Here is a 127,953-nt window from a genome sequence, read left to right as displayed (position 1 = left end):
TTAAATGCTTGCAACTCGTCTGAGCCGCTACATCCAATTTGAAAAATTGACCCTGTATTGTTACAAAAAATAATTAGAGATCAGATTAGATTTTATTTTTTATCGCCCGTTCACGTATATCAAAACGCGCTTATATAAAGGTTTGAAAAATATAAACGTATGGAAATAGTGTCAGTGACAGTGTGAAGTTTTATCAAACATGGGCTAAGATATATACAAGCCTTTGAAACAGTCCATAGTCTTAAAATTAATCGTTTCTAATTTTTCTTTTTAGATAAATAGTCCGATAAAGGAATAGAATATCAGTCCGCGTACAGCTGCTTTTCCCATCAACATGCATGGGTATGTATTATCATTTCTGTATGATAATTAACTAACAACGCTTATAATTATATAATTCATAGATATATAATACCTGGCTTTCATAAAAAATATCGAACGAGAAACATTTAAGGAACCCCAAAGAAAGAACATAAACAACATAAACAACATAAACAATGTCAATGTCTTATAAGGCAGTTAACCTTGTAAAGGACTTAGTGTCCTATTGTTTTTCTGCCTAGTATAATTGTTATGTTGTAATAACGTCTATACTAAATTTAATAAATTCAAATTCAAATTCAAATAACTTGCCTCCATTTCATCATAATTATTGTAAGAATAGTGTGATGTTCTATTGCATGGTCATGCATTATTCGATGGCACTTTGTTGCATGTGTGGGGTCAGGGGTGATAAGAATTTGTGGTACTAGGAAGACTGCATGAAAGCCGTTTCCCTTCACATAGGCCCACGAATTTAAAGTTGACCCGATGAATTTCCTGAAGAAACTACGGAGTATATAAATCAGTCAGTTCAGCTTCGAGCATGCTTTCCCCCTCGCACCAGTTTGGTATATATAAAACGTGTAGTAATTATTCTTTTCTTTTTTTTTGCAGGTTGAATGGCGAACCGCATTTAAGCGTACATGATTTTTTCATCTGCACGTTTTATTTTCTTTCTTCCCATTTTTTTCATACTCAGTCGTCACCAGGACGCATGATTCGCAATAGTTCAGTTACAAGGAGACGAACCGAGCCCAAGTTCATCATCCTTCATTTCAAACTTGCAGGCGCCTAAAACTTAGGTTTGATATACGATACATGCATGTTCTAGGTCTCTTAGGGTCAGTTAGGATTCATCAACGAGTGAGATAAACTCGTCAGCTTAAGTTCTAATTAAGGCTCGTAGCGTGAGATAAACGCTCAGTTAAGTCCCTTAGAATCTGCCCAAACATGCATTTTATTTTTGTTCCTGGCTCAATGGAGCATTTGTTTATCCTGGTTGAGACAACGAACGCTGTGGATGAACCTGTGTAAGGTATGTGACAGTATCACCGTGAATTGTGAACTGTTTCTGGTCGAGCAAGTAAAAGCATAATAGGGCCGTTAGAACGGGGTGGGGTGGAGTGGGGTGAGTTGGAGGTATCGAATTCTGTGCATGTTGATATACGTTTAAATCAAATTAAGGAAAAGTTACCTTGAGATCAACCTGTTTATACTTGCCTGAACAAATTGACCTCCAGACCCTCTCATCCCTCCCGATAAGATTCAAGGGTTTTTTTCCCTCCGCTTCTCAACCTGCTGTCAGACATAGCCCTTAGTCAAGGATAAACAATTTTACTCATTGTAGTTTTATTTTATTTTTTCTAGAAATCGGAAGCCTTACTGGAATACTCGTTTGAATGTGAATGCAATATCGGTTAGTTTGACGGTTTGATCATTTCTACAAAAACATGGCTTTATTATACTGAGGTTCATTTATTTCTATGCTATAGAGCTAATCTCAATGCAATAGAGCTTGGGACTCGTTTTCCCCGGGTACTCCGGAGTTCAAAGACTTTCGAACGATATACTGATATTTCTAGCGTTATTTCTTTGGCCGGCCATAATTTTCGAGTAGTCTATTTCAAAATTTTGAATGATACTGAACCGGATATTCCCGAGTTCAGGGAATTTAGGGCGATATTTTCAGTTTTATGTTTTTCGCTGGCCATAATTTGCGAATAGACTATTTCAAAATTTTTGATGATAGTGAAGAATTTTTATCAGTTTGTTAGATTATCTCAATGCTATAGAGCTTGAGACTCGATTTCATTGGGTACTTCGAAGTTTTAAAAATCCTTGGAACATGTAGCGTTATATATTTCTAGTCAACAGTCCAGTGATTTTTCAGCTCAGTTTCCTCATGCTGTGCATGCGCACAACAGTTGTCAGCAGTGTTGGTTTGGTGTGACCTCCACCGAGTTGTCCACGCTCTCAGATTTGATTAAAAAATGCGTAGGAAAGGCGCCTTCCTACATCAGCATTTTTTCACTTGAATCTGGTAGTTTGGACATTTCAACCGGAGGTTATGAGAAATCAGCATTACTACCAACTGTTTTGCGCATGCTCTAATTGCTGATACTGAACTGGAGTACCACTGCACTGTTTCCTCAGGTCCGTAATCATCAGGTTGCTGAGAATTTGTATTCATGGTTTGAACTTTTGTTTTCTGCACAACTGCCGGACATTTTCAATGTTAACATTTAAGTCTAACTGCTATTTTGTGCATGACTCGAAACACAGCTAAGCTCGAGGGGCAATTTCGAATGATTTTGCTGACAAAAAAATTTTTGAGTATATAATTTCGGTTTCTTCCAAAACATTGCATTCACATACGAAAGAGTACCCATGGCAACCAACTTGGAGGGCGAACTCCACTGACAAAATGGTATCTCCACTGGCAAAATGGTATCTCCACTGGCAAAATGGTATCACTGCTGACTACAATCAACTGTGGATAACACTCAAGATGCGACGTTTAGAAGCAAAGTTGATGACTACTTTAAGGTTTATTTTTAGTATTTTAGGACACGCGTATTCAGAGCCCGGTCATGCATAAGGCTTTGGATACTAGAATTCTGATGGTCTAACTTTTGTGCATGCTTCTTTGCATGATTTGTGCATGGTTTGTGCATGATTTCATTGATTTGTGCGTGCTTTTTGGATGGTTTGTGCATGATTTGTGCATGGTTTTTGGATGGTTTGTGCATGATTTGTGCATGCTTCGTGCATGATTTGTGCATGCTTCGTGCATGATTTGTGCATGCTTTTTGGGTGGTTTGTGCATGCTTCGTGCATGGTTTGAACTTTGAAAGCACGCGACGCGATTGGTTGCTTGTGTGTATCACGGTCTGTGCATGATTTCATGGGAATTAGGTGCATGTCCAACGTAAAAAGCTCATTACGACGATTTCAAAATGAAATCGCGAATGCCTTTTTGCTTTGGAGTTCATTGAATGTTTTCGAATGTTGTATCGTTGACCATCAGAATGAACTAAGTTCATGGACATCCCGTGTTTTAATGTTAAACCTTCATTCATCACTGAATTTCGCTCTCTAACTTTGGTTGTTCATGGGTTTAGTTTTGCCCCGCTTATCAGCATAATAATCTAGACATAAAATATGGTAAATCAATAAGTATAAGTAATTACTATAAGTTATTAACTTCAAACATTATCGTGTTTGAAAAATGGCGCGCGCGCGGCGAAAAAAAAAGCGGGCGCGAAAAAAAAAAGCGCGACGCAGTTTAGGCGTGCACGAAAGCCGTTCCCAAGTCGGGAGCCTCGTTTTTGTGTACCGCGGATACAAAACTCACGTTGAAGAAAAATCTTTGCGAACACACGAAAAAAAACGCACTGATTTACCTTCGCTGCGTGGCTTTTGTGCGCTAGGGCGTTCTGCCGAGTGTGAGCCTGACGGGTATTATATTTCGATAATACCGCATTATGACATTGAAAGGTGGGTGACGTTTACTTTACTTAAATATCCCTACTAGCGGGACTTTTGCCCTCCCCGTGAATAAAGTCGGTGCTAGCAGGGATATACGTATGTGCACTAACTTTTGCATTGCAGTTGGTCGCGTAATCTCTTAAGCTTGTCGAAGCAGAGATAGCGGAAGCTTTTCAGGGCACTCGGCAAAACATAGGGTCTTTTTTTGCTTTTTTTTTTGAAAAATATGGCGAAGTATAAATGAATTGCGCAAAGATATAATGCTGTAATGCAATAGCGCGAATAATAATCAGCGACACTCCGGGTCCAGTCTGATAATTATTTTACTCCGGTAAACATGGGTTCTTCCGGCATATTTCGGCAAACATGATTAGGTTCGCTTCTTCCGGTATTCTTCTTCCGATTTTCTTCTTCCGGTGGTCTTCCGAGGGTTTTCCTCCGGGCACAGCCCGGTTTCCCTCGTCACAAAAAACAGTGCCCGTGTTCGGGACCTATCGCCGTACTGCGCATGACCGAATTTCGAACTCATGACAAGGTTTGTACAGTAACCTCTTTTTAAATTCATAAAGATGGTCCATTTATCTGAACGATCAGTTTATCACAGTAAAAACGATCATCCAAGTTATAACCATCCCAGGAAAGCTTCAAATTACGAATAGCGCTTGTTTATAAAAGCTAGGCAAAGTCGAAAAATAAAAATATCAAAATGTTGAAAAACGCGAAATTTCCTCCAGTCCAGCCAATTTGAATTCACTGGCTTACCCAGAAAAACGATTTCAAATTTAGGATCACCGGTGAAAACATTTTCCTTGAAAATTCATTTTTCCATCCTTGAAGACGAACTTAAGAATTGCATGCAAACTTTCTATCAAAACCTGTGTTGGGATATTCCCATTTATGATTGTTGAACGATTTCCTATAAAATTTCTAAGAAACTATATCCTGACGGATGATCAAAAGAAATTGCTTTAGGGAAAGACAGAAAATTATTTACAGACAATTTTTATTTACTTATTTATTTACAAAATCAGCGTAGACCGAAAATTATTTTAAAAGACGGTACCTTTCGAGCACCAAATATTTTGCGACAAGTCTAATTGATTTTCGGGTATTTTTAACGGCACATTATTAAAAAGTTTGGCATTTCTACAACTTTCAGTGATAAAATGATTATAGAAACGCAGTTAGAAATATGGAAAATACCGGCCGAAAAAGTTTTAATTTGCCTTTCGCAAGTTGATGAAAAACACTTCTCTATACATTATCCAAAATTCATAAAGTCTTGCAGTTCAGTACGGCGTCAGGTTTCTGCGTTAGATTCCAGAGCATTGCTTACCATGATAAGGTGGGGAATCTCAAAATGAATAAAACTGGAAAAGCTGCCTGATCATGCACTGTCGTTCTTCCTATAACTGTTTAGAACCCGTCGTACATGAAGCTATTCTAATCAAAGCAACCTTAAAACGACTGATATATAATAAATCGAAACATGTATAAAGTCATGTTTATTAAACAATAACATCCCCTTACATAATTTTGCGCAAAGTACCCGTTTTGTACGGAGGATAGATAGCGCTGTAAACCGGATAGCGATTTTTTAAACCGTTGCCAAAATGCTTCAAAAGTACAACGAAATTAGACTATTGTGACAAGAATGAAGAAAAATATGACTTTAAGAATATATAGCAAGGTTCGAAATGCTTCAAAAGTATAACGAAATTAGACTATTTGAAACAAGAGTGGAAGAAAAATATGACTTTAAGAATATATAGCAAGGTTCGAAATGCTTCAAAAGTATAACGAAATTAGACTATTTGAAACAAGAGTGGAGAAAAATATGACTTTAAGAATATATAGCAAGGTTTGAAATGCTTCAAAAGTATAACGAAATTAGACTATTGAAACGAGAGTGAAGAAAAATATGACTTTAAGAATATATAGGAAGGTTTGAAATGCTTCAAAAGTATAACGAAATTAGACTATTGAAACGAGAGTGAAGAAAAATATGACTTTAAGAATATGTATAGCAAGGTTTGAAATGCTTCAAAAGTATAACGAAATTAGACTATTGAGACTATAGAATTAAGAAAAATATTACTTTAAGAATATATATAGCAAGGTTTGAAATGCTTCAAAAGTACAACGAAATTAGACTATTGTGACAAGAATGAAGAAAAATATGACTTTAAAAATATATATAGCAAGGTTCGAAATGCTTAAAAAGTATAACGAAATTAGACTATTTGAAACAAGAATGAAGAAAAATATTGACTTTAAGAATATAGTATTACATAGCAAGGTTTGAAATGCTTCAAAAGTATAACGAAATTAGACTATTTGAAACAAGAGTGGAGAAAAATATGACTTTAAGAATATATATAGCAAGGTTTGAAATACTTCAAAAGTATAACGAAATTAGAATATTGGAACAAGAGTGAAGAAAAATATGACTTTAAGAATATATATAACAAGGTTTGAAATGCTTCAAAAGTATAATGAAATTAGACTATTTGAAACAAGAGTGGAGAAAAATATGACTTTAAGAATATATAGCAAGGTTTGAATTTAAATTCTACCTGAATACCGGCATATTTAGAGCGATCCAGCCATCGTATACCCAGAGTTGTTTGTTTACTGAGTTAATTCGTGGTTTATTAAACTCATGGTTGATGGACTGTGGCAACATAGGGTTCTGCTTAGACTTGACCCAAAGCTCCCAGTAAGGCCCTAAAGGATGTAGTAATTTAGTCCAATATCTACTGATCAAAAACACATTATAATAATACACTTTAGCATGATCCACGATACAGCTTAACTCAGCCCAGTAGCTTTGCTAAAGAAGTCTTGTTCAAATTTACGAAAGCTTTGTCCAGGTTCACCGCTTCCATTTCTCCAACACGCCAAGAAAAATAAAGCATAAAAATTTGAAAATGAGCGCTTAATATAATCTTCTTGTATTTAGTAATACATTTGGTGTTTTGGGGTCCAGTTTCACTTTGAACAAAATCAGGTCCTGGCTAGTTTGTAGAAAATTGAAGATTTTAAGTTTTATTGACCTAGCTTTTCATGCAAACCAAATATACTCAAAAAATTGCCTCTTTATACCCGTAACTTAAAAGACTAATCTGGAATCTCTTTACCCCTTACAATTTTTGCCAAAATTGACGACTCGTGGAATTTTTCTAAAAACAGTTTTAAAATGCACGCTGGAAAATTACCTTAAAAATAGCTTCCTAAGATTAATCTCTTTGGTTTTTGAGCATATTTGGTTGCATTTTGGCACATTGCAAAATCGTCAATTTTGACTAAATAGTAAGGCTTACCCGTTACCATTTTCCCATAATTGATGAATTTTCAAAATTTTCTAAAACTGCGTTAACATACTAAAAATAGGTTTGTAAGACCAATCTCTTAAAGTCGTCAATTTTGACCAAAATGGTAAATGGTAAATAACCCCTTACCATTTTGGTCAAACTTGAACGCTTATCAAAATTTTCAAAAATCGTGTTAACACGCTGAAAATGACTTTAAATGTTTCCTAAGGCTAATATATCTGGTTTTTAAGCATATTCGGTTGGCTTTCAGAACATTGAAATAGTCGTCAATTTTGACCAAAATAGTAAGGCTTACCACCGACCATTTTGGTCAATTTTGACGACTTTTTCACCTATTCAAGAACTGTCTTAAAATGCTAAAAATGGCTACCTAAGACTAATATTTTTCATTTTAGAGCATATCTGGTTGGTTTTTGGAACATTGAAAATTCGTCAAATTGGTAAGGGGTAAGCCTTACCATTTTGGTCAATTTTCACGACTTTTTCAACTGTTTAAAAACTGTCATAAAAAACTAAAAATGGCTTCCTGCGACTAATATCTTTCATTTTAGAGCACATTTGGCTGGTTTTTGGAACATTGAAAAATCGTCAAAATTGACCAAAATGCTAAAGCTTACCCCTTACCAATGTGGTCACTATGATTTTGACGACTTTTTGAACTGTTCAAGAACTGTCTTAAAATGCGAGTCCAAAATTGTTTCAAACGTTTCGGACTTATCTATGTATCTGAACAATATTTTAAAGATTTTTGATCAGTTAAAATGCACTTTTGTTAAACATTTTGTTTCATTGAGGATAAACTACTTGATCTGCCAGATCATTTTACAGTCACATGTAACAAAGAGTCCAAAAGTGAAATATTGCATTCTAATTTATAAAACAGGGCAACTTGTTACTACCATTTGCAATAAGGCAATGTATTTGGTTTGATAGCTGCATGTCCACATGCAATATATTGACAGGTGAAATATTGCATTATCATTTATAAAACAGGGCAACTTGTTACTACCATTTGTCGAATTATAATTTATAAAACAGGACAACTTGTTACTACCATTTGTGATAAAGTAATGTATTTGGTTTAATAGCTGCATGTCCACAAGCAATAAATTGACAGGTGAAATATTGCATGGCGAGAAACAGGACGAGACAACGAATGCTGAACCAACCAGCCACACAACCAAACTCAAACTAACCTAAAACATTCAAACATATCTTTAGGCGGCGACGAAGCTCCCGAGAGCCCGGGTGGACGACGTGAAAATGACTGCCTGAGATGACTGCCCGAGATGATTGCCCGAGATGACTGCCCGAGATGACTGCCCGAGATGACTGTCAATTTACATCCTGTGGACAAGTGCTGCAAGGCCAACGCCATCCAATACGCCATCCAGAATATGGAGTCCTAATCATTTTGTTCTATTATTGCTAGCCAAGGAACTGCCAACGATGACCTTCTCGGAGCAGAACAAAAGCTATTCGGAGGCATGTCATTTAGTGTTAGTGAAACTAATGAATTGAGACACAACAATCTTTGACTGACTTTAGGTGTAAGACGTTCGCCCAGCCATTGTAGACCGCATGGAATCGATTCAAGTCCTTTAAAAATTTGTGAATCAAGATGAGAATGAACTTAGTGAATCTGTAATTGCTGCTATATGTTTTGGCTAAAATATAAAAAAAACTGTTGTATGTCTCCAAAACAAGGGAGCTTATATTTATGATACCAAAAAGTACAGGATTGTTTGACATCAGAAATACAAAGAATTCGGCACACAGCGACAATTCACCTTTTAAAACGAAACCAAAAAACTAGAAGCAAAAAACAAATTGTGCTTCAAAACAAAACTAGAATACACTGCTTTTAAAATGTTGAAATATAGGAAAGGACAACTCTTTTCTAGGCTTTTAGTGATTCGTTTATAGTAACATCGCTCACGATGATGTTCGGAGTTGATCGGCATGTTGTCGTACATTATCATACCACGTGATCTGCTATGATCACATGGTAATTATCGCCTATAAAACTAATCTCAACGTTAAAAAAAAATTTCTTTAAATAGGTGGCGATCGAAGGTGGACAGCAAGATCGAAGCTCAGCAAGATTGAAGATTGTTCGAGGAAGAAGGAGTTCGCCGTTGACTAAAAGGTGGGTTCCGGCGATTATATGCGTAATCTGCGGTTGCTTTGTCCGACCCCAGTAGGGGGACCGTTTGCCTAGAGCGTTTTGGTCCCCCGCACGCTGCTAGTTCCTACTGTAGGCCTTTACACTAATCTACGGGAAGGCCGTAGGCCTTCCTCAAGGAGTACAGTGTATCTGAGCCGAGCCCTTTTTTTCGTTTTATATAGGTTTATCTGAACAGCTAGTTGTCAAGATGAACGTGAAGAGAAAAAAATGAAATAGAAGACTCGCCCGGCCGAATTCAAAATGGCGATGCCGAAGAAAGCCATACACGTGGACCGTTCGCGGACCTTTCTGAGCAAGATTGTTGTGCTGTCTGGTCAAAGTTAAGTATTTTACTTTGATGTTTGTGTGCCTTCTGCTAATTGTTGGTCAGAAATAACAAAAAACGATATACAATATGAAATATTCTGCGTACAAGGTTATCTAAAGTTTCGAGCTTAATTCTGCCTGCAATGACGATAATTTTTTCCTGAAAATTTATGTCATGAGCAATTTCCGCACCCATAGACTGAAGCAGAACTGAACATTTTGTCATTAACGTTTATCTCAACAGCCAGTTATCAAGACGAACGTCAAGAGAACAGTTGAAATAGAAAATAGAAATCAGTTCAAGACTCGCCCGGCCGAATTCAAAATGGCGATGCCGAAGAAAACCATACACGTGGACCGTTCGCGGACCTTTCTGAGCAAGATTGTTGTGCTGTCTGGTCAAAGTTAAGTATTTTACTTTGATGTTTGTGTGCCTTCTGTTAATTGTTGGTCAGAAATAACAAAAAACGATATACAATATGAAATATTCTGCGTACAAGGTTATCTAAAGTTTCGAGCTTAATTCTGCCTGCAATGACGATAATTTTTTACTGAAAATTTATGTCATGAGCAATTTCCGCACCCATAGACTGAAGCAGAACTAAACATTTTGTCATTAACGTTTATCTCAACAGCCAGTTATCAAGACGAACGTCAAGAGAACAGTTGAAATAGAAAATAGAAATCAGTTCAAGACTCGCCCGGCCGAATTCAAAATGGCGATGCCGAAGAAAACCATACACGTGGACCGTTCGCGGACCTTTCTGAGCAAGATTGTTGTGCTGTCTGGTCAAAGTTAAGTATTTTACTTTGATGTTTGTGTGCCTTCTGCTAATTGTTGGCCAGAAACGACAAAAAGCCATATACAATATGAAATATTCTGCGTACAAGGTTATCTAAAGTTTCGAGCTTAATTCTGCCTGCAATGATGATAATTTTTTACTGAAAATTTATGTCATGAGCAATTCCCGAACCCATAGACTGAAGCAGAACTGAACATTTTGTCATTAACCTTTATCTCAACAGCCAGTTATCAAGACGAACGTCAAGAGAACAGTTGAAATAGAAAATTGGAATCAGTTCAAGACTCGCCCGGCCGAATTCAAAATGGCGATGCCGAAGAAAACCATACACGTGGACCGTTCGCGGACCTTTCTGAGCAAGATTGTTGTGCTGTCTGGTCAAAGTTAAGTATTTTACTTTACTGTTTATGTGCCTTCTGCTAAAACTAGACAATAATTAAGATAGTTGAAAATTGAAAGTGAACAAGATTTCTGCACAGAGGTAATTCGATTGTTCCTTCAAAAGTTATATTAGCCTTGCAGCTGATGAGATGAAACTGTTGTAGTGACCTTGTAATACATATCAACTGCCCTGTATATATTTTGTTATTTAGTATAAAGGGGAATTTGCTGCAACTAGGATCTTTTTCATGAAAATCGTCAGTGCGGTCACAATTTGGTTAAGATTACTAAGTGAACTTTGCTTCTATACTCACTATGTGTCACCAGTAATAAATTCCTGTGGTGGTCTTTAAATGAATATAGCAACTGTATAGTTATATATAGAGGGATGAAGTATAACCATAGAATACCTGACCAAAAACTAGACAATAATTAAGATAGTTGAAAATGGAATTTTATATTAATAATGTCTTCTTATATTCAATATTTTCCTTGGTTAAGAGTGCAACATGAGCTGTAGATATGAACTTAACTGTCAGATGAACATTGGAAGTGAACAAGATTTCTGCGCAAAGGTAATTCGATTGTTTCTTCAAAATTTATATTAGCCTTGCAGCTGAAATTCTTGTAGTGACTTTGTAATACATATCAACTGCCCGGATATATATTTTATTTATTATAAGGGGGAATTTGCTGCAACTAGGATCTTTTTCATGAAAATCGTCAGGCAGTCACAATTTTGTTAAGATTACTAAGTGAACTTTGCTTCTATACTCACTATGTGTCACCAGTAATAAATTCCTTTGCTGGTCTTTGAATAAATATAGCAACCATAGTTATATATATAGAGGGATGAAGTAACCATAGAATACCTAACGAAAAACTAGACAATAATTAAGATAGTTGAAAATGGAATTTTCAAAGAGGTAATTCTTTGATTGTTCCTTCAAAATTTATATTAGCCTTGCAGCTGAAATTCTTGTAGTGACCTTGTAATACATATCAACTGCCCAGATATATATTTTGTTATTTAGTATAAGGGGGAATTTGCTGCAACTAGTAGATACTAGTTTTCATGAAAATCGCAGGGAGTCACAATTTTGTTAAGATTGCTAAGTGAACTTTGCTTCTACGCTCCCTATGTGTCACCAATGATAAATTCCTGTGGTGGGCTTGGAATAGATATAGCAACCATATATATAGAGGGATGAAGTAACCATAGAATGCTTGACCAAAAACTAACAAAAATTAAGGTAGTTCAAATGGAATTTTATATTAATCATGTGTTCTTCTAATATTCAAGATTTTCTCTGGTCAAGAGTGCAACATGAGCCGTGGATATGAACTTTACTGTCAGATGTACATTGATTGGAAAGTGAACAAGATATCTGCACTGAGGTAATTTGATTTTGTCATGGATGGTCAGCATTTGATTTTAAAAAGCCACTACATTGTCGAGATGACAACAATGAAATTGTAATTTGCTTCTATGGTCACAATGTGTGAAACCAATGATGAAACTTAATGCTATAACAGCTGAACCAGTCTGGCTGATTACTAAAATTCATGTGGTGGTCTTACAATAAATATCCACGAAAAAGACCAGCAATTACTATTTTAAACTTGGGAGAATTTTTTCTGATTTCCATGTGATTTATATTCTGTAGTACTCAGAAGGGTGGTATCCAGTTTTTCTGTGTTCAAATTAAATAGTGACATATGTCTGGGTTGAATATATATATGCATGTGACATGTACATTCTTTTTATTGAAAATGGCAAAAATATAACTGGCATAAAACAGAATGCATTCATGAATGTATTGTCTATCCATGAAAGATGACTAAACTAAAGTAAGATAATGAGTAATGTCTTTTAATAATGATGTCAGGTTGAAAATACAAACTTTGCTGCCACTTTTTGCCTAAAAGGATTGATGAAATGCTTTTTCTCTTTAGAATGAACGAAGTTGAAGAAAGTTGAAAGGCACCCCTGAAGAACCTGAGATAACATATGTGAAATGTGATCAATTATGTGACAATTTTCAAGCTTGGATTTATAAAGAGAAATTTTTCTTTGTAAAGTTTAAGAAGTTAACCTTTTTTGTCTGGTGGTGTTAGTGTTTTGATTTTGCATGTTTTTCTGTGTGCTTTCACAATTGAAAATATTTTGGCAGTTGCTTTGGTTTCAAAAATCAAGTTTCTTCTTAAACTTTTCAAAAAAACATTTAGAAAATACTTAGAGAAAAACATTAAGAAAAAATTACAGAGAAAAATTGTAAAACAAGAGAAAAATTATAAGACAAGAGAAAAATTAGCGAAAAAATATAAGAGAAAAAAACATTGTTGTTTTGATTTTACATGTTTTTCCGTGTGCTTTCACAATTGAAAAGGTTTTGGCAGTTGCTTTTGGCTTTTTCTTATACTTATCTCTTTAATTTCTTCTTAGTATTAGTATTTTTCTAAATATATTTTCTCTTACTATTTTTTTGATGAAATTCTTTTTTTTCTTTAGTGTTGAAGAAAGTTGAAAGGCACCCAGATTCATTAATTAATATATTTTAGTGTGAAATGTGATGAATTATGTGACAATTTTCAAAACTTGGGTTTATAAAGAGAAAGTCTTTGTAAAGTTTAAGAAGTAAACCTTTTTCCTCTGATGGTGTTAGTGTTTTTATTTTGCAAGTTCTTCTGTGTGACTTGACAATTCTAAATTAAACCTCTTAGTATTTTTTAGTACTTTCTCTAAGTTAAACCTGTTAGTATTATCTTTTATTTCTCTAGTTTTTTCCTTTTTTTTCTCTAGTTTTTTTTCTTTAGTTTTTTCTTCTATTTCTCTAGTTTTTTTCTAGTTAGTTTTTTTTTCTAGTTTTTTTTCTCTAGTTTTTTCTTCTATTTCTCTAGTTTTTTTTTCTATTTTTCTAATTAGTTTTTTTCTCTAGTTTTTTTTCTAGTTTTTTCTTCTATTTTTCTAGTTTTTTTTCTATTTTTCTAGTTAGTTTTTCTCTAGTTTTTTTTCTCTAGTTTTTTCTTCTATTTCTCTAGTTTTTTCTTCTATTTCTCTAGTTTTTTTCTAGTCAGTTTTTTCTCCAGTTTTTTTTTCTAGTTTTTTTTCTCTAGTTTTTTCTTCTATTTCTCTAGTTTTTTTTTCTCTAGTTTTTTCTTCTATTTGTCTAGTTTTTTTCTAGTTAGTTTTTTCTCTAGTTTTTTTTCTCTAGTTTTTTCTTCTATTTCTCTAGTTAGTTTTTTTCTCTAGTTTGTTTTTTCTCTAGTTTTTAAAAAAGAAAAATAGAGAAATAGGAGAAAAAACTATTTAATTGTCCAATTTTTTTCCAACTATATCCCTTTTTATTTTCCACTTTTCAACTTTTTCAATGTTCAATTTTTCTTTGAAACTTATGTTTTGAAACTGCAAGGGCTTGAACCCACCACCCCCACCACCGCTCATGGACTAACCACTGTCCTAACCAACTCGGCCACTGCTGCTGGTTGTGAAAGACGACAGTTTCTTATTTTACTTAATCCTTTCTTCGACTTAGGACTTTTTAAATTTTCCAAGGCTTTGAAACTCATTGTTTTGACACTGCAAAGGCTTGAACCCACCACCGCTTATGGACTAACCACTGTCCTAACCATCTGGACCACTGCTGCTGGTGGTGAAAGACAACAGTTTTTTATTTTACTTAATCCTTTCTTCGACTTAAGACTTTTTTAAATTTTCTAAGTCTTTCACCACCGGCTATCAGTGCTGGTTAGACTTAGAATTTTTTCACCTTATCCTTACAAGTCTTTGAAATTAAATAAGAATTTGCAACTTAATTTTTCACACTGCAAGGGCTTGAACCACCAACGTCAACGGACTAACCACTGCCCTAACCCACTCGGCCACCGCTACTTGTGGTGAAAGACGAAAGTTTTTTATTTCATTTAATCCTTTCCTTGGAGACTTTAAATTAAATGGGAATTCGCAACACATGTTTTGACACTGCAAGGGCTTGAACTACCACCGTTTATGGACTAACCACTGTCCTAACCCACTCGGCCACCGCTGCTTGTGGTGAAAGACGAAAGTTTTTTATTTCATTTACTCATTACCTTGGAGACTTTAAATTAAATAAGAATTCACAACTCATGTTTTGACACTGCAAGGGCTTGAACCTACCACCGCTTATGGACTAACCACTGTCCTAACCCACTCGGCCACCGCTGCTGGTGGTTCCTTTCTTTGGAGACTTTGAAATTAATAGAGGGAATACGAATTTCTGAATTTCAAAGTTTTGGAATAACGTAAAGTGCCCTTTTTCACCATTGTTTCTACCTCTAGACTATAAGCGCTTGCTAAACGCAGCGTGTTTGACTTCGTCAAGAGCAGTACGTGTTTATCATAGCAGTTATATTATTGATCTTAAGGAAAGCAAAGAGAAGGCAATGCATTTCAACCATTCATATGAGGGATTGTTGGAGCTAATGGTTACGGTGCAATGGACGACCGTCTAGGGCAGTAGCCTTAACCACTCGGCCACCGCATCCTGTGTTGATACTAGCCATAAAATAATACACTTTATTACTTGAAGGCAAAATTGACGACTTTTTTAATGTTTCAAAAACTAACAAAATATGCTCTAAAATCAAAGATATTAGTCTTAGGAAGCAATTTTTAGCATTTAAGACACTTTTTGAACAGTTGAAAAAGTCGTCAAAATTGACCAAAATGGTAAAGGGTAAGCCTTACATTTTGGTCAAATTTGACGAATTTTCAATGTTCCAAAAACCAACCAGATATGCTCTAAAATGAAAAATATTAGTCTTAGGTAGCCATTTTTAGCATTTTGAGACAGTTCTTGAATACGTGAAAAAGTCGTCGAAATTGACCATATTGGTAAGGGGTAAGCCTTACCATTTTGGTCAAATTTGACGATTTTTCAATGTTCTAAAAACCAACCAAATATGCTCTAAAATGAAAGATATTAGTCTTAGGAAGCCATTTTTACCATTTTAAGACAGTTTTTGAACAGTTCAAAAATGTCGTCAAAATTGACCAAAATGGTAAGGGGTAAGCCTTACTATGTTGGTCAAAACTGACAATTTTTTCAGGGTTCCAAAAACCATCCAAATACGATCTAAAATGAAAGATATAAATCTTAGGAACCAATTTTTAGCATTTTAAGACAGTTCTTGAACAGGTGAAAAAGTCGTCAAAATTGACCACATTGGTAAGAGGTAAGCCTTACCATTTTGGTCAAATTTGACGATTTTTCAATGTTCCAAAAACCATCCAAATATGCTCTAAAATGAAAGATATTAGTCTTAGGAAGCCTTTTTTACCATTTTAAGACAGTTTTTGAACAGTTCAAAAATTCGTCAAAATTGACCAAAATGGTAAGGCTTACCCCTTACCAATTTGACGAATTACGATTTACCCTTACGACGAATTACAAGATTTACCCTTACCATTTTGGTAGTTTGACCACTTTTTCAACTGTTCAAAAGTTGTCTTAAAATGCTAAAAATGGCTTACTAAGACTAATATCTTTCATTTTAGAGCATATTTGGTTTGTTTTTGGAACACTGAAAAATCGTCAAAACTGACCAAAATAGTAAGGCTTACCCCTTACCAATGTGGTCAATTTTGACGACTTTTTGAACTGTTAAAAAAACTGTCTTAAAATGCTAAAAATTGCTTCCTAAGACTAATATATTTCATTTTAGAGCATATTTGGTTGGTTTTTGAACAGTTCAAAAGTCGTCAAAATCAGTGACCAAAATGGTAAGGGGTAAACCAATAAAATATGCTCTAATATGAAAGATATTAATCTTAGGAAGCCATTTTTAGCATTTTAAGACATTTTTCAACAGTTCAAAAAGTCACCAAAATTGACCAAAATGGTAAGGGGTAAAGCGTTAGCATTTTGGTCAAAAGTGACGACTTTTTCAATAATATTCTTGTATGTTTGCATGTTTACATGAATAAGTAATTTATGCTTGTAGGCACACCACGTAAGTATTTAATACTGCAAACCAAATATGCTCAAAAACCAAAGAGGTTAGTCTTAGGAAATATTTATAAGCCATTTTTACCATGGTAACACATTTTTAGAAACTTTTCAAAACTCGTCAATTTTTGCCAAAATGGAAGGGTACACTTACCTTTATGGCGCAAATTGATGAACGACCTATGCTAGTTGATCAAATCTATCCTAGAACTGGTCTGTGGGCGTATGCAATCATTGACGATCCAAAACCTGTACCAAAAATAGAATAGATTGAATAGAAGGCAAATACACGTAAAGAACAAACTTTTATCATGCAGGACAGCTTCTCCCCTTTTATATGGATACGAAAAAAAAAAAAAATTAAATGCTATGTCTATGAGAAAAAATTCTACTTCATTGGTCGTTGATAGTGGATCGCAGAGCATCGGCGACTGTTTGCGTGTGATGAAATGATAAACGCGTGGACGAAGTTAGGCCGTTTAGCTTAAACGGTGGTTAAGTTCAAATTAGAAAGCAAGTCTATCGTTTTATTCAAGAAGCAAACTAAATGTTTTTAACCTTAATACAAAGATACTGTTTACAACTACATATTCAGGGCATAAAATTCAAGTTGATTCATTCAAGAGAGATGTAAGAGTGTTATTTAATTTTGACTTATCCACCGTTTAAGCTAAACGGCCTTCATACAACCGGGCCCAGGATAAAGCGGGGTCTCAGAATTTGATGGAAACTCAATTTAGTCGCATTACATATCAATCGGGAAGGCTTTCAAACAATCCTATTTTCGCTTTCAGGCAGTGGTAACTGATAATCGACCACCTATGCGACATGCGTGACTTTGCGATAAAGTTCGATACCCGGTCAGTAGATTTAATTTTACCAGAGTACCAGGTAATCTGTTAATCATTTAAAGGTCACTCCCTTCAGACCTAAATACTGTAAGATGCCGTAATGATTGAAAAATAAGCCAGGAAAATATCTCACACATTTAAAAATTGACTTAAAAAAACAAATCCTATCTGATGTAACAAGCTTAACGCGTATCAATCTATGATCTTAAATACTTTGACCGCCCGACTCAGTCACTGTCAAAGTTGGTGTTTCTGTTGTGAGGGCACAACGCAGTTGGATACGAAAATGAAGTTTTTCAAAGAAATACTGACTTTGCTACTTACAGGTTAGTTTGTCTTGTAAATCAATTGTTTCCGATTCTTTGCTGGAATTCTTTGAAATTTGTTGTGACCTTGACAGCAATTTTAATACATCTGCGCGTAATCTGAATGATCAAAATATTGTCAAACGCGAATTAATGTGCCTGCGTCTATAAAGACTATATGTATTCTACTGAATATGTTATATATGACGTGTGCGGACTGCTTTACGCATGTATGATAAATATATTTTCATCAATGAACAGTTAGCTGGGCAGTGTGTAATTGCCAACATCTAGATCGATATAAAATGTTTAACAAAATATATACGCAGACGTTTTTAGCTGATAAGATTGACATCACGCATGCAACTGTAGTCTGTCACGAATTCCCACCAAAGCCATTGAAGTTTACGATAAAATTCAACTGTTTATAAGCGTTAACTGCATGGGAATAATTAACAAAGATCTTTGAGATCAAAGTATCAAATTAACCATTCAACCACATTCATTTTCCTTTTTTTCCACATGTTTTTGAGAAGTGTGTCTCTCTTTACTTTTCTATCTGTGAGGGTTTTTTAGGCATATTTTATATAATTTCTGATCAAGTGGGGAGTGCTTGAATTTTTTTACGCTAGAGTTGACGAAGGAAAACGATACGAAATTGCACACATTGTAACATTCTTGTAACTAAAGAACCCTCTCATGCAATCAAGAACCTACAATCACAGTTAAAGTTCACGACGATTGTGCTATAAAAATCCATGCATTAATAGGGTCAAGTTTGTTTTGTATTTCCCCAGGCAATTACGCCACTGTATATAACCAAGTTTCAATTAACACGTTTTTTCATGTCACACATGGACAACTGAACCTAACCGACTATTATTAACTCCTGTATTCAAAAAGCTCACTCACACTCATACTCATCGAGTGTGACATATAAATTTCGTTAATGCTGATCAATGAGAAAGTTCTCTCTGAATAGATGAAAAGATATAAGGTAAATCACGGAAAATCAAGCCCCTGTTCGGCTGAAAATACCGCCATTGAAACGTTATGAGAAGATTAAGATCTCCCACTCAATGAGTTTGAGTGTGAGTGAGCTTTTAGAATACAGGCGTAAGAGTTTTTTGTGTACGGAAACACAGTTAACTCCGCAATACGCTAGAGCAAATGAGAACGCTACACTTTCCTATAGGAAAGTCAGCCTTATTTAATAGTTTAATCTCATATTCCTGGTTTTACTGCATGGAACCATATAGGAGTATATTTGTGGGTAGAACACGTCGAACTCTCTAGACTTATAGTTCCCTGTTATAAATGAGATCGAAAATCATAGTTTAGTTAAGGTTTCCTCCTGGACCTCTTGTGAGGTTTTTTACAGGTACGTTTTATCACAAGAAGAAATAATTCTACCGCGTTTGATAAGAATATAATTAGTTTAAACATATATCAGGTGGCCTAAAAATAAAGCGATTGTATGATAAAGGCATAATAATTAAAATGGAATTATTCGACTCAATTAATAGTGGAGTTAATTACCTAGATTTAAATACAATTCGCACGAGAAATTGTTTTCAAGAAAGCTATTTCAAAACTATCTGACAGAAACGCGGTTAAAGAGGAAATACAGGGACGATATAAACAGACCATAAACTGACCTTGCAACCGCAAATTTTTGTCGATTTATAATCTTGCGTAATGACGCTGGATGAATATTAGCGCAAGAACCAGAACAACACTAAATAAGGAAACGGCAAATTCGTTATTTACACGAGCAGAAAGCTGCACGCAAGGTCATGGAATAACTTATAGTACGCGCGTGTTGATTGGTCGAGAAGGGTGTTTCTATAATTGTATCATTGAACTGTATAGACTTTTCCCGCTGAAATTGACAAGCGAAGTAATGTAACGAAAATTTGTAATTGAATCGAATTTGCGATTATTTCTCGTTCTCCCAAACTCCCACGCGTGTCTCTATTACTGCTTCATAGAAATACGGAAAATGTTTTCTATTTCTTAAAATGAGAGATCAGTGTATTTAGAGAAACGAAGTGCTTTCATATTATTCTCGTTATATGGCTAGCTGTAGCATGGAATGCGGTGTATTTACGACTTCTAATTTAACTCGAGGATGTGCGAGCAACATTATCATGATCTGCAAAGCATTCCACCGACTGTTGATTCGCTTCCAAATATGCATAGGATTCTCCAGAATAAATATAGCTGCATGCATGCACGGATTAAAAACGCCTGACGTTTTTTTGCTGGAGGTCCTGTTAAGGTCAAGGTGTTTACTACATGCAGGACAAAACATGAACTACGTTTCTTCATGGATAGTTTTACAGTGTCCGTTTTTCTTCAGGATTAAATGAGTTCCTATAAGGTTGCCCATTCCCTCCGGCAGTATACGTATCGGTGTCTCATTAGATTAAAATATTCTACTATACACGAGGAACGAAACCTGAACTAAACTAACTCTATAATATTTATATACTTATTACTTAATTAGTTTTTTTATCAACTGTTCTCACTCTAAAGAATTAGTAGAGATCATGTTATTCTGTGTTACCAGGGGTGGAAAGCCAAGCTACACTAAGATTGCTTATATACTGAATAGCTCAATCGGTCTTTAACTGTTTTCCCTGAAGATTCAGTAGGAATCAGTGTTATCGTATAGTATAGGGGTCAGCATCAAATTTGTTGCTATTCATGCTAGCTAGCGGTGCAGTATGATTTTATAGATCAAGCTGGTGCTACCCGCTCCTAACAGCTAACACAGAGGTGAACTTATACCGATCTTTTTAAGGATCAAAACGGCCTCACTATGCGAGAGTAGTTTTATCGCATTAAATGTGAATCGTGATTAATAAAAGGGATGTACGCATTCATTCAGACATTTAAAATTAGATCGGGAAGCCTGTTCACGATAAAGACAATTATGACAAATTGGTCCAGATTTGTCTGAGCTGACGTACCTCGAACTTTTTATCTTGTTAAGCACAAAAATAAGCAGCGAACGTTATCTGCAGGACAAAAAAAGATGAGTTGGTTAAAGGTGGCTCGTTTGGATGTTGGTAAATGTTCTGTCGTATTTGAGGTAGAAAACCTCTCAAAATTCCACGCAACTCGAGCGAGGGGAATTTAAAAGGCAAACTATGTAGAAACAGTATATATCTATAATCATTAAAAATAAATCAATTGAAATGATTAAAGGGAATGCAAGTATAATTATTTCGACTGTTCTTAAAGACTTCTTAAAATGAAATAAGACTATAGATATCGCTTACCTTATATAGAGTAAAATCCCGTTTTTACCGAAAAATGTTAACAGCATATTTCAACAACTCAATTCAGAGGAACGGAACTGTTTTGTATATTCTCTGATACAGCAGGATGATCTAATGGAATGTTAAAATCAAGTGTGCATTTCTAGCATAACTAGTGGAATTGCAAGAACAAATTAGATTGTTATGATTCATTTATATTGAAGTGTTATAATACACGTCCAATGTCACAGCTTACAAGAATATTACTGAAACCTGAAGCAACACCTACTTACAACTTGATTTACCTCAACAACAGGTCAAGTTCATAACATTATACCAAGACCTATCACAAACACGCTGCTAAAGTTGCTCGGGACGGATTAACGATACAGAAAGATCGTGACGAATCTCAGCTGGATTACCTATTGGCCATTGTCTCTTGAGTGTTTAGCACATGAGTTTCACAGTTTAAAACAGGCATTTTTTAAACCTTGACACGGTGGCGGTAGGTCTGAAAGCTAGACAGAACACCTTGAAACTGCCTTAATCCAGTATACTTGATAGTACACTCTAGCTTGCCATAAGTCCGCTATAGTAAGAATGTTTTATCGCGGGCTTCAGCGGATACTGAGCTTTATCGGCCATATGTGCAGTGAAAAAAGCCTGATTGATAATATTTCTTACCTCTAAATCCTGAAGTGTAAATCTTCAACGGAAATATAATAACTTGGATGTAAAATGTGGCGCCAACCTGCGGGCAATTCAAGGAAAATAATGTGCAAACGTTGACTGAAAAGTTAATGCATTAAGAACTACTAAAAGTCTATTCTCATTGTTAGATTTTAATATTAGCCCAACTTCAGTCTTGAACTGAAGTATATAGATGAATATTGATCCAGTGTTACTACAGGAGGAAACCTAAACTAAACTGACTGTATTTATACTGGATAGTTTTATCAGTTCTAAACTGTTCTTTCTAAAGGTGCCTGCAGCTTATTTAGATCATCTCTTATTGATCCAGTGTTACTACAGGAGGAAACCTAAACTAAACTAACTTTATTTATACTGGATAACTCTATCAGTTCTAAACTGTTCTTCCTAGATGTCCAGTAAGGATCATCTCTTATTGATCCAGTGTTACTACAGGAGAAAACCTAAACTAAACTAACTTTATTTATACTGGATAGCTCTATCAGTTCTAAACTGTTCTTCCTGAGGGTCCAGTAAGGATCATCTCTTATTCGGATACAGTGTTACCACAGGATGAAACCTAAACTAAACTAACTTATTTATCCAGTGCTATACCTCCGAATTCTTGTATTTAGTTGCCACAGCAACAGCGTGTGACGTCATGAAGGATATCCATAGCGATTCAATACAAACACTACGATACACGCTGAGAAAATTCTCCAAACCACGTCATCACATCACCAATCCGCGTGGTAAAGAAAGGGCAAGGAAATACATCAGAAAAATATTTGCCAACTCTGGGCTACATGTTTGGTCAGAGTATATTGACACGCAGCCGGTGAGATTTTTAGAACGAAAAGTCAAAAGTATTTAGCGCTCAAACGCGATCAGGAATGCGATTTGTTTCAGTAGCAAAGTAAATACTAGCGAATTCTACTTGTGGATTTGTTCATTTTATAAAATTGTTTTGACGAAAGAAAGTAATTTCACTTTAATTTGGAACCATTTCGAAGTATTTTTTCAAAGTACGAATTTCAAAATTTCAAAATTTTGAGATCTTACAAACCAATATATTTTCACTTCAAATGTATTGTTTTCATGAAAGAACGTGATTTTCACTTAGTTTTGAACTATTCTTAAAAATACTATATAATCGCTTCAATATTTTGTCGGTTCTACCTTAACAAAGGCTAATTACTATTGGAACGAGTATCCTGTTTGTCTGTAATAAACTCTTTCTTCATTATCAGTATTTACGAGGTGAAAACATTATTGGGATGTTGAGAGGGAAACACACAGGAACCGCAGACGATAGGATTGTGATTGTGGGCGCGCATTACGACACAACCAGCCGAACAAGAGGTGTTGACGACAACGGTTCGGGTGTGACTGCCTTACTGCAGGCTGCAAAACAGATAGGTAGGAAATATCCTCGAGATTGATAGCAATTGAAATGGAATTCCAATAGATGGCAAAATAGATTTTGCTATGGACACAGTAGTTGACTGATGGTTGCATCCCGTATAAAGGGCATATCGCACACGACAAATGCAAAACATTTCAAAACCCTCGACGTTTTCCACACCTAGTTTCTTAGTTACCACACCTAGTTACACGTCGCTTGACCTTGTCAAACAAAAACGAATATATAGTTATTCTTTTCCGTTTCCCACTTAGGAAAATCTGGCTGTCGTTTTAAAAACACGATTCTTTTTGTGGCCTTCGACTTCGAAGAGGACACGGCAGAGTCTGAGCATCCTATACCGTTTGGAAGTCAATATTTCGTACAGAATCTGACCGAGTATCTTAGCCAGACGGGTGGCACAGTGAAAGGAGCGATTATTCTCGAGATGTTAGCAAACCACAATACATCCAAAGGTAATCAATCATGATCTGCTTCTATTGTGGCCACAGAAAACAACATCAAGTTTACCAAAAGAAATTGCTATTCCTTAACGTTTACTCAATCAGACAAAGACTGAATGAAAGTGATCTCTTTTAGGTTCTCAAGAATTTCCACCCATGTTTTCCTTCATTTCCCCTGAAACGTATAAAGAAGTCACACTTGATGGAAACAGAGGAAATTTTCTAGCCGTTATTGGTAGGAGAAGAACAGATGAAATTATTATGAAATCGCTGGCACAACACTACGAAAGAGGTAAATTTACAATCCTGATTCTTATAAAGACAAATTTAAACTACAGGAAATAAAACTTAGGAATGAAACGTAAAATAGTTTAAGACTAAACCTAGTTTAAACCTAGTTTAAGTAAATTTAATTTGAAGAAAATTGACGGTTAATCACAGACGTTTTACATGCCCTAATTCTATAAATTCGTCTAATGGTGCTTGGGTGTTTAGGTGCCGGCTCAGTAAAATGATCGTTTCTATTAATTCACTATTGATTCTCATACATTACGTGATATGGTTTCTATAATTCTATTCCAGACAGGAATTTCAAAATTCAACTCGTGCCTATTCCTCTCTCGGGACGTCCGTCCCAGTCTCCGTACTCCGAGAATCTGCGAGATTTCTATCGGAGCGATCACTTCAATTTCTGGGAAAATTCTGTTACGTTTCCAGCGGTAATGGTCACGGACACGTCAAATTTCCGAGGAGATATGGCCAAATGCTATCACAGAAGATGCGACAGTATGAAACATATCGACTGGAGTGACTTGGAATTCTTGAGAAGGAATACCGACGCTGTCATTAAAGCCACTTTGGAGCTCGGTGAAAAAGGTAAGCGCATGTAGATGACAAAACGGCAGATCTCTCAATTTTGCTCAGAGGTTAATCAATGAGTGGCTAACAGTATAATATATGTTCCAGGGTGTGAAATGACATTTTGTATATTATGATAGGCGCATAAGGCTATTCAATGAAGAACATAATATATTGCTTAAAAACGTTTTTCTCTAGTTTGTATTCATTTGGAAACATAGCAAATCGATGTTTTACTTAAAGAAATATAGCATTTCAAAATGCAAAGCATTTAAATTGCGGAACGTACACCACCATTAGCCATGCTGTGAATCAAACTGGATTGTATAAATTGTTCCACAACTTCAATTGTTCAAACGGGATATTTTGAAAGCACCTGCCGCCATTTTGGTACTGCAGATTCGGAGTGAATTACAAAATTAGAATATCGGCTATTTAGCATCCCCAATGATGATTAAATGCTCTCAGTCGACTTGAATTGTAGTGAAACTGAATGGATATCTTTCTTTCAGCAAATTTGTTGACGAGTCTCCATTTGTTATAACTTCTAGTGACAGGTCATTCCAACAACATTCGCCATCCGATCAAAAAGACAAATGCAGGACTATTGACTTCAACTAAAACTGTTGATGCCGAAACAAAGACGGAAGACGACCAAGCTATAGTTTTCAATAGCTATTCTCAAGTGGTCTCTTACACAGTTCTGACTATATTTTTAACCCTTATCAACTGTACATTTGTATAAGATAAAATTTGATAACGTGCATGCATGTATATAATTTGATGACGTGTATTATACAGAACTTCAGTTGCCTCACTGCTAATAATATATATATAATATATATATATATATATATAATAATATATATAATAAATATAATAACTTAATCTTAAACTAACGAGTAAAATTGTCAGTTTTTCAAACAGAATAACACTAAATTCTGAACATTATTATCATTTTATAGTTTCACAAAAGAGACCAACATATCGTTTCAACAAAAAATACTTTCGTTCGCAATATACTAGAAAGCTCGTTTGCTTCAGTACATTTAAAACACTTATCTCGGAATTGGTTTCGATATATTTTCTGCTTATTTCAGTTCAAGCTAAGCGTATAACTTAGGCTTCGTATAACATGCAGGCTCTTGCATAAATAGACCGTTTCAGCTTGCATGCAAATTAACCCATTTCAGATGTTGTGACCATGGAATAGCCAATGAAACTTAACATTTTAGACCATGTGATTTGAAATGGGTTAATTTGCATACAAGCATAAAACGTTTATTCGAGATTGGAGCCTTAAATAAAGTTTTACGTACTTTAAAGTGAATAAAGTCAAATAGAATTTCCTGGGGGCTGGCGCGTTACACACGGAATAAAATTGAGTTAGATTGTTATTCTGGTATCTGGAAGAGCATCTAGAATGTTTGTTAATTCTTAAGGACTGCCAGTTTATTTTTTCATATATAGGTCGAGAACTTCGTCATAACATCAACAATTTTAATCGTCTGGCGTTGGATTGCGATAGATAGAGATTTCACTTCAAAGATAAGATATACAAATTGCATATTGTATGTATTTCTTCTCTGTATATTTGCATTTTTATATCCCAATACCCCATACAATGGGCCTAAGAATTCCTGCTGTATTGTCAAAGTCCTGGAGTAAATAATTCAAGAGTCGTATAGCTTTTAATAATACAAAATACTTGTCTTAGAGTGTCCCGCTAAGAACAGCTGTATTCACAGAGTTGTTTAGCTTTGCAGGACGATGCAGTCTTGGTGGCCGGTGAAAACAATTCAGTTACGAATATTTATTATGTTTTATTGCATAAACTTTCATGCAAATAATGTTCCTTTAAAATGATGTGATAATGGAAGGGGTGTGTATAACTGGTGTTATAACAGGGGGGTGTTATATTCGTGTATTATTTATGAATTCTGCATCCAATTTTGCGAGAGGTATATATATATATACGTTCATTCATAAGCCTATATACGTAACATTACTAGTTTGGAAGGGCAGCATTGCAAATGCCTGGTCAATATGATTACCTCTGCATGAATGGAGCCCCTAGGTCGCCCAAACACAGTGCCCCCCTCTAAATTAATATCGGTGTCTTTTTATCCAAGAAATTCATATCATTAAAATTGGAACTAAGTGAAGAGTTACTTCAAAACCAACTACAAGGTCTTCTGCATCGGGCGAAGCAAGAGTCATTCAAGGGGTTCGCTATGTATTTAGTTGACTTTTGTAAAATATAATAAAATTAAAAGGTCTATATTATAATTTCTCTTTGCGTATAATTGTGTACCGAACATCGTGTAGCTTATGTCATGACCTAAAAACCTACTCAATTCATACTTTTAAAATGAGTATACATACACGCTGTCGCAATAAAACAGAATCAATTATCGACGTTAAAATCAATTTTGTCAGGGTTGTTATATTTAAATACGAATATAATTGATGTAAATTAGGTAGCCGAGCGATTTTCGCTAGAATAATCTAGCTATTTCATCCGACAGGTCGCACGCATGAAACGTGAAAAAGTAATCAAATTCTACGGCTTTTTAAGTACAAAACAATGACAAAATTCCTTTTTCCCCCGCTCAATACTAGAAAAGGCTCTTGCAGTCTTAAGTAAACAAATACACAATAGTTTGAAAGTATTATATTTGTCTATTTTCGTGCTCAAAACCTGCTGGTGTAATAATTATATACACGTAAAAACAATTCAGTTGTATCATGAATTTTTTATTAGTACAGTTAATATGGAAACAGCGTAGATAAAAACATTTCTAGATGTTTATCAACTTGTCACAAAGTCTTGCCTGAACCTAAATTCGGTAGGTATAGTTTGTTTTATGTTTTAGACTTTATAATTTTAACACAACATAGATTTTACTGAATGTAATATTATTCTTATTATCAAAACAATTAAACAAATAGTATTAACTTTGGCGACTGTCTAGTCTGAAAGATATATGAAGAAAACAAACTCTATGCCTATATGGATGTGCTTTGCGGATCGAATCATTTTGTAAATTTCAGTTTCAGTTGTAACAGTTTAACTGCAGCATTTTCACTCTCTTTATAGAATTGAAACTTTCTTATTAGAAACTGAATTTCGAGTTTATTGCATAAAAATTTCAACGAGATTGATGAACGTGTCTTAAACATGAAATATTGTGACTCAAATATATACGTTCCTAATTTCGCTTCTATTTTCATTTTAATTATGCTGAAAATATTGCACAAAAAAATATCGTCAGACAAACCGGAACGCTTATCGAAACCCTGGTCAAAAGTTGCAAGAACTCCACTGAGTCACGTTCGACAGTCAATATTTTGCATGATTCAACACTTGTTTGCTTCTAGGCTTTCGCCCATTTCAGCAGTTTTTACTAATAAGGAGCTCCTTCGCATCAACTCTCAATCATCCTTATTTAGAAAGGGCCTCATATCTTGAAAACGAGTCTCAAATTTCCAAGACCCAAGAAAGGCAACGGCGCAACGCATTTCCTCCGTTTCACATTAATCATTGATCGAACATAGTGAAATTTCTTCCAAAATTAAGTGGTACCCGTACTTGTAGTTTTTTATATTACTTTCCATGCAAGTAGAAACTGTCTTTCAATAACAACTGCGTATTTTTGCTCCGCTTACAGACAGTTACCAGAAAGTACTTACAGACAGTGCCACATCTTTAAAGAGCCGAACACTTGAGTTTCGAGGAATGAACTTCGAGGAAAAGGAAGCTGGCTTCAGCTACACGGAAAAGTTGGGGTTTGATGAAGATTTGTCGACGGACAGATTGACCCAGTCTTGGAATGGTTTTACCAACACCGACTCCAGGAATAGTCATGAACTGCAAGCTCGTAGTTTTGACAAGAAAAGCAACGCATTTTCAAAAAATTCCATGCGAAATCAGCACTCAAAAAGTTTCGAAGCAGCGGAGAGGAAATTGTTAAAAATGCCAAAAACTTTCCCCGGAGTAAAAATCACAGAAGTGGCAGAGAAAAGCGAGGAACCTCAGCCGCCACCAGAGAAGGTAGAAACCGAAAGTCGATATGAGGCAAAAATGACCTTAGACGACATCGAAAAGGTCCTAAATTCCGGAAGGGGACGAAACTCCGGGGTAAAAAGCCGCAGGGAGGAGAAACTTCCCAGACTTAAAGTAACAAAAGCGAAACCCGAAGTTTCGAATGAGGGCAAATCGGGCAACATCAACCCGCAAGGGGCTTCGCATGCCTTCAATTGTGCCAGAATGCTGACAGAGCTAAACGAGGTTTGCTCCTTGAAAACTACGGGTGTTGCAGGCGATCAGAAAAGCGATGAGAATCTCTTACCACTAAGAAGAGTTCATGAAGCCAGGCGAAACAGTGCTTTCACACCAAGAGAGAGACCACATCATCACAGATGTCGAAGTCTTCCTAATTTGAGCACACATGAACTCCCGAAGCGGTTTTTCGTGAAGTTAGATCCGCTACGAGCATCGGCGACGCCCGTTAATCTAAGTTCCTGGAATGAGACTTCGCGACGTTGTCGAGTCTTGTCGGAAAACTTCGATAAACTGGATCAACTGGGAATCGAACCGAGTGAGAAGGAAAGAAAAGCCCTGATTGGTCAATGGATAAGAGAGACCAGCCAATTGGATTTCCGGGATAGTCATGTGACCACAGAAGTTGAGATATGACCACTGACCTGGTTATATAACCACGCTTCAAATCTTAGTCAAAGACAAATAACTTGTCGAATTATGCGGAGCGCGAGTCATTTCGTAACATATGTAGTACGACTAAAAAAACCAATTTAGACTACAGCAGATGCATTTCCTTCGTTTAATTTGGAGGGTGAGATTTTTTACAATATTAAATACCATAAATTACATTTCCTGACCTTTAAGTCTCCCTTAGTGGGCGGATCCCTCTTAGTGGGCGGATCCCTCTTAGTGGGCGGTCCTGCACCTGAATGTATTGCTGTTCGAAAACTTTTAAATAAACGAACTGTGGTTAACAGGCATATGAAAAGATGTTATTTCTTTATTCTAAGACTTCATGTTATTTTAGTGTATTTCCTCTTATTAGTTTCGCAGTCGGTAAGATGTACAGCTGTAATCTCTGACTCTTTCACTATGCGCTTTCAGTATGAGGAGACACAGAAATATGCATATTGATCAAATGATCTATTTTATATCTCAGATATTTAGTGATGTACATAATTATCCAGTCATACACCTTTTACAATCACAAACATGCAATGTGCAACATGCAAACAAGCAATAATAGCTTAATTTATTTAACATTGCTCAACGTCTCAATTCAACAAAAATAGCCATTTTTGACATGAACTTTTCCACTTAACTACCAAACTACAAAACGAATACTTGGAAACCAAGTTTAAGAGTTTCTCATGCTACTGATTGATCTTACACTACAATGAGTGATTACTCCAGCTATGGAATTAGGAATACTTAAATTAGAAAGGCGGGAAACCATCTGAAAATGACCTTTTTCAGGTGTAAATAAAATTAAAATATATTACAAATTTGAGAATTTTCAGGGCTCCCAATCAAACTTTGCAGTTTTGCTTATTCTAGGATAATCTACTGGCTTGTTGTGTTGAACTTAATGTAAAGTTCAAATTTGAAAAAATAGAGATTCAGTTATAGTATAACTGTGGATTCTAACAATTTTTTGACAGGCATCACTTGCTAATAACACAATAAATCATTCATATACACAAAAACCATTATGATTATCACTAAGCAAAGAGCTGTAACCCATAAGGATTATCTTTCAACTTTTGCATCAAACACTGCACCCGTTCTGCCGTTTTATCCAACTTTAGTCCATTGTGTTGAGCCAGCATATTACATTCTGGCATAAAGTAATTACGGATACGATGATTACGCAATGCTCGCCTCAGGTTCTCTAAAATCTCCAGAACCCGTGCTGCCAACTTGTCCAGCACCCAGTCCCCTTCGGACGCATGCGCACGCAAGTTCCACAGAAGTAAAACATCTACAAGTTTATGGGTGACTGGATAGTGTATGTATTTCTCGCACAGTAGATGAAGGAGCCTTCGAACAAGCAAACGAGTCCCACCAGCGGCGTCCATATGAACAAACGCCTCATTCTCGATCATCAACAATGACACTTGCCAAAGGGTTTGACGAGGGTCCTCAGACCCAGGTCCCCACGACCCATTTGCAGTCAGTAGGATATTCTGCACATTAAAGGGAACATCAGTTCTAAGGCAGCGAGGCCGGATTTCTATCTCAACAGCTGGTATAATATACACAACAATAATTCCATTTAATTTGGATTTCATTTGAAATCGAAATTTGCTGCTCTTCAAGTCCTCTTCGCAGACACGAACACAGTCCAGGATATGGTGAGAATGGAGCTCGGTTATCGCTTCATACCCCAGTTTTTTTATCCACCGATGTATCGCAGGTTGTTCAAGGAAGCCTTCATTGTTCAAGCAGTTGTACCATGGGACAGCCCAGTCATATGGTAAGCTTTGATTGGCTAACTCCAGATGGGAAAATCCTTGTTAGGAAGGATGAAAAACAAATTACTAAACACTTTCAAGAGAGCATCCATACAATCTATTTTTTTCTCTTTAATATCATAAAAAAACTTGGAGATCTTAATCTTTAATACCCTTCACTCAACAAGAATAAAACTTAGCAACTCTTACAGACTTGCACCATACTCATTAACTTAGCAACTCTTACAGACTCATACGCATTCATGTGATACTCATTCAATATCGCAAGCTCTACTGTGACATTGGATTGCAGAGGCATAATATTTTTTTCATTTAATAGTGTCCATCCACTGGGCACTGAATACCACACTGGATAGATTAAGGACAGGACAGTTTAACAGAACAGAACAGAACTAGATGGGTCAACTTAAGTACATTTTCACTCCACCTATCAGAATCTCAAGCTAATGGATTATTAAACAGAATTATCAATTGCTTATTATTATTTCTGAACTTGTGAATGCAATAATTTTGGTTTTTAACTTAGACAATTTTATTTGTAAGCAGATGTGAAATCAAATGGCTAAGAATCAGTTGAGCAATTTGTGCATCATACTGGGTTCCCTTTGATGGATTAACAAAAAAGTGAATAAACATACCCTCTTCAACTGAATCAACCACTTCGACCATCCTCTCCAAACTTTTAAGAACGGCCGAAACTTCATAATGTTGTGAGGTTACTCCTTGTAAAAATATATCTGTCACCGGTTTAAACACTATGGCTTTTTCCTGGTCGCATTCTTGCATCTTGGCAAGAATAATATTGACATTCAAGACTATTTCCTGCTGAGTAATGGCTTGATTCTCCACAGAGATTTTCTTGCAGTGCAATGAGTGTAGAGCTTTATTCAGTCCTGAGAGCTCCATGTTTAAATGATTTTCAAATGATGATCAGATGATCTGAAAGAAAACGATAATATTAAACGGCTGAAAATCGATAAGCAATTGGGCAAGCATTACACGAGGCAAACCAAGGCTGTTGCTAGCGAACCCGACCAGGTCGAGGGAAACGTACAACTTAAATATTTAGTTTGTACAACAGAAAACGAATATACTAGCTTGAAATTAAGACATAAATATCTGGGATTTACAAATCGACTTATGAACACAACCTTCGATTGAAACGTACTAATGGCAGATCAGAGTTCAAATCCAGTGGAAGAGCACTCCCTATTTAATAATCAGTGAGCTCTAAGCAAATATATACAGTAATGATCGTTTGTTTTGTAAACCATTGCTTTCCCCACTCTGACATCAAGATACACGTAATAGAGAAATCAGAGAATTTTCACAACATATTATAGAGTTGAACGCTCTCCCACATAGGCAGAGCAAGCTGATATCACAATTACGTAAACCTGTCAATATATTATTGTGAATTTTATACCTTATATCCCCGAAGTTTAATACTGCAACATTTGTAGCAAACGTTGGGAATACTGTGACACAATTGCGACAAAATAATGCGAATTTTGTACGAATAAAACCTTCACATTGTGGTCTTGTTGACTGCAGTCAGCGATCCAAAATTCGTAGCGAAAGTCGGGTGAAGAGATCGAGAAAATTTCCAGCAATGCAGCCAAATACTTCGACATGCAAATTGCACGTTCGTGGTTCGTTCTGTTTTTGACTTTTTGCGGAGGAAACACGTGAGTAAAGGCGGGGAATCACGCGAGTCGCGGGAAATTTAAAACTTGAAATACTTCATGTTTGCCTACTATACTGTAGTCTGCTGAGATAATATTTGGGCGTTTGGGTCAAAAGACCCATGGGACCCATGGATAGTTAAGACTTTATTTTATTATCCACGATATACCTTATGCATAATGATGTAACAAGCCGTGACACCTGCAGGGAATTCTGTTCTTAGTAATAACAGCGGGAAATTTTGCCGTGACTACTAAACCCAGAATTCCCTGCAGGCGTGACCAGCATTGATTAGCATTTTGCACGCCGCTATTTTTTCGAATATTTTTTATATCTATATGAGGTAGAAATCATGCACTATAGTATTACTGCCGCAAGCAAAACTCCCGCTCCGTCTATCGCAATTTCCTGAGGAAATTGTAGCTAAACTAGACTGTAAAAAATCACCAAGCTGTTATGGCTAAATATTGAATTTCCTTACCAAACATTCATTAAATATAAACTACAGAAATGGTTGCGTACTTTCGTATGTACAGACGTTTCCATCCCCGACCCGTAGCTTTACAATTGCGATGAAAATTTACAATTGTTTTATCCCAGGTAAAACGCAGGTATATATTTAAACAATCTTGTCAATTCTTACAGTACGGACGCTTAGTTGTTATTGCAAGATAGTTTAATTGTTTAATGCGCTAATTGACTTAGCCTTGGGACACTTAGGAGACTACGCACGATTTTAAGTTTGGTAAGGAAGAAATTAGTATACCGTATGAAATTTTGACTATCTATATTTAATTTAGATAGTCCAAATTTTATCAATCTCAATTTTATCCGTACCAAACTCCCAAAATTCAACTCAGTGTAAACGGACAAAATTTGTAGGGATGAAATTTGACTAGGTATTCGGCAGTCAAAAAATTACGTATGTTCCTTTATTTACCTTAGATTTCCTTTTACCATGACCAAAAATTGCAATTCTCACTTAGCTTAGATGAATAGCCGGATGTATCTCAATCTTTATAGCCTTGTTTGTAAATATTAGCATTGCTAATGTATGTTTCATTGCGAAAAATATTTTGACTTGCATGAAAGGATTATATATTAACGCCCTACCAAATCCTAACGATTAAAACACAGTCCCAATATTCAATCAATGATTGTTTTAAAACACCTTTTATGAAAACAATAGACAGCACACACAAGCCTTCAAACTCCTACCGCGAAAAATAATAAAATGTAATTATTATATATAGACAGACTTATTTATTATTGACAGGCTTTTTATAGTTGTTGTATCTAAATGCAGTTATTTCAATAAATAAACGTGTACCAAGAAAGCTGGCAATTCAAAGGATTAATAAAAATCAGTTGATGATTTGCGATAGTTTTTGTTGACGAGCAGAAGCCGCCTTAAAAACAACGAGGACTGAAGCAACAACAAGCTATCGGTTTCGAGACAAAAAACTCGGACAAAACTAAAGAAAATTGAGAAATGCCAACTAGATATGCTTCCCGAGCCGAGTTTGCTGATCAATTAACCTTGGGGTTAAACGCTATAGGGAATATAAAAAATAAATTATCATTTCAATTCAAACAAAATAAAAAAATGGCGGCATGTTGAATACAAATGATTAAATCTTTGCGGGTTTAAATATTCGGTTATCCTTGACAAAATATGCTTTCGAAACCTCGGTTAATTTAAAACCAGTCCATGCCAATTGAATGTGACAAACTCAATCATGACAAACATTTTAAAATTGTTTTCCTAACTGATTTAATTCACAGAAATTCTTCTAAGATCGACCGCCGCCATCTTTTTTTATCATGGCGAATTCTTTGACCTTGGCCAAATTCCCACGGTTCAAAAGAATTAATTTCAGTGGTGTCAGTGGTGAAATTGCCATCCAAAAAACGCAGTGATATAACAGTAGGATTAACGTTTGAAAATGGAGTATGAAGCAGCTGTGCCATGTTTGCTACATGATGGCAGTTTGATATCAATTTATGCCCGCTTGTTTTTTCACTTGTTCTTCTTCGCAACAATGATAATAACAACAGCATATTAAACTTATGAACCGTTTTCATGCTGTTATACTCATGAATTGCTTTATGTCCTTTTGATGAATCACTGTGTCTGTGAGATAGACTCTTAATTCGCAGCTATGCCGGATTCCGTGACCCATCAGGAAAACTCTCTCAATAAACGAAATGAACAATTACTCCACAATGATTACTGAAAAATCGGAAGACCAAAAGTCGTTACCGAAAAGTTAACGAAAGCAAAGCTAGTTTGAAAACTATCAACTTTGTTTGATCAAGTAACTCAGTGAATACTTAAAATTTTTACCGCACATAGAAACGGGGCTGTTTGGTCGCTGAAAAGTTTTAATAAAAAAGCAAAGTATCATAAAAAAATACCCAACTTCTTTTATATTCACGATAAAAACATTTCAAACATTTTTTTCTCTTGGAATACTTGAGACATAACTCGTATCTCGTCCTATCAGTTACGATGAACTGCATGAGCTTGCAACATAATATTATTTCATTTTCTTTCGATTAAGTTCTGTAGCAACGAGTTGTAACGAGTTCTGATTGATTAATTGCGACACATCGCGAAGCAATAAACGAAAAGTAAGGAAATCATTATCGTTTTAATATTCACGTCTTAATATATTGTTGACATTATTCAACGAAATTTTGCATACGATGACGTTAAGAGCTTCAACCTTCGACACGTTTTATCCCAAAGTGTCGCTCTGTAGTGGTCAACTCAATATCAAACATTCTTGGAAGTTCAAAAAACAATATATAATGCTCAAGTCATCCAAGTCATGAGAACAAAGATAGTCATGACACATGAATATTAATCCTTTGCAAATATTTTAAGTACCACAGATGCTGAAATTTCATGAAAAATTAAAAAGTGGTTGGCAACGTTTTGCTGATTAGATTAATTTTTCGTCGAGAAATCCGGCTTAAAGTGCTTTTAATTCCCAGCGCACTTCCTTCACAAACATAACAACTCAACTCCACCGATTTCAAGTTCGAAATGAATCGGCCATATGGCATTAACTCAGTTATAATATTATACGCAGGAGCCATCTTCAGCCGTATATATTTTCATCCGTATTCTAGTCTATTCTTTTGTAATTGTATAGAATCGACAAGATGCCGAGAAGCGTAATTCAGTTTAACTGAATATATCTTTCTGGCAAAATCTTGATCTTGTGGAAATTATACGTTTCTGGTTGCCGGACCATTGCATGCAACGATTTATACATAAATCGTTTACCGTCCTGCAAATTCATTGCAAAACAAAAATTGTTTGAAAGCACAATACGCCGTCAGAAAATACAACATAGTGCTACAATTCTTCTGTACAATGTACAGTTTAATGTGACCTGACACAATAAATTAAACAGCTCAATTTTTGCTACCCATGACACAGAGACCAGCTTTTTCTTGTGAGAAAAGCAACAATAAATAAACAAACAATATTACATTAGGTGTAGCGCATGATAGCGACAGCGAACTAAATTATGAGAAAGGAACTGTAGAATTGCATATTTTGAGCAGTTACACTTTTACAGCAGTTTTGACACAGCAAACCACTGTAGCGATTCGACTATTGTGTATAGATTAATGCGTACATTTGACCCCCTGCTATTCAGAGGACAATAATAGTTAAGACATTTCAATTTTAGCGAAATGCATAACTGTTCCAAGTTAAAATCTATTTGTTTGTCGGTCATTTGCGAAAGCTTAATTTGGAAGCCCTTCAATTGACGGTTGATGGAACGAACAGAGTCAGACTACATCAAAAATCAATCCCTTTGCTCCTCTTCGTCATTATTATCGATGCTGCATCTCTGAAACCATTTATTAATCTTGTATAAATTCTTCCCCACTCGATCTAGATTTTCGTACGAATACATTTGATTTGCGAGTGACTTGCTCAGATTCGTCTGAGTCAGGTCGCTTGTCTGCAACTCACTCCAATACGAACAGTCAAAGGAATCATCTAGCTCATTTCTAGCCTCCGACGAGTCGATGTCGGAGCGCTCAGACAGCGACGCGTTCATTAAATCTGTAAAATCTTTGCTCAGATACAGATCATATGCCGAATGAAAGTCCAGCGCATTTTCCTCGTCAAAGAGCGCCGATGGAACGTCGCAGTTATGGAAAGCAAAATCCATAGATTTGGAACGCTCGTTGCACGGAACCAATGTGTCGTTTCGTGTTTTGAATACGCCACGCTTCTGCTGCAGATCAAGTGTGGCGTAATCTTGGCTGCCCAATAGGTTTGGGAGACTTTTCCACTGGCTCAAAAGCTTTGGCGTCAGTTTATCCGAAACATTTGGTGGACAGAAACAATACTGCTTTTTTGTTTTCTTTCTTTCTTGACGACCCTGCGCTGTTTTGTTGTGGAACCAACAGGGAGTTAGAATTATGTATTAGTCTGTTGCCTTTTATAATAGCCACGGATACGTCGCAATTTTTACAATTTTTTGCCAAATATGTCCACTCCGAAACAAAAATAGTTCGAGTATATAATGAGTGGAGTTTATGGAATCACGGACTTGCAAACAATATAGAAATGAGCTTTCTTGAAGTGTCTCCTTCGGTCAACGGCTTCGCAATGATTTAAGATCACAGAGCAGACTTGAAAAAACCTCGCGTTTAATGAATGTATTTTCCTCGCATAATCAACATTCCCTAATCGGGCTTTTCTTTATAGTTCCGCGTTAACCACGAGTGCTTATTACAACTGATCTTAATTGAACGTCGCCTTGCTATTGGCTCCCGCTGATGGCGTGTGCAACCGCAAGCTGTGTCATGGCAACGGTTGTCAATACAAGTCATTTTAGCCACCTGGGTCTGACGGGACACGAATTATGCCATTGAAAATCTATTTAGACATTTGACCAGTTTAATCACGACCAACGCGTCGAGTCACTTTAACCGGGGCTACGGGTAATGACTTATTTATACGATGCCTATTTTCTGACGAATTACCTAAGCCTTGTTTTCATTAAAATCGAATCTCATCACGACAAAGCAACTTCGCCCACCAAACGACAACGGGCAGATTTAGCACGAGGACGTAAACGTGAAAGTGGATGTAACGTAAATGACGTGTAAATGACGTGTGCGCCCATATATGGACATGCCACGCCACTTATTCGAGGAGGCTATCACGTGGTCATGCTAAAGGCTGGTTCCATTTAATCGTTACGATCGCTTCAGTCATTACGATCGCTAAATTTACTTGCGACCGTACCGATCAAATGGAAATCAATTATCTGGCGATCCCAGCGACCACGACGATCTAGAAAAAGTTCTATAGAAAAAGTTCTATCTCAGCGATCGCGATCGTTACGAATTTTTTTCAGTAGCGATCGTAATGACTGAAGTGATCGTAACGATTAAATGGAAACCAGTCTTAAATCTTCCTAATGACACAAGAAGGCGCGCTTTGAAACAAACCTTTTCCCAACTTGGTCCTCCATTACTGCCCATTTCGTTTGCGAAATTACTTTTAAAAAACAAGCGGGAAATTACTTTAAGAAAACGGGGACAATAAAGAAGATGCATATCACAAGATGCACTCGAAAGATTGCTTTTCGCGAAACTGCAGTCGAATTTTTATTATTCAACTGTATTTGCATACATTTAGACTGATTTTTATCGCGTTTGCACATGCATCTGGTGTATTTAATGAATTCTTACAACTTGTCTATATTGTAACATGCGCAAAGATCAAGTTGTTTTGATCCGTTACAATTGATTCGCGCTCATGCATGCGATCATTGTAGTCAGCGTGCGTGTCTCCTGCTTTTCCCTGCGTGCGCAATTCACGCGTCCGTTCTGAGAAACCCATCTCTCGGCTCCGTCAAACAAATTTGGCAGCGGTTGTGCGAAAGCTGGTTTCAGACGCTATTCAACGGATATAGATTTTCTCAACCGTTGTGAAAACATGCTGGAATCAGAAAAGCAATAAAACTACGGATATAGAACTAAAAATTGATGAAGGAAAACTTTGTTTTAGAAATAAGGCAACAATTCCAAACTATAAACAGTTTCAGACGACGTAAATCCGTCGCAATGGGCGATCTAAACATCCTCATGCATATCGAGATCTTCTAGCCGAGATTGGTGTTCAAGTTGTAGTACTTTGTGATATCAAATTACTCGTATAATTTCGTTTGTCAATATAGTATATACAACAATTGTACTTTGTTGTCAGTCAGGCGCGTACGCCAATCGTTTTGACCTTTACTACATTTTTATGGATGCCATTTCTAGGGAAGGTTAAATTATTGATTATTGCATAGTTAAAACGCAGCTAATTAACTAAAAAATATGTGCGGATTTGATTGCGTAATTCTGTCACTAACTATATAGTTAAAATTTAACTACGTTCTTATATAACCGCCCCCCACAAAATTAAATTCATTATACATTGGTCTGTGACACTGGTATGGGTCAAGATGCTCGGTGAAACATTTATGTATACACAAGATTGAAGATTGGTCAGAAATTGATCATTAGTGGAGATCGAGAATGATTCGACCGCATCTACCGACAAGTACCAAGTACCACAACAATTCATGCATGTTTACTTAATATTACCTCAAAGCCAATTTTTCTTTTAAATCAAAATCGAGTTTAATCACTGTGAATATATCGTATAAGCCTGGATTTACCGCAAGAGAAAAAAAGAAATAAATTACTGTATGGAAGATGAAAAATATTACTGAGTATACTTGAATCAATGAGTTTAATTCCTAGTTTGAACATCATCACTGTTGGAAAAATTCCCGCCTGAGTTAAAAAAAATCTCCCTTGCCAGTAACATAATGAATAGTAAGCATTATATATTGATGAAATAAATTTCCAATTTTTTTGCTAATAAATTTGAGCTAAATTCTACTACAAGAGTTATGTCTTGCTGCGATGGAATAATAAAGGAGATATATTTGCTTCAAACTGATGAGAAATTCAAACAAGGTTTTATTAAAACCAAAGTAATAAATTATTAACTAAAATTAAAAATTGTTTTGCCAGTCGTGCAAGCCTATTTTGGAGCGTTATGCTGATGACTTGATTAAAGAATTGAAGCTTAAAGCATGCAAACGTGCTGTGGGCGGTTTTGTGTTTTACTTTGAGACAAAAATAAATGAGCAATAATTGTGGCGGTTTGGAAAAGACGCTATTTCACATCGTTCAGCATTTCCCAAAGGTTGGACAGTATTAAAGATTCACTTGTATCATCATCGTCCCTTTATAGGAACTATTTCATCAGTTCAAGGTACAGATATATAACGGTTCGTATTATTTATCTCGTGATGAATGATGCAGAAACAATTTTCAGGCATTAATAGATAATATTTTTCTAGCAGTGATACATTTCTGTTGAATAAAAGGCTCCGTTTCCATGTAAGTCGGATACAAGTGTATCCAACACACTTTCTAGTTGTTTAAAGCGTTTTGTTTTAACGTATCAAGCTGTATAATTGAATGTACGCACAATAAATGACATTCTTTGCCACAGCTATTGATATGTTGGAAAGGATACTCTGACTGATAACTAACTAAAAATTTTTCAGAATATGACTATCATGGGGGCCTAAGATAGATATATTTTTGTAATATCATACCCAAGCAAAAAAGATTTTGGTCTAAAATACTTGCTGACGTTTCCACAACCGAATTCGACTTGTGAGACTTTTTTTGCTACCGTTATTTATCTATCTCCGATTTCGCGCAGGTGGTTCTAGGATAATGTGGGTTGAAGTACATCATGTGAGATTGGGATAATTTAGACTTTGATATTTCATAATTCGTTTTTGTCACAACAACTTCTTATCTTATCCTCGACTATAGATAATGAAATTACCAAATTTTTATAATCGCATTGTCATGCTGTTGCGCGCATCATGCTGAATTAAGGCGGGTTTTCGTTAACTTTTCTTTCTATTTTGAATATACTCCGCAATGTGTGTAGCTATATAGAAAGAGGGGTTATATATATTCCAACATGAAAATATAAATTTTATATCTATGTCTTCGAGTGAAAGTAATGTAATATTTTACGAAAGAGTGCAGCGAGTAAAATTTTGTTTTCACTACGAGAAGATAAAATTCTTATATTCAAACCGCCGTGTTTGTTATATGGACTGAATTCAGAGTGACAAAAATACACGTGAAGACGACAAGTAAATAAATAAGCCGTGAACGACCAATATAAAAGGGAATATTATAGCGTAAAAAAACGTAAAATTAGAATAAATTTTACTTATTAAAGATACCTTTTAAGTGTTTTCGTTTGTACTTCCAACGCTAATTTTGTTTTACATATACGAACCAAAGACCATTTGTATTTTCACAACAATTAACAACAATGAAAATGGCGGGAAAAGTTTGAAATTCGTTATTTTACTCCTAGAAACGTGACATACGGAAAATATTCGCACCGTTCCCCGGAAGTGATTAAGACATGAGTTCTACGAGTGCTTTTATTAGTCTTCAATATAACACTACTGTCCATATAACAAATGGTTTTATCACTTATATGCATTAGCATGCAGAAGCTATATGGGATTGCAAGCTATAGGTAAGCCAAGTGTAGTTCATATAGAATAAGGCCGATTTGACCCCTTGAGCCATGTTTATTTAAATTGATTCAATTTTCCTTATCAGACGTGTGTTATAATTGCAAGTGTTTTGTATTTCGTTTAACAATTTAATCTATCCGACTGATGATAATTTCGGCCAACCGGCGTGCGTTGCAATTATATAGTCGAGCATTACACTTCTCTCGAACTATGTAAATGAGCGTCCTTTATCAGGACAGCTGATTATTTTACGAAATTCAAGCAATCCCATCTTCTAAAACAATTAGTCAATGTTTGTGGAGCAACTCATATATTTAACATTACAAAATATATTATTCAAACCAAATTTAACTGAATCTAAACTGTTGAAAGAATACTTCAAAAAGAGAATTTGAACGGTCTTGTGTGGGTAAGTGATTCTGTCTTCGGATTGAAAAAAGGATATTATCGCATATACTAAATTTTCAGAGTTACGTAATCTCCGATTAGTATATAAATATATATGCGAGGGTTTATTCCCTTTAATCTCTGCATGTGGGGATGATATTCAGGATATAGTTTATGCTTTTTTATACCGGAAAATCGAGAAACTTTTCGGTGAATGTTTAAGCATCTGAGAATATCGCCGGGCAGGTGAACGCCTTTCGCCTAACCGATAACATTGAATCAATGTGGATGTTATTGTTGTTTAAATGAAAATTGCTTTGTGGAAACTCGCACTCCTGTAGTCTAAGTTGTCTATAATTTATAAGTATAGCTACATGAATATGAAAGAAAGTTATATAATTACATGCCACAAAGTTGGCTTTGTTATTATACTATAGCTGTAGCTATGTCATCCTATTACATGCAGAAAAGTGGCCACATAATAATTAAATGGCAGAAAATGATAGATTTCTTGACAGACTTAATTCAAGGCGTGATTCTGATGGATTTGGAAAATGTGACAAAGTATGAGTATAGCTACTTGATAATTATATATAACTCGGTGACAGTAAGTCGGTGGCGATATTTGCACGGTATTTAAGATCTTTCAAGCGCAATTTTTTTTGTAATTGCTGCTCATGAGAACAAATGTTATATAGCTTCACTTATCGGGCTCTTTGTCCGAAAACACAGAACCGCCGAGTGAAGAACAACCCCCTTTTTAAACCCCTTTTAATTTCACAGACATTAAAGGCTAACAGCTAAGACATCTGTAAAATATCAATCCGGCTTTAAGAATGAATTTATCATTCATTATTTACCATTGATTTACGAAAGAAAAGCTGCAAATCGTCTCATTGATTTGCACAATTAAAAAGAATTTCAGCCAATTTTTTAGCGTCACATATGCATCTTTTGTCGAGACAAATGTATAGTGAAGCTAGACTGACCATGCAAATTCTGACCCGGCGGACTTGCTTGCGATAGTAAATTTTGAACTCAGCGGGCAATGAATAATTTAAAGCGTCCATGCCGCTGAAAATGTGAAAGCAACAGTAAAAGACAATAAACACATGCAGGGGTTATATACAGGACATTGGAAGGACAAAGGAATACAAATTTATCTGTATTCATAGCCACATGCACTCATGCAGGCAAATACATGAGCTCACGTAGTTTTGCATCAGTATAATTATAGCTACATGTATATAGCTGTTTAAAAATAGGTTTCCGTGATGCATGTTGACTTCCAGCTTCTGTAAATGTAAACTTTGTCAGGATTGAATTCGATTTCCATTAAATTTCTTTGGAAAGTTTTGTATTGTAAAATACTTACATGCAATCAGTGTCAAACTCTACGTTTTCGCGTCATGGCAATCAGAATCGAGTTGCACTGTGAAAGACGAGAAAAAATACACGCAGGGTTTTTATTGCAGGTAATAACTTGAAATGTTCAATATCGCTTCTCGTGAATGCAAAAATAGTTTTGCATTTTTAATGCTCAGCTGTGTAGACAGAAGTGTATAGAATGCCCAATACATAGCGAATGACCTAGCGGGTGACGGCGCTAATATATGTGCTGAATATGGTTAAAACGAATGCAGTTTTTTAAAATGAATTATGATTTGAAAAGAAAACAAATTACACATATACGGTTAATCCGGCCTTTCTCTAGAAAATAATTCGTGTAGAAATAATTCAAGGTAGTGACTAAATCACAAACTACGCACATCCATTAGCTACTTTCTCAAGACAATAGCTACGTCTTAAGACCAATATAGGCCGACCGTTTGTTGCTTTATTTATCGATGGAAAAACACAGATATTGTAAATTTTAGAACGGGATATATTATACGTGCATTTATATATGCATAAAGCATGTGAAATTCTCTAATTACATAACTCCCGCCGTTCTAATTAAACATCGCTACATAATTGCAACACGTCTATATATATATAAGCGAAGCTCAAAGCGTCATTAGCAAGTATCCCGGCAACAATTATACTCAAAGAAAATAGAAATACACGCAAAAGAAAAACGCGATTTGGCTTTTTTGGAGGAAAACTGCGATGCTAAAGCAATTGAAACCGTTTAATCTGCCTGTTAAAATCCATGCACATAAATATTTAACTGATCTGAAGCCGGTAAGTTAACATAAACGAAAGTTCTGCAGGTTCAATTTGTATTGCATAAACTTGTCAATTACATTTTGAATAAGCCGAAAATTCAAGCTATTATTGAAATAAAAAAGAGCATTGTACCACAAAAAATCTGGTCACGCAGTAGAGAGGATATCTTGATAGGCTGGGGGTGAAAAATAACAGTAATACGTATCGACAATAAACGCATTTTATTTCAAGTTCATAATATCTTAATATGAAAGAAAGCTCAGTATAATTTCGTTTTAAGTCGAAATTTTGCAGCTGCATTTCAAATTCATTTTACCCCTCACTGTTATACAGAGTTTTGATAATTGCGTTTGGCCAAAAAGACTATATAACAATTGATGTGTTATGAGATATGGTTTTCATGATCACGTTATCAGGTATATATCATATTATATCGCTTTAAACCAAACGGCTTCCCATGCGTACAGCTTTTAGATATTAGTTATTTAAAAATCTTAAGTCATGTTTGATTAAAAGCATATTTGTTTGACGTTACAGCGCATCAATGGCGTAATAACGCGTATATATAGGCGATTCAAAGTGTACTATATGTACTAACATGTTCGTATCTTGCAAGCATGTGCATTATATGGCATTAAAAATAAAATTAAATATTATGACTATTGGTGATTTTAAGGCAGAGATTTTATGAAGTATAGAAGTTCTGGAAGATACGCATGTATATCGTTCTAAAATGGTTCTGAAAAATGTGCTAATATCGATGGGCTAAAAATTAAAATCTAGTTTTCCCTAACATCGCAAGTGCGTAATTTAGAAACTATCTTGCAATACAAACAGCATAGATCCAAGATGTCTCTTTCTATACGGTGGCAATAGATTATATTCTTGCCCAGACATTAAAATTTTATCGTATATTCTAGACAGTCAGTAAATCAGTCAGCATGGCATGACTACAGAGATATATATTGGTCAAAGTGACTCAAGTAATTATGTGCCCATTTTTTTCTTCGCCGTCGGGGTACGTCAAATTCAGTAAAAAGACACGCACGACCCCGTGAAATAACTTAGGCTTATAACAAATTACTTCGCAAAATTCAGTCTTTGATGATAGTGAATCGTGTTGAACTCAACTAGTAGTATATGGCATAGGCTTGTTCGTTTACAACATAGTGTAAATAACTATAATCTTATATTTATGTTCCGACAGATCTGCAGAGTATATAGGGCCATTATACATAGCGGGATGCTTTTTTACTTCGATTTGGTTGAATACAGTATAGCTATATAAATTTATTACAAACTCTGCTATATAAATTTGTTACAAACTTTGCGAGTTTAAAAGTGCATGAGAATATACCAGATGACCTATATCTTCCTCTTAGACAGTTAAATTTGTCAAGAAAAGGCAATATGTCTTTGTTGCATAAAATCTGGGGCAATTTATACATCAACAATTGCTAGGGCATGACAGTAAATCGATCGCTTGCAGTTCACCATGAGAGCGGCTAACACACAGCCTGTCTCGATCGATTTCACGGCAATTCTTCGTGATTCTCAATCAATTTGTACACATGATTACAATGTGAAAATACTTCATATTTTAGTAACATCAATTCATGAGTTAGAACTGAACTTCAGCGTCTGGGAAGGGAAGTTTTCGGCACAAAATTTAATTTGAATAATATTATAAAATTGAAAGTAAGTTTGAACCGGATATAATTGGCGAGTTTCGACTGACGGGTTTTGGCAAAAAAACACGCTATATACACGGAACTATGCAATGGTCACCTGGTAAAAACACATCAGTTCAAATCATCCACTGCGTGTATAAATAATATATAAAGTTATTCCTCCATTTCAATCATAAGCACTATTATATGCATGTGTAGATATATATTGACGGAAACAAAAGCGCTTAAAAATGCAAAAACCTATAACCACAGTCCAAATTGAGTAAATGACAAATTGTTTACTCTTTGAAGCGCATATTCATGAAAAAATTAAACACTGATATATATTGATGCAGGTGGAAGGTACGATGTTAATTGCTGTTTTCACTTCCATACAAGGCAACGTTTTTATGGACATTTTAACTGCCCATATAAGGTTAACAAAACGTCTATATACTTACAATTGCTGCCTTTGTTGAGATCCAATTTCGCGATTCGAATATAGCATTGCCATTGGCTAGCTCTTCCATTCACCTGTAATCTACCGAGATAGCGACAGTCCAATAAAAATACTAAAAATTTAAGAAAAACGGAAGAATTAAAACCGTGCACAAATTTGTATTCATGCAATATTTAGAGATTTCTTATTCTGGAATACTATGGTTTAACTCAGGTTATACAGAACAACGGGCAGCTTTCGTAGAACTGGCCCCAGCCAGGCTAGGGTCTATATAGGGACCTGTTGCGTTGAACGAAAGCACGATAGCGCTTTGGATCAAATATAGTGGTTTTCTATAAATCGCCTTAGATTGCTTGTATGTAGTTTGATTAAACCTATCCATCTTAAAAGTAGTTCCTCCTCTTTGCATTTTTCAAATTTGGGCTTTATTTCTTAATATTTTATACAGTTATTCCTCGGCCAGTGGTTATACGTCTGTACTTGAACAAAACTTATCGGTGCCATCTTAATAAGATTATGTATGCATGATAATCAGTAATTCGTTTAATAAGATTGCATACGCAACTTAAATATATGGCTTATTGTTTGCTGAAAAAGCTGTTGAATTTCGAGTGTCATATTGAAGAGGCACAAAATGACGAATTCATCAACTGTATCGTATTTGGTATAATATATTTGGTATTGTTCTCATATCATATGCAATAAGTAGACCAATTTTCATAAATTGTATAGCCTACGTATTACGCGCGAAAAAGCCTTACTATTATTTAGAAAATTAAATATCTACTTAAGGGATACTTTTAATTCCAGCTGATAAATTTTCAATTTTGTTTAAAGGGGGAATGGTTCGAAACTGCATCCATTCCTATAGAAACTTTTGGTTTTGTAATCGTGTTGGAAACGCACACTTTATACATAAACAACATGGCTATAGGCGGCGCTATTTGGAATATGCAGAAAAATTAACTTGTCGTAAACGCGGCTTTATGTATTTTGCAGGATGGGCCGAAATAAGCCGGTAATTCGCTTTCCAAAGCAGATGTACAACCGGGATATCTGCATATAAATCGAGCCAATTTAACAAATCAACTTATCCTGTACGTTTTTGTTGCACGTTTCAAAGACGAGGAAATAGGACAGACAAAAAAACTATTCAATTTTCCCGGCGCATGTCATAAAGGCAGGTGCAGCAGTTATCACACCATTTATTCCGGTCGAAATACCTGTTTCCTTTAAAGCAATTACATGAATGAAAGCGTACGAAATTTGTTTACGTAGCTACTCTTGAAAGAAACATTGAACTTGACATGCACATGAAACGTGATCGCTTAATTAAACCAGAAAAATGAACACAGGATAAATTAGGAGAGATTTCTCTCGCTGTTTTTGTATTGTTTACCAATAAAATGACAGTCAATCTATTTTATAGATGAAAGATTTTATCAGGACAAGGTTTTTGGTCGTTTTACACCGCATCTAAATCATCTCCACTGTGGCAGAGTTCACAAGGAACCATTTCAGTTTACCAGAAGGCATTACACGATTGATTAATCCTCAAGAATTTTTGGTATCAGCTAAAGTTTTCTGAGAAAACTAGCTTGGATAGCATATTGGCATACTTCCATGACGGTTCTTGGAGTAAATTTGCAAAAGAAATAAGCTAAAGCTCTATGGTTCTCAATCGTTGCCTAAACGTTCAAGATATATACAAGGATTAATTTCAGTACAAAGTTCTTCAAAACATTGAAGTTTTTCTTGGAAATTACACAATTATCAAGTGCTTTGATCTAAGATTTTTGGAAAAAGAAATCGATTTCAATGCATAGTAGTTACAAGGATCGCTGACAGCAGAAGGTTTTAAATTTTACCAGATATCAAGGGACCTGAAGACATTGGAAATTAGAGCACCGTCGTAGTCGAGTTTGACAAGAAGTTCGCACTTCAGGACAGAAACCATAATGCCCACATCGCTTTCAATAACAATTTTATGTCCCGTTATAATATTCTGCTCTGTATTTGGAAATGTATTAACAATAATAGCGGTGATAAAGACCAGAGCGTTACGGTCCAGGTATGCGGTCAGACTTATCACAAGTCTAGCCTGTTGTGATTTGGCTTTTTCGTTACTCTCGTGTCCCGTGAACTTTGTCACAACTTTACTCGAATTACAAGAGTGGGATTCGCCGTTGTGCCTTATCAACGGTTACATTGGAGTGACGCTTGTTATGACATCATTGATAACCTTAACTCTGGTCAGTTTTGACCGCTACGTTGCCATAGTAACGCCTTTCAGGTACCACATTTGGATGACGTCAGACAGAATCAAAATTTTAATCGCAGGAAAATGGATTTTTGCTGCCCTCGTGGCTGTCGTGCCGTTGTCAGGATGGGGGACATACATTTTTTACCCGCAGAAAGGATTTTGCTTCATAAACTACAGAAAGGATTTCGGGATCTTCATTTTTCTTGGAATATGGTTTAATATTGGTTTTGGTGTGATTGCTTTCTCCTATTATTATATCTTTAAAGAAGCGAGGAGACAAAAAAGACAAATAAAAGCGTTGACTGTCGCCAATAATCATCTCAAACCTGAGATCACTTTGGCAGAAAATAGTGTAAGTATATTTGGGGTGTAAAACTGTCTTTGCAACCTGGCTCAGGATTATATGTTGTATATACTGTTGTAGAATACATAGTACGGTATGGTATATGATATATTCATGGTATAGTCAATGCTATACTGAACGTGGTTTGAGGTATGTGGCAAGAAATGGCATATTCTGTTTATAAAAAGGAAGGTAATTTTGGTAGCTATGTTTTTCATAATTGATATCCAGAGTTACCTTGTCTTTTTCAAGTAGACATGATACGGCTTAGAAAACAATATCTTCTTGCCTGCCACTATTAGTTGGAACAATTCCCTGAGTTGCATTTCTCAAAAAGATAGTTGGGACAAGATATATGTCTCCTGGCCTGCCGAATCTTGGGAGACGTGGCTTGGAAACAATGTCTCCTGGTCTGCCATCCCCAGGAAAAGATGTCTCCTGGCCGGCCATCCCTTTGTTGGAGACATTTTTTCTGCCGTGAAATCCTCGGGAAAGATAATTTAGTTCATGCCGTTTTGTTGCTGTTCCAACATTAGAAAACTATGTTGATCAACTCTTGCACTTTCCATCTAATATATTTTTCCATACTTCAGGGTATACACTCGGCAGAACCCAGCACTCAAAGCGCAGAGATGAGCGCGGAACGGCCGCAACAATATCGTAGCAATCTTAAACGAATCAAACACGAGAACAAAGCAGCTCTAACGATATTCGCCATCATCGGTGGCTTCCTAGGCTGTTGGATGCCTTTCGTCGCCGTAAACTTTACTGCGGCATTCGTAGATTACGATATACCGCTTTGGCTGGACAGCTTATCGACTCTGCTAGTTGCGACAGGATCCATGGTCAACCCATTATTCTACGCCTGGCTGGACTCATCCTTCAGAATGGCTTTTAAGAAACTGCTTTTTCCCATATTTGGTTGGCGTGTTGCGTCGGCGAACATCACGGGAATGACCAACCATTCGGGAACACCTGACCAAAGGGGAATTTAGAGGACGCGTATGGTCGCGTGGGGGTAGATGATGATGAGGGGGGACGATTGCTTTGAATCAAACGTTTTTCCAAGGGCTGAATAGAAAGATATGGACTACAGTGGAACATATCTCACACTATACTTAATATTGATACAAACCTAACGACACACATAGGTGTCTTCAGCGGGCGGAGGGGGAGCGGTGGGGGGGGGGGTATATTCATCCTACGGATAAATGCACGCAGTCAGACATGCCTTTTTCGGCAAGGCAGTTTTTTTAGCTAAACAGGGTTTACAGAGCTCTACGTGAAAAACATTTTTTCCAGAAACCTACTTCCAAGCTAATGAATCTTGGTCGTCATACGCACTGGAATGGGAAAAAGTTTTATTGAAATAGCCATTGTAGTTGTTGATCAGTTTTCTTGTTATAACAATGTCAATAAAGTTATTCGGATAATCAGTATAATATTCTCCTTTTGAAAGACAGGTGTATGAAGCGTGTTCATTTGACGCGTAAAAATCATGTTGATGCAAGTTCTTAGAAAACGAGTTAGCCGTGATTGTGTTGCCCTGTGATTCTGGTCACGTAAATGGATCACTTCAACGATCTAATAATAATTGTAATTGGTTTTAAGCTGTTGTGGTGTCCCCGCCTTTTGTTGCTGTCACCTTGTTGCTGGTGTTGTTGTTGCTGTCACCCTTCTGTCCAACCTTAAAACGTGGAGGCTGGTCATACTGCTGCATCCCACAAGTTCTGAGCAATTTTTCGTATTTTTCAACTCATAAAATTCACGTTATTCGGATATCAATTGTAATTAAACCGTCCGAGGATAGCGGTCAAGAGTGCATATTTTTTGGTTTTCCACCACTGAGACATTGACAAAAGTCTGACGTTTGCACGTTTTGGGGCAGGACATGCAGAAATGGTTGTGTGTATGTGTTGTTGATTGTGTAATTATAGGCGAAGCTAAATAAATAAATAAATCTCTTGATGGTCACTTCATCGTGACGTTTCTCAGTTGATTTTGAGTGGTACTTCATACACGGAATAGCAATCTGCCTTTGAACATCGAGCTAGTTTTGCCGAAAAACCATTATGGAGTTGCCTTTTCTCCTCTCGATTCGACTTACCGTTTGCGTCTTGTCGTTTATCTTAAGGTGGCTAAATAAATACGTAAGCCGGCAGCATGCACGGATGGTGAGCTCTTGACAGTGAGCTTATCACCATGGCATGCATGATATAGCTAAGCTCGTAGCCCACACCTTTGCGAAAGGTTTTTTTATGGAAAATTCACAAACGCGTGGTCGTGAAAATTTTTTATCCCCATTTAGTATGTTTAGTTTCATGAATCCTGCCGTAGACGTGGGGCTAATAGTAATATAAAGCTGAGATAATGACCATGCGTTGTGGCATTTATCTTAGCTCTATACCTTTGCCGCAGAAGAAAGCTTTTTGCTAGATTCACATCGCAGGCTAAAAAATAGAAATACTTATCTTGGGAGTATTCGCCCACTTGATAAAAGCAGTATTTTTATTGACTTCAGAATTTATCCATTGCAGAGCCATATTCTTAATGCCTCACTCACGCGTAGACAAGAAATTTAAACACGATGGGATTTTTTTACACACACAAACATTCGGCAGCAAAAACTGTAAACGTGAGCTACCGCTTGGGTTATCCCACGCGTACTCATAAGCTTAGCTTGCAGGCATACCCCACTGATGCACGTATCAACTATCAAGTGGTCCTAACATTATTTTTAAAGTCACGATTTTCACCAAATCAAACAGCACCAAATCACCAACAGCGGCGTAGACGTTGGTAGCAATCTTTCATATGAGATTGTTTGTTTTTGTCGTCTTTGCTGACTACGTCAATCCGTTCTCAATCTTCTTGACGTCATCACGTGACCACAACTTCTACGAAACATGATACCGTCATACGCAACAAATGACCTCATATATAACATAGCTCAGCCGGACCGGTCATTACACACAGGCACACACGCACGCGTTAAGTTCCCGCGAACATTCCAAAATGATGACAAGAGAAAACAGGCAGAATTTATTTCCACCTTTGCCTACGAACCACATACTATCGGACACAGTTCGTCTACCCAGGCTCCTGGTACCTGATATCGAAGCGATGGCGTCAAGACCTCGAACTAGAAGCGAATGTTGTCATGAAACGCCGTATGAATTACCCGGCTTAATCAAGAACGACTTAAATGGTGTAACATCTGTTGCTAAAAGATTGAAAGCAGGAGAAAAACGGCCAAATTCTTCGCCATGTTTGGCAGCAAATAATAGACGTTCAACAGAAAGGCCGACTGTGATTTCACCAGCTGAAATCAACATCTACCGACTTAGCAAAGGTAAAAACCTTATAAGGCCGGACATTAAAATTACAAAGGCTCCTGCATGTCCAAATGAGTTTGCGAAATTCAATACTTCAAGTAATAAGAGGCTGTTGGAAGAGCATATATCGAGGGAGAACGATACTTTTGATAAACAAGAGTGCAAGAGAGCCGAGTTGTTGAGATGGCTTGAGACGTCTGGAAAGGCATGAAAGGAAATACTTTTATATAGACAAACCAACAACAACCTGGAATGGATGATGATTCAGCATTGAGCTCAATTTGTAAAGTTTAGAAAAGCATCGTCATTGGCATTGCGGTAAATGGTCGAATTGATAATCTCTGAAATCAGTAAAGATGACGCTTTTTTATAAGAACGTGAAGTGGTCACAGAAGTTAGATCAAATTTAGTTACGTCTGTTAGAATATTTTTCATACTTCACATAATCGTGTATGATGAAACGAAGATAGTTTGAAAGGGTTTTGCAATCTCTGCACCTTCATGGCAAGAAAATGGAAAAAGGAATGGTTTTCTACCGTTTTTAAAATAGGATCTTGAAAGGAGATTGGTGTTGACGTAGCTAGAGGTAATACTAAAATATAAATGCTAAATAGTGTAGCGTAGTCAAAGCTAGACTGCAGTATTAACAACGAACCAGACGGATATTGACGGGGTATTGTCGACCGTAAAATTGGGATAGGATCTTTGGTGGGATTATCGGACAATGTAGCTAATGGGTTTGCGTCAGACCAGTCGGACCTATGGTCAGACATCCATACAAAGGCGAAATAGACAAACAGGGCGCAATACATGTGAATACAAATAGAACAATAACGAGTAAGATGTATAGTCGTGAATTTCATTTCAAAACTCGAGTAATGCAATAAATTAAGATAGAATCTTTCAGGTTTTCTGAAGAGTAGATAGTTTTATCAGTAAATCCGGTCCTGCTCTTTCATTATGCACGGCTAAATTCGACGTGGGCAACTAAGTGGTGTCAAGTTAAGATACCCATTAGATGTTTGTCAAATTCTTGAATATTTTTTTCGCTTTTACTCCATTTAACTGTATTTTAAAAGCGTTTGCGGATGGAAGCATTGAAGGAATACCTGTATTTGGTCTTTGGACCTCTTAAACGCTAAGGTCTGGCCTCCTAAATTATGTTCTGGTACTTGAAACACATCCAAGACACTCATAAGAATTAAACCACAGCCAAGCATTTGCGTCACGACATTCCTAGCTAGGGGCATAAACAATTTGAGACTCTGCAACGTAAAGAAGCTCCAAGAGCATTTTCTTTTCCAAAATAATTTTACCTCAACACTTTGCAAATTAATTGGGCAGAAAGTATAATCTTTGGTTAAGCTGCGTGGGCTTTCTAGATAATCCTTCCGAATACCTAAGTTTAAACATACTTTGTTTGTCAGTTAAACAGTACTTAAGGACCACGCAGAGTAAGCTCAACTAACAAATGCATGTTAAACTTTCTGATTCACTTGTCAATATTTATTCGGCATCGAGAACGTTTGCACCGCTTGCCGCTCGGAGAAGGCTGTTGCTCGCTTTGTAAGGATTGGAAATGTGTCCTTGACAACAGTCGTTTTGTTTACAGTCATTGTTAACGTGAACTTGACCGTTACTACGGCATTGTATGCTTTCTGGTAGAGAATCAAATAACACACGATATTTCAATTTTTTTATGCACCAACAATGAACTGAGTTGGTTTAACAAGCGGCGTCCTGTCCAATAAACAAAGTCAACATCACACAGTCACAGTACTGTAATTAGCTGAACAGGTCGAGCGGTGTTGATTTGCAAAAAAAAAGCGAATAAACCTTCTTCGCGACTTATGTGCAAAGTCCATTTTTTAAAGCACTTGCCTTAATCTCGGCACTCAGGATTCAGTGCTCTGATTGGCTCACGACGTCACTGATCTCTCTATATATATATATATATTTATATTCACATAGTCCCGTGAAAACATAAATCATACCTGATTTGCGACGGGTGAAGCTTATTCGTGCATTGATTGGCGCGGCTTTTCTTTGAGACTGACCTCTATATTAATATCCGAACAATACGTGTTATTGTTCTGCAATAAACCGCCAGGATACAACGCTTCAATTAAAAGCAAATTGCAAAGAAATGACCATTTTTACTCAATTTTTTTAAGTATGTATTTGCTCTACACGATGGACCTGTTATAGATAATAGCAAGCCAAGTAATGACGTAACTTTGTTTTGATAAGCTCAAGCGCATTTTTTTGGCATATCATGAATTATTTGACATATTTAGTGAAATACCAGGATAGATTAGGATAATATAGATGAGATATAGGTTAAGTGTAGATAACTGCCTGAAAATAAGCAAACAATTCCAAAAAATATTTCCACTCCAATTTCCATTCTCAAAGATTACATTTGAGCTGGCAATCTTCCAGGAGAGGGTAAAAATATCAACTTTGTTTTTTCCAAAAGCTTGACCTCCGAGCTTAAGCCCAACATCGCAAACCAGGCTTTTCTACCCATGTTTGCCATATATATTTTTAAGAATTGAATAATTTTGTAATACATTGAGTGGCAGAAATTTTCCCTTATTCGAACCTGGTTCAGATGCGGTTTTTCCAGGATCCACATATGACAAGCCATGTTATATAAGAACATTAGCAGGAATTGGTTATTGCATTTCTGTCGAAATACTAATTTTCTCCTGAGGGAGAGTATTTCCCTCCACACATATCTTGACCAGGGATGGATCCAGGGTGGTATGCAACTGGGGCTTGTTTTGAGTTGATGCAGACCAGTTGCCTAGTTGTGGGGTACATGCAGTTACGTTGTTTAAAAATTGATTCAAAAAATGTCAAGGCGGTACCTAGATTGCCAGAAAGCCTTCTAAATACACCAGAATACTTACCATTTGGTGCTGACATTCGTACGTAGCCCCCCCATATTTAATTATAACCAAATTTAAACCCCTCTTTAAACCCCCAGGACTAGGCTAAGGGGGTACACATTTCCATATTCCCAGTCAATCCATCCCTGATCTTGACACACAAAAGAAAAGATCACACAAAAGAAAAGATCACACATCAAAAACTCACGGAGGAATCCAAGTGGGAAAATTTATTGTTAAACTATTCATCACTCATTCTCCTCGCTTCTCAACTTGGCGTTAAAGTTTGTAACTTTGATTGCGAGTTGCTGGGCCCGTTCAACAATCTGCTTACGCTTTCTGCTCGATACATTGTGTGCAATCTCAGCCGCAAAACGACGGTTGGACATCAGCAGCACTTCAAGTTCCTAGGAGAAAGGTTGGAAGCAGACTTTTACTCACAGCCTTAGTCAAACAGGCAATGGAAACTTAACAGGCTCACAGTGATTGAGTTTATTAGACATTTATGGTCACATAAAAATCATTCAATTAGTTTTGTTTGTGTTTTTAATATAGTTTTCAATTGTAGCAAGCCAGATTGAAGATGAATGTCACAGGAATGTTCCTCACTCACTTCACCCGAAGGCGTTGCATTGTTTTTCTTCCCTTCAACGGCCATTGTTGTGACTATACTAGACAACATGGTGCTTTAGGGAAGGATGTGAATTTGCCAAAAATGTGAGTAAATGTAACAAAATCCTAGGCAAGAATGGCTTTCACATTGTATTCAGCAATTTCACTCCATTTTTTTTTCAACGAGGCTCAGGTGCACAAAGTGAAATGAAACAGCAGTACTTACTGCAACATTATGCACGACAAATTTCCTGAAACCGTCAGGCAGCATGTGTCTGGTTTTCTTGTTTGAGCCATACCCAATGCTGGGCATAAGACGTTGTCCTCGGAATCGTCTTCGGACACAGTTGTCAATTCCTTTAGGTTTGCGCCAGCTTTTCTATGAGAGAACAAAGCGATATAGTTGGGTAGACAATATAACTTGGGTAGAAATATATCATACTGTCATAGCTTTTAACTTAACCAAGGAAATAAGGTATATTATGCATCCCCTCTCTTTAGAAATTTGCTCCTTTATTATTGCTAACCCCCATATATATGATGACAGCCAAATGCAAGAAAGTTGTGGTGAAACCTACTTTTATTACAAATTTTATGGTTTTGTGAATAACTAATTTGATTTCTCGACTGGACAGTATGCAAACTGCGCAACTGAGATTTCAAAAAATTACTAGTGAATATACAAGACATCAAAATTGCGCATCCGATATCTCAGTTGTGAGACACAAACTTTCCACACTGGCTGGATTTAAAGCATGTGGTTTGTACAACCCAATAAAGAAATAAATGCAAGTTTGTAGCATTGTATACAAGAAAACATGTATCAACAGACATTAAAAAAGTGGCCTTCAACACATCTTCTTGTAAATGCAGTTTGCTCTGCCTTCTAATAATATATCAGTACTCTCATGTCTAAGATAATCTGATATTGACATACATTTGGAATAGACTTCACAAATGATGCCATATGCAATATTACCATAAGATCAGAGCATGACACAGTAGATAGAAGGGTATAACAGACAGTACTAACTCACTTATGAGTACCATCATCATGGTATGAGTGAAATACTGATGTAGGTACCATCACATGCATTGAGAGGCGATAGGTTTTAATGTTTATAGTTTATACTACAATATAAATATTGAATACACTCACATCTACGCGCATAAACCGGTCAGATTGATGGCGTATGAACTTCTTTCGTCTCTTTTTGACTATATTTAATTTTTCCACAGGGCTCACCATTTTCGCTGCAACACAAACACATAAAAAAAATGGAATGATCAACTTCCACACATGACAAAATGGTGCGCGATTTTTTCCCCATTTGCTGAGTCAAATCGCAAAAATATGGCGAGAGATTGGTCAAGTATTAATTAAATGACCCAGGTTTAGTGGTATTTGTCGTAAAAACGAAAGGATTGTAGTAAACTAGCGGGATTCTATTCAACAAATGAAATTGTATCTTTACCTATTTTTTGCAAGAACCAAAGGAAAGATAATTTTCACGCAATGCATCTTGGATGGTGGTCAGCCGGTGACACTGCTGGCTCAAGAAAATCACCGCGGACAAAATAGCCTGGGAACAAGAATGTGTTTCCGCTCATGGAATAAATTTACGGAAAAAGTCAGCCCATAATTGATTACCACTAACCACTGTGCTATTGTGGAGTGAAATACTTTAATCTCGTGCAGATATATTGCCGACTGCAAGAAATATATTTAGTGGAATCCATGAAAAATTAACGAGCTTTAAAATTCAGGATGGTAGAGTCAGACTTTATTGGAAAATGGAAATCAAATGCAGTATTTCTGTTGTAACTTTTGTGCATAATTATGGATAATCAAAAATATACCATCACCTTCAAATATAAGCTGTAAACGAGTTTGTTTTAGAACTTGGAACGCTGGACACAGAATGGTCACAGGTCATACTGCTCTGAAAAGCGTTGTGTGATAGTGGAAACACTATACAAAATGCAAATATTTTGACAGATAATTGGTTAATAATTAATTTATGGAATTTGGAGTTTTAATACTTTTATTCCAAAACAAAATACGGTAACAGTACTACCAGAGATACGCAGCACTCTTTAACTCTGAAATTTCGATGGATCGTGTAAATGCAGTCACAGATTTTCTGTATCTGGGTGGAATAGCTGGCGTTAAGAAAGATTTTCTTCTGGATAATGGCATAAACTTAATTATTAACGGTGATTATTTACGAAGATAAATGTTTACCAGCATAAAATGACTACCATTCGAGCAACAACAGATGATTCTAAGTCAAATTCACAGATGACTAGTGTTTGATTGATTGAATAGGCTTTCCACAAAGTTTACTAGAGTTTGGAGCATGTTCATGGGGTCAGAATGCTCCACTGGGTTTGCTTCTATTGTTTTCAAAATCCATGAAACTTTAAAATTGCAGCCCTCTATGATTATTGCATGAATAGGAGGGAAGGAACTGTTGGTGTTAGGGCCTATTTACATGGCTAGGCAAGCCGAGGTGAAAACTGCATATGATGAAAGACTAATCAGGTTACGCCTTTGATCCAATGCGCTTTTTACCTTGTTTAGCCTTGTCTAACTCCCTCCATGTAAAAAGGGGCTTAGACAGTAAGAGATAGTATGTGTATCAGGTTTACCATTAATTCCTTGTCACCCAGATTGAACTACTGCAATGATATTCTTTATACATTTTGCAGCCACAATGGAAATGCCAGATTACAATTCTCATGGGGTTGAAAATTACAAAGTGAAAGTAGATGATGCACCAGGTGCTAGGATTGAAAAATACTTTGACAAAGTTTCCGATCTCATCGGTGAGTTTCACATGCAGGCCTTTCTTTTATGAAATCTTCAACCAATTTCATGACAGAACCATTATATTTGAATTATTCAAATAAACCATAGATTTTCGTCTTTTATACCAACAGAGGACAAGCGCAAACATGGTCAAAAGGTTTTTGTGCACTGTGTTGCAGGTGTCAGCAGGTAGAAAATTACCAATGAATTTACAAGTAATTATGTAGATAAAACACCACACAAGTTGAAGAATAGAATATTCAAAGACTTAACCTGATAATCACCTGCTGGTTTGCCACAGGTCATCATCTCTTGTCATCGCATATTTAATGAAATATCAAAATCTCAGCCTTACTGAAGCTCACTCACTGGTGAAATCGAAGAGACGATTCATCAGACCAAACAATGGCTTTTGGACACAACTAATCGAATATGAGAAGAAACTGTTTGGGAAAAATACTGTAACAATGGTACCCACACGTTTAGGTAAAGCATAGCTGATCATGCAATATGTCACATACAGTTATTCTATCTTTTACGTGAGTATAATTATATATTTATTTTATTTTATTTACAGGATTGATGCCAAGTATTTATGAAGGAGAGGCTCACAATATGTGGTGGTAATCCAACAAAATATTATGTCTCTAATATTATAAGTAGGTTTATTAGGTTATGAGACAATAAATTACTTGTGTAGTATATTACATAGAAAATCAATAAATAATTTATTTATACTGTAAATAGTCATTGTGAGTCAATGTAAAAGACCTCAGGTCATCCATTTAGAGGAAACTAAAAGTATGTCCATATATTATTAGTCACATTTAAGAAATAGAAAACATTTTCCGTGTTTCTATACAGTTATAGAAACACGCGTGGGAGTTTGGGAGAACGAGAAATAATCAGTGGGAAAACGAGCCCGTAGGGCGAGTTTTTCCACGTTATTTCGAGTTCTCCCAAACTCCCACAAGTGTTTCTATAACTGTATAGAAACAGAGGAAAAAATGTTTTCTATTTCTTTTATAATATAACTCAATAAAAAGATTTTAAAAATCGATTCAATTACAAATTCTCATTACATCGCTTCGCTTGTCAAGTGCGGCGGGAAAATTCCCGTGTTTCTATACAGTTATAGAAACACGCTTCTCGACCAATCAGCACGCGCGTACTATAAATGTTATATTATAAATATATGTGTAAACTTTCTGTGTAAAATTTTTTTATCGCAGAAAAAAGGCAGAAATAAGATAACAAATACAGAATATGTTTAGCTTGCTTTTCATGTTTTTTATTGTAACTTGACAATACTCAGTAACCAATAATCAATAAGTTGAACATTTTCTTTAAACAAACTATTTTATTTATCCAGGACCTGTTAAATTTACATACTGTCGATGGGTTTTCATTTGCTAAATACTCATCAGGTCAAATTATTTCAATACCAACACTATGTATGACTTAAAATGCATAACACAATTGGTGTTTAGCACACATTTAATCACATACCATAAAACATCTTGTAGAAATTTGATATTGATACTTGAAGTCTGCGAACACTTGACTGTTCAGCTGATCTATCGTCAATGCCCCCTCAAGGTTTTTATATAAATCTTCAAGCGTGGACATGTGTACTTCCATCAAGTTCCCCCTGGCTTCTTTAAGTACATCTGTTAGGACCTGAGAAGCCAACTGAGGATTATGACCAGGCATTGTAGATGGAATAAACAAACCTAGCATCTGCTTGAGGATGCTTTCAGACTTACATAGCTCAATAGTTACAGTTTTTAGGGAGTTAGTTACATCGTGAATGAATGGCACCGTTCCAAACTCATTCAAAATGTTCAGGGAAAAATGCCATAATACTGCACACCATGTTGAAATGAATGTTAAAAGTTTGTTACAATCTGTTTCTCCTTCTGACAAACGCACAAGGATCTTGACGAGATAAAGTAGACGATAAACCACTTCTAAAGGCAAAGTCTGATACTTCTGAAACAGCATACATAGTGGAGATTCAAGCACATTGAGGAATTTCGTAGAGTAATCAGACTGAGCTACAAATTTCCAAATAAGTTCAATCACAATCGTAACATGTTTCCATCTTTCCTGTGTAACTTGAGGACTACCATCCTCTCCTTCAAACTGAGCAATAACTGTATACGACCCGTTGATTTCTTTATAATTATAGCAATTAGGCTGTCCTTTTCCAAGTGATTGAATATGCTCAAGCTTTTCTTGAGTATGACCAATTGCAATTGACAATATAAAGCTTAGATAGTCGCTTAGATCTGATACCAAAGAGTCATTTTGTGTTGAATGAACCAATTGATGTACAACAAACAAGAGATACTTGAAAACTTGTAATGACATGCAGTTGGATGCACATAACCTGGCCAGAGTTTTAAATAGTTCTTGAGATGGAATTGTTCCAATATGATATAAAATCTCAATAACAAGCTTTTGAACTTGGGCAGTCAACTTTGAGAAGTTCTCAACATTAAAAATTACAGGAGATGCTTCAACCATAGCATTTGTGAGATGTGGAAATCCTTGTAAGATTCCAGTTTTGCAAACAGAAAATAGTATGTACTTCATATCTTCACTAATTTCCATATTCACAATTTTTAGTAACGACTTTAGCCATTCATCGAGTATGGCTTTCATAGATTCTGTTTGGTTTCTTGTCCCAGCCATGACCTCTGCTAGGAATTCCAACAAGAGCATTTTGGCACTTGATGACACACGGCAACTCTCGTACAATTGAAACATGCTCTCAAGTAGACAGACTTTTTCATTCTCAAAACGTTCCGGCAAATTCAGCAAGAACATTTGGGCAAGCTCAGAAAGTGATTTGATATCGCTTGCTGATAATTTGGACTGCTGCTTTGTGACTGACTTTGAAGCCAGTATCTCATAGAGATAGGCAAGGACTGCTGAGGCCCATTTGGGAAGACTCTTTACATCCAATTTAATCTGAGGAATGTGAAAGGACAACAAGCGAGCAATTAGAATATTGAGCTCAACATCTGTTATGCTTTTGCCAAAGTCAACCTTTGATTTTCTGCCAGATTGCTGCAGGGTAAAGCTAAGTGGGAACACCTTCATAAAGTGGCTGTTAAAGTGCGAAAACAAATCACTACCCAAAAACTCATGGAATCGACTTTGATCCAAGATACTCTTCAAACTTTCAACAAATGTTACAAAGATTTCCAGGACTTCTTTCATTATTTTCAGAGGGACAGAGGACCTTGTTACTGGAATCAAATTCATGGTAAACTCTGCTGGACAACATTCCACCCAGTATTCGAACAAAACTGGTGAGAGACAGGAAATAAGCTCTGTCAACCATTTCTCATCCATTGTCCAAGATTGAAAATTGGATGAGGTTTTCTTCATTGAAAAATTTGAGATGAGAACTGGGTTTACATTACTAAGAGTGACTTGACTTGTGTCCTTAGCAATGCCAAGGTTAATGTCATCAAGTTTTTCGCTACCTTGGTTGTTTGTGCTTTGGATGCAATCACCATTGCTTGCCTTTGTAGGATTGCCAAAAATTATACAAAGTAGATGGTTTAATCTACTTAGCACTTCCAATTGTGCTTTTTGTGATGTAACCTTGGCCTTGAGCTCAATCTTCACAGGAATTGAACTTTTTTTTGCCACACTAGACTTCTCCACTGATATTACATTAATAAAATTCATTATTATATTCTTTGGATTTGCTTTGACCAACTGTGGAAAATGTTCGAGGCAAAGGTCAAGGAATTTCAGTGAGTCCAAGCGGATGCTCTCGTTAAGATGCGTCATTGCGGAACAAAGGTAGGCCATGACATTTGAGAAAAATGGCAAAATTTCCGTCTCAGACAGTGTCTTGAAGACCAGTGAGATTATTGCTAAAAATGATTTTCGGACTGAACTCTCAATGTCTGTCGTCAAGCTTAGAATCCGTTGTAACACAGCATTTAGATTGCTTTTCAAGATCCCAGGGTGTTTCTGAAATAGGTCCTTGAGGCCAAGCAAAGCATCCTCCCTGGCTTGGGTGTTGTAATGAGAACACAAGTTGAGCAGATCTTTTAGCTTTTGTCCTTTGAAATTAGTGTCACTCTGTACACCATCATTGTTGAGATTCTATGGCAAAAAACATTTATTACCGTAACGGCATATAATGAAAACTTGGAGTGTGTGGAATCACCCCTCATAAGAACTGAACCATGCATGGCCTATCATTTTTGTGTGGCCACCAGTTTAAAAAAGAGGTGGTTAGGACCAGCACCAATGTTTAAATATCACACTTGATAACTTCAGGGAGTATACTGAATAATTATTTGTGGGTGATTATAGACGGTTTTTTAAATCAACACAACGATAAATATAAATTCTCGATTATATAAATCATTTTGTAATAATTATAATATTCCTGTGTGCGTGATGACTTACATTTTTATAATAGACGCTACAGCCAAATACGATGAGATGTAGATTAACAGCAAAACATGAAGATATTAATAAAATATTAAAACTACAATACTACACCATCTTACATTCTGCATACCTGTTGAGAAATGTTGATGTTTTTCGCCTTAAAACTCGTTCTGGTCACATTATCCGGCATTGGCAGTTTCTTTCCCACTTTAAGCTTCTTCTTCTTAAAATCCTCCTCCTTCAATCGCCGTTTTCTCTTATTTTTGCTCATATTTGTGCGATTTTTAGGACCCAAATCAATGAAGTTGATACAAGACACGTGTGTCGAAACTCGAAATCCTGGATGCGCTAAACAGTAACGTTATCCACTGACCTACAGTGTTACGAATACCTGGACCAGACATTGCCATGAAACCGCGCTCAGATTTCACGAAATATGTCAAAATCTCACAAGAATAACAAGATTTCGATTTCTCTAACACTTTCCCACTGTCTTACATGGTAGATAAGAGTTCCAGAGAAGCTATAGTTTTAATGAGGGTAGTTTAATTCAACTTCAATGACAATATAATATGTATAAATTCAATAAATTTGTGTGTATTTTAATATAGATATTAAATATTGTACATCTATTTAATATTTCATAATAAATTTATAAACCAACGAAATATATTATTTGCTTTATCTCTTTTAAGCGCCAGTTTAAACTTGCCATTTTTTCTCATTTTGATGGATGTGAACGAGTAGTAGGTTACGTATGTTCATACATTATGTATGTTCATCTGTAACTAAGATATATGTATAATATAATGTATAGTATAATTTTTCTATCATTCACATCCATCAAGAGGAAAATCATATAGTCAAATGTAAACAAGCTTTTAATAACAAACAACAGATTTGTTAGGGATTTCATCTGGGCGCATGCGTCATCACATGCAATGATGAAATCAACTCTGAAAGTAGGGTTGATAATATTTGATAATAAAGTTATTGAGCAATGGAAACACAGTGGCGTATTTCATCGCTAAAAATCCGTACTTTTCGAAACATCAGACATTGCAGTCGTTTGCTTCCAGATTTGTGCGTTCTTTTCGTCGTCACTCGGTTCCGAGACGGTACCTTAAGACGAAAAAACTTTTTAAGTCTTTTCTTGAAATCTCTCCTCAAAATCTTGGAAATACATATGGCGCGATACGTGGCGTAGAGTAAAACACCAGTGTGCAAATGGGGACCGTGATTTGGCTCAATTTTCTCAAAATTTATTTATCTTGTTAATTTTTGTTTCATTGACCTAAGTACCGTCTATTTGGATCAAACACTCACCAAAACTAACCACTGCAGCTTCTGCAGCTTGTTTCACTTTTGCTGTGTCGCATTTCGCCAAAAACAACAGATGTTCGCTTACTTCTTTTCCCTAAAAATGAATTACGAAATGTAATGAATTCCCCCTTTTTTTGTCTCTTTTTTTCTTCAACCCCTCTAAATTTCTCCAAACTTTCTCCCAATCTTGGTCCTCGATTCTTATTTTCGTATTCTCCTAGACCTCACACTTTCATTCCACCTACTACTATTCCACTTTTCTTTTTCACACTCACACTCTTCCTCCATAATCCTACACTCACTCTCATCCTACATACACCCTTTTTCCTCTTTTCCCATCCCACTCTTTCTCCCTTGCTTCACCCATCTACTCTCCTCCTCCTATACATCCCTTAAACTTTATCCCAACCTTCGTTCCTTTCCATTTCCTCATACCCCCATCTCTAACCCCACTACACCTTTCCTCTGATCTTCTTCACCAACCTGTAGTCTCTCCAAAGCATGGCAAGCACCAGCCCTAAGATCCTCATCACCATCCTCTAGCGCTTCGACACAATACGACACCGCCTATACAATGGAAGTCCAACTCTTTGAACATTGTCGTCTTGAAACAATTTTCAATTTTTTTCTATACAACTGTTGGATCGATTCAGTATGGATTACTTGAGTCTATAGCCGCAGGTTTAAAAGGAAGTCCTTTGTTTGATTAGAGATTACCTGTGCTCTTCGGTTACCATCCCTTAAAAGAGTTTCGAAATAGACACCTAAAAAGAAACAATATACAATTCCTGATATGGACTAAATTTCAGGATTTGGCGAGCCTGATTTTTGCATCTTACCTGCTGCTCCTGCAACTCTTAAGTCAGGATCGGTCAGCAGTCTTGCAACGTTTACACAGCAGCTTTGTTGGAATGGTATTTTATTATACATCTGAAGCTGGTTGGAAAAGATAATAGTTCTTTCAATTAATTTCTTTGAATATAAGTTCTCTTGCTTTTACCTCGAAAAGGTATCTACTGATAGCAACTCACTTGTCCTACTGTAAGTGTGCTGACAAGGGCAAAGAAATACCTGAGTAAGAACAACTGCTTTTTCTTCGTTCATGAGTCGACTACAAGTCAGCACTAGAGAATGAAGAAAACATAAATTTTTACACATGAAAGACCTTCTTTCTTCCTACCACGACAAGTAGCGGATGTAAAAGAGTGTGTTTGTATCTCTGCCACTAGTAAAGACTGATTTGCATACGCCACACGTGGGACGAGATAAACTTTTACTATTCTACATCAACCGTTAGCCAAGTGATCCCAAACTCGAATATAACGACTTACGCTCATCCGCCACATCTTTGACGAACTGAACCAGGTTCCATCTGTGAAGGCGAAAAGTCGATTTAGTTGAAAATAAAGACGAAAAATTGATGTGAAACTGAACGAACCGTCCCCTCCCCTCCCCTCCTTATTCAGTAAAAATGGCGCTTAATGCTTCCTACCTATTATCGATAAGAAAGAAATCAGTAAACTGGTAAATAGTTATGACAGAATCTTCGTCGAGATTTGGTAAGAGGACACTGCCATTCTCTTGGAGAACTCTTGTCGTAATCACCGGATATACTAAAATAAAAAATGATCCATTAGAAGTCGCTCGCGCGAAGATAATTTTCTTCCTTAAACAGTTGAACTTTTTCACACTGGGAAAACCAGTAGGAAAAGATATAGAAGAAAATCACTTGTATTGTAAAATAGCGTCACATGCACATATTGAAACATGAGTGCTTTTTACTGCTTTAAGCTATTTACAAAGGCCATATTTCAGCACTGCGACTTACGTCTATCGATTACGCGACTGTAGCGTTCATCCACTTCCGAACTAAACTGATTTTTGAAACCTTGAACGAAATCTTTACTTTCGATGAACAAAGGCTAAATTTAGAATGAGGCAAAGTTAGACGCACACATAACTATAAAGTCAAATGTTTGAGTGAAATCAGATCATTCTGCCCAGCAGATATCAGAGATGATGATACAAATACAATCTTACATTTTCGCCACAATTTCCAGCCCAGAAAAGCAAGATCTCATCATGACCGCTCGCTGCTAGGGACGAATATGCTACATAAATGAAAAGAAAGATATTGCATGATTTTCCCCCGAATAATAACGAAACACCAAAGTTATCTCAAATATATTTCCACGCATTCGTACAAATATCTGCACCCTACCTTTTGATATCGTGTGAGGTGGTTGCTTCGTCTTTGCAAGCTCTATCAGTTTATCAATTATACCACATTGCCATTCGAGTTTTATGATAGCTGATGTTTCCTGTAAGGAGGGAACGGTCATGTTACAAGTGATCAACCAATTCACCTTGTTAACCCTTAATTAACCTCCAATATCTGCTTTTTGAAACGATTTTAATTCCAAGGGTAATGGGGGCATATACGTAGCTAATGTGTCTGGTGGAAGAGCAATGGTACCGCAATTTCTGTTATATTTTTCTTATTTTGTATACCAGAACATGAACGGAAGGCTTTTGCATGCTCACCTTACATTTTAGCGGTCCTATTGAACCGAAATCCTGAAAAATATAAAGTCATGTTTATATAAATATTGCGTGTAACCAAAATTGGTAAACAAAGAAACAAACATGTCATTGTATCAATTATTTAGCAAAAACCTGCAGTTACTGTACAGTACCTTTGTTAATCCAAGGCAAAACTTCAGATGCTGCTGTAGGACCTGGAAAACATAGAATGTCAATCGAGAAGATGTGAGGGATAATAAAGGCCGGTATTGTACATTGTACTTTTAAATCGTTTAATACCATGAGCTATATAGCACGACAGACCTCACAAGACAAACCTTGTCAATAATTGTGATTCCCGTTGAACCAAGTTCGGAACAACAGGATAAGGTCTCCGTCTCGCAATCTAAGAGATAAACACATAAAGTTTTAAAAATTTTTTAACTAACCTGTCATTACCTGGTTGACGGTGGGTGGCAGGCAATGACAGTGGGTGGCAGGCAATGACAGTGGGCGACAGTGGGTGGCAGGCAATGACAGTGGGCGACAGTGGGTGAAAGGCAATGACAGTGGGCGACAGTGGGTGACAGGCAATGACAGTGGGCGACAGTGGGTGGCAGGCAATGACAGTGGGCGACAGTGGGTGACAGGCAGACAGTGGGTGACAGTGGCTCCATAGCTTCTTAGGCTATTGACAATCACGCTTCTCTAAACATACCTGTTCCAGTTCCTTGTGACGAAAGTAATGATGTTGGTGACGTTGCTACAACTCTGGTATCTGGTTCAACGTCCTCTTCAGATTGCTCAGCCGTTGTTTCAGCCACCGTGGTTGGTTCGCCCTGCGTCTATGTAAGAACATTTGATATTTCACGTTATTGCAATGCAACTACGATGTTTCGCGATGTTATGAATTGTATGATAACGAATGGCGTGATTTCACATTTCACAAGTTATTACACAATATATATGCAAGTAATTTTCTTAGAAATATAAGATTTCCTAAATTGATTCTCGGAAGGAACGCACTGATTGGGAAGGCAAAAGTAGGCTAGATACTGACCACAGTTGTCTGAGGGGAAGACGATTTTTGCGTTTCATCGGTACTGCTAAAGTAGCCCGTATCTGACGGTTGCAAATCTGGTTCAGGTTTCACGCCAACATCGGTAAGATCAAGGAAACTGAAACTCTCCAATGCACTCTCGACGGAATCAGATATGGCGGTTTTAGCAAGCCTGCCACCCTGAAAAGAGATATCGAAGTCGAATTACTTCGTCCTTGGCAAAAAACCTTTTTTTCTCGATAGTTTATACATTTTATGGCCCCGGAAGCCTCAGTCATTTGCGCGAATCGTCGGCCAATCTTCACGCACGAGTCGTATTCTGACGACAGGCATTCGCAGCTTTTGCAAGTACAGCTCTACTCAATCAAGTACAACAGTCCAGGCTCCTACCTGTAAAATTTCATCAAGTCTTTCGAGTTTCTCGCATAACTCGTCCAGTTGAGGATGTTGGTCTAAAATATTCACAACACCTGAGTTGACGTGAGATGAAAGAGAACAACAAAGGGACTAAAATCAATAGGTTGAAGCCATGTCTACATAAAAATACCTTTGTGTTCATTTAAAACTGTGAGTAATTTTCGTATCAGTCGGTCCAAGGATGACGACTCTGGGGTTTCATTTTCTTCAGGAATCTCGTCCTCTGGCGTGAGCATTTCATATTTCTCGTCCTATCAAAATTATATACAAAGAATCTTCAGTCCATGGTGATGTTCCTATTCTCTGTGGCATATTTTGCTTTAGAAAAATCTTACCAATGCCTCAGCTTCCGAGATCTTTAAATGAAGATTCTCTGCTGAATTTGAACTGAAATGGAACGTTACATTGAGTTAGAAAAAGATTTTCAACATCGGCTGTTACCCAATCGCTGCAAAAGGGGTGCAATCTTTTACATTATAGAGTGAGTTTCGAACAGACAGAGCAATGTTGAATAAAGATTAACAATGAAAATAGAACTGTCATGCAAGTGAAAATACACTTACAGTAGTAACACTGGATCAAAAGAGATGATCCTTACTGGACCTCTAGCAGGAGCAGTTTAGAACTAATAAAACTATTTATTATAAATAAAGTTAGTTTAGTTTACGTTTCTTCCTGTAATAAAACTGGATCGATAAGAGATGATCCTTACTGGACCTCTAGGAAGAACAGTTTAGAACTGATAGAGCTATCCAGTATAAATAAATTTAGTTTAGTTTAGGTTTCCTCCTGTAGTAACACTGGATCAATAAGAGATTATCAGTATTATCCCTTACTGTGGACCTCGAGGAAGAAGAGTTTAAAACGGAGTGAAAATTACTGTTTATCAATTGAATGAATGATCACAACTTACCACGCGCTCCCGTTGAGATGATTTCCATTATGTTTTTCATATTTGACTTCTTCAAAACCGAACACTGGATTACTATTGGTTGAGCAGGTAGACGCGACAGATGGGGATGAAGGAGGGAAACCGGCAGAATTCGTGGATACGTCGGGATTATGGTTGACATTTACAACTGATCCAAAGAAGACCTCCGATAGCAATCCATCGCGGTTCGTTTTCTTCAGTTTGCTTTCCTCTTTCGTCGTCAGTGGTCTGAAAGCGATGGAAGACGCACAAATAGTATCCAGTTATGGTTAATAGATCAGTGGTTGCTCTACGCAGATACTTACTGCCAGTGAAACGTCACTCGTAATTTCAAATTTCCAGTTTTGTTAACAGGAATGGACAGGCTCTAAAAGTCAAAGCACAAACATGAGAAATAAACAACTGCAACAGATAACCGGAAGGTAAGATTAATGACTTGACGTTAACAATGGACAATTGTAATGGCTACATACCATTGGTCGGGCAGCAATGTAATTGCGTAATCGTACTGAAAAACTTCCCAACTGTGCATTCGATTGAATCTTCTTGATTTCAAAAATCTGCGTGGAAACACTAGATCTCAGTTAAATCACGAATAATCTCAGTTAAATCATATCAAATTTGTTTTCATGCTTGAAAAATCTGGACACTGCGTCTTTTTAGGAGCAATTCAACATGATTTGATCAGGATTAGGGCACAGCTATATGAACATTGATCAAGTAGTGCAGTTATCACTGGTTGCAGAAACTTACCCTTAGATACAGACCATCTTTGAGGGAACCCTTTACCTCGATCTAATAAAAGGAAAGACTCCCTGGTTAACATACACATGCTATCTAACGAACATCTTTGCCATTTATTACAATAAAATCAGTGTGTACATATGTATATAAGTTCTCAAGAAAAATATCGAGTTCCTCAACATCCACTCACATTATTTTCCGTCCATTTTTGACCATCTCTTTCAATTTTGCATTTCGCTTTCCACTTGCGACCGATTCCGTTACGTAGAAAAATCTAAAAACATTAAATGTTAGCATAAGGAAATATACATGGCCACAAGTCATCAGTCATCACAAGTAAATATTTCTGGTTTACTCCCCCGAGGACTAGTCAAATATAGCTTTACCTCAAAGTTGTCGCCTGGGCAAAGTCTGGCAAATCCATCGAGCGCTAAAGAAGTAGAGAAAATTAAACGTGATTCCTGATTTATGGGTTTTGTAGACACATGCATGAGCTGTCAAAGATTTTCATATCGATGATAATGATGGTGATAAAATTAATAGCATTTCAAGAGAGGTTTAATATCGAGACTCGAGGTTTTAGTGAGAGGGATCGAGGGAGATATTTACAGGCCAGTGTTATATTAGGGTTTAATTTCGGGGAATGGTTTTCGATGGTGTTCAAAAATCGAAACTATATTCCTGGAATGACTGGTGTAACTGTACCATCAATGGTCACTTTGAATCTTCCAATGCGTCTTTCAAATTCATCCTCAATCTCGCACATATTCTGCAACGAATACAGAAGGGAAGGAGTGACAGTTGTTAAAAAAATTTAAATAGGGCGATGGTCCATCTACGTGTTTATGGTGTGATTTAGGGTTTCGACTAATACCTGCGTTGATTCGCGGTAGTTTGATTTACATTTATCGTGTCCATGTTTCACACCGTACGACAACAAGGCTGTTTCGAGGTTCCTTGCTCCTAAAAGATGGCAAAGATTTCATTGAAAGCATGCATGAGTTAAAGAACGATACATACGAACGTAGGCTGAAAAAAAAATTCAATTGCAAATAAACAACACTATATTTCTAACCTTGTCGCATCTTTATCTCATGTTTATAAAACTCGTATAGACCATTGATCTGCAAATATATCAAAACACAATCGATATGAAATCCAGGGAGGGGAATCCTCACTTCAGCCGATCAACATATATATAGTCGAGACATCAAAAAGGACGTATTAAAAAGATTTTGTGTCGTATAACATGGTTCGTATTACAAATTACATTATACAAAAGAGAAAGAAAATATAATGAGCAGGTTACTTACTTGATTTAATCTGTCTTCGCACCATCTAAATTACAAAATAATGAAAGTCAGACCAGTTAGTTTTATCTATAAACATTGTGGATACTATAGGCACGTTTTACGGAAATTGAAAACCTATATTAATTTCAAATGACAGTACAGCAGGTGTGAAGCTGTCTGGCTGTAGATGTAAATGGAATATGCACAGGAATTTCGTTTGGGGTACCATTGTCTATGTTCCGTGCAATTGCCTATATAGAGTGCATTTTTTGGGCGCTGATTGAATTATTTTATGCCAATAAGAGGGTTGACTTGTCATGTCAGCTTTTGAACCAGGAAAAATGTTCAGACGTACGCCAATGCGTAAAATAAAAACTGATATAAAAATAAATATATCACAAATTTCTCAGCTCAGATTTGGTTGTCAAATGACAGATGGTTTTATTGGTTATTACAGTTATTTTTCACTCTACCTGAGTTTTTGCTCTAGAGCTCGCTTTGCCTATGAACACAAATTATGAAAATATTAAGGATACAATTTCTCCACGTAGTAGTCTTTGTGTTTAATCGAATGAAACAATGTATCATGCACATACCGTTATCGGCGAGCTACGAATATTGTCTTTTATATTGTCGGAACAATCCCTAAAGAAATACAACAGTCAATCATTACCTTTCTCTCTAATTCCCCTTCCCTCAATCTACTACCCCTAATCCCCCCATCCAATTTCTCACACCAACTCCCCACAGCCCTGACGAAAAATGGTCGATTCCCCATTGTCTCAAAGGGGGCTGCAAATTGTATTTCTCATGATTACAATATAACCAGGGGGCAGCGTGGCAGCGTTTTCAAACAAATTAGCATCAATGTGGTATAACAACTGCCTAAAATAGACAAAACACTTCTCAAAACAATGATTACAATGATTACAATGTTTCTAAAATCTTTTTTAAACGAATAATAAGCAGAGAACTCAATAAGTCAGCTTTCTTCTGGACAACGTTTTTATTCGCGCGGAAACCGAAAACTGGCAACGTGATTGGTCAAAGTGAAAAATTCTCTTCCCGCCATTTATGCCGGCAATAAGTAATTTGCGGCATTAACGAATTTCAAACGTCGTTGTGTGGAAGTGGGTATTATTTGCATTTATTTGGTTAAAATTTTCGATATTTTTCGAAGGTTTTTTTGTGTGAATTAATCGATCATTGTTACCCAAAAGCTTTTCAAGAACCATAAGCACTTTTTGGAGTCGAGGTAAGTCTCGTTTCGCATATTTAAATAATTTAATATGGTAATAAATACAATTGCAGTTGTAAAATCACTCCGCCATTTAATACAGAAAAGATCAGAATATGACTGTAAAAAACGCATAAAAACCAACCAATGACGTGAAATTACTTTACGTCTGTCCTTCAAGGGAGATCAATTCACTTTTATGAACACTGAACAGTTTTCTACAGTATAACTTTACGTATTCTTGTAAAATGCATTCGCCATATTTTAGTTGGATTATTTGTCATTGCGGTTCTCAAATCTCAATTTTCACACGACAGATTGCGGTAAAATCCCAACGCAGATGCACATGATTGGCGATTACATTTAAAAACCTCCCCTTGTCAAGGTCCTTTTAAGGTCCTTCTTTCAAACTAGTCCATTATTTATTTACCCCTTTGGAAGAGCCCACAAGAAGATCCTCAGACCTCAACTCTTTCTTGAAAGGGATTGTTTATACTTTAATCCCTCTGGATCGAAACACTATTATTTTCAAGTAACCATTTGGGAGAGACAACTTATACTTTGAAAATTGAGGTCTTGACAACTTATGGGGATATCGAAATTAAATGTAATAGCCAATTTGAGTAGCTAAGCGCACAAATATACAATTTCAACAGCAGAAAAGCTGCTAAAAGGAGTTTATAGATACTATAGAAATAAATTTCAGAGAAAGAAAATGTTATCGAGAAATGGACCAGGTACACAATTGACTTTGAAATAATGAGATTTAAAGTCACTGAGCAGGTAATGAAAGTGTCTTTGGGACAGGTACAGTACGTAAGTTGGAGGAGTTTTAGATGAAAATCAAAATGAAATAACAACGAAATATGTTATCCTATTTTATATATTATGTAGTGGACTCTGGTTAGGTGGATTTTGAGATAGCTAGTCAACTGGAGCACCAGAATGTAGGCAGCAGGTGTAGAGGGGGATGGGTGAGGGCTCAAGAGGAAAAAGTTGATTATTTTCCTCTTGCCTTTCTCCCCCCTCTGCAAGCTGCCTACATTCTTGCACTCCAGTTGACAAACTGATCTTATAATCTATGTAACCTAAAAACTAAAGCGAATCTAACAAAAATAATGAGTGGGCAGGAAGGTGATATTATGGAACCTTGTGCTCTAAAGATTTTCAATGCCTAATGTCCACACATGATGTGTGTCATGCATTGGATATGGGGTCTTTAGTTAATGACCTCAGCTCTTCATACTATACAATTGCACCATACCTCAATGCACTTAAAACCTTTTCAAACAAGTCCACAGAGTTTTCAATTTGGGGAATTTTTGGAGCTGATCTTCCAGCGAACAAGGTGGACTTTCTTCCTTTCCTCCCCCCTCTTGTTGAGCGAGCACGACGTTTCAAAATATCTGGTTCCTCTAGCCCAGATCTTTGTATAAACATTGATTGGCTTCGCCGTGGCGCACCAAGGCCATAGTTACGGCTGATGCGCTGTTGTGATGAACTGGAAGCCATTCTCTTTGCACTGGAGTTTTGATACTCCTCATAAACAGTCTCCTTCTCTTTCCCCTGAAAGAAAAGCCAAATGTTGCATGGTAATCTTCCTTAATTAACCATTTAACCAGCATTACTCCACTGCAGACAAGAAATATTTGTCTCTGACACAGGGCATATGTACAGACAGATTTCCAGACAATCTAATTACGAGTCATTTAGAGAGTCCTTGTGTGAGCCAAGCTGTCTGGCATTAGCCAGGGTAAAAATGGAACAAGCTTTGGATTAGGAAGTATAAAAATGGACAGACTTACAATTGAACTAAACCACTAAACAATGTGTCCAATTTAATTTTCCTTCTCTAGAAATTTCATTTGTCAAGGGAATGTTTCATATAGGGTATTAAAGGCTTAGGCAAAACTATATATTATGTCTCAAGCTAACCTTTCACTCTGCAGTGCAAACTAATGCACTTATTTCTATTAAGACGATTTTACAGGTTAAGAGCTAGCACAGTGATAAGAATTAAGGGCCTAATACGAAAACAAATAAAACCAAAAGAAGGTAAACAATTCTATTAATTTTTATTATTTTTAAACTCTTGCGAGAAATTATTCTGTAGTGGCTATCAATCAAACGAATCAATTCCGGCATATTTGCCATTACGCAGGCAAGGATACAGACTGACAATTATATAATAAATTGTCATGGGAACATAAAACAAGGAAGAAAACACATATTTAGACGTTTACTGCGTCGGTTTAAAGATATTCCAATAGGATTTATTAAATCTCCAATCGACTGTCTAAACGCATTGTTTAAATAACGCAAATATTTTGAATTGTAAACCCGCATAGAACATATTTACACTAGTTGTAAGTACATGCGAAATATCTTGAAGTAGCAAATACAACACAAAAGTGACAAATTAAACGTTGGAACATTTCTCATTTCATTAATTTGCTACGAAAGTTTGGTTTTCAAATAAAAAAACCCTCTGCAAACCATTATTTTCTCCTCGGTTGGAAAGTTGTTCGGCCATCAGGCGGTCGGCTAGTATTTACACGATATTTATAATGACACCTTTTACCAATTTTCTCAAAAATAACGAAGAAACTGCGTAACCTTTCACGAATGGGGTCATTCCCCAGACCTAAATGACATTTTCACACGCTTTAGGTGAAAGGCTACGATTTCAAAAATATTTCTTTCAAGGACTGTTGTTTACATTGCAAGCGATACGAGGGCCTTCCTCGTCCGCTACAAGTTTTAATATTTCATTCGCTGACAATGAAATTCTAATATTCAGTCTTGCTTGTTTAAACGCATCGTCTCTCGGGGATTTCAAAAAATATCAGGTCCCAAAAATTACGCCAAGTTCAACGCAACCTTACACTTATATCGGTGTCAAATTCAACCGAACCGAACCAACAAACTATTTACGTATTCAAAAATTGGCACATAATATTAGCAATATTAGCTTTAGTGATAAATTACAAAGGATATGTAATATCTCGTTGTATTTTACGAAGCAAAAACAAACTGAAGTTAGACCGTGTTGGGCTACATTTAATATTTTGAGCAATAGCAAGACGATACACATGAAACGACGTGAATAAACACGACGTTTCCAACTCATTTACGAGTCGTATGCTGTAATAATTTACGACCTTAAAAACTTTTTAATTAGTTTATGTGGTTATTTGCTATGTACGATTCCACAGATTAATTCACACGACAAGAACCGTGACTATTTACCTGAATTCAATGACATTTTACTTCGCTTTCTTTGCACGGAAAATCCCTCCGGACAGAGATGTAATGTGACACTACAGTTCTACAATAGTCAGTACCGGACTGATATCAACCTCGCTAATTTCCGCTGGTGACACGCAAAACAATATTTAATCCCGTGTTTGATGTCAGGTGAAAGGCGGTAAACAAATAGCCGCTTCGTGCACAGACGTGAAAAGATAGCGGGGACACAATGAAATTAGGAATAACCATGCACCTTACAGAATCATTATACAGAATATAAACACTAATGACTATATCGTACATACCATTTTTGAAAATAGAACCGTTCAAATTGACTGCGACGCCAGGCGATTGGCCAAGGGGTTTGCAAAAGGTTTCACTTCGTCCAAGTCTGGCAGAAACAAAGTGAAAACAAGTAGAGATGATTTTTCAGTCTTATTGCGAGACAGTATAATTGTGAGGTTTGTTCGAAAAAAATCGGGGGAGGCAATGTATTGTGGCATTAGCCAATCACGTGCGAGTATTTTTGTGATTCATGTCAAAATGTTATTAGAAATTCATCGGTGTTGACCGCACTATTCAATAATGGGTATAATTTGTCTACAAAAATGTGTGTAGAAAATGTGCCAAGTCAACGACGTCTATTGTAATGAATAAATCAAAGCATGCTATATTTTTTGCGCCTACAATTGTGTGAAAACTTTTTGCTAGTATTTTGTGAGATTTTGAGGCGTTTCAGCTCTTTACAAGGAACTAAATTTAGAGATTAAACTATACAATAAACAAAAACACACATTTGAAACGAATTGACGACTTCCTCAACTGCGTGAAGTACGTGGACGTGGTTATATAATTCTGCTTCGCGCTTATACATTATAATGCGATAAACACTTTTCCAAAAAAAGTGAAAACATGTTGTCAGTGAAATGAAAGAGAAACAGAAGATTTTCAAAACATTACAAATGACGTGACAGTTCTTCTGGGAAAAGAAAATATGAGAAAACGAAAATAAGGGAGAAGATAATTTACGAAAACTTCAAATTAGCCGTTTACAATTAATACCAAGTCTGATTTTTCGGTCAGTTAACATCGCATAAAGCGGCAATTTTTCCGTAAAGACGCATCCTACAAGATATTATTTGTGTGCTGAAACGTCTTTATTTGGTGATGACTCGCGTGATGGGTGATTGAACACAATGTTAATAAAGACACAATCAATAGAATACGATTGCTAAATTGTGTCTTTGCACATCAATTTTCTACTTCAATAATCACTTTGAAAGAAGCTTCCGTTTCATAGATTCACTGTCACGGCAAATATTTATCAATTAACGGTAGTGCATTTGTGACATATTCTTCATTTAATATGAATCTCGATGCAAATAGAAATCTGTATTCCGCCTTCTCTACGTAGATGAAAGCAACACACTTTATTTCATTGAGGAGGCTAAATTTTGCCGTCATCTTTAGGTGACATCGACTGAATTATATTAATTAAAACTTCTACCGCATTTTTGTCTGTTCTACTGCACTGTCTTAACTTAAGTGTATACAAAAAAAGAATAATATTCAGTTACATAATCTTTTTCAAGATTTTCTGACGGCTTTTGGTATCAGCTATTCACACATCGACTTAATTTTTAAGGTGTACTTTCCTCGGCATGTTTTTTAAACCCTCAAAACTAGGTGGCAACGGTGGATTGTGAAGAAAATTGTGTTGGCCCCTCTCCTATTTTGTGAGGAGAGGATTACTCTATGGAATTTTTTTTGAACTTGATTGCACTTTTATCTATTGTATAAAAGTTACCTGTCAGGACGCGATATTTGCTTAGTCATAAATCTAAAATCTGCTATTTCTAAACATTAAAATATTTAAACACACACGTTGAAATTGCCATGTTTAATTAGAACATAACGCCGCACCAGTTTCAATTCAAACAGTTTAACAAGCATTGTGCTAGCAGTCCTGAATTCCTTATTAATACCTTTTATAAAACACTATTTTCAATAGGGCAATAAATTAAGATCTTGGAAGTAATTATAAACTGTACATTATAATTCTGATTTAAATAAATAATTAAAATTCGTATCTGTTTAGTATCGCTGTTGTTTCGATACCAGCCCACGAGCTTTAGGAAACATCTCGCTCTGAGAAGACTCTGGAGAATCTACCGTCTCGGGTCTCTTGCTTCTGCTCCTGTTGAAAAAGAACGAAATCATGACTGGAATTATGGGACAAATCTTCTGATCGAGCTCAGTGGCTATAAGGCCTGACCAGATAAAAAAAATAGAAATCAAATTTTTAAGGCCTCGTTGCTATCTTGGTAATCCAGATACAGTGCTCTGATTGGCTGATGTGTCACTGCTCTTTATATAGTCAAGCATAGGTCTAAAAAGACCCATGAAATAACCGCTATCTTGGAACTAAAGATTTAATGTTGTGATTGGCTTAATGTGTCTCACATTGGCTTGATGGATTATTTCATAAGTCATAAGGACAAGTCAAAGAGACGTCACCCGCCATCTTGGTGCTTTCAAAAAGCGGGCTTCACTTAGCTATTTAGCCATTGAACCAATTAAATATAAAGTTACTAAAGAATAAAGTTACTTAATAATGAAGTGTACTTTCTGGTTCGTTCGTCTGTGGTGATGGCGTGCTTCAGTTGGCTGGATTTTTCTTCCATTGTTCTTACCTCGTTTTTTGTTTGTCTTTTCGTTTCGATTTTACATTTGTCCTACTGAGAAGCGCACTAGAAAAATGAAAGATCAAACTTATGGTCATACAACAGTTTTTGGAAAAATGCACTGGAGAAAGGAAAAAGGCATATGTGGACAGATGAGACAAGTGACCCCACCCCTTCCGCCCTCGTCCCATAATCTTTCCGAGAGGTTCAATGTCTATCTCGACCACGCCCTTTTGTCAGTTTTTCTTAAGTTTAGGTCAAGTTAATTAGGTCTCGAAATTTTACAACATTTCCGGCATTCGTAAATATCAGTGATCCATACTTAGCATCTAACGTGATGTCCTCCTCATCTTGAAGAGCTGCATCTAACGCTGCTTGCACCCTGGGTGCTACCGCAGGTCCCTCGTAATCCTTCGTTGTCCTGTTTGGCAGGTCTAGTTCGATCTGAATTATGTTCTCCGCCTACAAAACGACAAATCAGGGTAAAACGCATTGAACTTCGCAAAATTCAACAATCGAAGTAATGTCAAATAAAGATTTCAAGTCCCCTGTGCCTATGTACTGTAAGTTATGGACATGAATAGAATGAAACGGAATAGAATCAAACGGAAAACATTACCTTATAACGCGGGTTACCACCAAGTGCTGCCGCCACACGAGCGTATTCCGAGATCGCTCGGCGATTTCCGATCGCAGATACAGGCCTCTTGGTCATTGTTTCCCTACGTTTAAAACGCATTGATGGACGGGTAAGGTGCAGTCTAAGCCTAAGGGCCTTCATCAGGAGAGTAATGAATTCCAACATAACTGTAGAAGTCGAGTGCTCAACTGAAGAAGTCAAGTGACCAAATCAAAATGTATAAAACTTACGTTTTATTCTCTGCGATTGGTTTTAATTTCCATTGGTCATTCTCCTCGTCATAAATGCATCTCTTGGATATCTTTTCCCGCTCCTCCGGGGGCATGAAGTTCTCCAGAAGTAGCAATCTGGACAAAAGATAAAGAAGAGTTCGTGTTTTTGCTATTCTTTACCGCATTTTGCTAGATTGAGAAGATAAACTTACTTGAATTTTAAATCCCGGTCGAGGTCTTCTTGTTGCTGTTCAAGTTGTTGTCGTTGTGTGACGTATTCCTCTTGCAGGTCAGTGATCTCTGCTTTGACTTGCTGTAGTTTGCCATAGACCTGCAAGAAATAACGAGATGTTGTTATTCTTCCTTCATATGACGAAGATATCGAACCAGACTATGACTATATCAAGCATAATATAGTCTTTTATAAGTAGTATCAATTAGATCAGCCCTCAAAATACACTTTCAAGAAGAATTGACCATGAAGTGACCTAACGATAAAGAAACCTTAAAATAGTCCACAAAGCCGCTTTAAAAGAGACCATAAAGCAGCCTCAAAAAGTCTATGAAGAAGCTTTAAAACAGATCTTAAACAGCCTTGACATTACGACCATATAGTGGCATCAAAATAAATCGTAAAGCGAGCCCGCTATGCGCTGACCGCGTGTATAAAGGCAAATTTTCATTAGCTTTATGTTATCACAACGGAATATGCCTGAGTACATAACTGCCCGGCTAGCAAACTCTTAACTCGTCTCTACCTTCTTTAATTTCTTGGTTTTAATATCGACTTCTTCTTGCAGTGATGAATGTGTTTTGTTCATTTGCAATGATTCGCCATCTTTCTCCTCCAATTGCTGCAGCATTTCTCGTTCTCGAGCCTGAAAATATTCGCTTGAGCCATTACTATAACACTAATTTACATGAACAGCTGTGAACAGCCCCAATATGAAACAAAACATGTCATTTTTTGCCGTTTATATTCGAACAAATACATCTCGGCGTGAAGGAAGAAGTAAAAAATATAAAATTGAATTTTTCCCGCCAAAACGCTCCCTTACCCGCTGCTCAGCCAATTCTCTTCTTCGTTCCTCTAATGCTCTTTCTTGTTCGCTTGTTTTGTCAACAATACTTTTCCCGCCAACGAGTAGTTTGCTTTCCATCATCTGAACATCAATATCACGTCATTAGCAAAGCATTTAACACAACTGCTTTGGAAATTGAAACGGTTCTTAAACTCACGTATTAAAGTCATGTTTTAAATCCTTACGGCATCGCACAAATCAAAAGTGAAATTCGACCATTTAAAAACAATACACTGACCCACCTTTATCTTAGCGTTCAGAGCGGCTTGCTCATCTTGTCGTTTCTTGAGCTGTTCTGATTTCTTCTGAATTTGGTTCATCAATTTTTCTCTTTCCTAAAACGTCGAAATATCGACACAAATTGGTCTCAAATATATCATTCTCGCTGAAAATATAACCTACATAGAAAAAAAAATTGCTGTATACCTCTGCCATTAAGCTGTGGTTTTCTAACAAAGCTTTCTTCTCTTCTTCCAGCTGATTTTGAGCTTTCTTCATCATATCTTCTTCGTTTTCTTCATCATCGTCATCATCACCCTCTCCACCGCTGCCACCAGTTCCACCACCACCTAAGAATAGAGATTTTCGGTGCGGTTAGAAACTCAGGATACCCAATCCCAGTCTGCGAGTAGGTTTTCTATTCTTTGAATTCCTCTGTTATTTGCGTGGAAAATTCGACAGACGAGGCATTTTATGCATTACAAGATCACCGAATTAAATAACAAGACCATAATTATTCCGGATGTAAATGTGCCCGATAAATTTCTAATAAACTTGAAAATTGAAATTGGGCCTCTCCCTAGAGGGAGCCCTCTAGAGCGTCTAGATCTAGTTTCTTCTACCGACCCGCGGTGAACGCTTGGATTCTACAAGCTGGTTAGTTTCCGTGTGGAAGACAACGGCGGTTTTACAGGAACGATAACTGTACTACCCTTACCTCGTTTTTTACCACCCCCCTTTCCGCCTGGCCCACGTTTTTGTAGTTCATTCTTTAACCTGACAGAAATAGAGTTTAGAAGAGTTCAGGAAAGTCGCGGTACACAAGAGCTTATGGTATCAAATGAGAAAGACGTCTCTGTGATACAATCACTCCTGATCACTCCTAGATGGTAACTACAACCATCAAATGCTTACCGTGCAATCTCTTCTTGAAATTCTCGAAGCAAGGCGTCCTTTGGATCTTCGTTAATTTTGGGCTTGTTCTTGATGTTCTTTGCTCGATTGGCATATCTGCAGGAGATAAGATGCTTCGATTACACCCCATTCAGCCAGGTGACGCGTAATAATAAAATATATTCCTGGAATCCCGATACTACCCTGCCCCTGGCTTAATGGCAAGGCCCTAACAAGTTCGCTGGATGGATTGGTAAATGGTAATGTCTGTTTCTTAAGTATTGTAGGAAACTATGAGTTATAGAAAGGTTCAATTTGAATGAACATACATACCTCAGTGTGGTTAAGGTCTCCTCATAATTGTAACTTGCTGGACCCTGGTTGATGAACAGAATTGTGTAAATGAAAAAGTACAGCATATGGGAAGCTAGCTGAGGAAATAAGTAACACATTTGAACTCACCATGTTGGCAACCATAACTGTTTTGGCGTTTCCTCCAAGAGAATCTGGAAATATTAAAATAGTAAATCAGACAGGGGAGACAAGGAGGGAACTCGTGAAGGTGGATGAAGAGGGATAAACCACACTTCTGAGCGCCCCTTGAAACTCATTCAAAGCATCAGCAGCGAAATTATTACAAGTAAATGGAGCAATGATTTTATTAGCTAATGATGTAATATACTGAAGTACAGATTATTTGAAACTATGATTAGTTGTATGATTATGATTAGTAATCCTAACAGTGTACCTTGTAACAAGCGGGTGAGTTTGGAGTCACGGTATGGAATGTGTGTGCTCTTGCCATCAACCTAGAAGTTTGTGGAGAAAAATTATACTTCGTTAACAGATGTCTGGGAATAGCCTTTAAGCTGAAATCCAGCAAACAGGATGTATCAAGAAAACGTAGACAGTTTTTTCATGAGTCTCAAGTTGAAAATTCTGTTGGTGTTTGCCTCGACATGGCACAACCTGTTTTATGCCAAATTTCACAGACGAGAACTTAAAACCGTGACCCATGAATGGTGTACGTAACAATTAAGCCAATGAAGGCAGCTGTGCCCTAAGGAAGTAGTAAACCGCGTTCACCTACCAAAGCCGAAATGACATTTCCCAAAGCAGACAGCGAAAGATTGATCTTTGTCGCTTCTTTCAGTCGTGTACCCTGCAGCGAGAAATTTCATAAGCATGTCTTGGAAAATCTGAAAACACCCGTCACGAGGAAGTGGAAAAAACTATCCAGCATTCAATTCTATAATTTTAGTTCAAGTCTAAGAAACCGATAATCCTCGTAAAACCATTCGTGGAAGTGTTAAACTAACCGCAGCTCCGGTCTTGGCCTGTCTTTCACTGCCAGCCAAGTCAACCAAATTCAGTTTCCCGACGCGAATATGGCATTCACCATCAGGTCCTTCCTATAAAGTCAATAAAGGCTTTTTCACCATCCGGTTTCTGGCTGTTGAATAGCTGGAGTTATAGTTGATGTTATAGAGGAAAGCGGGACAGACGGGGGCTTAGGCTTGGAAAGCGCTTAACTTAGTCTCACCCAGAGCATAGTTGAAACCTACCTCGCTGCATTCGATAGTTATAATAAAGATTGCGTGTGATCTTGAAGAATGTTCGTTCATGTTGGTCGCTCTAGGAAAAGAAATCACAATGTTACTAAAGGGAGTTAGTGCCGTCCAAGACTCTTCCATACAACCGATAGTCGTATGTCTTTCTGTCGTGTGAAAACGAGTGCTGACGCCACATTTATCGGTGGTATTTCCTGATTTCCATGTGCAAAATCAATGAATATAATCTGAATTTTATCCTCCATCTGACCCTTGTATATAACCCTTACAGGCAACTATATTAACACTGAAGGATTAGGTTAAAGATTACTGTAATCATGAAATCAACTTACCCCACAGCTCTGTTCTGATTACCAACGCTCATCACATGTTCGATTTCCTTCACACTTTTGCAAACAAATGATTGTAAATCCTAAAGAGAGAACATGCAATCTCTAATCAGACAGTGCAGAATTGTTGAACAGAACAGGAAAATTCTATCCACCCTCTAACAAAGGTAAAAGAGGGCCACCGTGCCGAAACCTCTTCCGGCTCAATCTCAAGGTTTGATGATATAGTTGCTCAAGATTGACAGTTGGCAAGGGGTGATCAAGGTTGGCAAATTTAGACAGAAATGGTTCCCAGATAACACGAAAGAAGAGTTTAATACCTTCACATAAATGCCTGTATCGGGCCGTTCTTTCAACTCCAGACGTTTTTTCTGATCTTTCGCCAGTAAATCCCTTATTTCTTCCTAAAGTAATTGACGATTATACCTTTTATACTTGTGATCTAGCATACTGAACCACACTTGGCTATTTTTTAATGATAATTTCATGGTTTTGCAACAAGATAATTAGTTATGTCATTATATGGTGTACAATATCTTGAGAGAGCATTATGTTACATACAAGTTATAAACTACAAAATGTGAAAAATATACAGCAGCCTGTATGAGTTGGCAACCACAGTGAAGTTTCAATCCTTAGCCCTGCCAAAGCAAACCATTTGTATTCACCTGGTAAATTTCCAAATATGAAGCTCTGACCAAATATTGTTGGTCATGAGTTCTGGCAATATGTTTGAATATGTGATCAAATGAGTTTGGAATAACACCACGTAGTTCTGGATCGGACCGAACACCTGAAATCATGGCAGTAAACAATGAAAGGAACGACACTGATGAATAGGTGGTAAATTGAGATGAAACAGGTGTTCCCAAGTTTTACTTTACTACAAAGGAGCTTATTTTTGGATAATTTGGGATCTTATAGGACATTCATCAATAGCTGCAAGTATATATCACTGACCTTCCATAGTGTAGGTTTTTCCTGTGCCTGTTTGACCATATGCAAATATTGTGCCTAAATAAATAACCACAGTTAATATATCATGAATTCCAATAACAATTAGAATTACTTTGATCATATTTCCTAACCAGAGATGATTTGTCAAATAAGACTTTTTGGTGATTGGACAAGAAACTTTTCAATCAATGTCATGAATAATTTGGGCTGTTCTCTTCTACCAAGCAATTAACTTGTCTTGCAATAGATGAAGCAGAGTGTTAATTATGAACATGTGGAGAATTGTCAGCCAGTGGGTCGATGAAAGAAGAATTCAAAGTATCAACAAGAATTGTCCTACCATTATAGCCTCCAAGTACAGATTCAACCAGACTACGAAAACTTTCCTCATAAAGATCACGCTGGATTGAGCTGGAAAATAAAATTAAGCATTGGTTAACTACCTATTGGAGATATATTATATCTGATGGCAAATTGCTTTACCTCTCATTGTTATGTTACTGGCAACAAGGGTATCTTGTCACCCCGATTGCAGTACAACAAGGCTTATTTCAGTGACACGTTCAATTTGAGAAGAGAAATTGGGGAAAAATGTTCCAACTTACTTCCAGTCATAGATGGCATCAAATGTGAACTCCTTTGGCGGTTCTCCAAGCTTCTGAGGATTCTTCAATGAGATGTGACCTCTTTTAGAGTCCATTTCAACCACCCTATAATGTAGCAACAAAATACACAATGCTCAAACAGTATAGAACAGGGGAATATCTTCTATGCAACAACACCAGAGAGACAAACCTTTCAAAACCTTGGCCAACTTCTTTTTGATTCATTGGCCGACATCTTATGATGACTTTGACGCTCTCTTCAGCCTTCTTTTTAGACTTAAATGAAATGTACACAATAAGAGAGTGTATTTGTATATTTGAAATATCTATAATCTATTGTGAAAGTACATACGTCGGTCTGATGGAAATACGTGATAGTTTAATTGTCATCATGTCATGCATCAACAAAACTAGTATATTCCTGATAGTTTTGACACTAGACAGCACATAGTTCGGTCAAACCGACACCCTCGCTGTTTAAACAAAGCTTTTTCTTGGAGGAATATATATGACTTGCGATGACAGACGTATTAAAAACAAAAGATTAAATTATACGAGTCAAGAATCGCACTAACCATTTCGCTGTTGGAAGGATCGGACCGAATCAAGCGCTTTTCTTCAATAAAAATTTCGCGTAGATCACACTAGTTATAACGTTCTTTAGCTTTCCCTTTCAAAGAGACCATTTCTAGAAATGTAACAGGTTACATGAGCTTAAATTCCGACTGGAAAATCTGCAATTTTTTCATTTTTCCGTTTTCAAAGCCGCCATTTTTAATGCGGAATGAGGTATACCGCTGTGCAAAAACAGGCGCTTTATAAACACTCTCGTTGCCCGTAGCAACCTGACGACGACAATGAGGTCAAATGGGGTATCACCAGGGGTCATATGGGGAATTTAGAGTCTCTTGGGATACCATCTGGCACCAATAAAAATCTGAACTACCCTGAGCTTGAACTATACCAGGGTAGGATATGGGTAGCCTTACATTGGAACCTGATTTGTGAGTGGCCTGCATTTTTCTGCAACTCCCAAAAATTCGAGTTAAATTGAAAATATACAATTACACCTCAAATTTACAGCAATTCTGTGCAAATTTCTTTATTGTTTCTTTACTTGAGGTGGTGTGAGAAGATTTAGTTACTACAGCTTTGTTATTCATAACTGACTTTATATTTCTCTTGAACAAAACCATTTGGAAATGCCTTGGCTTGAGGTTCTAGCAGTTTGATGTGTTTGTTCAGCTTTCCAATTAAAGGTATGCCATCGCCAAGCAGAATGGGTGCACGTGAAATTGTCATTTCGTTAATGAGCCCTAGGTTGAGAAAAGATGTGATTATTGAGCCTCCATCAACGTACACATGCTTGAAACCTTCGCTTTTCAACCTTGATACCAATGCTGGTATATCACCAGGGACAACCTCAACCTTGTCTTTCAAATTGTCAGGAGGGACTTTAACGGAATTGCTAAGAGCAAATACACGAGCGTCACCATAGGGCCACTGCTCGGGCGTTAGATTGAAGGAAGAGATTTTTTCCATGCAGTTTCGACCCATAACCAAGCAGTCTACAGTAGCCATGTAATTCTTCAAGCTCATGTCTGGGTGCTGGCTCATGTCGACATCAGGATATCCTGCATTTTCAAGCCAGTCAACACCTCCATCTTTGGTTGCAATATAACCATCTGCACTGGTTGCAATAAACACAGAACATTTCATGATGAATTATTGATATATATTCTTTCTTATCAGACAACCACGGTTCTATAAATTGAAGGCAAACATAATTTGTTTTAAGACTTGAAGAAGAGGTTGTAGCATTCTTTATTCTAGAATACCAGGGGATGGAAAACAAAGGGGTTATAAACTGATTTATGAGAATGGGATTGACTCCTGCATATTTAGAGTTAGATTTGAAATTACTGCTAAACTCAACGAGCACGTTTAAATCGCCTTGACTACAGAGGAACGTGTATGTATGGAAGTGTAAAATTTACATGTTCATATATTTTGAAATCCCTGTTAATAACCTAATTGCTGCAGTGAAAATCGTATGAAAAACAACTGAAAATCTATAGTTGCAGAAAAAAAAGAAAAACGTACCTCAAAACTCTTCGAAATTCAACTCTAACTGCTATTTTACAGTTTTACTATTCTAATTTCTACTTTCTAATAAATAATTTGAAAAATCTATATCAGTGCTACCACTTTAGAAAATAATTTTCTTTTTCAATTGCCTAAATTCTTTAATTTAGAAGCTGCTAGGTGCTACATTATTTTCAAGGAATTGTGTGATAAAGGAATCTCAGTGCTCGCGAGAATTCCCGGATATATAACGTGTGATTTGCTTGAATTTCATTACATACTAAATACGATAGTTCGAATTTTCAGTGAAATATTCAAAGATTTATCACTGGAATTACCAACACAAGCACAATATAAGATCTATTCTCCTAACCAGATCCCTATATTTCAAAAACTTCAATTAAAACTCCTAATCTGAAGGCTAATCCCCCTATCTCCGTAATCCTAACGAATTTTTGAAAATTAAGTATGCAAAGTCACCCGGATAATTAGAATTCGTTTTTCTCAATCATGCCATGACAAAAGGACAAGCCATCTGTGTTAAAAAATTCATTTAAACAACTTCTCATAATCATTCTCCGTTTCCCGTTCCTTCAGATCCAACGCCGTATAAACATCATCATTAGATTCCGTCTTCTTTTTAGCTTTTTCATCAAATGGCGATTTGGCCAGAAAGTTAACAGTGTCATAACTGTCATCACTCTTTTCTGATGTGGTTTCGTAATTGGGCGTTTCAACGTGCGAACGCGCTGGTCTCTGTTTTAATCATGTAAATGAAGAAATGATATCAAGGAAGAAGGCACATTCACAATACCATATTCGTATCATTATTTCGCCTTATTTCTTCTTAATTGGGATCACGTATAAACTCTATTCAAACTGGAGAGACAAGTGAGGGATTATAGCTGCCATCGTTGAAGCTAATTTGAGTTCTGACTGTGGACCAGTGCCGGCCTGTCCCTTTGGATTATTTTTGTCCCTGTGATTGCCGACCGCGCCGACACGAAGGAAAGAAAGAGCTGCCAATAGACCTTAAATTCAGCTGATGTGATATAGTGCTATATGAGAAAGTGCCCTTGTTTGTCAGTGACCCCCCCCCCCTTTCTAAAAGGTTCCGCGGTCCTTGCCCCTAAAGAATGTTGTGAAGAATAGTTACCTGATCAACCTCTGAATTTTCAGCTTTCTCCAGTGGAATATTGACAGGAGCTACTAACTGTGGTTCTGCATTCCTCCGTTTGTATTTTACCAACACAACAATTATGATGATAATGAGAACCAGCGCCAAACCCACGATTGCCAATATCATAACGAGTTTGCTTATCCCTTGGTTTGCTTCTATTCTACGTACTTCTGAAAATGAAAAAAAAAAGGATTAACTCTGATCAAAGAACCCTTGTAAACTTTTTGAAACTTCATCGTAAATGAAGGAAGCGTAATCAGCCACGAACAGGATGGCGAATCCACCACCACTGGTACTGAAATGGAATGTATATTCATTATGAAATATTCAAGGCTATAAACAATGCTCTTAGGCATATCGTGTAAGCTTTCAGTTCTTCTATAAAAATGAAATGAATATTTTAAATCCGGGTCCAAATTTTCATTTAAGGCATATTGCCAAAGGGAATCAGTCTACAATTACTTTTGGTTTGATACTAGTACATGTGCAGCAGAGAGTGGTTGTGGCCTTGTGGGGCGGAAAAGAGAAGCTAGATTAATATTCTAATCGATGAAGATTCATCCTGAAGTGTCTTAAAACTCTCCAAAAAAAAACGTACCTGAACTTTTCGAACTCTCGCTATAACGGGCTCGAAAAGTAAAAACTCGGCGGTTTCTAATGCTTCCTGAATTTGCCACGACGTGTAAACGATTTGTAGATGAAGTAATCTGGACTTGCGTGCTTGCATTTGATCCACAGTATGAACCCAGCAATCGGGCTTTCTCGTTAGCACCATCGTAGATTCTTAGAAACGTGTCATCACAGCTCGGTATAGTCATTTCACTGAAACTCAAGGAAATAACAGATGTTGCAGGTGTCGTAATTAGCCACGAGCAGTATTTCGAACGAGGATCCATTTCGGTGACTGGTGCTGGATAAGATCCGAACGAACCTCTGGAAATATTTGTCATTGTGCGACGGCATCCTGGAAGAGAATGAAACAATATGTATCAGATCTCCAAAACGAGTTGAGCCTTAGGTAAGAAGCTTTAGATTCAAAAGATTCCAAACATCACTAAGCTATATTTCTGCCTTCTTTTTAACAATCAAACCATATCTTCTTCGTCACCGAGGATCAAGTGTGATACACAGAAAGTTCGCTTGCAAGGTTTTACTGGAAAAACTTTTTGGCTGGTTTATAGCGTACCTTCATAGTAACAATAGTATATCCTTCTATTCTTCCTAAACACGTGGTTTCCTGCTTGGGAATTCGTTTTAGATGAATGTTCTGTATCAAACACAACATACTCCAAGCGACTGGTTGCCCATTTGACCATCTGACATTTTGGAGTGTCAACAGAGTTGGATGTTAATAAATAAAACGGTCGATTCACTGGTAGTTCAATGGAATCATACCATTTACCATTAGTTTGGCAACAGTAATGAATTTTGGTATCTTTATTATATACACCTTGGGGCAGCGATCCCCTTTTTTTATTGCGGTTTTTATAATTTTCATCGTCCCATTTTACCCAACCGGACGCCATATTTTTAGGACACGCTCCATCCTTCTTGTAAATACAATATTTACCTGTTGATATATACGAAAAACATTCATGAATGATTGGTACGTATGCAACAACAGTTAAAAGCCTGTTTTATGTTCATATTCAGAATGTGTAAACAAAAATACAGATATTCAAAATGTAAACAAACCGTTTGTTTACATGCAGGTTTGACTTCCACTTTAAATTCCAATTTATCCCGGAAATAACTTACCACTGGGCCAGAAAACGTTTTGTACTCGACCAGAGTTTTGTTTCATACAAAAAGTCCTGTTTATATCTCTCTTTTCTCCAATGATTTTGATATCAAAATGTGAGTCACTGGACAATCTTGATCTGAAAAACTGAGTTGACGCCTTGTTTTCCATGTCCTGAAACCTCCATCCTTCACTCCATACGCTCGTTTTACTAATTGGACATCCTGACTTGGGTTTAGGAAGACCATAGCTACCACTTGGCCAATCAACATCTTAAGACAATGCGATGAATTAGTTGGAAGAGTTTCGCAATTGTATATGGACTGTATTGGTGGGGATAACATGAAAACTCAATATATTTGACAAGAAAATTTGTCTTTGTTTTTGAGACACAAAAGACATATTAAACATTTGATTGTTAAAATCTCATCTATTTTTACTCTCACGGTCTGACCTTCAGTATATAAACACTTGACAGTGGACATCATTTAACTAAACTATACCTTGGCCATGGCTGAATGAAAGGGCTATTCCAAAAATCCAGGGTAAAATATGACTAATTCGTTGAAAACTTGCTTTGGTAACCTATAATAGTTAAAGATAGAAGTGAAAGACGATTCGTATGAAGTGCAGGACAGGGGTTGGTTTTCATAACGGCAAACGCCAATCTTGCAATTAAATTTTAACTTAGGCTAAGTTTTATTTCCGTCTGGTCATTTATTTCATACAAAACTGACTACAACCGGCGGCGATCTTTGTATTTGAAAAGACTTCCGGAATAACATATTTAAGTTCCTACACGAGGAGTTTCAAGAAATTTCCCCGAACTGGATTTGCAGCAACCTGAGATCAAGAATCACCATGCAAAGTTGAAACTGATATCCTTGTGTGTTCCGGACTGTCTGCAACTCAATTTCCTCAAAAAAAAAATGAGAAATCTTCTTACACACTACAATATGAATATGCAATAATTGTCTATATATATGTTATCCTACTGATGCAAAAGTCGAGCTTGTCGTTTGTAATTCAAATAGCTATCGTTCGCTAGTGAGTTTCCTTATTCATAACGTGAAACTCGAACAATTTTGTCGCTTTTTTGACGAATTACGTCGATATAACTTTGGTTAATTGTCGATGACAAATAGTTGTCAACACGAAAAACCGCTCCCTGTAAAAAAATTCTAAGTTGAAATATACCAGTTGAAATCCTCTTACCTTGCACATATTGGAGTTATATAACTTATATTCGTGTCCATGCACCTCGGTGTATCCAGGAATAAAGCACTGCAAAAAAAGCCAACCACCATTCAAGGCACCAACGGCCTCTCGTTCATTCAAGTTTAAATGATGGCGACAAGTAAATATAATCTAGGAATTTTATCGCGACTTTGTGGACAAGGTGGCCGATATAGCCATAGCAATTATAATTGCATGACTGGTTTGAAAACACGTACAATATGTGCGATACTTGGTATGAAATATATCCACAGGTGCATGGTTGTCGGAATTTGGTAGGAAAAGGCGACGGGAGAGTGTAATATGGTTTTGTCAGTCATGTTAGGGTTTATCCGTATGTTGAATGCCGGTAACATGCGGTGTAAAAAAATTAAGCTTGCTGTGTTAAAAAATTCGATATTGCTCAGTGGAATCATAAGTAGACGGAAATGTAGCTATAGACCAAGGTGAAGTCAGTCAAGTCAGTCATGTGTGTGAAATGCAAATTGTGAAAATGTACGATTAGTATAGCTGTTCATGCGATCACGAGCACAATTAAGGATTGATACCATGAATGATGTTTAAAGATTTTGCAAAGTTGGACTAGCTGCCAGGGCGAGTGATTTCATAAAAGAAATCGTAAAATTTTGGTGGAACTTTATCACAATCGTTTGGGACAAAACTTTTAGTGCAAGTATCTTTTATCTTATTTATTGTATCTTGAAAATACTGTTCAAAATCTATACCACATAAGTATGGAATGAGCTTTAGCTGAATAAATGAAATATCTTCTCCAATAAAGAATGATATTCAGTGTCGACATACCGATTTACACTTGGCAGTCAAAGACGAAACTGCATCAGATGATTCGGATCACCAGCAAAATATATTTTAAAAATACATGCAGCGGCCTATTTCCAAGGACAAACCCTAACGATCTAATCTTAAGCAGATCTCTAATCAAATCGTAACGCTAGTTCTCTGACGAAATTTAAGGAAACTTTGGAAAACCTCAAGCAAAAGGGAAGGCAAGAGAATCATGCTAATTTAACCAACGCTTGATATTCATTTTCGCTTTCTCGTTTGCTTATATCCAACTCTGTGTAAACGTCGTCCCACGATTCAGTATTGTTATCGGTTGCTACGACATCAGCATAATATAACGAATGAGAATGCAAGCTTACTTTTTCGTAAGCGTCATCTTCCACTTGGTCACTGTGTACGGGCTCATTTTCGTAATATTCAGTTGATATTTCATCATCTGAACGCACTGGTTCCTGTTAACCACACAAAATATAATTACATCAAGGAAAAATAGCTGCATGGTCTCTCGAGAAAGGATTTGAATTCGTAGGCGCGTTCGTGCTTTTTTTGGCGAAATGCGAAATATTTCGCCTCGTTTCTTCTGAATTGGGAATATAAAGTTATTTATTTCCATATAACTTAGATTATAGACTAACTTGTCTATCTCTTTAAAGAATATGAAAAACAGTTACCTGGTCAACCTCTAAATTTTCAACTTTCTCCAGTGGAATATTGACAAGAGCTACTGACTTTGGTTCAGCATTCCTAATGTGTACGGGCGCATTTTCGTAATATTCAGTTGATATTTCATCATCTGAACGCACTGGTTCCTGTTAACCACACAAAATATAATTACATCAAGGAAAAATAGCTGCATGGTCTCTCGAGAAAGGATTTGAATTCGTAGGCGCGTTCGTGCTTTTTTTGGCGAAATGCGAAATATTTCGCCTCGTTTCTTCTGAATTGGGAATATAAAGTTATTTATTTCCATATAACTTAGATTATAGACTAACTTGTCTATCTCTTTAAAGAATATGAAAAACAGTTACCTGATCAACCTCTAAATTTTCAACTTTCTCCAGTGGAATATTGACAAGAGCTACTGACTTTGGTTCAGCATTCCTAATGTGTACGGGCGCATTTTCGTAATATTCAGTTGATATTTCATCATCCGAACACACTGGTTCCTGTTAACCACGCAAAATATAATTACATCAAGAAGAAATAGCCGCATGGTCTCTCGAGAAGGAATTTTGTAGGCGCGTTCGTGCTTTTATTGCGAAATATTTCGCCTCTTTTTTTCTGAATTGGGAACATTAAGTTATTTATTTTCATATAAATGAGATTATCGACTAACTTGTCTATCTTCTTAAAGAATGATATGAAAAACAGTTACCTGATCAACCTCTGAATTTTCAACTTTCTCCAGTGGAATATTAACAGGAGCTACTATTGACTTTGTTTCTGCATTCCTCCGTTTGTATTTTACCAACACAACAATTATGACGAGGATAAGAAGCAGCCCCAAACCCACGATCGACAATATTATAACGAGTTTGCTTAAACTACGGTCTTCGTTCACTGAAAATAAAAAGGACCAAAGAACTGAACTTAGTTTAAAAACGTATACGCCTCTTTCGGGGATTGCCAAGCCATCTTGCCAAGCTGGGCACATACAAATATAGTGCAAAAAAATCTTCCTCTGAGGTTAATTTAGGGAAAGAACGATACCGAAGGTCATATTCGTGATGAAAATATACCTGAATCTTTGAAGCTCCCGCTGAAATGAGCTCGAAACGAGAAAACTTGGTTTTCATTTTTTCCATTTCTCCCAAAATTTGCCACAACATACACAGCGTTTCCAGCTGATGTGATGTTGACGACTTCCGTGCTTGCATTTGATCGTGATTCACAATATGTACCAAATAATGGGGCTTCCTTGTTAGCACCATCGTAAATTCTTAGAAATGTATCGTCCTTTTTATTCTTTCCATGCATTCCAGTATTTGCCACAACGTATAAACTGTTTGTTGATGACGTAATCTCGATCTGTGTGCTTGCATTTGATCCACAATATGAACCCAACAATGGGGCTTTCTCCTTAGCACCATCGTAGATTCTTAGAAATGTATCATCACAGTTGGGTATAGTCAGTTCACTGAAACTCAAAGTAACAACGGATGTCGCAGGAATGGTAATCAGCCACGAGCAGTTTTGCGAAAAAAATGGTACTCGACCGCTGGGAGCAGTTGTACAACGGAAACCTGAAATAACATAATAAATCGATGTCCGTTATAAAAGTCAAGGCTATGAACAATGGTCTATTGCATAATGTAGAAAGTATTTCTAATAATGAGTTGAACTTTTGAATTCGGGTAATTCCAGCTATAAACTAAATTTTTATTTTGTCTCTATAACAGTTGAAATCCACAATTACTAAAGACATCAATTCTTCACGAAAAGCATACCTGAATCTTTAAAACTCCCGCTGTAATGGCCTTGAAAAGCAAAAACTGGTCTAAGACGTCCCCCAATCCTCCCTGAATTTGCTACAACGTATAAACTATTTGTTGATGAGGAAATCTGTACTTGTTTGCTTGCATTTGATCCACAAAATGTACCCAACAATGGGGCTTTCTCGTTAGCACCATCGTAGATTCTTAGAAACGTGTCATCACAGCTGGGTATATTCATTTCACTGAAATTCAAGGAGATGACGCATTTTGTAGGAATGGTAATTAGCCACGAGCAGTACTGGGAACGAGGATCCATTTCGGTAACTGGTGCTGGATACGATCCGAACGAACCGTCGGAAATATTTGTCATCGTGCGACGGCATCCTGGAAGAGAATGAAACATTGCCTAAGGTTTTAAGTGATGAACTTCTGGCTTTTGCATACTCTCAGTTTAATCCTGAAACAACGAGTTGAAAATTTGAATTCGGATGATGAGTCCAGTTATTTCAGATTCCAGGCTAAATTCTGATTTAGGCATAAAGAATGAAATCCGACATCACAGCTAGGAATAGCAATCATTTGACAAAGTCGAAATCGAAAAAAGTGTAAAATTAATAACCTCTACTACGCGTAATACAAGTATGCAAAATATGCCGATTCTGCAGAAACATATTTTCAACATTTATATTAGTTTATATTGAAATTCATTCTCAGATTCGAGAAAGGTATTTCCGATGAATACAAATGTCTACAAAATTTGCCAACTTCACTAGCTAGGCTATATTTCCCACATTTTACAATATTACATATATTTCGCTACTAAACCTTGTGCGTTTAGTAAAAATTTGGGAGGATTACTCATGCATGGCGAGAAAACCCCGTGAAAATTGTTAAATCTTTTAAAAATTCAGCTGGTTTACCACGTACCTTCATAGTAACAATAGTATATTTTCCTTCTATACTTAATAAACACATGGTCTCCTGCTTCAGAATCTGCGTTGTCTTGATGATTTGTATCAAACACAACATACTCCAAGCGACTGGTTGCCCATTTCACCATCTGACATTTTGGAGTTTCAACAGAGTTGGATGTTAATAAATAAAACGGTCGATTCACTGGTAGCTCAATGGAATCATACCATTTACCATTAGTTTGGCAACAGTAATGAATTTTGGTATTTTTTTTATATACACCTTGGGGCAGCGATCCTCCTCTTTTATTGTAGTTATGATAATCTTCATCGTCCCAATACACCCAACCGGACGACATATTTTTCGGACACGCTTCAATCCCACTCTTGTAAATACAATATTCACCTGTTGGTAAAAAAAACATGTACGCAAAGCCTGGTTTGTTGTACAAGTCATTGAATCGAAGGTTTAAATTCCCTGATGCATTATGCGCGAAACGTTAAAATAAGGCTCACTATAGATTTCTGTTAGGAAATAAATCCTACCATTAGGCCAGGAATCTGTTCCTACTCCAATTGAACTTTGTTTCATACAGAAAGTCCTGTTTATATCATTCTTGTATCTAATGATTTCGTTGTCAAAATGTGAATTATTGGACAGTCTGGAACGCGAACCTGACGGACTATCATCTTCCATGTCCTGGAACCTCCATCCTTTACTCCATACGCTCGTTTTACTAATTGGACATCCTGACTTGGGTTTAGGAAGACCATAGCTGCCACTTGGCCAATCAACATCTTAAGAAAGGGTGATGAATTAGTTGGAAGAGTTTTGCAATTGTATATGGACTGTATTCGTAGGGATAACATGAATATTCAGTATGTTTGACCAAAATACCTTTGTCTTTAAGAAACAAAAGACATATTGAGCAATTTCAAATTATTTCTGCAACTGATTTTAAATAGAGAATAATACATGACGCGCGGAAATATGGAATTCATTTCGGGCGCGTATATACCTGCTTCCTGATTGGTGGATCAAAAATAATAATCGCACAATCATGTGTTATACTATCATTTTCACAATCATACAACCAATTTCAATATATTCATGACTTTTGCTGTATCATACTTTTAACATGCTATAAAGCTTATATAATTGTTAAAGGCTCATAGTCTGACTGAGCAGTGGAGTTTTAGCTAGTTATACCTTGGCCTTGGCTGAATGAAAGGGCATAAATCCAGGGTAAAATATAACTGATTCGTTGAAAACTTGCTTTGATAACCTATAATAGTTAAAGATGGAAGTGGAAGACGATTAGTATGAAGTTCAAAACAGGGGTTGGTTTTTCATCAAGTCGACAAGCGCCAATCTTGCAATTAAATTTTAAATTAGCTGTTGTTTTATTTCCGCATTTCTGTCTGTTCATCCGGAATGACATATTTAAACTCATGCACAGGGATAGAGTATACAAACTTGCAACTGACAACCCGGACTGTATACTACTTGATTTCCGAGAAAAATGAACTGACTATCGACCACAATATTTGTCGATATATTATTCGCTTCTCTTATAATATTATATGGGTCCTACGGATGCAAGTCGAGCTTGTCGCCTATATAATTGCATGAAATAGCTGTGGTTTGCTAACGGGTTGTTCACGAACGAACAATGTCGCCGGCGTCGAGTTTTTTATGACTTCTAATGACGTAAGTCGATATAACTTTGGTTATAGTTGGCGACACGAAAAACTGCTCTCTGTAAAATTCTAGAATCAGTTGAACTCAAGACAATAAATCCTCTTGAGTCTTACCTTGTACATCGTGTCTATACCTCGGTATATCCTGGAATACCCCATGCACTGCAAGTCTGCAACGAAAATCGATGACCAACGGTTTCCTGATTAAACTAGTTTAAAAGGTGGCGTCAAGTAAATATAAACTATACCGAACTTTATAGTTATTTTGTAGACGAGGCGCGTGGCTGATATGTGCCAAGCAATTCCCTTCCACTCGGAAATGACTTGAATGTGATGTCATATGTTAAAACCGCATGACATATGAGGGAGTAAAAAAAGTCTATGCATATCTTAACAGTGATCTTAGCATATATTAAACATAATACATTCCGTGCATTATACTTAGGCCCTTGTCAAATAGATGGAACCAGTGGAAGAACCACCTCCAGTGGCGTAGCCAGCCTTGCGATTTTGTCCCTCTATGTAGATTTCAAGTTATTATAATTATTCATTCTTCAGAAATTTATTGTTTTTACAGTCAATGAAGTAATTTACAGTCTGGTAGGAAAAATTGAGTCCTCAAAATAAAGAAATCTCCTTGCACACTACAATATATGAATATGCAATAATCGTCTATATATATTCTCCTACTGGTCGGAATGAGGTAGGAAAAGACGACGGGAGTGTGTATATGGTTTTGTCAGTCATGTTAAGGTTCATCCGTATGTTGAATGCCGGTAACATGCGGTGTAAGAATTAAGCTTGCTGTGTTTAAAAATTCGATATTGCTCAGTGGAATCATAAGTAGACGGAAATACAGCTATAGACCAAGGTGAAGTCAGTCATGTGTGTGAAATGCAAATTGTAAAATTGTACAATTAGTATAGGTAGGTGTTAATGCGATGACGAGCACAATTAAGGGTTAATACCAAACTTTTAATGCAAGTATCTTTTATCTTATTTATTGTATCTGGAAAATACTGTTCAAAATCTACACCACATAAGTATGGAATGAGCTAAACTCCTATAAAGATATTCAGTGCTGAAATACCGATTTGGTACTTGGCAGTCAAGACTAAATTACATCAGATCAACAGCAAAACAAATTATAAAAATACAACCCAATTCCCAAAACAAAGCAATCCCTAATCCGAACGTTAGTTCTCTCACGAAATTTCAGGACACTTGGGAAAAATTCCAGGAAAAAGTCAGAGATCCCAATTTTTTCAAGCAAACAATAAAATGCGATGTAAATTGTAATACTAATTAAGGAAGACAAGGCGTCTCTGCTTAAGTATCATACCAATTTACTTAACGCTTCATAATCATTTTCCTTTTCTCGTTTACTTAGATCCAACTTTGTGTAAACGCCGTCGCATGATTCCGTATTCGCATCGGCTGCTACAACATCAACATATGACGAATGGGAATGCAAGCTTTCTCTTTCGTAAGCGCCGTCTTCCACTTGGCCACTGTGTATGGGCGCGTTTTCAAGATTTTCAGTTGACATTTCAACATTTGATTCCTGTTATCCACGCAAATAAAATTATAACAAGAAAAAATAGCTGCGTGGTCCTTCGAGAAGGAAGCGAAATGCGAAATATTTCGCCTCGTTTCTTTTGCATTGGGACCATCAAGACTTAAGTTAATTATTTCTGCCTAACTCAGTAATTGAGATTATGCACTACCTTGTCTCAAGTATATACCCCATAAATGATGAAAAGAAAAAGAATTACCTGAACAACCTCTGAATTTTCAACTTTCTCAAGTGGAATACTGACAGGAGCTACTACCGACTTTGGTTCTGCATTCCTCCGTTTGTATATTACCAACACAACAATTATGACGAGGATAAGAACCAGCGCCAAACCAGCGATCGACAATATAATAACAAGTTTGTTTAAACTACGCGAACGGTCTTCATTCACCGAAAATAAAAGAATCAAACTATTGAATTTAGTGTAAACGTACATGCGAAGTTGAGCGCATTCATGCAACCACGAAAAATGAAATTCCCGCTGAAGTTAATTTGGGGAAAGTGTACTAATGGTAAAGTTACTCGTCTGAAAGTGCTGGTATGTGTATAAACTAAGGATGGTTGGGTAAGAGTTATATTCTAAATTACTACCCTGATGCATAGAAGATTGTGAACGTTTTGAAACCTCGCCATGAAAAAATACCTGAATCTTTGAAACTCTCGCTATAAAGAGCTCGAAAAGAAAAAACTTGGCTTCCATTCTTTCCATGTCTCCCAAAATTTGCCTCAAGGTACACAGCGTTTCCAGATGATGTGATGTTGACGACTTCCGTGCTTGCATTTGATCGTGAGTCACAATATGTACCAAATAACGGGAATTCCTTGTTGGCACCATCGTAAATTCTTAGAAATATATCGTCGTCCTCACTTCTTCCATTTATTTCGGAATTTGCTACAAAGTATAGACTGTTTGTTGATGACGTAATCTCGATCTGTGTACTTGCATTTGATCCACAATATGAACCCAACAATGGGGCTTTCCCGTTGGTACCATCGTAGATTCTTAGAAATGTATCATCACAGCTGGGTATAGTCATTTCACTGAAAGTCAAAGAGACAACGGATGTTGCAGGAATCGTGATTACCCACGAGCAGTATTGCGAATAAGGATTCATTTCGGTAATTGGTGTAAACGGACTGCTGGAAACAGTTGTAGGACGAACACCTGGAACGGAGCAAAAGATGTCTATTTAAGATTTAACAATGGACGACTTGCGCTTTAGACTAATTTCTAACCTTGGCGTAAAAAAAGGACATTTTCTGAAAGAGCTTACTAAAACTAGTAAAACTGCCAAGTTTGGCTGCGAATTTTTTTAAATTACGGAAAATATAGCTATGTGAAGTTGACGAATTTTTTTATACTTTTGTATTACGGCCAAAAGAGTGTAACCAATTTAGTTACACATTTCCTTACGTAATACAAAAGTATACAAAATTTTCCAACTTCGCATGGCTATATTTCCGTATTTAACAAAATTTCGCAGCCAAACTTTGCATTTGCACTAATTTCAGTAAGATCTTTCTAGCTGTGATGATTTATTTTCTTCTAGTTACTTCGATCAAAAATTAGTCTAAAGCGCAAGTCGCCCATTAGACAACGAGTCCGAGTTGTCTATGAGCGAATAGTTGACGAAGGCGAAGCCTGAGTTGACTATTGGTCATAGACGACGAAGGCGAGTTGTCTCATTCTTTTAGTATACACCCTGTACCTAGATATATTAATTTCGAAAAATAATCGATACCCCGCAATTACACCGAAAAATAATTTAATTATTTCAATTTTATACGGTCGCGCGAGCGAATTTTTTCCAAACGTTCACCATCACGAATAGACAATGGTTGAGTAGCCAATCAGAATGTAGGATTTATAATAGACAATAGTCAGGTGTATACTAATATAAAATAGTCAAGGCTCTCTATAACTTTGCATATAATGTACAAAGTATTTCAAATAATGAGCTGAACATTTCAATCACAGATTGTAAAACGTCTTAAAACCTCTTCATGCATGAAATCATACGGCATACCTAAATCTTTTAAACTCCCGTTGTAATAATGGGCTTGAAATGAAAAATTTTGTCTTCCAATCATTCCTGAGTTTGCTACAACGTATAAACTATTTGTTGATGAGAAAATCTTGACTTGTTTGTTTGCATTTGATCCACAATAGGAGCCCAACAATGGGGCTTTCCCGTTAGCACCATCGTAGATTCTTAGAAACATGTCATCACAGCTGGGTATAGTTATTTCACTAAAATTCAAGGAAATAACAGATGTTTCAGGAATGGTAATTAGCCACGAGCAGTATTGGGAACGAGGATCCATTTCGGTAACTGGTGCTGGATAAGATCTGAACGACCCGCTGGAAGCATTTGTCATCGTGCGACGGCATCCTGGAAGAATGAAATGTTAATGATTCCAGTTATTTCAGATCCCAGGCTAAATTCTCATTTAAGAAATTAAGAAGAATGAAATACGACATCACAGCTAGAGATAGCAAATGAAGGACTGCAAAGTTTAGAAATATTGTAGACAAAAGTTGAAGACTGACGAAAAAAGTGTAAAATTAATAACCTCTACTACGCGTAATACAAGTACGCAAATTATGCCAATTCTGCAGAAATATATAAAACCAGGGGCTCGTTTGCTACGTACCTTCATAGTAACAATAGTATATTTTCCTTCTATTCTCAATAAACACATGGTCTCCTGCTTCAGAATTGTTGTTTTGTTGATGATTTGTATCAAACACAACATACTCCAAGCGACTGGTTGCCCATTTGACCATCTGACATTTTGGAGTGTCAACAGAGTTGGATGTTAATAAATAAAACGGTTGATTCACTGGTAGTTCAATGGAATCATACCATTTACCATTAGTTCGGCAACAATAATAGATTTTGGTATCTTGATTATATACACCTTGGGGCAGCGATCCTCCTCTTTTATTTTGGTTGCGATAATCTTCATCGTCCCATTTCACCCAACCGGACGACATATTTTTCGGACACGCTCCAATCCCACTCTTGTAAATACAATATTCACCTGTTGGTACAGAAAACATGTGTGCAAAGCTTGATTTATTCTTTCAAATACTTAGAAATGGAGGAACGTTCACCGCACAAGCCATTTGAATTGAGCGTTTAATTCCCTGATGCATGCGCTAAACGTTAAAAAAAGGCTCACTATAGACTTTTAGGAAATAAATCCTACCATTTGGCCACAAGGCCGAATCTGTTCCTACTCCACTTGAATTTTGTTTCATACAGAAAGTCCTTTTTATATCATTTCTGTATCCAATAATTTCGTTGTCAAAATGTGAATTATTGGACAGTCTGGAACGCGAAACTGACGGACTATCTTCCATGTCCTGGAACCTCCATCCTTCACTCCATACGCTCGTTTTATTTGGGCATCCTGACTTGGGTTTAGGAAGACCATAGCTTCCACTTGGCCAATCAACATCTTAAGACAAGGCAAGGCGATGAATATTGACTGTATTCGTAGGGGTAACATGAAAGTTCAATAGTTTGACAAAAAATTGCTTTGAGAATTTCTTTCGTCTTTGAAACCGATTTTAAATAGAGAATAGTACATACATGGATGCGCGGATTTATTTCGGGCGTATATATCTGTTTCCTGATTCAATTGGTGGATCAAAACGATAATCTAACTTTTAACATGCAACAAAGTTAATTTATTAGCAAAATCCATGTGAGTCAAAACTTTTGATGAAAGGATTTCTTTCATAGTCTGACCTTAGGCACTGAACAGTGGACATCATTTAGCTGAACTATACCTTGGCCTTGGCTGAATGAAAGAACAAAAATCCAGAGTAAAATATGACTGATTCGTTGAAGACTTCCTTTGGTAACCTATGATATTCAAAGTAAGGAAGTGAAAGGCGATTCGCATGAGTTTAAGGACAGGGGCTGGTTTTTCATAACTTGACAAGCGCCAATCTTGCAATTAATTTTAACTTAGGTTTACTTAGCGTTTCTGTCTGGTCATTTTTTACATTCAAAACCTGATAAAAGTGTCGATCTTTGTCTTTGAAAACTTTTCCGGAATAACATATTTAAGTTCCTACACATGGAGGAAGTTGAAAATTTGCCCTGAAATTTGAAATAGCTGTAGTTTGCTAACGGGTTGTTAACGAACGAACAATGTCGTCGGCGTCGAGTTCTCGTTTTTTATGACTTCTCACGTACGACGTACGTCGACATAACTTTGGTTAATTGGCGACACGAAAAACTGCTCTCTGTAAAATTGTAAAATCAGTTGAACTTCAGACAATAAATCCTCTTGAGTCTTACCTTGGACATCGTGTCTATACCTCGGTATATCCTGGAATACTGCATCGACTGCAAAAGAAAATCGATGAACAACGGCTTCCAGATTAAACTAGTTTAAAAGATAGCGTCAAGTAAATAAAATATAAACTATGCCGAATTTTATCGTGTTTTTGTAGATAAAGCGCGTGGCTGATATGTGCCAAGTAATTCCCTTCCTTCCCTTCCCTTCCACTCGGAAATGACTTGAATGTGATGTCATATGTCAAAACCGCATGACATGAGGAGTCAAAAAAGTCTATGTATATCTTGACATTGATCATAGCATATATTAAACATAATATATTCCGTGCATTGCACTTCAAATGAACCAGTGGAAGAACGACCTCTCTCATATTTAGAGAGGAATGAGTCCCTGTTAGCAAAAATTGAGTCAGATTCAGGCATTTTATACACCCTACTTTATCCACCAACCACAAAATGCTGTGGTTTAACAATGCATGTATGACAGAGCAATGCACTGTATTTTAGCAGCCCAATTGTACTGTAATGTTAACATCCTCAAAATTAGAATTGCATTGCAAGTTGCAAGGATACTTGCATAGTCGGAATTTGGTAGGAAAAGACGACGGGAGAGTGTACATGGTTTTGTCAGTCATGTTAAGGTTCATCCGTATGTTGAATGCCGGTAACATGCGGTGTAAGAATTAAACTTGCAGTGTTTAAAAACTCCATATTGCTCAGTGGAATCAACGGAATACAGCTATAGACCAAGGTGAAGTCAGTCATGTGTGTGAAATGTAAATTGTGAAAATGTACGATTAGTATATGTGTTCATGCGATGACGAACACAATTAAGGATTAATACCATTAATACCAAACTTTTATTGCAAGTATCTTTTATCTTATTTATTGTAACTTGAAAATACTGTTCAAAATCTACACCACATAAGTATGGAATGAGCTAAACTCCTATAAAGATATTCAGTGCTGAAATACCGATTTGGTACTTGACAGTCAAAGACTAAATTACATCAGATCAACAGTAAAACAAATTGTAAAAATACGACCCAATTCCCAAGACAAAGCAATCCATAATCCGAACGCTAGTTCTCTCACGAAATTTTAGGGAACTTGGGAAAAACTCCAGCAAAAAGTCGGAGATCCCAATTTTTTCAAGTAAACAATAAAATGCAATGTAAATTGTAATACTAATCAAGGGGTACAAGACGTCTCTGCTTAAATAATCATACCAAATTAACCAACGCTTGATAATCATTTTTCTTTTCTCGCTTGCTTAGATCCAACTCTGTGTAAACGCCGTCGCATGATTTCGTATTCTTATCGGCTGCTAATTTAACCAACGCTTGATAATCATTTTCCTTTTCTCGTTTGCTTAGATCCAACTCTGTGTAAACGCCGTCGCATGATTTCGTATTCTTATCGGCTGCTAATTTAACCAATGCTTGATAATTATCATTTTCCTTTTCTCGTTTGCTTAGATCCAACTCTGTGTAAACGCCGTCGCATGATTTCGTATTCTTATCGGCTGCTAATTTAACCAACGCTTGATAATCATTTTCCTTTTCTCGCTTGCTTAGATCCAACTCTGTGTAAACGCCGTCGCATGATTTCGTATTCTTATTGGCTGCTACAACATCAGCATATGACGAATGGGAATGCAAGCTTACTCCTTCGTTAACGCTGTCTTCCACTTTGTCACTGTGTACGGGCGCGTTTTCGTGATTTTCAGTTGACATTTCAGCATTTGATTCCTGTTATCCACGCAAAATAAAATTATAACAAGAAAAATAGCTGCATGGTCCTTCGAGAAGGAGGCGAAATGCGAAATATTTCGCCTCGTTCCTTTTGCATTGGGACCATTAAGACTTATGTTAATTATTTCTGCCTAACTCAGTAACCGAGAAGATAGACTAACTTGTCTCAAGTATATACGCTATAAATGATGAAAAGAAAAACAATTACCTGAACAACCTCTGAATTTTCAACTGTCTCCAGTGCAATATTAACAGAAGCTACTACTAACTTTGGTTCTGCATTCCTGCGCATGCGTTTGTATTTTACCAACACAACAATTATGACGAGGATAAGAAGTAGCGCCAAACCCACGATTGGTAATGTAATAACAAGTTTGTTTAGACTATGCGAACGGTCTTCATTCACTGAAAATAAAATAATCAAATTATTGAACTTAGTGTAAAACGCACACGCGAAGTTAAGCGCGTACATGCAACCACGAGATATGAAATTCCCTCTGAGGTTAATTTGGGGAAAGTGTACTAAGGGTAAAGTTACTCATCTGAAAATGCTGGTATGTGTATAAACTAAGGATGGTTTGGTAAGAGTTCTATTCTAAATTACTACCCTGATGCATAGAAGATTGTGAACGTTTTGAAACCTCCTCATGAAAAAATACCTGAATCTTGTAAAATCCCGCTATAAAGAGCTCGAAAAGAAAAAGCTTGGCTTCCATTCGTTCCATGTCTCCCAAAATTTGCCTCAAGGTACACAGTGTTCCGGGACGATGTAATGTTGACCTGTGTGCCAGCATTCGATCGTGATTCACAATATGTACCAAATAACGGGGCCTCCTGGTTGGCACCATCGTAAATTCTTAGAAATATATCGTCGTCTTCACTCCTTCCATATATTCCGAAATTTGCTACGAAGTATAGACTGTTTGTTGATGACGTAATTTCGATCTGTGTGCTTGCATTTGATCCACAATACGAACCCAACAATGGGGCTTTCCCGTTGACACCTACGTAGATTCTTAGAAATGTATCATCACAGCTGGGTATAGTCAGTTCACTGAAACTTAAAAAAACAACGGATGTTGCAGGAATCGTGATTACCCACGAGCAGTATTGCGAATAAGGATTCATTTCGGTAACGCTGGGAACAGCTGTACGACGAACACCTGGAACGGAGTAAATCGATATCTATTATACAATATTCAAGGCTATGAACAATGCTCTTATAGCTTTGCTTATAATATACAAAGTTTTCCTACAAATGAGCTGAACATTTGAATTCGGGTAATAATTCCAACTTTAGGCATAAAGAAAAATGCACAATTTCTAAAGACATCAATTCGACTTTGGATATCAAATATACACCCACAATTACCCACGAGCAGTATTGCGAATAAGGATTCATTTCGGTAATTGGTGTAAACGGACCGCTGGAAACAGTTGTACGACGAACACCTGGAACGGAGCAAAACGATGTCTATTTAAGATTTAACAATGGACGACTTGCGCTTTTGACTAATTTCTTACCTCGGTGAAAAAAAGAGCATTTTCTGAAAGAGCTTACTAAAACTAGTAAAACTGCCAAGTTGGCTGCAAATTTTTGTAAATTACGGAAAATATAGCCATGCGAAGTTGACGAATTTTGTATACTTTTGTACTACGGCCAAAAGAGAGTAACTAATTTAGTTACACATTTCCGCACGTAATACAAAAGTATACAAAATTTGCCAACTTCGCATGGTTATATTTCCGTATTTTACAAAATTTCGCAGCCAAACTTTGCATTTGCACTAATTTCAGTAAGATCTCTCTAGCTGTGATGATTTATTTTCTTCTAGTTACTTCGATCAAAAATCAGTCTAAAGCGCAAGTCGTCCATTGGACAACGAGTCCGAGTTGTCTAAGAGTGAATAGTCGACGAAGGCGAAGCCTGAGTTTTTCCCAAACGTTCACCATCACGAATAGACAATGATTGAGTAGCCAATCAGAATGTAGGATTTGTAGTAGACAATAGGGTGTATACTAATATAAAATAGTCAAGGCTCTCGTAGCTTTGCATATAATTTACAAAGTATTTCAAATAATGAGCTGAACATTTGAATCACAGATTGTAAAACGTCTTAAAACCTCTTCATGCATGAAAGCATACGGAATACCTGAATCTTTTAAACTCCCGTTGTAATAGGCTTGAAATGAAAAATCTCGTCTTCCAATCATTCCTGAGTTTGCTACAACGTATAAACTATTTGTTGATGAGGAAATCTGGACTTGTTTGCTTGCATTTGATCCACAATATGAGCCCAACAATGGGGCTTTCCCGTCAGCACCATCGTAGATTCTTAGAAATGTATCATCACAGTTGAGTATTGTCAGTTCACTGAAACTCAAGGTAATAACAGATGTTTCAGGAATGGTAATTAGCCACGAGCAGTACTGGGAACGAGGATCCATTTCGGTAACTGGTGCTGGATAAGATCTGAACGACCCGCTGGAAACGTTTGTCATCGTGCGACGGCAACCTGGAAGAGAATGAAATGTTAATGATTCCAGTTGTTTCAGATCCCAGGCTACATTACCAGAAATTTGCGACATGATAATTTGCATGTATACTAATTTGCATTTAACTTTCAGCATAATGGCCTTCAACTTTTACTATAAAATACATTAGGTAATTATACAAAACTTAAAAATGCCGTTGCCCTAGACATTGCCCACTTTTTGCCGACCTCTAGATCGGTAGAGCAGCTGTTTAGAAACGTTTTGGTGACAGAATTTTTTAGCTTGGGCATTCCTGCATTCGGCCAAATTTAAAGATATATTGCTCAAAGTTTTGTCCGTGTTCTGTCCACGAACTTTTAAAATCCTCACTTTGATTCGAATATTTCGATTCAGATAGTTAATAAATTGACGTATAATGTACCAAAAAAATTGTTGAAGATATTGTCTTTCGTATTTTTGTATAAACTTTCTTGTACGGCTCGGATTTTTACTGCAATCACTTTAAAAAATATTATCAGTCTTATCTGTAACTTGAATAATACGAAGGCTATACACCCATTTGTTCACAATCATTTGGCCGAACGTAGAAATACCTAAGGTAAGTAATTCGATCATTAAAACGTTGGGAAACGGCTGTTTTATTGATCCAGAGGTCGGCAAACAGTGGGCAAGATCTAGGTCAACGGCATTTTTAGATTTTGTGTATTTACTATATGTATTTAATAGTAAAAGTTGAAGGCCATTATGCTGAAAGTTAAATGCAAATTAGTATATATGCAAATTATCATGTCGCAAATTTCTGGTAATGAATTCTCGTTTAGGCAATTAAGAAGAATGAAAAACGACATCACAGCTAGAGATAGCAAATGAAGGACTGCAAAGTTTAGAAATATTGTAAGACAAAAGTTGAAGACTAAAATTAATAAATGTAAAATTAATAACCCCTACTATACGTGTAATACAAGTACGCAAAATATGCCAATTCTGCAGAAATATAAACCAGGAGCTCGTTTGCCACGTACCTTCATAGTAACAATAATATATTTTCCTTCTATACTTAATAAACACATGGTCTCCTGCTTCAGAATCTGCGTTGTCTTGATGATTTGTATCAAACACAACGTACTCCAAGCGACTGGTTGCCCATTTCACCATCTGACATTTTGGAGTGTCAACAGAGTTGGATGTTAATAAATAAAACGGTTGATTCACTGGTAGTTCAATGGAATCATACCATTTACCATTAGTTTGGCAACAGTAATAGATTTTGGTATCTTGATTATATACACCTTGGGGCAGCGATCCTCCTCTTTTATTTATGTTACTATTATCTTCATCGTCCCATTTCACCCAACCGGACGACATATTTTTCGGACACGCTTCAATCCCACTCTTGTAAATACAATATTCACCTGTTGGTTCGGAAAACATGTGCGCAAAGCCTGATTTATTCTTTCAAATACTTAGAAATGGAGGAACGTTTACCGCACAAGCCATTTGAATTAAACGTTTAATTCCCTGACGCATGCGCTAAACGTTAAAGAAAAAGGCTCACTATAGACTTTTAGGAAATAAATCCTACCATTAGGCCAGGAATCTGTTCCTACTCCACTTGAATTTTGTTTCATACAGAAAGTCCTGTTTACATCATTCTTGTTGCCAATAATTTCGTTGTCAAAATGTGAATTCTTGGACAGTCTGGAACGCGAAACTAACGCCCTATCTTCCATGTCCTGTAACCTCCATCCTTCACTCCATACGCTCGTTTTACTATTTGGGCATCCTGACTTGGGTTTAGGAAAACCATAGCTTCCACTTGGCCAATCAACATCTTAAGACAAGGCGATGAATTAGTTGGAAGACTTTCGCAATTGTATATTGACTGTATTCGTAGCGATAACATGAAAGTTCAATATGTTTGACAAAAAATTACTTTTAGAATTTCTTTTGTCTGAGAAAATTTTCGAAACCGATTTTAAATAGAGAATAGTATATACATGGGATGCGCGTATTTATTTCGGGCGTATATACCTGTTTCCTGATTGGTGGATCAAAACGATAATCGCACATGTGTTACAGTTTCGCTTTTCACAATGGCGGATACGACCAATTTCAATGTATTCCTGACTGTTCCTGTATCATACTTTTAGCATGCTACAAAGTTAACTTATTAGCAAAACCCATATGAATCAAAACTTTAAATTTTGATGAAAACATTTCTTTCATAGTCTGACCTTAGGCACTGAACAGTTGACATCATTTAGCTAAACTATATACCTTGGCCTTGGCTGAATGAAAAAGCAAAAATCCAGGGTAAAATATGACTGATTCGTTGAAGACTTCCTTTGGAAACCTATGATATTCAAAATAAGAAAGTGAAAGGCGATTCGTATGAGGTTCAGGACAGGGGCTGGTTTTTCATAACTTGAAAAGCGCCAATCTTGCAATTAAATTTTAACTTAGGCTTACTTAGCATTTCTGTCTGGTCATTTTTTTCATTCAAAACCTGATAAAACTGTCGATCTTTGTCTTTGAAAACACTTCCGGAAAAACATATTTAAGATCCTACACAGGAAGTCGAAAATTTTCCCTGAAATTTGAAATAACTGTCGTTTGCTGACATGCTGTTAACGAACGATCAATGACAATGTCGCCGTTTTTCTATGACTTCTGATGACGGACGTGGATATAACTTTGGTTCATTGGCGACACGAAAAACCGCTCTCTGTAAAATTTTAGAATCAGTTGAACTCCAGACAATAAATCCTCTTGAGTCTTACCTTGGACATCGTGACTATACCTCGCTATATCCTGAAATACTGCATCCACTGCAAAAGAAAATCGATGACCAACGGCTTCCTGAATAAACTAGTTTAAAAAGTAGCGTCAAGTAAATATAAACTACACCGAACTTTATAGTTATTTTGTAGACGAGGCGCGTAGCTGGTATGTGCCAAGCAATTCCCTTCCACTCGAAAGGATGTGATATCATATGTCAAAACAGCAATAAGTATTTAATGACAGTAAGTATCTACCTAATATGCCTGAACGAGTTTTGGGATTGGCTTTTTGTAACAATAGTGAACAGTGTTTATGATTCGTTCTTTTACAAATCATTTTCTATAGTTCATTGTAGGTACGTACCGACTACCGACTCTGATATGAGGGAGTCGAAAAATTCTATGCATAATAACAATGACCTTAGCATGTATTAAACATGATATATTCCGTGCATTGCACTTCAAATGAACATTGTAACATCATTCTTGATTCTTTAAATATTGCAAGCCACAGCCGAATGCAACTTGCTCGGTACGCGCCTAGTCTTATGCAAGGACTTGATACTTACTTTAGCCCTCTTATCAAAACTCCTTAAAGAATTCCTTGAAACTGATTATGCATGCTAGTTAGAATACTTGAGGCCCGACTCAGACATCGAACTTTCATGTGCCGAACCTATAATGTTAATAAGCTGAAGTTCTTGTTTGAGTTCATTTGTATTCAATTCGGCCATAGACGTACGGGCGCAACTTCGTTTGGGGGGGGGGGCAAAAAAAATTTTGTACCCGAATTTTAACTTTTACCAGATTTGTAACAATAAACTTGGCAAAGCGTCGGATGTGCTTTCAAGAAAGTGTATAACAAAAATGGCCAAATAGAGTAATAGAGTACACATAATTATGTGATATATATTACAAACTTTGGTTCTAAAAATTTTACCTCTGTAACTCTTTTTCAGATTGCCCGAATTTTCCCTTGAACTTTGCCCGAAATATTTTAATCTCGAAATTTTGGGGGGGGCAAGTGTCCCCCCTGTCCCGTACGCCTATGAATTCGGCACAGTTCGACATCTGAAACGAGCCTCAGCGGCAAAATCAGAATTTCTTCGTTTTCCTCAAGGAAATGATAAACGCCTTTTCGAGTTCATACGAAATGAACCAACTTTTGATAATAATTTTCCGTATCTCGTTCGCAAGCATCCAGCTGCGTGTAAACAGGCAAGTTTGTTTCGGAGGAAATCACGTAAATATCTTCGTATGGTCCCGTGTTCTCATCTGCTGGTACAGCATATGACGGTTCGGGTTGTAGGGGGATCACGTAAGCGCTATAATTTTCAGTTGAAGTTAAATTTTCTGGCGATGTTTGGCCCTGTGCTTCAGATGCTGCTTCATCATCTGAACGTACTGGTTCCTGTTAACCACGAAAAATTACATTATAGACTAACTTGTCTATCCTCTTCAATAGCGATATGAAAAACAGTTACCTGATCAACCTCTGAATTTTCAACTCTCTCCAGTGCAATATTGACAGGAGCTACAACTGACTTTGGTTCTGCATTCCTCCGTTTTTTCCTCACCAGCACGACAATTATGACGATGATAACAACCAGCACAAAACCCCCGATCGACAATATAATTATGAGTATGCTTAAACTACGCGAACGGTCTTCGTTCACTGAAAATAAAAAGAATCAAAGTACTGAACATATAGATTAAAACGTATACGCCTCTTTCGGGGACTACGACGCCATTTTGCCAAGTTGGGCATATGGAAACATATAGTGCAAAAGATGAGATTCCCCTGTGGTTAAATTTTAAAAGAAAGATATCTAAGGTCGCACGTATTACACTGAACTACTACAATAGAGTAAAGTTACTACAAATGCTGAACTGGTATGTGTACCAGAGGGCAGTTTGGTGAGTGCTTTTCTAAATTACTACTCTGACCAAAGAAGTTTGTGAACGTTCTAAAACCTACCTGAATCTTTAAAACTCTCGCTATAACGAGCTCCAAAAGAAAAATCTCGTCTTCCAGTCTTTCCTGTATTTGCCACAACGTATAAACTATTTGTAGATGATGTCATCTCGACTTGTGTGCTTGCATTTGATCCACAATATGTGCCCATCAATGGGGCTTTCTCGTTAGCACCATCGTAGATTCTTAGAAATGTATCATCACAGCTGAGTATAGTCATTTCACTGAAACTTAAGGTAATAACGGATGTTACATGTGTCGTAATTAGCCACGAGCAGTATTGCGAACGAGGATCCATTTCGGTGACTGGTGCTGGATAAGATCCGAACGAACCGCTGGAAGCATTTTCTATCCTGTGATGACATCCTGGAAGAGAATGAAACAATATTTACATTTAAGGCTTATAAGCAAGGCTCTTTTGGCTTTTGTGATGGTAATAACTCTCAGTTTTTTAAAAAACAGCGAGTAAAACAACATTTTATCGATAAACCGTCTAAATCAACCTCAAAGATGGAGAGGCCTCGATCTACTCTAGACATAACGTGAAGGCATGCGGTTTTCAGGGTTTTGAGAAAAGAAGATGAAAGAGAGGCGCTGTGAATAGTTTAATTTACTTTGAATGCAATCTTCTTGTTTTGTACTAGAACTGCTGACAGTAATTCTACCATTGGGACAGTCGTTGCACTTTGTGCTAGCAAGCATTGGTTGATAAGTGTGGAGAGGACAGCCTTCACATTCCTGTGTCGTTTAATTGAAAAATAACCCACGGGAACAATCTATGTGATCAAAATTGATGAAGCATTCGTGATGGTGCATATGCCTCAGGTGTATGATATAATATTGTGATGGTGCTACTTAGGTCATCAACCAGGCACCCAGCTTTAGCGTGAGTTTGCTAGTTTAGTTCTTCTTGCAAGATGGAACGTCTTTCCTATTACTATTATATTGCATTTCTTTTAAGATACATACTTTTTATGCAGTCCGTCTGAATCTTTGATCCATTGGATGTGGTAATCCTATCTAATTCGCATGATATACATTTGAACTGTCCTTCCCCTGGTTGAAAAGTGTTCTTTGGACAAAGCTTGCAGTTCTTACTCACGAAGCTGTAAGAGGTACCCACTGGGCAAGCTAAACAATGAAAAATTTTTACAGGCTTTTTGGGTCATTTTATTCGCCGTATTTTTTGCATTGTTTTTAGTGGCTGCCTGGCTACTCGCAGGGTCACCTGGACTTATGATGAGTTGGTCGGTTCACTTACATTGGACACAATCCTCTTGTTTCGTGCTTCCAGTACTTTTTGTGACTGTATTGTTTGGACAATTAGCACAAAAACGTTGCCCCACCAGTGGTTGGTAAGTGTTCTTAGCACATGCTTCACATCTTTCTGACGTAGAATTGTATCGCTGGCCAGGCGAACAAGCTAAGTAAAGAGAAAAACACAACTTTAGCTTCGCAGATTTCGTATTTAGAAAGAGTTATTGCGATGCCTTTTATTTTTCACTTTTAAGGGCTTTTATCTCGAAGTTTCTAAGTAAACAATCGAATTGAAGATTTTTACATATGTTTGAATTTGTACCTTGCAAGCAAAACGAAAGATTGTCAGCTCCAGTTTTTCCATAAGTTATTTTTCCATCTGGACACGACAGGCATCCAATGCTCATTGTTTTTGGTTGATACGTGTCTTCTGGACAGACGTCACATCGACTTTTATTCAGAAAACTTCCTTTTGGGCAAGCTGAAAATGAAAGAGCTTAAGTGAAAGTCCTCATCATTGGACGTAGGGCTGAATGAAACCGGATTTCTCATGCATATGTGGCAATGATTCGTTTGGGATTGTATCTCTGTCCCAGGTATTCTTACCGCAGTAACCATCCTTCTCGACGAAACCAGGTCTACAGCATTGGTTTTTGCCAGCTGGAAAACCGTATACGACATGACAACAGTACTTTTTCACCACGTTTCCCGGGCCTCCTCCATTTATACCCGCCTTTAAACTCCCCGACACATTGAGCTGCAGTGAATTCGCGTTAATTCCTTTAATCAACTCATTCACACAAAGTTTCAGCTCCGTTAATCTGTCTGTAGCATTTGTGATGTTTTTATCTACCGAAACCAGGAGTTGAGTTCTTTCCGTGATTCTGGTGAATTGCCTAAACCTCTCTTCATCATGGGTGATGTTAGTGAGAGAAATTGAACATCGTCTCTTGGCGGTGACGAACTTTCTCAAACTACTAAGCGTCTCTTTGTTTGGGCTGATTTTGTCGGCGGTAATGTCATGCGCTGAATCATTAAACACATGTATGAAGTCGTAAGATAGGAACTTGCAGGTCTCTACCGGTACGGTAGCTATGGAGTGAAAAAAAACCAAGATGATTCAGGCTACTTTCTTTTTCAAGACGCAGAGAGCATATTGTAACAATTTAATTGCAATGAAATATGATAAATAACTTTCTAAATCAAGCACCAAGACGGAGAGGCCTTTGGGCATGACGTGAAGGAATACAGTTTTTTAGAGTCTTGAGAAGAGAAGATGAGGAAGAGATGTTTTTTACTTTGTTTTCTTTGTACCTATTAAACAACCTTCTTTCCTGACAGTTGAAGTATTCAGGGTAATCGTCCCCACTGGGCATTGCACACACGCTGTTTTACCAGAGAATGGCTGAAAAGTGTTCAACGGACAGTCCACGCAGGTTTTGCTTGTAAAATGGTACGCTGTTCCAGCTGAACAATCTGTAACAAAAACATATAATAAAATGCGTTTCGTCAGATGTGTTATAATTGCCAACTAATGGTACGATCCAATGTTCTTTGCATGAGCGGTGTTCGGAAAAAACGTATTTCATTGGAAAATCCAGTATATGAACCCGTAACTTCAGCTGTAAAATACTGGTAATTCAAAAGAAACGAATCTATGAATGCTGTTTCGTACAGCTCTAGCTCTTTTATTGAGCTATATATAGTGGAGAGGACAGCCTTCACATTCCTGTGTCGTTTGATTGAGAAATAACCCATGGAAACAATCTATGATCAAAATTGATGAAGCATTCATGATGGTGCATATGACTCAGGTATATGAATTAATACGATAATATTGTGGTGCTACTCTGAGTCACCAACCAGGCACCCATGCAGCTTCGGGCAGCTTGTGCCCAGTGGGAAACGAACCCGCGACCTTTGGTTTTGCTAGTTTAGTTCTTCGTGCAAGATGGAACCTCTTTCCTATTACTATTATATTGCATTTCATTTAAGATACATACTTTTTATGCAGTCCGTCTGAATCTTTGATCCATTGGATGTGGTAATCCTATCTGATTCGCATGATATACATTTGAACTGTCCTTCCCCTGGTTGAAAAGTGTTCTTTGGACAAAGCTTGCAGTTCTTACTCACGAAGTTGTAAGAGGTACCCACTGGGCAAGCTAAACAATGAAAAATTTTTACAGGCTTTTTGGGTCATTTTACTTCCCGTATTTTTTGCATGGTTTCCAGTGGCTGCCTGGCTACTCGCAGGGTCACCTGGACTTACGATGTTTCGATGTGAGTTGGTCGGTTCACTTACATTGGACACAATCCTCTTGTTTCGTGCTTCCAGTACTTTTCGTGACTGTATTGTTTGGACAAGTGGCACAAAAACGTTGCCCCACCAGTGGTTGGTAGGTGTTCTTAGCACATGCTTCACATCTTTCTGACGTAGAATTGTATCGCTGGCCAGGCGCGCAAGCTAAGTAAAGAGAAAAACACAACATTAGCTTCGCAGATTTCGTATTTATAGAAAGAGTTATTGCGATGCCTTTTATTTTTCACTCTTAAGGGCTTTTATCTCAAAGTTTCTAAGTAAAAAATCGAATTGAAGATTCTTACATATGCTTGAATTTGTACCTTGCAAGCAAGACCAAAGACTGTCAGCTCCAGTTCCTCCATAAGTTATTTTTCCATCTGGACACGACAGACATCCAATGCTCATTGTTTTTGGTTGATACGTGTCTTCTGGACAGACGTCACATCGACTTTTATTCAGAAAACTTCCTTTTGGGCAAGCTGAAAATGAAAGAGCTTAAGTGAAAGTCCTCACCATTGGACGTAGGGCTGAATGAAACCGGATTTCACATGCATATGTGGCAATAATTCGTTTGGGATTGTATTTCTGTCCTAGGTATTCTTACCGCAGTAACCATCCTTCTCGACGAAACCAGGTCTACAGCATTTGTTTTTGCCAGATGGAAAACCGTATACGACATGACAACAGGAATTTTCCACCACATTTCCCAGAGCTCCTCCATTTACACCCGCCTTGAAACCCCCCGACATATTGAGCTGCAGTGAATTCGCGCTAATTCCATTAATTAACTCATCCACACAAAGTTTCAGCTCCGTTAATCTGTCTGTAGCGCTTGTGATGTTTTTATCTGCGGAAACCAGGAGTTGAGTTCTTTCCGTGATTCTGGTGAATTGCCTAAGCCTCTCTTCATGATGGGTGATGTTAGTGAGAGAAATTGAACATCGTCTCTTGGCGGTGACGATGAACTTTCTCAAACTACTAAGCGTTTCTTTGTTTGGGCTGATTTTGTCGGCGGTAATGTCATGCGCTGAATCATTAAACACATGTATGAAGTCGTAAGATAGGAACTTGCAAGTCTCTACCGGTACTGTACCTATGGAGTGAAAAAAAACAAGATGATTCAGCCTACTTTCTTTTTCAAGCTTCAGAGAGCATATCGTAACAAATTGCAATACAGTTTTAATACCGGCTTTGGGAATAATATTATATTATTCACTGAATCATGATATACAATTAGAAACACAGTTCTGCATGGTCATAGGTCTATTGAGTATATGTTTGAATATAGAACTCGTGTTAAAAATATCAAAATATAGATGTCGTTAAATCTAACATAACGTTATTGTTATGTAAAAAATAAATTTTCAAGCTGGTGTAAACAATGCGTACCTTCCATGCCAGCGGTGAACTCTATTGCGATTATTGTAATCAGTTGTAGAGCGATGAATATCGTCATCTTGAATAAAATAAATTCGAATTGAAAAACAAGTTAAATAAATAAATCTTCGGTTATCATTCTTTTGGTCTTCAAACGACCCAAAACTATAGAAAATAAAGACATTTTGTTTCCAGCTAGGGCCTGGGCTTCCGCTAAAATACCACAAAACGGAATAACTGATGCAGTTGCTATCCAAATGAGTTTGTATTTTCCTATACGACACGATAATTATATGGTACAACTCTTTGCATGCCAGTGTGTTAGAGAATTTACAATGTGCATAAAAGCTCTTTATTCTAGAATAAAAACAAATAGGCAGTTTTATACGTATTATCAAAGCATATTGTTGCCAACGAGCATTAGTTTTATGCTGACGTTTTGAAACCGACACCAGGGGCTGGTTGTATCAAGCCCGTTGAGCTTAAACGGTGCATGGTTAATTTCAAAATCGAAAGCAAGTCTATCGTTTTATTTAACAAGCGAACTAAATGTTTTTAACCTTAATACAAAAATACTGTTTACAACTACATATTCAGTGCATGATATTCAAGTTGACTCATTTAAGAGAGATGTGAGCGTGTTATTTAAATTTGACTTATCCACCGTTTCAGCTAAACGGGCTTGATACAACCGGCCCCAGGAAACTTTAAATGGGGCTCGGGAAGCAATAGCGAGCGATATAATATATTGTTATTTTTAATGCTATGTTGGCAAGTTTCGTTCAATAGCTGTAATTGCGATGATATTCAAAGACATAATGAATCATCCAAGATATCGCTTGAAAGGTTTTATTTTAGAAAGAAAAATAACCTATATCTGCATGAACGTACCTCTGAGTGTCATCGCACTGGTAAATTTGTACTAAAAAATATTCCTTGAAAGTAAACAACCAATAGCTTTGTTAATAATTATCATTTATTATACAGGGGTATAACCCGAAAGGCGAAACCCTTGATAATTCCCGGAGGGCTACGATCTTTTGTTATTGAATAGAAGCGAACGTATATGAATTGAATACTGATTAATCTGCAGTTATTTATTGGCGAATCCACCATTTTCAAAAGCGATAAGTTCCAATCATGAATAGGCGTAAATACTGAGCACTTGAAAAAAAATAGAGAATTAAAGTATGATAGATCAGACGCGTTTTTCATCTTATGTGCAGAAGCTGATGTTATTGACCTAAAGTCTTGTTTCAGTTCTATTGCATTCGATTCGGTACATGAGAAGTTCGATGTCTGAAACGGGCCCTAAAATCAGGATTACTTCGTTTTCCTCAAGGAACACATGCTTGTTCGGGTTCATCCGAATGAACCAACTTTTGATAATAATTTTCCTTATCTCGTTCGCAAGCATCCAGCTGTGTGTAAACAGGCAAGTTTGGTTCGGAGGAAATCACGTAAAGATCTTCGTATGGTCCCGTGTTCTGATCTGCTGGTACAGCATATGACTGTTCGGGTTGTAGGGGGATAACGTAAGCGCTATAATTTTCAGGCGAAGTTAATTCTTCTGGCGACGTTTGCACCTGTGCTTCACATACTATTTCATCATCTGAACGTACTGGTTCCTGTTAACCACGAAAAATGATATTATCAAGATAGAAATAGCTGATCTTTTGAGTTTTGAGAATAATTTTATCCGCATGTGAAAGATTTCGCTTGTTTCATTTGAGTTGTAACCATTATAACCATTAATTTTGCTGGTCTTCTTGAAGAGACTGGCTTTCAATATTGCATATTGCGTAGTTTCCATTTTCTTGTAATTGTAGTTATGAAAAAGGTATTTTCACTAATGTGAAAAGTATAAATGCCTCGTTGTAAATTTGTCCTAATTTAATGTTTTCAAATCTGTAATTGTTGACTGCGTTTATGCAGAAACTGATATCTATTACATCGTCACCTTTATCTTCACGACAGTCACGACGAAATAAAAACCAGGCCTATTAGGCTAACTTTAGACTATATGGCCTGTATTTTAAATGCTCAAACTCATTGGGTGGGAGATCTCAATCTTGTCATAACGTTTCCTTACTTGTATTTTTAATTCAATTAAGAGCTTGATTTTCAGTGTTTTGCCCAAAATCTTTCCATTAATTAAAAAAAAACTTTCTCATTGATCAGTAAGAAAATTTTTATGTCACTTAATTAGTGTGACTGAGCTTGTTGAATGCTAACGTATGTTGTCTATAATATATACCCGTGGAAGAGGGCATTCTGGGTAATTCATACCTGTGATGGTCCCAGTGAGTGTTCACCAATCTCTATTGCATTATTGACAATAGTTTTCCTCTGTTTGTATTTTACCAACACAACGATAATGACGAGAACGAGGACTAGGAACACACCCACGGTCAAGATTATAATAACAAGTTCGCTGAAATTGTCGACTGTTTTGGTTAAAAATGAAAAGAGACCATTAATTTGGATTTTATTATAATTATATGCTAAGCACCACGTTATTAAATAAATTACCTCTGCATGTATTCGAAAAAGGATCGTGAAACGTTCCTAAAAAAACATACCTGAACCTTTCGTTGACGTTGTGGAAGTTTCGTTGTGATATTGGGCTTGAAAAGAAAAAATGTCGCTTCCATTTTTTCCATGTCTCCCAGAATTTGCCACGACGTATAAACTATTTGTCGATGAATTAATCTTGACTTGTGCGCTGGCATTTGATCCGCAATATGAACCCAGCAAAGGCGCTTTCGCGTTGCCACCATCGTAAATTCTTAGAAATGAGTCATCACAGCTGGGTATAGTCATTTCACTGAAATTCAAGGAAACAGCACCAAATGCTGCAGGAATGGTAATTAGCCACGAGCAGTACTGGGAACGAGGATCCATTTCGGTAGCTGGTGCTGGATAAGATTCGAACGAACCGCTGGAAACATTTTTCATTGTGCGATGACATCCTGGAGATGAATGGTAGAGAAAACACTGTAGTAATGTTACTCTTCCTGGGGCCAATTGTATGAAAGACTAGTTAACTTTAATCTGTAGTTAGGGACAAAATTGGCCAATCAGAGTTGTGTATTTCTGAGTTATTTAACTAGAATTTAACTGTACAAAATGTAATTAAAGAGTTTTATACAACCGATCCCAAGGGCCAGCTGTATAAAAAACTGTAGTTAACTTTCAATGGTAGTTAAGGACAGAATTGGTCAATTAGAGTTGTGTGTTTCTGAGATAACTATGCAAAATGTAGATATACGTTTCAATATAACCAAGGAGCAGCGTGGCAGCGTCTTCAAACAACTTAGCATAAAATTAAATGTGGTATAACAACTGCCTAAAATAGACAAAAACACTTCTCGACGTTTCGACCTGAGGACCTGCTAAGTTATGCAAAATGTAGTTAAAGAGTTTTACACAACCAGCCCATGGCTTTTAGACATGGATTCATGGTAATTTTCTGACAGTCCTTCTAATGAGAAGTTGAATGAATTCAGATGATTTCACTGAGCTATCAACTAGATTTTGATTTCAACAAGAAGCATGAAATCCAAAACACTAAATCGAAAGCTTGACTATATAGTTACCAGATCTTCTTGCGCTCATATTTCGTTCAATCAGCACCAAAAAGGTTGGTGATATATAAAAATTTTGCAGTATTTCTACGATTATATCTTTTGTCATTCTTTATGAAACTCGTGGGAATTTCGTGATTATGTTTGGTTATAAGGACTACAGCTTTGAAATAAAGTATATTTCAAAAGACATCAAGTTGCTTCAAACGAGAGTGGAAGCTGCAGACAGAGTTCGATTATTCTATTCTGGAAGAAATAAAAGTAACAATTGAATACTTACTTTCATAATAGCAGTAATACACTTTTCGTCTGGGCTTAATAAACACATGGTCGCCTTTTTGAAATTCTCCATTCGACATCTTTTCCGTATCAAACACAACGTACTCCAAGCGACTGTTTGCCCATTTCACCATCTGACATTTTGGAGTTTCAACAGAGTTGGTCGTCAATAAATAAAACGGTTGATTCACTGGTAGCTCGATGGAATCAGACCATTTACCATTAGTTTGGCAACAGTAATGAATCAGGGTCTCGTTGTTATATACGCCTTGAGGAAGCGAACCACCTTTGTTATTTGCGTTTGCCCAATCTTCATCATTCCATTTTACCCACCCGGACGACATATCCTCCGGACACCTGCTATCTTCGCTCTTGTAAATACAATATTCACCTGTTTGTATAAAAAACATGTCGATCAACAGATATATTAAATCATATATTAAACATGGCCGGTTTCTATATTTCCGATTACTTTTTATTTCATGGCGGAAAACCAGACAAAAATCACATACATACCAAAAAAAAAGATTTATATATTCAAAAATCCTACCAATATTACCCAATATTAACCTTACCATTCGGCCAGGATCCTCTTTGAATTCCGGTTAAATTTTGTTTTATACAAAAGGTCCTGTTTAAATCGATTCCTCTACCAATAATCTCGATGTGTAAGTGTGACCCATTTGACAATCGCGAAGCTTTGGCTATATCTTCCATGTCCTGAAGCCTCCATCCTTCGCTCCATACGCTCGTTTTACTTATTGGACATCCTGACTTGGGTTTAGGAAGACCATAGCCACCGCTTGGCCAATCCACATCTGAAAACGAGGAGGCAGTATATAGTCGAGTTTTGGGTCACTCCCAAGGGTTTAAAAAACAACCTGTTTTCAAAATCAGTTCACATGGCAACAATTAAAATTTCCGCTATGTCTAATGCTCCTTGAAGATAACTCTGGCTTAAGTGCATTTATAGCAAACTGACCTATCCGGGACCATTGCCACTTCATCTACACGTATATAGGCCAGTCAGTTGAAATCAAAACACTTTTGATTAGTAGTACTAGGTCAAACCTCGACGAACGCATTAAAAACAATAGATAACAAGTTGAAATTCCTACGAATTACAGCAATTTTATGTGTTTTTATTTAAAGCATCATTGTCTTCCATTGACCTAAACATTTCAAGAGGCTTGCATCTTCCTGGCTAAGAATGAGTTTTTAATTGAATATAAGGGGCAGAAAGTAGTACTGTAGTCCTGCGTCATGATTAAATTGAATTCACTGATACTCAATTCTGGGAAATGCGAGAAAGACTGGTTCCTAATACAACCTATTTTCACGACTATTTTTTAACAAGTTTTCAAGGCAACGACCTTGCCCTTGCCTCACACTCCTATCATGTATTGTTCTTCTTGCGAGCTATACCTTGGCTTTGGGTGAGTGTAATGGCTATCCCAAATATCCAGGGAAGAATATGGTTGACAAGTTTAAAACTCTCTTTGATAATCTATAATGAATCGTAAAGTTGGGAATTCAATGACAATGTTTATAGATAATGATTACCGTGTTGCTGTTTTCAATATTGGATAACCATGCAGTATTGCTTAATACAATATAACCTGAAAATAAGTCACCTTACCTTACGCATGCTCGATCAAGCGGTGTAAATGGCGGAGCGAAAAATTCTACCAAAAAAAATACCCAGTCATCAGCATTCTCCTCATTCAAACTGGTTCTATTTTAGCAGAGAATTATCGCGGTATGCATGATGGTCTGACGATAAAATTACTAGTCAACTAGGCGTAATCTTGCGCGCGAAGCGGAATTTTTCATTGTCTCAGAGATGATCTAAGGGCTGCTATCTCACCCACGCGTTTTTCATACGCACGTACCCACACGTAAATGCCAAAATCCTTATGTATGTCATTTTTAAAAAATAGGTACGCAATGCGTACATGTGGGTAGCCTGTAAAACATTATTAATGCGATAAAGCTGCTATAGTGGCGAGTAAATATCAACTGATGCAATAAAATATTATTTTCTAGTCTTATGTTCTAATGCCATAGACAACAGAATAAACGCCCTATAGTTAGCTGGTTGAATACAGTTATAACGAAGTCGATTTATTATGCAATCTATATATTATAATATTTTATTGTATTAAATACATTTTAGGACAGATCAAAACATATATAAAAGCATTTTTACAAGAGATAGGAAATGAAATTTTTTAAGCAGAATAGGTGAACAGAACAAAAAGGAGAGTAAGGTTCCGGGATGGTGGCACACATCCTCTGTTAACATAAAGCTTAGTTTAGAAGGAGAAAGATCTTAACAAAGATTTCATTGAGGATAAACTACTTGATTTGCCAGATCATTTTACAGTCACATAACAAAGAGTCCAAAATTGTTTCAAACGTTTCGCATCAACATTTTTTAAGGACTTATCTATGTATCTGAACAATATTTTAAAGATTTTTGATTAGTTGAAATGCACTTTTGTTAACAGTTTTGTTTTTTGAACTCCAAAGCATTTGGTTTAATTGCTGCATGTCCACAAGCAAGAAATTGACAAGTGAAATATTGCATTATAATTTATAAAACAGGGCAACTTGTTACTATCATTTGCCGAGTTATAATTTATAAAACAGGGCAACTTGATACTACCATTTGCATTAAGGTAATGTATTTGGTTTAATAGCTGCATGTCCACAAGCAAGAAAGACAGTTGAAATATTGAATTATAATTTATAAAGCAAGGCAACTTGTTACTACCATTTGCCAAATTATAATTTATAAAACACGACAACTTGTTACTACCATTTGCAATAAGGTAATGTATTTGGTTTAATAGCTGCATGTCCACAAGCAAGAAATTGACAGGTGAAATATTGCATAATAATTCTTAATTTATAAAACAGGGCAACTTGTTACTACCATTTGCAATAAGGTAATGTATTTGGTTTAATAGCTGCATGTCCACAACTAAGAAATTGACAGGTGAAATATTGCATTATAACAGTGTAACTTTGTAGTTGTAGATTCAACGCTCACCGATCACCTCTTTTTCGTCTTTAAAGTACTCAACTTCGCTTTAAAATTTGACAAACGTATTAACGTAACTTCGGTTGCTTCAAATGCTTCCGTCCTTCGAAAACAACGAAATTTTCCGGAAGTAGAACGTACCGTTCGTCATCTTTCGTATGTCCGACGTTTGCCGAAGATTGCCACAGACACACACACACAGATCCGGACACTTTTTCGACTACATAGTGGTTAGCCGCGCATACGCAGGCTACCCACAAAAACCTAGGCGAATAAATCGAAAGAACTTAGTTTTCGTTTTAGTTTTTTAGAATGCATTCGTTGACCAATGTCTTAAAAAAATATTTGAAAGCATGTAAAATTTTCCCCGCTTAAACGCGTAATTGGAAAGCAGCCTTAAGTAGCTGTGTTGGCGAACGGAAATCATGGCGTAAAGACCAACACAAACCGCACGCGATTTGGCAACGGACGTGATTTTCCCGAGTTTTTAAGTTTCCAGAAGCCAATAAATTCTTTCCCGTCATGATATTCTTCAAGATTACTTTGCTACAGTACATTTTGGTTTTAAATTCGCGTCGCATTGCCGCCCTCCCGCCCGAGCTGTGTTAAATTGGCTAAGCCAATACGAAAAGTCCGTCAAAAGTCAAAACAGAAATCTTGAAAACTGGAGTATTACCTCTCCCAACAGAAATTATCCGTACTCCATAGCATTAATAAGTGTACACTGTACAGTCATTAACTCACTCAGTGGCGTAGCCAGCCTGACGATTTTGTCCCGCTATGTATATTTCGAGTTACTATAATCATCATTTCTTTAGAAATTTATTGTTTTCACAGTCAACAAACACCAAAATATTAGCATAGCGGGAAAAATCGACAGGCTGGCTACGCTACTGAACTCACAAAGCAGCATCGTTACCTTGCTTATAGTCTACGTGGACATGGTCTGAAAACTATAGCCGTAGTGTTTGCATGCTTTTTTCTTTTTATATTTCTGTTTATGCCAAGTTGCCAACGTGTCCAAGTTGAGGATGATGGCCTTAACACCATACGCGATCGTCCAACAGCAATTCAACAGCCACGAAATATTTATGGGCAAAATTTCAGAAGACTTATTGTCGGTGAGGTATCCTCAACATTTGCCAGACGATATCTTTATTAACTGACAATGACCAATATACTTGCATGGGGAACAATCAAAATTATCATAAACAATTAAATTGCCTTTCGCTTCTGATTGGCCGAGAACCCTTACATTCCTGAAATCCGATTGAGTTTAATATTATATTGACTTTTGTGGCGCCATGGTAAAGGAAAACAGGAAATAATCATCGTGGGGATGTAATGAAAAACGTGACTTCTCCTATAATCATAAATTCGAACGAGAAATATGTAAACCTTTCGTCAGTTCGAGAAAATTTTTATCCAATTATCCATTTTCAAAGAAAACAAATTTAATCTGGGCAAAATAACAGGATAATAATAAATATCACTGGATATTAAAAAAAAATCCATATATTATCAGTAGTTGTGAGAATGCCTGACTGATGCAATTATGTCTGTTTTTTATCCTTTCATCCTAAGCAAACGAGTGCATAGTTTTGAGTGCTTTGTGTGGTTAAGTGCTCTTATCTGCAACTTGTAAACTCTGAGTCTCATATATCGAATTGAGAGGAAATTAAGTCGCCTGGAGTAAAAATTACCCGTGAACTGGTCTTGAAGAATCAGATTGACGTCCACCGCTAACACAAACACAAACAGCGACCTAATCTTATCTTACCTAATCATATCTATAAATCTTAGCTACGTGCATGCGACAGTCTACATAATTCATATTTCAATTCATGCTATAATAAATCAAAACAACCTAGCAAGATGGCTAGTAACTTGAAAATAACTGAGTTAAAATGAAGGATTTCCTACGGCTTCCGTGGTATATGTTTATATAAATGATTGAAAATTATTGGTATAACGTTAAGGAGAGTATTCGTATACAGCCGGCAATTTAAAAAGGTAAAATAAAAAAAAATTCAAAAAAGAGAAGACACATAATTATATGATTCAAGGTTGTGAAAAATATAATAACCTAAAAAAATGATACACAGAAACTACGTACACAAGGATATTTGTCATAAAAAAGATATGGGAACTAGCTGCAATTTTGTTGTATTGCTTTTTTCAGCCTTTGTCATCTTGGGATGGCGAAAGTGTCCTCTCGCTTCTGATTGGTCGAAAACCCTCTCGATACTCGCTTGAATTTTAGATTTTTTGGATTTTGACGTCATGACAAGGGATAAAGCGAAAAATTGCAGAAAATCCTTTAAGCAAATTAAGCCTTTTATCAGTTCATGCATGATTATACCTGTTTGAGACGAGTAGACGCCAACGCCACATGCGTCTTGCCGTGTTTAGAGTTTTTCAGAATTAACTTTTAAAGATTATAAATAATGGGTGTGGGAAATGATTTTTTATTGTTCATGTATAACCTCAGGGCCTCTCGGAAGTGGAAAGAATAGGCAATTCGCTCCAGCCTTAAAAGAGGTGGCCCTAAATCAATGATTTACGTATAGATATATAGTACCTAAAAGAAAAAACACGGGTAAACAATAGAAGGTGGAGGCCTGGAACCCCTTCATAGCCTTTTTCAGTATACAGCGAATTCCATGGGATATTATCGGTAATACAATACGTCTCATAAATAAAGGTTTGATTAGAAATTATTTTGAATGTAATTAAGAAACACTCACAGTGCTTTAAGCTAAGCTATATGGGTACATAACTCTTATACAGGAAACATTTGGATTATATTATGATGTACATTTCTTTAAAGATATGAAGTCTTTTTAATTACAACTCTTTATCAACGCAAAGTCAATGAAGGCAATATTTTCACAATTACAATTCTACAATATTACATTGTTGTATATTTTTATGTGCAGTTTACAGCAGATTAACTGCTCGTTTGTTAATCATTATATGAAAGTGTACTAAAATCATTAAATAATAAATCGTGGGAATATTAAAAAACTTAATGACAAACATTACGCGTTGAATATTACATTTTTTGTTGCACAGTAAGACTGTTAATAATTGTCGAATTATTCAGAATTATATATAAAGTTAAATTAGAAAGTTACCATTTAAAAGCACGTAATAACGCAAGAAATGCCTCAGTTTTTTACTTTCTTACTCATATTCCCAATATTTTTTTTTCTTCCACTCGAAAATTTCAAAAATCTCCGAACACGCTTCCCATAATTTATCATTCTTTACGAAATCAGCGACGTGCAGTTTCGCGACGTCGAGAGGCAAAGGGTCGATATCTTCCTTCGCGTTATCTGGGAAGAGGCCTTCCATCACTTCCATCGCTTCATTGTGACTTTTTGTCCACCATATCCCTGCGGTCGACTTGTACCACCGTTTGGCATCTTTCTGGCACTCGCTTTTCCATTCGGCTCCTCTCGAGAACATGATCAATTCCCCTAAGTTTTCGCACTGAATTTGTGGGAAAATATCGGAGACATTTTTTTTCACCTCTTCCTTCTTATTCTTTACCAGCTTGCCAAATCTTGGACAATTTATCTCATCAATGATATCAATTGTGCCTTTCCAAACAGAATCATTGACGTCAGGAAAATATTGCGTCACGTGTTCTTTGGCTTCTTTTAACTTTATATCTTGTACATTCCGGGCGTTTCTTTTATCCCATATTTTTGCTCCATCCATGAGATTTTTCGAATCTGTTGTGCATTTATCTGATCTCGCCTTCATTTCCATGAACTCCGATGCTATAATACCAAACTTCATCAGGTGGTTGACTTTTATGAACAGTCTTACAATTTCTTCGCACTCTTCTTTATGGCGAGGCTTCATTCTTTTCATCGTCTGAAGCAGTTGAAAAAATTTAAACTTTTTATGATGGGCATGATCGTTTCGGTTTTCAATCATTGTTTGCCTAACACCTACGTGCCTAGGCGTCCACAAATTCGCCATCTGGCAGTGTTTCGCTAAAATTAACCATCTCTTACGTGCTTCGAAGTCAGATTTAAAGTGGTCATGCATATCTTCTATCGCATTGACTCCAAATTCCTCCGTTTCGTCCAAAACAAACGTCGCCACATTATGTTCAATGAGTTTTATCGCTTCACCGGCATCAATGATATCTGCATGTTGGGCTCTCCTAGTCAACTTCGTCACTTTTTCTTCGAGCCTGGACACTTTTTTCAAGAGATAAGATATTGTCCTCTTTAACTCTTCTAATTCTTTGTCTTCTCTTTCAAATAAATTCTTAGTCAGTT

At 36.8% G+C, this 127,953-nt stretch overlaps 13 protein-coding genes and 3 long non-coding RNA genes across 26 annotated transcripts; 6 read left to right on the top strand and 10 right to left on the bottom strand.

Moving 5' to 3' along the window:
- Positions 1–8,669: 8,669 nt before the first annotated feature.
- On the top strand, positions 8,670–9,544 carry LOC114523200. Of its 2 annotated transcripts, none has more exons than XR_003686988.1 (3): positions 8,670–8,695; positions 9,209–9,294; positions 9,495–9,544. It is a non-coding gene; the product is annotated as an uncharacterized LOC114523200 (long non-coding RNA). The 2 variants fall into 2 exon arrangements; XR_003686989.1 differs by lacking the exon at positions 8,670–8,695 and adding an exon at positions 8,769–8,789.
- Positions 9,545–11,243: 1,699 nt separating this feature from the next.
- On the top strand, positions 11,244–12,854 carry LOC114523201. Its single transcript, XR_003686990.1, has 3 exons — positions 11,244–11,398; positions 12,127–12,221; positions 12,780–12,854. It is a non-coding gene; the product is annotated as an uncharacterized LOC114523201 (long non-coding RNA).
- A 4,116-nt stretch (positions 12,855–16,970) lies between these two features.
- Positions 16,971–22,749, bottom strand: LOC114523202. Its single transcript, XR_003686991.1, has 7 exons — positions 22,541–22,749; positions 21,920–21,986; positions 21,257–21,367; positions 20,945–20,992; positions 19,628–19,707; positions 17,989–18,089; positions 16,971–17,062 (listed from the first exon to the last, which is right to left on the bottom strand). It is a non-coding gene; the product is annotated as an uncharacterized LOC114523202 (long non-coding RNA).
- On the top strand, positions 17,918–25,414 carry LOC114523199 (uncharacterized protein YfbL-like). The gene is made up of 7 exons (XM_028544060.1): positions 17,918–17,990; positions 22,561–22,763; positions 23,176–23,344; positions 23,603–23,803; positions 23,928–24,083; positions 24,374–24,667; positions 25,201–25,414. Exons 1-7 carry the CDS (start codon positions 17,951–17,953, stop codon positions 25,392–25,394), a joined length of 1,257 nt encoding a protein of 418 aa, XP_028399861.1. The 5' UTR covers positions 17,918–17,950; the 3' UTR covers positions 25,395–25,414.
- Positions 25,415–27,266: 1,852 nt separating this feature from the next.
- LOC114523177 lies at positions 27,267–29,668 on the top strand. The gene is made up of 2 exons (XM_028544041.1): positions 27,267–27,498; positions 28,321–29,668. The coding sequence occupies exon 2, from the start codon at positions 28,389–28,391 to the stop codon at positions 29,346–29,348; it is 960 nt and encodes a 319-aa protein (XP_028399842.1). The 5' UTR covers positions 27,267–27,498; positions 28,321–28,388; the 3' UTR covers positions 29,349–29,668.
- LOC114523176 lies at positions 29,663–32,822 on the bottom strand. Its single transcript, XM_028544040.1, has 3 exons — positions 32,595–32,822; positions 31,807–32,107; positions 29,663–31,206 (listed from the first exon to the last, which is right to left on the bottom strand). Exons 2-3 carry the CDS (start codon positions 32,072–32,074, stop codon positions 30,416–30,418), a joined length of 1,059 nt encoding a protein of 352 aa, XP_028399841.1. The 5' UTR covers positions 32,075–32,107; positions 32,595–32,822; the 3' UTR covers positions 29,663–30,415.
- A 7,291-nt stretch (positions 32,823–40,113) lies between these two features.
- Positions 40,114–49,905, top strand: LOC114523072 (octopamine receptor 1-like). 3 transcript variants are annotated; one of them, XM_028543901.1, is made up of 3 exons: positions 40,114–40,169; positions 47,591–48,776; positions 49,361–49,905. In XM_028543901.1, the coding sequence occupies exons 2-3, from the start codon at positions 48,120–48,122 to the stop codon at positions 49,760–49,762; spliced, it is 1,059 nt and encodes a 352-aa protein (XP_028399702.1). In that variant the 5' UTR covers positions 40,114–40,169; positions 47,591–48,119; the 3' UTR covers positions 49,763–49,905. The 3 variants fall into 3 exon arrangements, with proteins under 3 accessions (XP_028399702.1, XP_028399700.1, XP_028399701.1); XM_028543899.1 differs by lacking the exon at positions 40,114–40,169 and adding an exon at positions 41,748–41,884; XM_028543900.1 differs by lacking the exon at positions 40,114–40,169 and adding an exon at positions 43,910–44,046.
- Positions 49,906–55,200: 5,295 nt separating this feature from the next.
- On the bottom strand, positions 55,201–57,142 carry LOC114523187 (60S ribosomal protein L32-like). The gene is made up of 4 exons (XM_028544051.1): positions 57,084–57,142; positions 56,768–56,862; positions 55,835–55,987; positions 55,201–55,403 (listed from the first exon to the last, which is right to left on the bottom strand). Exons 2-4 carry the CDS (start codon positions 56,855–56,857, stop codon positions 55,245–55,247), a joined length of 402 nt encoding a protein of 133 aa, XP_028399852.1. The 5' UTR covers positions 56,858–56,862; positions 57,084–57,142; the 3' UTR covers positions 55,201–55,244.
- Positions 57,143–57,244: 102 nt separating this feature from the next.
- Positions 57,245–59,314, top strand: LOC114523186 (dual specificity protein phosphatase 14-like). The gene is made up of 5 exons (XM_028544050.1): positions 57,245–57,825; positions 58,321–58,437; positions 58,552–58,609; positions 58,722–58,906; positions 58,998–59,314. The coding sequence occupies exons 1-5, from the start codon at positions 57,723–57,725 to the stop codon at positions 59,045–59,047; spliced, it is 513 nt and encodes a 170-aa protein (XP_028399851.1). The 5' UTR covers positions 57,245–57,722; the 3' UTR covers positions 59,048–59,314.
- A 341-nt stretch (positions 59,315–59,655) lies between these two features.
- On the bottom strand, positions 59,656–63,221 carry LOC114523075 (testis-expressed protein 10-like). Its single transcript, XM_028543903.1, has 2 exons — positions 62,976–63,221; positions 59,656–62,551 (listed from the first exon to the last, which is right to left on the bottom strand). Exons 1-2 carry the CDS (start codon positions 63,114–63,116, stop codon positions 59,918–59,920), a joined length of 2,775 nt encoding a protein of 924 aa, XP_028399704.1. The 5' UTR covers positions 63,117–63,221; the 3' UTR covers positions 59,656–59,917.
- A 156-nt stretch (positions 63,222–63,377) lies between these two features.
- LOC114523076 (rho family-interacting cell polarization regulator 2-like) lies at positions 63,378–76,068 on the bottom strand. 2 transcript variants are annotated; one of them, XM_028543904.1, is made up of 33 exons: positions 75,927–76,068; positions 73,637–73,938; positions 71,732–71,780; positions 71,609–71,637; positions 71,157–71,181; positions 70,919–70,967; positions 70,718–70,806; positions 70,549–70,612; positions 70,230–70,273; positions 70,034–70,117; positions 69,853–69,894; positions 69,573–69,659; positions 69,405–69,466; positions 69,082–69,327; positions 68,504–68,555; positions 68,299–68,419; positions 68,142–68,203; positions 67,752–67,931; positions 67,410–67,536; positions 67,030–67,097; positions 66,865–66,906; positions 66,713–66,745; positions 66,390–66,489; positions 66,209–66,279; positions 65,997–66,090; positions 65,661–65,781; positions 65,500–65,540; positions 65,240–65,292; positions 65,008–65,104; positions 64,886–64,932; positions 64,652–64,735; positions 64,172–64,262; positions 63,378–63,967 (listed from the first exon to the last, which is right to left on the bottom strand). In XM_028543904.1, exons 1-33 carry the CDS (start codon positions 75,927–75,929, stop codon positions 63,873–63,875), a joined length of 2,754 nt encoding a protein of 917 aa, XP_028399705.1. In that variant the 5' UTR covers positions 75,930–76,068; the 3' UTR covers positions 63,378–63,872. The 2 variants fall into 2 exon arrangements, with proteins under 2 accessions (XP_028399705.1, XP_028399707.1); XM_028543906.1 differs by lacking the exon at positions 75,927–76,068 and adding an exon at positions 75,622–75,734.
- A 1,452-nt stretch (positions 76,069–77,520) lies between these two features.
- Positions 77,521–85,976, bottom strand: LOC114522986 (kinesin-II 95 kDa subunit-like). Its single transcript, XM_028543776.1, has 27 exons — positions 85,885–85,976; positions 85,390–85,502; positions 85,005–85,090; positions 84,815–84,919; positions 84,550–84,620; positions 84,213–84,266; positions 83,921–84,045; positions 83,573–83,656; positions 83,256–83,335; positions 82,918–82,987; positions 82,672–82,764; positions 82,443–82,514; positions 82,101–82,161; positions 81,815–81,858; positions 81,686–81,729; positions 81,374–81,469; positions 81,177–81,235; positions 80,666–80,808; positions 80,482–80,574; positions 80,216–80,320; positions 79,916–80,035; positions 79,370–79,488; positions 79,176–79,292; positions 78,925–79,027; positions 78,628–78,767; positions 78,315–78,371; positions 77,521–77,818 (listed from the first exon to the last, which is right to left on the bottom strand). Exons 2-27 carry the CDS (start codon positions 85,390–85,392, stop codon positions 77,716–77,718), a joined length of 2,247 nt encoding a protein of 748 aa, XP_028399577.1. The 5' UTR covers positions 85,393–85,502; positions 85,885–85,976; the 3' UTR covers positions 77,521–77,715.
- Positions 85,977–87,009: 1,033 nt separating this feature from the next.
- On the bottom strand, positions 87,010–95,378 carry LOC114522985. Of its 2 annotated transcripts, XM_028543774.1 has the most exons (15): positions 95,223–95,378; positions 94,308–94,679; positions 93,600–94,103; positions 93,236–93,420; positions 92,889–93,026; positions 92,532–92,669; positions 92,220–92,312; positions 91,036–91,104; positions 90,681–90,737; positions 90,324–90,405; positions 89,838–90,092; positions 89,266–89,649; positions 88,678–89,043; positions 88,056–88,249; positions 87,010–87,655 (listed from the first exon to the last, which is right to left on the bottom strand). In XM_028543774.1, the coding sequence occupies exons 1-15, from the start codon at positions 95,353–95,355 to the stop codon at positions 87,449–87,451; spliced, it is 3,177 nt and encodes a 1,058-aa protein (XP_028399575.1). In that variant the 5' UTR covers positions 95,356–95,378; the 3' UTR covers positions 87,010–87,448. The 2 variants fall into 2 exon arrangements, with proteins under 2 accessions (XP_028399575.1, XP_028399576.1); XM_028543775.1 differs by lacking the exon at positions 90,681–90,737.
- A 2,865-nt stretch (positions 95,379–98,243) lies between these two features.
- LOC114523247 lies at positions 98,244–110,585 on the bottom strand. Its single transcript, XM_028544113.1, has 16 exons — positions 109,830–110,585; positions 109,327–109,402; positions 108,632–108,880; positions 108,072–108,461; positions 106,707–107,069; positions 105,213–105,716; positions 104,762–104,958; positions 104,029–104,550; positions 102,800–102,847; positions 102,283–102,358; positions 101,697–101,948; positions 101,139–101,528; positions 100,511–100,876; positions 99,127–99,648; positions 98,683–98,864; positions 98,244–98,471 (listed from the first exon to the last, which is right to left on the bottom strand). The coding sequence occupies exons 1-16, from the start codon at positions 109,836–109,838 to the stop codon at positions 98,244–98,246; spliced, it is 4,374 nt and encodes a 1,457-aa protein (XP_028399914.1). The 5' UTR covers positions 109,839–110,585.
- A 102-nt stretch (positions 110,586–110,687) lies between these two features.
- LOC114523096 (signal peptide, CUB and EGF-like domain-containing protein 2) lies at positions 110,688–117,723 on the bottom strand. Of its 3 annotated transcripts, XM_028543931.1 has the most exons (14): positions 117,635–117,723; positions 116,756–116,822; positions 115,971–116,459; positions 115,687–115,845; positions 115,367–115,528; positions 115,065–115,226; positions 114,376–114,537; positions 113,668–114,153; positions 113,384–113,542; positions 113,066–113,227; positions 112,774–112,935; positions 111,808–112,170; positions 111,314–111,504; positions 110,689–111,240 (listed from the first exon to the last, which is right to left on the bottom strand). In XM_028543931.1, the coding sequence occupies exons 2-14, from the start codon at positions 116,820–116,822 to the stop codon at positions 110,974–110,976; spliced, it is 2,991 nt and encodes a 996-aa protein (XP_028399732.1). In that variant the 5' UTR covers positions 117,635–117,723; the 3' UTR covers positions 110,689–110,973. The 3 variants fall into 3 exon arrangements, with proteins under 3 accessions (XP_028399733.1, XP_028399732.1, XP_028399731.1); XM_028543932.1 differs by lacking the exon at positions 117,635–117,723 and having other exon boundaries at positions 110,688–111,240; positions 114,388–114,537; positions 116,756–117,257; XM_028543930.1 differs by lacking the exon at positions 117,635–117,723 and having other exon boundaries at positions 116,756–117,257.
- A 331-nt stretch (positions 117,724–118,054) lies between these two features.
- Positions 118,055–124,816, bottom strand: LOC114523097. 4 transcript variants are annotated; one of them, XM_028543934.1, is made up of 8 exons: positions 124,575–124,816; positions 122,249–122,294; positions 122,035–122,116; positions 121,185–121,427; positions 120,611–121,000; positions 119,326–119,715; positions 119,033–119,190; positions 118,055–118,371 (listed from the first exon to the last, which is right to left on the bottom strand). In XM_028543934.1, the coding sequence occupies exons 2-8, from the start codon at positions 122,255–122,257 to the stop codon at positions 118,081–118,083; spliced, it is 1,563 nt and encodes a 520-aa protein (XP_028399735.1). In that variant the 5' UTR covers positions 122,258–122,294; positions 124,575–124,816; the 3' UTR covers positions 118,055–118,080. The 4 variants fall into 4 exon arrangements, with proteins under 4 accessions (XP_028399735.1, XP_028399734.1, XP_028399736.1 ...); XM_028543933.1 differs by lacking the exon at positions 124,575–124,816 and adding an exon at positions 123,665–123,800; XM_028543935.1 differs by lacking the exon at positions 124,575–124,816 and adding an exon at positions 123,672–123,708.
- Positions 124,817–127,953: the final 3,137 nt, after the last annotated feature.

Source organism: Dendronephthya gigantea, unplaced genomic scaffold, assembly GCF_004324835.1.
Source record: "Dendronephthya gigantea isolate DGI-Jeju-01 unplaced genomic scaffold, DenGig_1.0 000026F, whole genome shotgun sequence".
Lineage (NCBI taxonomy): Eukaryota > Metazoa > Cnidaria > Anthozoa > Malacalcyonacea > Nephtheidae > Dendronephthya > Dendronephthya gigantea.
This window is presented reverse-complemented; position numbering and strand designations above follow the sequence as displayed.

What these genes read in the sequence shown, in the direction of transcription:
- LOC114523075 (XM_028543903.1), bottom strand. Translation starts at nt 63,116, where the DNA reads ATGAGCAAAAATAAGAGAAAACGGCGATTGAAGGAGGAGGATTTTAAG. An exon ending in ACATCAACATTTCTCAACAG is followed by an intron (nt 62,552 to 62,975) that starts GTATGCAGAATG and finishes TTTTTGCCATAG; the next exon opens with AATCTCAACAATGATGGTGT.
- LOC114523176 (XM_028544040.1), bottom strand. Translation starts at nt 32,074, where the DNA reads ATGGAGCTCTCAGGACTGAATAAAGCTCTACACTCATTGCACTGCAAG. An exon ending in GGTTGATTCAGTTGAAGAGG is followed by an intron (nt 31,207 to 31,806) that starts GTATGTTTATTC and finishes CTTCCTAACAAG; the next exon opens with GATTTTCCCATCTGGAGTTA.
- LOC114522986 (XM_028543776.1), bottom strand. An exon ending in GATGCCATCTATGACTGGAA is followed by an intron (nt 84,621 to 84,814) that starts GTAAGTTGGAAC and finishes TTTATTTTCCAG; the next exon opens with CTCAATCCAGCGTGATCTTT. An exon ending in AATCAGAACAGAGCTGTGGG is followed by an intron (nt 82,988 to 83,255) that starts GTAAGTTGATTT and finishes TTCTTTTCCTAG; the next exon opens with AGCGACCAACATGAACGAAC.
- LOC114523076 (XM_028543904.1), bottom strand. An exon ending in ATGCTTTGGAGAGACTACAG is followed by an intron (nt 64,263 to 64,651) that starts GTTGGTGAAGAA and finishes ATTCATTTTTAG; the next exon opens with GGAAAAGAAGTAAGCGAACA. An exon ending in AGCTGCAGTGGTTAGTTTTG is followed by an intron (nt 63,968 to 64,171) that starts GTGAGTGTTTGA and finishes TTTCGTCTTAAG; the next exon opens with GTACCGTCTCGGAACCGAGT.
- LOC114523177 (XM_028544041.1), top strand. Translation starts at nt 28,389, where the DNA reads ATGAACTTCGAGGAAAAGGAAGCTGGCTTCAGCTACACGGAAAAGTTG.
- LOC114523097 (XM_028543934.1), bottom strand. An exon ending in TACACTCACCCAAAGCCAAG is followed by an intron (nt 121,428 to 122,034) that starts GTATAGCTCGCA and finishes CCTCGTTTTCAG; the next exon opens with ATGTGGATTGGCCAAGCGGT. An exon ending in ACTCACTGGGACCATCACAG is followed by an intron (nt 118,372 to 119,032) that starts GTATGAATTACC and finishes CGTGGTTAACAG; the next exon opens with GAACCAGTACGTTCAGATGA.
- LOC114522985 (XM_028543774.1), bottom strand. Translation starts at nt 95,355, where the DNA reads ATGGTGAAATGGGCAACCAGTCGCTTGGAGTATGTTGTGTTTGATACA. An exon ending in ATACTATTGTTACTATGAAG is followed by an intron (nt 94,680 to 95,222) that starts GTACGTGGTAAA and finishes ATTCTCTTCCAG; the next exon opens with GATGCCGTCGCACGATGACA. An exon ending in AAGATGACGCTTACGAAAAA is followed by an intron (nt 91,105 to 92,219) that starts GTAAGCTTGCAT and finishes CTTTTTTTGCAG; the next exon opens with TGCTTTATTCCTGGATACAC.
- LOC114523187 (XM_028544051.1), bottom strand. Translation starts at nt 56,857, where the DNA reads ATGGTGAGCCCTGTGGAAAAATTAAATATAGTCAAAAAGAGACGAAAG. An exon ending in ACCGGTTTATGCGCGTAGAT is followed by an intron (nt 55,988 to 56,767) that starts GTGAGTGTATTC and finishes GTTCTCTCATAG; the next exon opens with AAAAGCTGGCGCAAACCTAA. An exon ending in TTGTCGTGCATAATGTTGCA is followed by an intron (nt 55,404 to 55,834) that starts GTAAGTACTGCT and finishes CCTTTCTCCTAG; the next exon opens with GAACTTGAAGTGCTGCTGAT.
- LOC114523186 (XM_028544050.1), top strand. Translation starts at nt 57,723, where the DNA reads ATGGATCGTGTAAATGCAGTCACAGATTTTCTGTATCTGGGTGGAATA. An exon ending in TGTGTTGCAGGTGTCAGCAG is followed by an intron (nt 58,610 to 58,721) that starts GTAGAAAATTAC and finishes GGTTTGCCACAG; the next exon opens with GTCATCATCTCTTGTCATCG. An exon ending in AATGGTACCCACACGTTTAG is followed by an intron (nt 58,907 to 58,997) that starts GTAAAGCATAGC and finishes TTTTATTTACAG; the next exon opens with GATTGATGCCAAGTATTTAT.
- LOC114523072 (XM_028543901.1), top strand. Translation starts at nt 48,120, where the DNA reads ATGCCCACATCGCTTTCAATAACAATTTTATGTCCCGTTATAATATTC. An exon ending in TCACTTTGGCAGAAAATAGT is followed by an intron (nt 48,777 to 49,360) that starts GTAAGTATATTT and finishes TCCATACTTCAG; the next exon opens with GGTATACACTCGGCAGAACC.
- LOC114523199 (XM_028544060.1), top strand. Translation starts at nt 17,951, where the DNA reads ATGAAGTTTTTCAAAGAAATACTGACTTTGCTACTTACAG. An exon ending in AAACCACAATACATCCAAAG is followed by an intron (nt 23,804 to 23,927) that starts GTAATCAATCAT and finishes GATCTCTTTTAG; the next exon opens with GTTCTCAAGAATTTCCACCC. An exon ending in GGCACAACACTACGAAAGAG is followed by an intron (nt 24,084 to 24,373) that starts GTAAATTTACAA and finishes ATTCTATTCCAG; the next exon opens with ACAGGAATTTCAAAATTCAA.
- LOC114523247 (XM_028544113.1), bottom strand. An exon ending in TTCATTCAGCCAAGGCCAAG is followed by an intron (nt 108,881 to 109,326) that starts GTATATAGTTTA and finishes CCTTGTCTTAAG; the next exon opens with ATGTTGATTGGCCAAGTGGA. An exon ending in TTCATTCAGCCAAGGCCAAG is followed by an intron (nt 101,949 to 102,282) that starts GTATAGTTCAGC and finishes CCTTGTCTTAAG; the next exon opens with ATGTTGATTGGCCAAGTGGA.
- LOC114523096 (XM_028543931.1), bottom strand. Translation starts at nt 116,822, where the DNA reads ATGACGATATTCATCGCTCTACAACTGATTACAATAATCGCAATAGAG. An exon ending in GTTCACCGCTGGCATGGAAG is followed by an intron (nt 116,460 to 116,755) that starts GTACGCATTGTT and finishes TTCACTCCATAG; the next exon opens with GTACAGTACCGGTAGAGACT. An exon ending in ACAAGAGGATTGTGTCCAAT is followed by an intron (nt 112,936 to 113,065) that starts GTAAGTGAACCG and finishes TTCATTGTTTAG; the next exon opens with CTTGCCCAGTGGGTACCTCT.